General features: G+C 39.2%; 1 protein-coding gene across 1 annotated transcript; it reads left to right on the forward strand.

Moving 5' to 3' along the window:
* Positions 1 to 14471: 14471 nt before the first annotated feature.
* On the forward strand, positions 14472 to 68561 carry LOC129717817 (tyrosine-protein phosphatase non-receptor type 23). Its single transcript, XM_055668001.1, has 5 exons — positions 14472 to 14852; positions 51918 to 52069; positions 67238 to 67511; positions 67567 to 67962; positions 68101 to 68561. The coding sequence occupies exons 1-5, from the start codon at positions 14835 to 14837 to the stop codon at positions 68287 to 68289; spliced, it is 1029 nt and encodes a 342-aa protein (XP_055523976.1). The 5' UTR covers positions 14472 to 14834; the 3' UTR covers positions 68290 to 68561.
* The last annotated feature ends 75618 nt before the right edge of the window (positions 68562 to 144179 follow it).

Below are 144179 nucleotides of genomic sequence, written 5' to 3' on the forward strand. Positions count from 1 at the left end.
CGGGGACGGGAACATTTTCTTCAACGAAGCTGCGCAACACGACACAAAACATGTTATTTTGTTGCTTCAATGAGAGTGCTATCGGTCCGGCTCGACAGAATGTTCACAAGAAATCATTTTTGTGCATCCGTGCTACGAAACTAAGGAAAAACTTTAGAAACTGAAAAAAGAGGTGGAGCTTATCAAATGATCGCTCTGAGCCGGAATGAAGTCACACATATTTTTCAAGTTATGTCATTCCACCACCTACGAAAAATAATTCATTCCTATTTTCATCCCTATATAAGAGCCTGTTTCAGCCGGAGCCGCTCATAATAGTTCTAGACAGCGACAACAGCAGTCGTCCTTCCTTAGCAGCAGCTCTAGCCCTGTGGTTGGTCACCACGTCTCAGGAGCAGCGCGGTTTTTCTCAGCGTGTGTCGCCAGACAGCCATTATTCCCCCCGTGTTGGGGCAGCATGAAGATTGCCATCAGGAAATCCAATTTTGGAAATCAAAATGCCTTTTTGAAGGCAAATAAACAAGTCATTGAAAGTTAATAATTTTTGTCAACGCAAGCAAGTATTCTGTGTTGCATCCTAGCAATTTAAATTTGTCGCACCCGTCCAATTTACTGAATGTGAAATAGCTTTCACAGTGCATGTTGTCCGTGTATCTTAATTCCCCCAATGTTAGGGCAGCTCAAAGGTTGTAATTAGCAACCGATTTTGAACAGGAAAATGCTTTTTTGAAGGCAAATAAAAAAATAATTGAAGGTTAATAATTTTCTGGCATCAACACAAGCAGACATTCTGTGCGGGATGCAATCAAATTCTGTTGTAGTTGTCTAATTTTTACTTTATTCAGTAAACTCCCCACTGTAGGGGCAGCGCAAAGGCTGCGATCAGCATAACCGACATTGAATAATAAACTGCCTTGTTAGAACGCATTCACAAAAGCAGTTAGTTCGACTATGCAGAGCTAATATGAAGACGATTCAATCAATCAGCGTAAACAGAATTTCGTCGTCTCCCAGCTGCCAAGTTGTCACATGATGCAACACGCAACAGCGAGCAAACGAAATCGCTTGATGTTACAAACCGCAATAAGATACGGGTTAAAACCGTTGCGTGTGTGAGAGCACCATCGATGTTTATTCGCTGGATACACTATCTACTGTCTACTGAACGCAATAATCTGCTTACATGCGACACGGGGACGGGAACATTTTCTTCAACGAAGCTGCGCAACACGACACAAAACATGTTATTTTGTTGCTTCAATGAGAGTGCTATCGGTCCGGCTCGACAGAATGTTCACAAGAAAACATTTTTGTGCATCCGTGCTACGAAACTGAGGAAAAACTTTAGAAACTGAAAAAAGAGGTGGAGCTTATCAAATGATCGCTCTGAGCCGGAATGAAGTCACACATATTTTTCAAGTTATGTCATTCCACCACCTACGAAAAATAATTCATTCCTATTTTCATCCCTATATAAGAGCCTGTTTTAGTCGAAGCCGCTCATAGTAGTTCTGAACAGCGACGACAGCAGTCCTCCCTTAGCAGCAGCGGGAGCGAGCAGTGGGTACCATCGATAGCGAATAGCGGCCACAACTGTGGCATGGCTGCGAATAAGCGTAGCAGTTTCAGCGGATCTCACCATCGATAGCAGCAGGGCCAGCAGATGCAGGTACAGCGGATACCAATGGCGGCCACAACTGTGGCATGACTACGGATAGCGTTGCAGTTGCTCAGCAGTTGGGCCAGTGTATAGCGGCCACAACTGTGGCATGGCTATGCATAGCGTAGTTGTTGCAGCGGGTATATCAGCATCGATAGTAGCAGGGTCAGCTGATGCAACGACACTCCCTTCACTAAAATGCTGTTTCAGTGTGGTGGCGGGAAGCATCAGCAGCAGGCTTGCATGAAGTGAATACATCAGCCAGCAACTTTCTCTAAGGCCTCTGCCATAGTAGACGCGAAAAGCGGCGCGAACCGATTCGCTCGGTCGTAGGTTGATGTACAGCTCTACTGATGGCTGTACATTAACCTACAGCTGAGCGAATCGGTTCGCGTCGCTTTTCGCGTCTATTATGGCAGAGGCCTAATGGGAAAGTTGTATCAGTTTGTTCAGAAGAATATTATTGTCGGTAATATTACAGAGATGCGATTGCGTAAATCCGATTTTGAATTGAACAATTGTTCTTTTGAGAACAAATAACACACTTATTTGAAGAGTTAATAGCTTTTTGTACCAATAGCAGTATAGTGACAGCCTCAGCGGTAGATGCAGATGCAGCCGGTACTTCCCTGAGGCCGATGTAAAGGTAAATGGGAGCAGCACGGCGAAACAGTTCGGGTTATGCATAGACGCGCGTCATTTTTCGTTGTTGATATTCCCCACATGAAACGACGCGCTTTCGTATGATAGCGGTGGTATTAGCGGTAGATGCATTTGCCAACACTTACTCCAGTAAAGCCGTGTCTAGTTTTCAATGTGAAAACACCTTTCTCTCTTGTGTTGAGCGTGCGCCTTAGTCCTCACTATCAAGGTAACACAGAGATGTAAGATAAACCCTACATCCTATGATAAATTGAACAATTGTCCTTATAAGGACAACAAATGAATTAATGAAGATTTAATTTTGAATTAGAATACTTCTCTCAGGAAGCTCGGCTACATAGGGATGTAAAATGAAAATCTAAAACTGAAAAAAGTGAGAAAAATTTCAAATGCTAATAAATCGGTTAGTTTTCGATGGATTTCCTTCGTTTTTGCAGCAATCGATTAGAAAATCTTCTAAGATTCCTACCAAATGCATGAAATTGCAATTTTATCATTCGAACTATTGTACTATTGAAAACTCTTAAGCCTTGTCAAAACACAAAATTCGACCTCTGATTGGTCGTTATACCGCGCTTTCCCAAGCACGGTCGGCAGAGTTATGGACCTAGTAAATTGGGAATGCATCATTTGGCCTATATAAGAGCTTCATCAGATAATAAACAAACATTTCATCGGATATTAAATTGAACAACTGAAATTTGAACACAAATGATTATTTGAAGAGTTAATATTTTCTCGTTTTGCGCTATAATCCAAAGTTAATTATCTTCATCTACATGCATACTCTGACTATTATTACGTGTTTGCGTCGCTTAGTGTTTGGCTACGGTCATGCAGAATGCAAATAACGGCGCGATGCGATTCGGCAAGACGAAATCTGTTGAAATGTATAGCTCTACTTCGCCTTAAAAAGAGCTGTACATTTCACCACGGTAAGGCGAATCGCATCGCGCCGGCATTCGCGTTCTGCATAACCGTAGCCTTTGTTCCGTTCCCGTTTAATGATGTCGTATTAAATGTGCATATTACAATTCGGCAGCACTTCAACTTCTCATTTGCACAAAATTTAAAAATATCCAATGAACTTCATTCAAAATATCAGACAAAAAGAAATTACAATACTGCCAATGAACGGTCAACGTTTATTTACTAGAAAAAATGACTGACACGCAAGCAGCCAGGTTATCTTTCTTGTAAAAGTATTCTACTTCAACCTTGCGGTCGTGGCTTTGCATACAACCTTCTTGTGATTTTTTATGAGAAAAGCGATGAATTTCGTCATAAAAAGCCACATGTGCAAGTATTTTGGGGAAATCATAGCGTGGGCCATCTTACCCAACTGGTGCGTCTTGTACGGTTCTCCCCTACCTGTTTCCATAACCTAATAAAAACTGATGTCTTGAAAGAAAACATGCTGGTAAAAGCAACAGTACCAGTGGAGTGAAGAGCCGCAGGTCTCTCGCCGTCTATGATTGCAGCGGTACTCTTCTATTCGTACCAGCGGTACACTTCTATTCGTACTGCAGCGCTATTATTCGTACTGCAGCGGTACTATTCGTATTGCAGTGGTACACTTTTTTTCGTTCATTTCTATTCATGTGCAATCAAGGAATACCTGCAATGCTGCTGTTGTTGGTGATTGAAAGTTTATCTCATAAATATGATTACCATGAATTACTCAACAAGAACTGTAAGATTTTGCAACGGATCTTTATTCAATTTCATCTTCGATATTCATTAAATAATCGTGACCGGATAGTATCGCAAGAGTAAATTCCCAAATATACACATTTATAGAAGAGTAAGGGCCTACGAATGCTGGTGAATTTTTGGATTATTTACTAAGATTCATTCAGAATATCTTTTTACATTTCAAAATTGTTAGATGATATATTCTTATTCTAAGCTTTACCATAATAAACGTATATAAGCTGTCTTCGTAATACAGCGAATGTAGTTGTAGGCAAATGAGAAAAAATGTCAAACAAAAAACAAAAATGGAATTGTTGAATGCTACGATTTTTTGCTGGAACTTGTTAATAATTTTGTTGAACATATCTTCTTAGGGGCTTCCATATTATTTTGAAAGTAAGATCCATATTATAGATTTGATTTAATCAGAGTGAAATAAGACAAAACCATTCATTATTATGACGTAAGTATTATTGGATTTGCTTTTTGAGGATATAAAGTTAATTCTGACTTTGACGCGTAACGAAAAATTCTTGGTGCTTCTTCAGCAAGCACGCTATGCTTGTGTTTTGTCAAATACATGTTGTTTGCACAAAAAAATACTACAGGCATAATATCGCCAAATATAAACGTTATTCTTTCGAGTGTTGTTGAACATATTCCAAAAATTGATTTCCAGGGGAAGCTAAAAATAAAATTACGTACAGTCACTGAGCAAACAGATTGATTCTGTCTGCAGACTCTGTATATTTTGTAACAAAAAATCCTCTAATTACAGTGTTTAGTCGCAAGTCACCATTTCATACAACCCCAACAATTATAGACGCTAATAATACGATAGAATGTCTTGTATCGATATGTTTCTGTCAATATCTTTTATCTAAAACTATTAAAATAACTCTGAATAGATTCAAAATTGCATCTTGGGACCTAACATCATCTGGGTTCTGGAAACACTCGTATTGGCTAGTATTCGATTATTTTCGGCTGATTTCCAGAAACCGGAAGTCGTCATCTTGGATTTTAAAATAACATGTGGAGTCAATTTGTGACTTCTGGGCATTATTCTGGCTCCGATGTAGAGGGCACCGAACCCCCTACCAGGAACTTGTGACATTTGGCGAAACAAAGTTCTTGTACGCACGGTCACTCAACCGTGGGGAATAGCTTCTATTCCTCCTCTAAATCCTTAATCCTTAGTCCTAAGCCATTATATGGTCGTTTCATTCCATATGAGCGAAAGCTCTCCTTAGTTCAATTACTCAAGAGCGGTATTCTCGCGCTCTGCCTCTGAGTGCGCGTACATCACGCCACTCGGTCGATTCTCGTGAGATCCGTACTGTTTCCTCAACTGATTTCTTCCTGTTTATATGAATTGGATGACTGGATTTAAATCGTTTGCATTTTCTTCACCCGATAGAAGACCGGTTCTTTTCCGGGTTCTATCTACACCAAACAAAGTGGAACCCTGTAGGCTAATGTGGTAGTAACGATGGGTGACGTTACATCCACCCCCATTTCAATATGCTGTGAGTCTTCTTGTGGAGAAAGACTTCCATAAGTCCCCTGTAAGCTTGTTATGTTGGCCCTAGGTAGGAATAATATTTGTATAACTTTCTATATAAGTTTTGCAAAATCTAAGTACGTGAGAATCTTGCTACTGGTTGGTCGTCATCCGTCGTAAGTGGACTATGCTAAATATGTTGCGAGGGAAAAGTTGAACGGATGCAGCGTGTTTAGCCGTGGAAGGTTCTTGTCAGCTGATGTTCCTTTTTTTTTTTAAGAGGAGGATTTGTTAGTAGCTTAAGTATTTATGATAAATATTAGTAAATAATGAGTATGTGTGTCCAATCACAAATGGTGACTTCTCCACACTGTTAGAACTTTCTCGTCAGCTAATGTATTTTTGTTTTCTCACATTCACATTATAAACCACTTCGGCAAAAAAGTTACGTGGTTGCCTGTGGTTGGTGTTAGATAGTCGAGTCAGTCAGTGCAGAGTTTCCAAGTTGGTGTCACACACAAATTACGTAACACTAAAAATGAAGATTTCGAACCCCTTCACCCCTTTTGTAACAATAACAAATAACAATTCCTTCAGCGTTCATGCTTCATGTCCGTAAAGGGCCACCGGGAGTATCAGCGTCTCATACAGCGCTTGATTCGCTAGTCGAAATCGCAGCGATTCAGGAAGTTTGAAGCAAACATAATAGATCCGTAACTGTCTCAACTAGCCCCCCTCCCCCTTATGTAACAATAGTGACGCAGACTCAACCCCCCTCCCCCTCTTCATGCGTTACGTAATTAGCTTACGCCTTAGCCGCGATTTTATTCGGGTGCATTTTATTTCTTCCGCGCGTCAGGTATCGTCTTCAAGGTTTTACGTAACTTTTTCCCTCTTTTTAGATGTTGGAAATAGTATCTCGTCTGCCACATGATTTGTATTATATGTTGTTTCGCGGTATTCACCCTCGTGTTAAAGTTGTGGCGCAATCGCCTTTGCCTTTGCCTCTTTTGACCGTCGACACCCGATAGTCTAATTTTCCCGCAATTCGCTTCTTTCTTCTGATCCACCGCATATTAAATGCTTGGGCTTTGCACAACAAATGAGTCAACCGGATAACGCAAAAGTTGCGCAATGAATACATTGACAGAGATTAACAACAGAATATGTATAATACACACAAAATCGTGATGTTTCAATAGACTTCGGTTCAGTGGGGCGCCTAAAAAAACGCTGATTATTTTTGCGAGTCGGTGCGTATCAAAGGCTCGTGCATCCCTAATCACCGTCAGCAACCGAAACTGCCAATAGCGAGCCTTGTTGCAACAGCATTTATTGACGCTGGTGCCAGTAACGTGGAACCGAATGCACATGAATAAAACCAAAGTCTTCGTTAAATGCAAAATGTTTTGAACATTCCCAATGTCTTTTTAATTTTTTTTTCTTCACATTTAATTGTTGTTGATTAGATGAAGTTGTTGATGTCATGAGTGAATCGATGAATGTGTTGATGTCATGAGTGAATCGATCAGTTCATATTTGCATTAACCTTGTCAGTATCTACCATAATCATCACTATTGATTACTGGTTGCACTGCTTTAACGATATCAGCATTTTGAAAAGTATAACCAATACCAGTACAAATCATAATGGCAATACTAGCGGCACCGGTGTAATGCTTTTGAGTCACCCAACACATTTAACATTCGCTATAGAGCACCGAAAGCGTTATGCACGACACACAGCCATTGCACGTTAGCTTGCTGTTTAATGCACTCGGGAACGAGCTCTTACATTACTTACATTTTTTTGAAATATTTTTCGCTACTGCAGTAAACAAAAAGGATTTTTTTTTCAATTACAAAATTATCTACAAAGTATATCAATATTAAACTTGCCTACTGTATCGCGGCAATACAATCGTAATAACTTAGATTCTAAAGTTATAAAGTTGTTTTTCATCAGAAATACAACCGCATTTCGAAAACAAGCTCGTTTGCTTCTGGTTTTGGAGATGTTTTTAATAACATGAGTTCAACAATAACAATATTCTCACTATGTCTTTTCGTAAATCATTAAACCATTTAATAACAACACTACGTACCTGTAAAGTGGTTTTCCTTCAAACAAATGTCGTAGCATTCAACAGCCAACGTAAAGTTACTTGAATAAGTTAATATTTTATTTAATTGAACGACTTATATACTTATTCGAAGCGGGTCAAGATGCGCCATCAGAAGATGAACAAAACGCTTGCAGTGTAACCAATATCACTCCAATTTTTGTTATCGTATATCTAACAACGTTTTTTAGTTTTGTTAGATTTTATATCCAGATAACGTTGAACTATGCGAAAACAATTTCAATATTCAAGCGGAAGAAACAACTCAGTTTGAAAGGTTGAATATTATTTTTCATCATCAATTTATAATCAATTAAAACTGCCACTGATAAAAACGATTGTGGATCTAGTTGCGCATAACAACACTTTAACGCATGCGCTGGTTGACAGTTGTCATAGCATTGCCGTATTAGTACTCGAGATGTATTTTGCCCCTTCATTCTATCAAGTTGGCTTGATTTCATGCAATTATGTAATACTTAATATAGTATTGGTACTTGTTCTAGCAGACTTCAAATTTCGCGCTTTTCTGGTGATAGAGATGTCATGGAATAGGCAACGTTAACTATGCTAAACCAAACTTGTGTTACTTGTGAGTGATGGACGATGAGGCCCATTTCATGTTGGATAGAAACGACTGGCAGGGTACTTCGTATTTTACTTCTCCCTGGAAGAAAGTTAGTTCCGACGTGAAGTCAATCTTACACACCAGGTTCTCCAAAAAGGTGCTGCTAGAGAGGATGTCAAAGCCGCTCTTCTTCCGGTCCGGACTGGTTGTAAACAGTGAAATTTATAGTATGAAGTGCCTACGGAAGTTGCGTCGTTCATCAATAAAGACCATAAGGGCGAAGACGCGGACTACTCGAAGCGATCGATGTGGTACCCAAGTCGTTTATTAGCTTTATTTCGAATCATTTTTAATTTTGGAGCTGGCTCAGCTAACGGTCAGTTCTTGTAACCGTGGTTTTCATATTTCCTGCGGAGGTTTTCGCTAGTCAGAGTATTTATTTTTCTCCATGTTGTAAAGTCAAAATGATTTCATTAAACAAAGAAACAAAGCTTTTTGTTCTAAAAACGCGGCCATGCTTTAGTTAGCGCACGCTAACTTATCGATTCTTGAAACCCCCCAGAAGTTTACGGCGCGAAAGATCATCGCCCATAGTTTGACAGTTCGGCAGTGTTGCTAGCGGAATGGGAGAAACGGAAGAAACCGAATTTCACACACTGAAGGAAATATACAGTGCTTTTTCAATTTTATCAACAGGCGTTTTTATCGCTGTTCGCCAAATTCACACTCGATTTGCTCACTATTTTTTCGTTTTTATCACGCTTTTCAAAAAAAAAAAAAAAAAAAAATATGAATCAACAAAAATGGGCTGTACTATTAAAAATATAATTTTCGCTTGTGCCTTGTTTTTTTAGTGGATGTGAATTGTTTTATGAACTCAATTTAATTGCTCATTTCCCTGGATAAGACAAAAATTGTCAAATATAATTGAACATCGTTAATATTAATTTAAACATTCCATTTTTGTTACTTCATCACATTTGAGTATTCTTCGCATCGTTCCTATGTGGTTTTGCTATTGCCCAGCCTAAGGATCAAGGCGTCATACTGAACATCAAATAATTAAACAGAGGATAATTAGAACTAAACACCTTGACCCAAGGTTAATTGATCGCGAACTGTTTTTTCATTACTTCACGAAATTTCTTTTGATATTTATAGGTTCAGATGTTGCGTAGTTATGAACAAAGTAAACACAAAAGATGTTATATTTCGGCTATACGAATCTTGGGAAGCTGTAGGTGATAAATTTATCAGAAGATCTTGGGAGAAACTTAGGGTCATTGAAGGCGACCGATTCATTGACAAAGATGACCTTCCTTTGATTAAATGACTTGGAATATCAGATTGTGACACAGAAGATATTCCTGTAGAATACGAAATATTTTTGCAATAGGAGATTGACGGATCGCGAAATCATGAGAACTGTTTCAGGTTGATATTGACGATGTTACTGTCAGTGAGTCACCGATTGATATCAGTGATGTTGATTATGCTTATGAAACTTGCGGTTCCATATTTTCACATAAACACGCATTATTTTAACTTAACTATGCTGTAGAATGGGCTGAACAGAATCAAATTGACATTGAATATATAATTGCATTTCGGAAAGTTCGTGAAAATGCAATGGAGAAAAATATTATGAAATAATTTTTTAAGGTATCCTAAACTCATAATACAAACTATTGAACTACTAAATTGCGTTAATCTACGCAAAATATGATGAATTTCAGTGGCATTAAAAATATTTTCATTATTCCGCCTAATTCACAGTAATATTTTTTTGATCATGATAACATTGAAAAAGCACTGTCGTCAGAATGGCTGAATCGTATACACTCTGCTAATTAGTAACCAAAAGAAAGGAAAATAACACTAAAATTTCTTGTCTTGCCCTCTCAGGCTAATGGATCTAATGGCTTTCCATTTTACTCCTTTCTAATATGACTGACGTTACGCTTTGATGACAACCCATTTTGAAACGTTTTTCCCAATTCTTGCTCATAGTATTTTTAACATCGAGAATCCTATACAAGGATATAATTATTAGGGTGGGAAATCGTTAAATGGAAAAAACGAAACTTGATAGCAGAAAGCCAGAACCAAGTTTTTTTTTGTTTTATTTGGGGCCCCAAACAATCCTAAATTTATCGGAAGTCGATTGATTTTGTCTCCGCTTGGCGCATTGCATTTCAAGTTTATATGGAGATTTGTATGGAAAAACCAACTTTTATGCATTTTCTATTCTAAAGAGCTCAAAATGGCTCGAACCATAGGTTTCATAACTTCAAATGGTAGGTTTTTTGGTGCTTAACAACTTGGCCGAAGACACTAAAGAGCTAGGGTGTCCCAAAAAAATAGTAGAGCTGTTCGAAGTTGAGTATGTCAAGATTTATGTTGCAAATCATTTTTTCTGCCAACACTGCCAGTGTACCGGCGTCGGTCAGATTTCCATCAGAAGTAACCTTTGAAACACGTTGTAGATTTTTCTACGCCTAGAATATTGACCTAAATTTGTTTGCTCGATCCAGTTGAGTGTATAAACTCGTTACGACAGGCTACTTTTGGTGGGAATCCTACTGACACCGGTGCATTAGTAATGTTGGAAGAAAACAAGATTTTCTGTATTTAAATCGACATACTCAGCTTTGAACAGCTATAGCTCTTCCTAGAGACATTCTAGCTCTTCAGTGTCTTTTGCAAAGTTGTTAGGCATCTAAAATACTATACTTTAACATAATGTAGTGCATTATTTGAGCATTATTGAGCTTTCTAGAAAGGTAAATGCAAAAAAGTGGGTTTTCCCGTATAAATTGTCATACAAATTTTAAATGCAATGCGCCAAGCGGAGACAAAACCAATCGACTCCCGGTAAGTTTAGGGTTGTGTGGGGCCCCAAAAGGAACCAAAAAAACTTGGTTCTGGACAATCGATCATTTTTCCCCACCCCAATAATTATGTCTATAATTTATTAAATTCTGCTCGAGCGTCTTGATAGAATACTTACACTACACATTGCACTTTTTATCCACTTTCACTATTTAATTCTATCACTTGCACTTGCACATGAAAGTGATAAGTGAAAAGTGATAGAATTAAATAGTGATAGTGGATAAAAAGTGTAATGTGTAGTATAATTATGTCGTTTAATGTAATTATCATTAAATATTATAAAATACTGAAATTCTTAATATTTATTATAAAAACGCAGTGGTTCTCAACCTGGGATACTCAACCTGGGGTACGCGAAAGAAAAATCAGTAATGGCGGACAATGCATTTTTTTTTATAATACTTCACTGGTTGTTTAAACTTGCTCTTAAAACATGACTATAGCAATCAAACAAACCATAGTTAAATTCGCAACCTGAATTAGACTATTACAATATGATCTACCACTACTCTCTCCTACGCCGCGAGAACATTCCAAGACAAGTGGTACAATTGATTTGGAAAATATCGCCAAGGGGTACGCGGACAATAAAAGGTTGAGAACCGCTGTAATATCGTTTGACCCAGTTTTTATTAACCTTTGAAAATTCCCATTTTCGATTATAGTGAGCATTTCACTGGCCACCACTTCCACCACATGTTCTGGAGCTCTGGAGACCAGATCACCCCTCATGTGTTGCCAGTCATGTGCTTTTTTATTACTCCTCAAGGTTGGCCGTCGCTTTGGCATGGAGTTCGTAAAATATTTTTTTCATTGCTTGCGCGTATGTCTCATACGTCATTCTGCTAATAAATAAAAAAAATAGGGATGCGTACCGTACGCCCGTACAATAGTTCGAAACGGATGTACCCTGTGGAAGAGTTTACTGAAGTATTATACTTACTTAGAACAATTTACTGGCGGTCTTCCACTGTTTCACTTGTTATCAGGTCATTTGATAATGCCTGTGAAAAATCATCGTCAACAGAGACGTTACTGATCCTCGTCCTCTGTGATGTATGGAATGCCCATGGCGCTCAAATTTTGTAATAACGTTATTTGATGGTATTCGGTCACTTTAAGATCTAGTGTCTGAAGTCGATTTTTGACCTCTCTATTCATTTTAAGTTGTAAGTGGCGCCTGGAGTCAATTTCCGACCTCTTGACTTCGTTTTAAATTATGATTTTAAATATGATTTTGGGTGAACAATATTTCAAATATCTATCAATTTATCACTGCTGCATCCGAGTTAAGTTATATTGGTTCTATTGATAATCTCAATTATTTGTTGGGTTCGTAGTTTCTACATGGGTTCCATTTATATTCCCAAAAATATACGATGTACTGCAGACATAAGTTAAGTACCCAATAAATAACCCTTTCAATGTTTCTGTGGGCACAATCGCCCGATTGTTACAAAGACACGTATGCGAATTTACCAATTCGTCAATCAGTCAGCCCAAACCATTCAAATCGGTCGTTTGTTTGTGTGATTTCGTAGATCCTGTATTTTTTATACCGGACTTAATAGGCAGATTGTTCTGAGGATAAAATTGGTTGAACGATACGAAGTAGGTAGAGATATTGATCAATCCAATTTAGCATCCAATGAAACACAGGATAGTGGTTGCAGATTAATAGAAGGTGAAATTGTTTAAAGCATACTAAATTGGCTGATTACCTATTCATAGAATTCAACCCGCTATCGTGATCGGATCAAGTAGGCAGATAAAATGGAGGATAAAGTTTAATTACTCTTTTTATTAGATTTTTATTGAAACCAAATTGTAACTTGGCAGGCCTTTGAAAGCCAGTCTTTTCATCAGTTTCACTGTGTCTGACTTTCTACTTCCGTTGTATGTACCTATACTGTGGCAGGCGTGAAGAGCTGCCGGTTCCTTTTCGAAGCATTTGGTAATATAATTTATCCGATTAGGACAAAAGTTGAAATAGAAAGAATAATGTACAGTGAGGCTCACCATGGCTTGTTCGAAACACTTTGAAGTTTTCTGCTTCCAATTAGCAAACGGCAGACTACTTTATGGAAGATTTTCAAGTGTTTCGTTATTTAGAAGTTACATTAATTTTTCATGTAACTACGAAAATAGATATACCTGTAACACGTATGATTTTAAGACACAAACTTTTTACTTGACTGTTGCTAAAGAGGTCGTTTTGAATTGCACTAGGATTACCACCAAAAAAACATCACAGATTATTGTATTAAAATATTCGCTTAAACAGACTCGCTAGGGTAATGACAACCTTAGAATGAAACAGAAAAACGAGAGATGAAAAAACGAATTATGACATAAAGCATAACGTGAAATTGAATTGTCCTCACCTCGAATGACAACGTTACATCCTGCAGAGTTTGACCGTTCGTTAGTGGCCAGGATAACATCAATCTTCTAATTCATTTAAGATTTATGCTGTGAGCATGCCAAACCTGTGAGAGCTCTGCTTGTTGCTAGACGGCATGATTTACGAGCTAAGGAAAAAGTGGAACGCTTTTGTGCTATCTTGATTCTGGTGTTGAGACATCTTTTTTGAGGAATAATGACACATCGGTGGGTTGCCGAGAAAAGCTTTCAATATCAATTGTGAATCTCAGTGGTATTGGAACAAATTTGTTGCAATTTGTACTCGTTCATCATCTCTGTCAATAGAAATTTGATGGAATTTGTTCTGTCGCTGAATGTTTAGATATGATTGCAAGAGGTAAGATATTCCGTATTTCGAGGAATAACAGTTCACAATAGACACTATTTCAATCAATGGCACAATTTGATCCTCCAAGTAGCGTGCAATGGCTCATGTTTAACCTAGCACCTCGACTTATTATATTATTGATTTTGGGTGCGTCCAATTCACTCAATCCTATAGCCTGGTCACCCTACAATGTGAATGATCACATTTCACACCATCTAAGCAAGAAGCAGCAAATGTTCCGTCATACCCGGCCGGTTGAACTGAAGCCATCGTCGCTGCAAATGGTATGCAACAACAACCAACCAACGGCCGGCGAAGGTGAAGGAAAGGCTTAGGCCACTCGGGTGCGAGTGCGAATGGGTGGGTAGGCACTAAGGCACAGCAACAATGAATGGTTCCTGCGATGCTTGACGGCACTTGCGATCACGAACTTTCAAAGCGTTGCTCTTCTAGGTTGCGAAGGGTTGCTCGTGTCACTGTGCTGAGCCAGGGGAGCGAAAAAAAAAACACTTGGCGACAGCGGCGGGGTATAGAACATCAGTTGGACTCCTTTTGGCTATCTGGGGGGTTTGAGGAGGCATCGAGTAGCAAGCGGTCGCCGTATAAAAGCTTTTGAGCGGGGTACAGCCGTGCTCAGTTACGTGTATCTCCGAGATAGTCGTGTGTGTTCACCGTCGCCGCGGCCGTTTGTTGTTCTCCGTAGACGGGAATCGAGATTTGAACGGTTTGGTCTAATTTTATCTCGCTACGGGCGCGGGGGAATCGGCGCGAAGGTGTGTGTATATGTGCAAAAATTGACGAAGAGAGAGAGGATAACGCCTTTGGTGGTACGTTTTGAAAGCGATTGTGCCCCAGAACTTCCACAATTGGGTGTGTCGAAAGCATATGCTGACCTAGTGCATAACCGATCGAACCGTGGCGACAGTTGTTTGGTGGCAGCTACAGGCGAAGGAAGCAAGTGGTGTGAATCGATCATGATTGGAATAAAATTGGTATGTGAGAAAAATCATCATCTTCATCGTAATAACCATCAACTCTCATATTGGTGCGCGAAAACGGATTATCGTGAATTGGAAAATGTGCACGGGGAAAAGCTGTTACTCTTGGAAAAAAAAGATTCCAAGGATGGGAAAGCTATTCCATCCGATCTCTTTCCGTGGGTGTGCGGTGATTATGATAATGGTGCAGTATATATCAAGGTTTGGTCGACCGTAGTAGAATGGTGTGTGACGATAATTACTTTATGTATGGCCTGAGAGCAGCCTAATAATGCCTCACCCTGGCGGCTAGTGTGTGTTGATTCATGTGGTCAAATGAGAATCAGCGGCGATAAATGAACTGAATTCGGAGTTGTTGAGTTGAACGGGAGCAGTTTTACAACTTTTACTTTTTAGAACGGTGTGCTCTACCTGAAACAGTACTTGAAAGGAATAGAAAAAAACGGATGACTTATTAAGCGTTTTAACAAAGTTGTCCAGCTACAAAACCCACAAACTAGGGCAGAGATATTTCAAATATCTTAGTGTTTCACTTATGGTTGTTGGGCAATACGATGCGATTGAAATTGAGTTATAAACATCATAAACCCCATTTAGCGTCAAATATGTTTATTGTGATATTGATACGCTCGATAGAATTGGTGGAACAAGCAGATCCCCCCCCCCCCCCCGAAACTAGCATTCAAAAGTAATAAATGTATTTTCAGGCGGAATAGTATGCCACTCTCAAAGCAACCTCTTTTATTGCTGTAATATTATTCGATAGCCATTCCAATCATACCGAATAAACCAATTCTAATCGTAAAAAAATAATAACAGTAGAAAATATTCTACGAAGTGAAAATGAGTGGACCGGAATGTGTGATGTTTGTATGAATTGCATGTGCTCGTGCATAGGTTGCAGAAAATGTACAGATGATGGTGTTATTGGTTGTTTAATTCGTTCGTTTTTGACCTGACGACAGGGTTGTATCCAAACCTTTTTCATACCCTATACCCATAATTCGGGTCCCCGTCTAACTGAGGAAATTCGAAGTCAGAGTCTACTCGCTTTACAAAATTAATTGTTTTATTTTTGTTGTTCTAAGGATTTCGCTGTTGGATTTTCAAACTCAAACATCAATTCATAGATCTCGATCAATTGCTCGATCAATTGCTCAATTGCTCGATAGCTCGAATGTTGTGTCTCTACTCAACAATTCTCGACCTTTCAATTTTCAAACTAGCGTTTATTTATTTATGATTAACTCTTTATCCCTTACTATCTTTCTCATTCGCACGTACTCTTTATCAAATATCTTAAAATAACAATATAGTTCACTCTCTAATTTCCCATATATTTCCGTAAGGACAGACAGGGAACACCCCCTCTTGTGGTGAAAAAGGTAACTTAACTCATTGCACAGTGGTACAGTAAGGCAATTTATGCGGACATAAGCTTTTCGTTGCGATTTTGGTTTGCGATTTAAAGCCATAGTTTTTGTAAAAAGTTGTTTCTTATACATAGTCCTCTATTTATGTGCGAATGAAAATTAGGGTGGTCCTTAAATCAACGAAATAAAAACAAACTAACTTGGTTTTATTTGCATAAATAATTGTAAACCAACTAAGTCTAAGCCTTTTCGCTCTATTTTTCAATTCAAATTTAAAAACAAAGTTTTCTTCGGTAACTTTAATCAAAAATACGCCAATTTTGACGAAAAAACATTGTCGATATATTGTACAGATGGACTCTTCACTATTTCGTTTTTAAAAATAGGCCCTTTTGATATATTGATGTTTCCGTTTAGGGCAAATATAAATAATTTTTTTTTGTATCATATGAAAGAACAAATATTGTATAAATATTGTGAAGAAATACCGAAATTTGCTTAAAATTAGTTGATCTACAACTGTGCCGATGAATGTATACATTTATATCTGCAAATAAAAAAGTTAGTATTTTTATTTAGTCGATTTCAGGACCACTCTAATTTTCATTTGCACATAAGAAATAGACTAAATATAAGAGACAAGTTCTTAGAAAAAATTTTACTCTAAAACCACAAAATCGCATCGAAAAACTCATGTCCGCCTACATTGCCTTACTGTACCACTGTGCATTGTTGTTGAATTTCTGTGAGCGTGTGACCGACATATTCACACACGAAACTGAATTTACTCAATTTTAGATTTAGTTGACTCAATTTCATACTTTCACAGAAAAAAAATATGTTGCAGATTTCATGCGTATATTGTTGGTATGTAAAACTAACGCCATTCCGGGAGTTAAATATTGATAATATAATGTGATGTAGCTTATCGAGGCACTAAGAAGAAATATTCAAATAATCAGGCCATGACGTGTAAATGGTAAACTAATCCCAAGTTGCTATATACGTGGTTCCCTGTGTAACTTCACTAGCTCAGATCCATCACGGAAAGCAACTACGAAATGTGCGGCCGTCAAGCTCAAGCTCAATGATCAGCCCACGAAGTGTACAATTAAATGAAGGTTTCAATTACTCGTGGAGAAGATAAAAGGAGAAACCGCACAATGGTTGTCAATAGTCGTATATGGTTGTTGTGCAACTTTTAGCTTAGATAACACTTGAATGTTCTATCAATTTAACAATTTAAGCATGGATACATATAATGTTGTAATTGGTTTAAAAGCTTTATTATATTATATATAAAAGATGTTCAACAAAACAAACATAATTAGTGATAACATCTGTTATGCAAAAACTATTATTTAATGTTTAGTTTTCTTCGCTTTGAAATTTTTTTTTTGTTTTTTTTATCCATCCAAATTTTTTGCTTTCGAGTTCTAATCTTCGTATTAATCACTTGCAGCTTTGCTTTAACCAGCATATTTATGTATTTACTAGCTGACCCGGCAAACTTCGTCCCGCCTATTTTTGTGTTTAATTTAATAATTTTCAACATTCCAAATTCATTGATTTCTTGCGATTTGTTTATATCGTTTGAAATTATTGGTCGTAGTATTCGACTGTTTTCCAGAAGTTGCCATCTTACAATTCAAAATGGTGTCTGAGGTCAATTTTTAGCTCCATGCATCCTTCTGGTTAAAGAAACACTCATATTGGGTGGTATTTGGTCACTTTAGGCTATTTTCCAGAAACCGGAAGTCACCACCCTGGATTTTAAAATGGCATTTGGAGACAATTTCTGGCCCCTGAGCGTCATTCTGGTTTAAGAAACACCAATAATAGGTGTTATTTAGTCATTTTCGGCTGTTTTCCAGAAACCGGGAGTCACCATCTTAGAATTCAAAATGGTGTCTGTGGTCGATTCTAGCTCCTGCGTATCATTCTGGTATCGAAGCATCTCACATTGGATGGAAATCGGCCGGTTGAAGAAATACCCATATTGGGTGGTATTTGGTCATTTACGGCAGTTTCCCATTCACCGGAGGTCGTCATCTTACAATTCATAATGTTGTCTGAGGTCGATTTGTAGCTTCAGTGCATCATAACAATCCCGGAAATACCCATAATGAGTGTTATTTGGTCTTCTGCCACTGTTGTTTAGGAACCGGAAGTCGCCATATTGGATTTCAAAATGGCATTTGGAGACAATTTCTGGCCTCTGAGCATCATTCTGGTCGAAGAAACACCCATATTTGATTGTTTTTGGGTCATTTTCGGCAGTTTTCCAGTCACCAAAAGTCGCCATTTTACAATTCAAAATGTTGTCTGAGGTCGATTTGTGGTTTCAGTGCATCATCACGATTTCAGAAATACCCATATTGGGTGATATTTGGTCATATCTCACTGTTTCTTAGAAACCGGAAGTCGCCATCTTGGATTTCAAAATGGTATTCAGAGACAATTTCTGGCCTCTGAGCGTCATTCTGGTTGAAGAAACATCCATATTAGGTGGTATTTGGTCATTTTCGTCTCTTTTCCAGTCACTGGAAGTCGCCATCTCACAATTCAAAATGTTGTCTGAGGTCGATTTGTGGCTTCAGTGCATCATAACAATCACGGAAATACCCATATTTGGTCATTTGCTGCTGTTTTTCAGAAACCGGAAGTCGCCATCTTGGATTTCCAACTGGCATTTGGAGACAATTTCTGGTCTCTGAGCGTCATTCTAGTTAAAAAACACTCATATTAGGTGGTATTTGGTCATTTTCGGCAGTTTTCCAGACACCGGAAGTCGCCATTTTACAACTCAAAATATTGTCGGAGGTCGACAAACGTACAAACCGTGGAACACCACCCATGGATTGCCTCATACATAGGCGAACTTTATTATTATAAAATATTCGGCCGAGTCCACTTCAGAATAAAATGTGCATTTTTTTCAGTGTACCCATTAGGGTAATATTATTGTTAAAAGTTACTCTTTTTCGCATGTCGTGTAGAACAAAATCAGAAATGGCGCACCTAGCGGTCGAAAAGGTGACTAACGCTTCTGTCATTTTCAATTTGTCTTCATAATTTCACGTAAGTGAACTATATTGGTATTTAAGATATTTGTCTTTATTCTCTCTCTGTCTTTGTGCGATCTATATTTTCCATGTTCTGCAAATCTGTTTTTCTGTCAATCGCTCTTTGGTCTCTTTTCTAACTCCGTCACCGTTCCATTCTTTCTCTTGTTACATTGTTATTTACTTTGCGAAGAAAACTTTCTGTGTTGAGTAAAACGCGTGTTAAGTTTTTAATCGGTTAGTTTCGGCACTGTCGAGAATTTCTATCAATTTCTGGTACAAATCAATATAAAATATATAAACATATGCTATTTCACTCATTCTCTGTCTGCTTCTTACGCCGTCCGTTTTAATCTTATTCTATTTTTCTTTCTTATTTTTCCAATTGCTCTTTTTCGCACGTCCTTGTTCTTTTTTTCATACTATATTTATTTTTCTTACTCTCTCTTTTCCACATTTTCCCTTCAGTTTTCTCTCATTCATTTGTTGTTTTTTTCATCTCACAACCTCTTTCTTTCTCATACTCTCTATTTTATTTACATATTCTATTTATTTTTCACAGTTTTGTTATTTTTTAAATTCTTTCACACGCAGTTAGGATTTTGTTCTTCCTGTATTAACTGAGTTCCTTTCATTAGCATAATCGAATTCTTCTTTAAGCATAAAATTTTCGTGAATGGAAATTATCTATCTTTCGATCACTTTTGAATGTTCAAGCCAAAATCATCGATATTTTCCGGCTGTTATTTATATTTTACGCCTCACGGCAATATTCTGAAGTACCGAAAACATTGCGAGTGTCACGAAAATTGTCCAATTTCAAATACTAAAAACTGAGTCAGTTTTCCACGGATAATTGGCTAATTTCTCACCAAATTGCGGAAAATTGTAATTTAATGGTACTTACCATTGAACTATTAAAAAATGAAGAGGCTTGTTTTGAAAGCAGATTTCGACCAATCGGAGTTGTTAGAAAACCTAAATATAATCCAATATGGGTGTATTCAAAACCAGGATGGTACTAAAGTCATCGACCTCAGACACCATTTTGAAGTTCAAGATGGTGACTTCCGGTTTATGTGCAGTCAAAAATGACCACATACCGCCTAGTATGCAAAGCAAAGCAAAGCCTTGGTGCTACATTCCAATTCGGAACTTGACCTTCTGTTAACTATACACAGACTTGGCAGCCAACCGTTAAGTGTACAGGACAATTGCGGGGCTAGCGCTACGATTCTACTGACACTAACAGTCTCTCCCGAGACAAGACTCGAACCTACGACGACTGGCTTGTTAGGTCAGCATCGTACCTCGAGACCAGCTGGGGATGAAGTATATAGTATGAAAACAGCCTAAATCGGACCCAGGACGCTATTTAGAAGTTGTAAATCGACCCCAGTTGCCATTTAGAATATCCTAAGGGATGCTACATTATTTTTAGAAAGTTGTTTTATTAGTTTTATGAAAGTGACGAACATAAACATATTGATCGGAGACGAAGACTGGAATCGAGTAATCTTCTGATTCTTAACATATTTACATGGATTCTTTATCATCTTTTAAATTCATTCTCAAGTTGCGGATTACCTGTTAATCCGGTTTCCTTTTTATCGATTTTTCATGGTGGGATTTGGAGATGTTTAGACTAATACCATAAAAAATCACTTATTTATCTTGAAACAATTTCCGATCGTTTCATTCAAAGTTTAGTAAGTTATTGTTTACTGACTAGGTCCATCTTATGTTAGTTTCTTGTTATTTCTCTTCCTGTTCTCAATTTTTTTTTCTTATACTTTCTCTTTCATTACAATTGCAAACTCTCATATTCACCTTTTTCTTTACAAACACAAACTTCATATCTGTCGATCATTTCTATTTATTTCTATCTCTATCTCTATCTCTATCTCTATCTCTATCTCTATCTCTATCTCTATCTCTATCTCTATCTCTATCTCTATCTCTATCTCTATCTCTATCTCTATCTCTATCTCTATCTCTATCTCTATCTCTATCTCTATCTCTATCTCTATCTCTATTTCTGTCTCTATCTCTATCTCTATCTCTATTTCTATCTCTATCTCTATCTCTATCTCTATCTCTATCTCTATCTCTATCTCTATCTCTATCTCTATCTCTATCTCTATCTCTATCTCTATCTCTATCTCTATCTCCATCTCCATCTCCATCTCTATCTCTATCTCTATCTCTATCTCTATCTCTATCTCTATCTCTATCTCTATCTCTATCTCTATCTCTATCTCTCTCTCTATCTCTATCTTTATCTCTATCTCTATCTCTATCTCTATCTCTATCTCTATCTCTATCTCTATCTCTATCTCTATCTCTATCTCTATCTCTATCTCTATCTCTATCTCTATCTCTATCTCTATCTCTATCTCTATCTCTATCTCTATCTCTATCTCTATCTCTATCTCTATCTCTATCTCTATCTCTATCTCTATCTCTATCTCTATCTCTATCTCTATCTCTATCTCTATCTCTATCTCTATCTCTATCTCTATCTCTATCTCTCTTTTAACAATTTTCCCTCTCTCATTCTCCCTCTCTCTCTCTTCATCTTTTTTTTTCTCTCCTTCCTTGTCTTTTTAATATTTTTGTTTCTTTTGACAATTTTTTTATTGTTTAGGCAACAGTGTGCAGTTTCAGTAGAATGAAAAAGATTGCTTAAAAGTGAGTTTTTCTGAAAATTTCAATTTAAAATTATATTTTGATGTTGTTTTTTTGTTTCGAAAGTGCATTTTTTTCTAGAAGTACAAAATAATTTTGCCAAAGTAATTTTATCAATAAAATACACCGTCCTTGAAAGTTATAACCTGTATGTTGTTAATTTTTTATTATTAGGCAACTATAAAGTTTTTGGAATAAATAATTTTAGTTGTCTTGTGTTTTGTTTTACTTGAAAAAGTTTTTTTTCGTGATGCATATTTTTTTCAAAAAGATAAAATTATCATTTGTAGCGTTGCCGAAGACGTCACTCCAATCAAACAAACCGTTCTAGCTTTAAAAGTATTTTTTCTTTTAGAATTGGTCGTGATTAAAAATGAAATATCAATTGTTTCATCTAGATCATAATTGACAATTTAAAAAGCATAATAAAATTGGAAGAATTTGCTATGGAATTGCTCCCTTGTTCTCCATTCTCTCTCATCTTACTACCTTTTTTCGCTCTAACACTCTTTCCCTCTACCAGTTGCATTCTTGCTTTTCATTCCTACCCATCACGCTGCAGCTACGTTCTTTCTTACACTATATCTTTTGACGTAGAACTACGTTTTTCTTTAGCCTACCGCATAGGGATGTAAATAGGAAAACTATTAACGAAAAGGGGACGAAATATGTCCCTTTTTAAATACTTATAAATCGGTTTGTTTTCAACCGATTTCCTTCATTTTTGCAGCAATTGTTTGGAAAATTATACACGCATCCACCCAAATGTAGAAAATTGTTGATTGATTATGCAAACTATTGTACTATTGATAATTGTCAAGCCTTGTTTAAACGAAAATTACGTGCTCTGATTGGTCGTTATATGATTGCTTCCCAATCACGGTCGACAGAATCATATACCTTGCAATTGAAAACATGCTATTTGGCCTATATAGGAACCTGTTTCAGCCGAAGCCGCTCATAATAGTTCTGGACAGCGACAACAGCAGTCGTCCTTCCTTAGCAGCAGCACTAGCCCTGTGGTTGGTCACCACGTCTCAGGAGCAGCGCGGTTCTTCTCAGCGTGCCTCGCCAGACTGCCATTATTCCCCCGTGTTAGGGCAGCATGAAAATCGTCATCACCAAATCCAATTTTGAACAGCAAAATGCCTTTTTTCAAGGCAATTAACTAAGTCATAGAAAGTTAATAATTTTTGACAACGTAAGCAAGCATTCTGTGCGGATTCTAGCAGTTAGAGCTGTCGCGGCCGTCTAATTTACAGAAGGTGAAATAGCTTCCACAGTGCATGTTGTCCGTGTATCTTAGCTCCCCCACTGTTGGGGCAGCACAAAGATTACGATCAGCAACCGATTTTGAACAGCAAAATGCCTTTTTTCAAGGCAAATAAACAAGTAATTGAAGGGTGAAAATTTCCTAGCATCAACACAAGCAAACATTCTTCGCGGGATCCTAGCAATCAAATTCTGTTGTAGTTTATTTAGTTAATACCCCCACTGTTGGGACAGCACAAAGGCTGCAATCAACATAACCGATTTTGAATAACAAACTGTCCTGTTAGAACGCATTCACAAAGGCAGTTAATTCGAATATGCAGAGCTAATATGAAGTCGATTCAATCAATCAGCATTAACAAAATTTCGTCGTTTCCCAGCTGCCAAGTTGCAACATGATGCAACACGCAACAACGAGCAAACGAAATCGCTTGATGTTACAAACCGCAATAAAATACGGGTTAAAACCGTTGCGTGTGTGAGAGCACCATCGGTGTTTATTCGCTGGAAACAAATATCGAATGCGAATTGTGGAATAATTCGTCTAAAGAATATTAGAGAATTAGACAACTGAACTGAAAGGCGTGGCCCATTACGTAGCACCCTTCGGCTGTAAAAGAGTGTTTCTGGGAAAACTAGCTACATTCATTAGTCGGAAGGTGAGCTGGATGGACCGTCCACAACGTTGACAGCAGTAGAAGCAGATACTGCACTCAGAAGTAACAGCGGGTTGCGCCTGTGGCTGCCTTCAAATAAATAAATCACTTGCGCTGTGGTTGGTCACCATGTCTCAGTAGCAGCGCGGTTCTTCTCAGCATGCCTCGCCAGACTGCCATTATTCCCCCACTGTTGGGGCAGCATAAAGATCGTCATCACCAAATCCAATTTTGAACAGCAAAATGCCTTTTTTCAATTTTTGACAACGTAAGCAAGCATTCTGTGCGGATTCTAGCAGTTACATCTGTCGCGGCCGTCTAATTTACAGAAGGTGAAATAGCTTCCACAGTGCATGTTGTCCGTGCATCTTAACTCCCCCACTGTTGGGGCAGCACAAAGGTTGCGATCAGCAACCGATTTTGAACAATAAAATGCCTTTTTCAAGGCAAAAAAAAAAAACAAAAAATATTGTGAATACTATAAGGATTGATGCCGTGGTGACGATTTGGGATATTGCTTAGTTGAAATGATGGGATAATAGATGAATGGGTTGATGGATATGGGATTTCCCATAACCACGTGAAGGTTCCCGACCACAGACATAAATTTCGTACTCAGCACGGCACAAAATGTGAAAATGGTCTTTTACTCCAAGTAGTGCAGTATTACTTTGTAGTGTTGTGTTATTCTCGTACGATAGACTCCCAGCCTTTATTGAGAAATCAATCAAAAGTTTAGTAGTGAAGTAAGATGTCAAAGTATATGAACACCAAAAACAAGCGTGATGCTCGAAAACGCGCGAAGAACCTGCAAGAAGGAAGTGCGTCGAAGAAACCAAGAACCAGTACTGAGCGTTTTCGGTCCCTGCGAGCCAGAGTGGCAGCAGACGGCGGTGAAGCGAGTTCAACCATTGGTTGGGACGCCGGTGAAGGGCCTTCTACTCGAGATAGGAGGAATTTAACAATTTTTACAAAGCATCAACTTTTATCGAATACTTTTATCGAATCTGGAAAATCACTTCATTTTCGCATCTTTGTTAAAGTAAAAAATGGTGACGTTTAATATCAGTGGGAGAGAGTAGTGTTAGCTTTTGACGTAGAACTACGATTTACTTTAGCATACCACACAGGGATGCAAACTGAAAAACTGGGACGAAATTTGTCCCTTTTCAAATGCTTATAGGTCGGTGGTTTTCAACCGATTTTCTTCATTCTTGCAGCAATCGATTGGAAAATTATACACGCATCTGCCCAAATGTTGAAAAATGTTGTTTGAATCTACGAACTATTGCACTATTGAAAATTGTCAAGCCTTGTTGAAATAGAAGTAACGTCCTCTGATTGGTCGCTTGCTTGCTGTGTGTATGATATGGTATGATGTGTGTGTGTATGATATGATATGATGTGTGTGTGTCTGTATCATATGGTATGATTTGTGTGTGTGCTGTGTATGGTTTTTAACTCGGCACGTTCTGCTAACTGCTGAATCCGGTTCACGAAATTCACAACCCTTCATTAGTAGACATTATAACTCATTACCCCAGTAAAAATATTGGGTTTATCAAAGTTTTATAGCGCTCAATACAGCCAAAAAAGCGCTATGAAACTTTGATAAAACCAGTTGTGTTACTAGGGTAATGAAACACTCAATGCATTTGTTAATAGTGTACGTAGTTCTACGTCATTTATGCGGTCGTGTCTTGGATACAACCTCCTACTTTTTTCCAGATATTTTCGTTTTGTATCTCACACTCGTTTTGTTTTCTCATTTGCATTTTTACTTCCAATAACTTTCTTTAAAATTCTCTCATTCTCTTTTAATTTTGTTACTTTCACTCAATCGTCATTTTCTCTTTTCTTAGTTCTTTCCCTTTTTCTCGTTCTCTCTTGCAGTCTTTCTCACTCTCGTACCCTCTATCTCTATCGCACAAATTCTTCCGTACTCCTTTCTCCCACCTATTAACACTCTCACTACTTCTTATTCACTCTTTCTCTTTCTATTTCGCACTCCCCTCGCACAGGTCTGGTAGCAGGTTTTTGTTTTAGAGACTTGGTCCCTATTTCAAAGCTAGCCTCTAAAAAGTCTCTGTTTCCAACGAAAAGTCTCTGTTTTCAACGAAAAGTCTCTAAAGTCTCTTTTTTCACCTAAAATGGTCTCTTTATCACTGTTTCACGTCACTCAGTCGCTACCAACTTTGCTCACACACACTATTTTTACCCTCTCACACTTTTTTTGACCTTTTCACACTCTTTCTTATTGTCTAGGGGAGCTTATATTTTGATGGATGCTTAGAGTAAAGTAAAGTACTCGGGTATTGCGATTATCAGAGCCTGACAAAGTCATCTTCAATTGACAATTATCAGGTTATAGTGACGCTTTGACCTGTCGCTTTCAATTGAAAAGCTTTTGTATCATTCTCAAGCTCTTCGTGAGTCACATGAAAACTACTCGGAAGCTCTTGCTTTAATTTTGATTTTGCTAGAAACTGATACAAATGCGTTTGAAATGAAAGATAAGATTATCACCATTATTCTCGCATGACGGTTCTCAATCGAAAATGACAATGAGCGCTAACGGAGACAGGGGGCTTTCATACAGTACTTCGCGCAAATATTTGGACGAGGGAGAAAAGAAAACCGTGACGATGTGAACCGGAGAACACCAAAACCAGTTTCACAATCCGAAGTGGTTACGCAGTGCCAGTGATCAACAGCGAAAAAAATTCCGAAATATTGATCGGAATTTGCGTGACGTATTTATTGGATGCCATTGCCGTTTTAACTGCGGATTGCGGTATTAGAAAACTATCATCAAACGACGCGATGCGGTGCTAGTTTCAATTGAGACGCTTAAGGAAATGGAAGAGTCTCTCTCTCCGTCACTCTCTCCGCCAATTGAAATAGTCATCAGTTTCATTTGAAACGATACGATGAACAACAGACGGAAAAGAGAGAAAGAAGTGATTGGATGACAGTAGCCGGAAGGAATCAAGTGAAAATGAAACTGTTCGAATCGGAATGACAGCGCGGAATAATCAGTTTCATTGTTTTGTTTCGAAAATGTTGAGATTAGGGTATATTTGAAGATGTATATTGCATTTCGTGGATGCAAATATAATAAGTATTACGCTGAGAACGTGGATGCTCTCTCTAAATCAGTACCTAACTGGTGGAACTTTTTTCTCAGCTTCTAGTGGACCGATCTGGTCTTTTTAGTACATATATAGAAATATTTTTCTAAGTTATTACATAGCCGTTTTTGAAAATTACAAAAATTGGCAAAATAGCGGCCATGTTGGTAAAAAATTAGTTGTCTTTTCATGAGAAATCACTATTTAAAAAGATATCTGAATTATTCAATGTTTCATACATTGAATAATTCAGATATCTTGCAACCGCTATGTACCAAGTTAGATAATCCATTTTTACATGCCAGAAAAATTTCACTTTAATCGGTTCAGTAGATAAGTAGAAAAATGTACCCCAAAATACTTCTTCAAATATACATTAATCAATAGCAAAAATACCTTAACACTTCATTTCACTCTAAACATAAAAAAAAATCGCGAAAATTCATTTTTTGTTTTCAATTTTCCAAAGTAGGGTCCCTTAAGGGTACAGAGTTCGCTTTGACAAGCGAATGGTCATGAGCTCGAATCTAGGTAGAATCAGATCTTGGTGTCAGAGGGACTTTTACGCATGGGTTCATTCTTAGCCTCCCTCCCCTCTTCCCACAAATAAGACTGTTGAGTAATGCTCACACCTCTTCGGGCAACTATAATTGCCGATACTTGGCAGGGGTACCCAAACGAAGAAGAGCGGTAGAGTATAAGCGTAGAGGGAGGGGTAAAATTATAAAAAACCGCAAGGAACCGTGGCAATAGCACCCTCCCTTTCCGTAGCAGTCATTAGAGATGCAGAAGTAAACTTGGTCACTGGTAACAACGATTGCAGCACTTCCTGCCTCCCTTCCCTAGCCGACCGTAAGAACGTAGCCGGCGTCGTTATCGACCTATACAAAGCAGAAGCAGCAGTTTGCTACAATGTATCCTCAAAATTTTTGTTCATGCATATTTGACTTTTCATGTCTTTCAAAAAATTATTGAATGAAAAAAATAGTCGTAAATCGGTCATCTTGGGCTCGTAAGGCTCGTAATCTTAATCCAAAAAATCAAAAATTGAATTAGGAATCGATGTGTTATTAGAATTCGAGTACTAACCGGCTACAAAATCTGTGTTGAACTGTGTAATACCTGGGTTTTACCTTTTTTGACGTAGAGTTACGTTTTTGGGAGGCTTCATTGGTTTCTCGCTCCTCTATTTTTTGCCTAGAATAATTTACCTATCTCACACTAAAAGAATCTGCTGTAAGATTTACTCTTTGCTATATATCTTAGGTTATCCGAAATCTGCGATTGTAATAAAAATTCCCTGATAATTCTAGGCTGTCACTAGCTCTCTCGATGTTTGTAGCTCTTTTTCAGTGTTCCTGTCTTTAATATTTTTAGATTGCTCACTTCAACCTCTCTCTTTCCAATCTCTAACATCATTACTCTTTTCACCCTGTCTCTCTACTTCTTGCACTCTTTTTTATTCTCTATTTTATTCTCCATCTTTTTCTCATTATGTCTTTCTCTCAGTTTTTCACGCACTATTTCTAATTTTTTTCCACATTCTCAACTTGGTTTGCTCCTTTTCTTTTTCAATTTCTTTTTCGAAGTTCCGAAAAAAAAATATATTTCATTGAGTTTCATATTTGAGCTCTAGAGCAAACCTGTGTTGTTGTAAAAATTAAAACAAATTGTTCCAGAGCTCAAACTAGTGAGAAAATGGAAGATTGTGGTTCTGAAATAAAATTGATTCAGAGATTGAATAAACTTTTCTTCCAAAACCATCGACGAACCCGGCTAGCAATAATGCTTCGGCTTTTTGGCGCACTTCTATCTCTGCTAGGAGCACTAAAATACACAGGAACGGTTACAACGCTGTGAAATTCAATTTTTTCTGCAATTGAGCTTTAAGGAATTTTTTGTTTTGTTTTGTTTTGTCCACCAGTGTAGTTAAGGTAAAAAAAAAAGCTAGGCCATATGAATAAAAGAAGTTACTCTGCTTCTTCCGTAAGATTTGCACGGAATGAGTAAAGCAAACGCTTTTATTCATATGGCTTGCTGCCAACAATAATAAGAAAACGAGAATCATCCCGCATCGTATGCAAATGGTAATCCACAATTACCAGAAAATCAACAGACTTGCCACGTGCCACTCTCGTGACAATGAGAATGTCAATTCTTGGAACCTCAAAATCATTTATAGGATATTGTAAAACCGAAGATGAATTTGAAGTTGGGTGGAACTGGATTCTGCTTTGGAAAAGAAAATTGTTTCAAAAATGACTTTTTATCACTATTTGCAACGGCGAGTGGCAACAAATTAATAACTACTTCAATTTAATAATTTTAAGGTGCTGAAAAGTGCCACACTATGTAATAGCGACAGAAGCAAGTTTGTTGAATTATCGTCATTGCGGACTGCCAATTGCCGATGACGCAGGATGATTCTGAATAGCAAGCAAACAACACAAATTACAAACGAACATATCGTCGGTTTCGCGCAACACTGGCACAACTCAAAAATCATAGTTTCGAGAAATACGCGTTTGAAAATTTGCGTTGAAAATCTATTTTTCGATTTTCAAGAAAACTTCGAAGTTTAAGATTACCAATCCTCATTTAACACTTTGAAGTCTATAATGCACATATCATGAGCATGTTGTCCAAGTTAAAACCTTATTTTTACTAACTTTATGGAGAAATTTCGATTTTTGCAGCAAAAGCACTTCTACTCATAACTCTGAATTTGGGAATTTTGAAACGGGGTTTCGTGGGATGAAACTTAACTATATTTAGCATCGTTTGCCATCAGAAACTCAAAAATGCAAAATTTTGAGTTGTGCCAGTGTTGCACGAAGCCGACGATATGCTACCAGCACATGCACAACTAATTTTCAGCAGTGCCCAAATGACGAATGACGATGCTTCTTTCACAAACAGGAGATCCAAAATCCAGAGCTCTGGAAGGAGAGCTGCTGATCCATCCGCTATGGAAAACTGCAATCGAAGGAACGTGTGTTTTTGTACACCTTAAATTTTTAGTGTTTTAGTTACCATATCTCAAGTTTGGTGAACGCATAACTTATTTTTTAGTTATCTGATGTAAGAATGAAGGAAATCCGTTGGGAACTGACTGAGTTTTATTAGTTTGAAAGTTGACAATTTTCGTGACGCTCTTGATGTTTTCGGTTTTTTAACATGCACCCCTATGTTGCCGTAAGACGTAATTCTACGTCAAAAATCAATAGGTTATGGATTAAATTGCATTTTTTCACCATGTGCAAAAATGTATTTAAACAGAAACCTGGACAAGGAATTTGGACTTAAACATACACTAACATCCATATGATATTTAACATCGAACAATTGAAACCATCTTCTTTCTATATTTTGTTTTATCCGAGTGAACAGCAAAATGGTTGGAATAATCGATTGTTCCGTTATTTATGCAGTGCATCGCTCAAGCAGCCGTGCCGAAATATGTTTCCAGAAAGCACGGCATCTTTTGTCCGTTCAGATCCGTCTGCTGTGGTGCCACTTTTTTCATTTCCCCAGCGTAAGAATGGCCAGAGGAATCGTGGAAGAATAGATAAAGGAACTTGAATTGCGCACAAAGAACCACGTTCGGTACACAATGAGAACTTTTAACTTTGTACCACTATACTACAGTCGCTACATTTTTCATATGTGCTACGTGCACTGGGTTGTTTCAAAACCATCACGGGAAAAACAATTTCTTCTGCCTTCGAGGCTTGCCTCAAAAATGAAACAACGATGCTTACCTACAAATGAAGCGGAAATATTGATACAATGTCTGGTGAATGTTTCTGTTGTTTCATATACTATTCATATGCAAGTTCTTGATAATCAAAACTGTATCAGTAGTAAGTACAAGCTGATATTAGTTTTGTAATAATAGTTGAACTTAATAATGTTGACGTCCAACAAAAACAATTATTCATAGACACACTCATCATCCAGGTAAATAATTTATTATTTGGAGAAAAACCCAAAACCGATTTAACCGACTCTGTTTCGTTTTTCTCTTGAATTGTGCCCCTATAGAAGCGGTGTTCCATTCCGTTTATTCAAATCACAGCGAAAACTTTGCTCCGTCCCGCAATCAAGCCTTTCGAAAACTCCGAACAGCGCTCTTCGTTAAGTTCAGACAACTGTAAAGATTCGCACGCTTTCAATTTAACGATTCCTTTCATCAGTCAGAATCACATCAATCCTTAGTATACGAACCATAATGGTTGGTGCTTCAACTTTGCATACATATGTTTAAACACACAGCTAGCAAATCAGAAGTCAAATTTGGCACGGGAAGCACCAGTGGAGTCCGCACTTTGTACCGCAAGCAACCCCTTCCACCAGAAATTTCATTAAATTCAAAAGTGCTAAGGGTAAAAGCTCGTTCTCGGAATGCCTGCTCCGCTTCGATTGAGACATCCAACCCGACAGACCGCCCGACTGGAAACTCTTCCCGCTGTGGTTATGCGCGGAGAGCACACTAACAATTGTTAAGTTTTTTGATTTGCAGTAACCTAAACGTTGCAAGATTTTCTAAGTGTTTTTTCACTGTGCTAACCATGATCCGTGGCGGGATAACCCACCATGATGTTGCATTAGTTTTTTTTTTCATTTTGTGCCTTAGCACTAAACCTTACAGACTTCTGCCTTCATTCGTGGGAACTGATTCAGAAGGAGATGAATGGAATCTACGACGCGTTACTGGGCGCCTCACATCGTGCTTCTGCGCTGTCCACTGTCTGTCATGGTAGATGATGTCGGTACGCTGCAATAATAGCATTGAGTCCGCAGATAGAATGCATTCGATGTAGAGCTCTGTTCAATAATCGCGATTAAAGTCTTGTGCAGTTTACGATTCAACGAAGGTTTCTCAGGTATTGGTTAGTTGAAGCTGTAATAAAACTCAAACTGAAATTGAAACTGAAACTTAGATTGAAGGTAAAACGCGTACTAAAATCGCAACTAGAGGAAGTTTAATTTAGAGCTTCGAACTAAAATTAGGGACAGACACAATCTCGATTCAACTGCCCATCAAGGAATAAAGTTTAAAATTGAATCCACCAAGTCCACGTCAGCACTGATGAAGGCTTCCGGTAAAAGACTAATGTGATGGAATTGATTGAATAAAAGTTAAGAAAGAATTTAAGATGGAGTATATTTTTGAATTGTCTGCCTTGTTGCCGTTCTCTCATGCAAAAATCTTTGTATTCCGAGAGATTGACTATTGGTTTCTGTGTCTACATCCCATTGTTCTCCGACCATCATTGCTATGCAAATCACGAGCGCACAGATGAGATTCGTTTTTTATTTCATGGCGACAAAAAATTGATCAACACGCAGTGAAGAATGTGTCACGTTCTTGCGGGTCTATTTTAATATAGCATTATTGCTTCCGTCGCGTTTCGACTGACTGGAGATGCTGGCTCTCATCTCCCCCCTCACATTTGCTTACGCTAGCAACCGTTGTTCCCAAGTGGAATGATGTCTGGACCAGTATTTGGGTGTTAATTTTTGTACCGGGGTCAATTTCAACTAATTTTTTATTATTACAATCAATAATTGCTAGCACCGCCGGTGTCTGATTCTAGGTATTTTGTGTAGCACCCACTACATTCATGGCCGTTCGAGCGGCTACTGTTATACATAAATAAAACTGCGAAATAGTCAAACAAACGCCCAGAGCGCAAATCTGCAGAAGAAACCTCTCCAAACGAAACCAATGCCATCCCGTGCAACCCGTTATACGTGGGTAGGCAGAACAAACACTCGTCACGTTTTCCATCGATATTTTCCTAGCCGTTTGTCTGTTCACTTTAGTTTCGGGGGAATGAAAAAAAAAATATATATATGCATCAATAACATACAAAAAACGAATGAAGAATCCACCTAGTTGTGCTTGTGTGCTCGCTTCATAAAACCCAATCTGTTTTCATTTTTGAGTCAATGTATGATAATTGCTTAAATTATTAGTGGGACAGTTAAAATGATCCTCAAATTTCCATGACAAAAACTGAGTTGCAGATCAGCATGTTGAGAGGAATTCAACTAATCATTACGTACAACGAAGTAGAATGATTGGCAAAAAATAAATCAAGACAAACAAATGGCTGGATCTGATGTATTAGATAGCTAATCATACTGGGCACAATCACAATAGCGCGTCATACCGTTGATAAACTGGCTTCTCTTTGGTTAATTTGTTGTTTTCGAATTAATATTGATCGTTTTTGAACGCGGTTTCTGCCGCATCGAACCTCATGAAGTGTTAACTTATTTGATTCTATTACCATATTTGATGTCAGTTTAATTTCTATCTACCTATTGATTATAAACATTTTCAAGGACCATGTACCTAAAACCTTAAGAATAAGAAAAACTCCCATAAAATTTGATCATAATCAACAACAATGTCGTTGCTCAAAGCTACAAAAACAGAAAAATAAAAGCACAAAAGATATAAAGAGTGTGATTCATGAAAATTCTGGTGAAAAATACAGAAAACTAGCGTAATTTAAAATTCTCTAGAATTTCATTTTGAAAATGTTTCTATCAACCCATTAATTTATTATAACTTTCTACACGTGAATTTTTTTCGGATCGCTTCATCAACTTACCAGCAGTTCCACAAGGTAGCAATTAGGGGCGCGCTACTTTTCTTTAATAACTGTAAAGTTATTTATTGGCAACACCGATTTCCCCAGTATGGTTACACCATTCCTCAAACAGGGGAAAGATGTAGTATCAAAGATGTGCCCATTCGTATAACCCGAATACGATGCCGTCGTTAGAATATTCATGCTTGCAATGCAAAGTCTACGTTTACGCGAGCTGGCATAGCGTGACGTTACATCAGGAGGCTTGGTAAAATTAGGTGTTTCATGAATGTATAAATCCAAATTAATCCAATAAATAAGTTATCAGCTATGGTTCAACAACTCCTTTCGATTGACTGAATATCACTGTGATACTGTAATTATTAAAAAGAAATATCTTAACAGCATGAATACTAATAGACCATTTTTAAATAAAATAGAATAACTTATGATTTCTCAACTAAATTTTCTGCTGTTATAAACGTCAATTTAGGTCCGGAATTTCTGCAAAGTTTCAGACCTTATGAAATTTAAAAAAATCTAGAGTTTACTATTTTTCCCTAATTTCCAAAGTTTTCTTCAACATTTTCACTTGAGTAAACTCTAAAAAGGGGAACTGCTCCATTATTCATCTCATTAAGTCGATATTGACGAAGAATGCACGGATTAAACAACAAACTTTCATGGAATCATTGAACAAATAAACAAAATACGCTTACGTGCTCTTATAGAACCGTTTAGTATTGTATATTTAATAAACATAGCTAGATTTATCCTGAATTTTATGAAACAAACCATTTTGCACAACGCTTCCATATCCATCTCAAAACTTAAATCACTGCTCAATTTTTCATCTCATGACGCCCCCATATTCATTACACTGCAGTGCACTGTTAATCATGAATGAATCACATTATCATGAATGAACGTAGCCGCAGCCCGTCGTAGTAGGTTACCTAGATATCCGCTGTAGTTGTTTACTTGCAAATATGGTAACCTACGTAACCACAGCAGTGCTGTCCATTTATGTCAATTATGTCGGAATAATTCAACATTATCAGTGTGATTTGTTCCTATTAACAGAAACCGATTTGGAAACTTTTGATTTTCTTCAAGGCAGTGAAAACAGATGAAAATACCTACAGTTGAAATTTGGGAATTGTAGAAATTCTTCTCATATATTTCTGCTAATTCAAGCTGTTTTTCGGAAATTTGAGGTGAACATTTCAAAGATTGAAGTATTCTTAGTGTAGTGAGTGATTTTGTTGAGTGATCAAAATAAAAAATGATCCGCTAGTGATGAGAAAAACTTTGGTTGGCTGCTGAACGAGTCCCGTTGTAGCCGTACAGAACAATAAGCGGATTTTGTTTTCTGTGGAAGGTCATTGAAATAAATGAGTTTTCGAGTGCAGATGCCTGACTATTATATCAAATTTAGTGCTTTTAAGTGAGTTTTTGAGGATTCTACTTTATGAGAAATCTAAAGTGAACTAAGAAGAATCCATTCCATGGATTAGCAGATCGATTTAGTTAGAAAATATGCATTTTTTTCTGTTTTCAATTGTGTTTTCATGTTGTATGAGATGAATATATGGGCTGTGATGAATAATGGAGCAGTTCCCCTATCTGTAAACCTTTTGAAATCTGAATTTACGAAAAAAAAAGTCTAAAATTAAGATACTTTAGCTTTTATGAAGAATTCGAGAAAACTTTCGTTCAGTATCTGAAACCTCGAAATTTCGCACAGCCTTACCGGGGTGCATGAATAAAAGAAATCCGTTGAAGCTCGATTTCTAGATTTTCATTTTACACCCCTGTAGTGAAACCTATTCGAAACGTAGCTCTACGTCGAAAACGAATCTTGTGAAAAATTCTACCAAACGGAAGTTCTTTGCACGGTTATCCAAAAACGACAATAAAAAGGTTTGAATACTTCTACCAATTTTAATACAAATGCTCAACATGATACACGTTCAAAATTGACTGCCGAACTTCGGTAATTTATTGCCGAAAACGGTACCGCTGAGTGCTTGGTTTGAAACACACTTAATATAAAAAATAATAATTTACCTAGACTAGGCAGTAAATTTTGATACATGCACATACATAACCAATTCAAAACTTAAACTTAAAGCTTAAACACATTCGTTATGCAGATTTTCAACTTTATGAAAAATTGCAACAATTTCGTCCTAAATTAACGTGAAACTGGACGTTGACTTTTTAGCATACAATTTTGTGATTAGGTTTCTTTTTCCTTGATGATTTTGAGGGTAAAAATTTCAGCTTCCAGCTGATAAATAGCGCTCGAATTGCTACTTTATGCAAGTGGCAGAGGAGCAAACAATTGATATTCGAGAAAATTATCTTGCAAAATTAAGGCAAAATTTGAGCACGGAATTTCACTCTATTGTGATCACAAAAAATCGCTTGATGTCTTCTTCTTTCGTGTAAATGTTTGTCTAGTGTTTACCTCCTAGAGGTCGTTTCTAAACCTTGTGCTTATTAACTATTGAGTTTTCGTTCGATGTTTTTGACGGTTTTTTTTTCGTTTCGCAGCAAGCGATTGGAAAATTAGGTTCGTGTCCACCAAAAATGCGGGAAGTTGGAATTTTATGATGCTAACTATTGTACTATTGAAAGCTGATATCAGAGCAAAAAAAAAAACAAAACAAGGTAAAACAAATAATACCACCTAGAGTATTTGTACTTCCGGAATCGACATGATCCCCTAAGACCGAAAATCGACTCCCCACTCTGTCTCGTGTTTGAAACCTTGTTCTAACAGCATAAATTCCCGAAAATCTGCAAACAATCATTTCTGGCTCCAGTGTTTAGAAGTGTTGATAGAAATAACAGTCGGGACATATCGTGGAATCACATATCTCTCTCCTGCGTCGAAATCGTTCGACATTATTTTTAGTCGAAGCCTTCTCGCTGTAGTTATATATTTCTGGAGACCAGCATAATTTTAAGATTGGCCGCTTGGTTGTTTGGCTTAGTACATACCTGTGTGACCGATCGTTTCGTGTGAAACTAGGAGCTCGTATCTTAACTCTGTTCGTTAATTTGAAACACTTCTTGGAAGTGTTTAACTTGGGGCCGTTGCTTTTACAATATTTTTAAATGATATCAGTATTTTGTTTGATGATACATGTAAACTTATATACTTGGATGAACTTAATTTCGCCGTGAAGTTCATACAAATTGTCGTTTACAGCAGTTGCTGGATATGCTTCTACTTCATATTTCCAAATGCTCTGTAATGACTACATCAGAATCACGTAGGGTAACCGCTCCTATATTCATCTCAGTACCTATATTCATCTCATCACGCCTTTTTGATCAATTTATCGTCAAATTTTACCATATTTTCAACGTAAAACTTTCAGCCACTTGAGAAAATTGAGAAGCAAATAGATTTACGTTAAAACATTTGTAGAAATTTGACGGTAAATTGGACAAATGAGAGAAACAAGATGAATATAGGTGCACCAAGCTGTTGAGATGAATAATGGAGCGATTACCCTACAACATTTGAAAATTTTAATTTAAACCAAGAGAACAGTTTTTTGTCAGGGTGGTCCACTGAAGAAAGGCCGTCTGCATTAGAAAAATTGCCTTTTTTCGGATGATGATAAATAAAACTAAGACAGATAACTGAGTTTTATCAATTTCCCATGTAAGGTAATTATATACTCTTGCGAGCGGCCCTCCGGTAGTTACCCGTAGCATTCGTCATTGCGGACGAAAACATGCGTGTAGGCATGTTTTTGAGTTTTTCCTTCGTTTTATTTATAAATTCCTCCTCAGTTTCGCCAACTTCCTTCGTTCGTGGCGGAAGTTAAAATACGAAGTGCTCTGCCAGTCATTACCAGTCAGGCTGAGATCTCGCATAGCGATTCGCCGGTAAAATCGACTTGACCATCTTATTCAGCCTCTGCCGCTGCGTCTTGGTGTGCAGCTCCGAGATCAGTAGACGTGATTGCCACTTTGTGACATGCCAAGCGCGCGCAACGATGCAGCCACAGACTTTGGAGCTTCTTGCCGTTCAGGTTCGTCAGCCGACCGGGCTTTCTTTCGATGCTCTGATTGTTGGCCAATTGTGCCAAGATGTTGTATATGCTGGAACGGCGTATCCGGCGTCCACAAAGTGCCGCATGATGCCCGTTTTCGAGGCGGCGGGTACCGTTCTTTGAATGCGCACATTTTTTAATGAAATAGCTTCACTGTTTTCGCTATCTCGGTTGGGTGCTGTGACGATGTTCCCTAGCCATAGCCTCCCGGTTTCGGGTAGCCTACCATGCGATCATAATGGCGACTACTCCGAATGAACAAGAATAACAGATGGGAAGGGAACCCATTCAACAAAAACATGGATACATGTAATATAAAAACTAAGTGTTTGGTGCGGAAGGACTACTAAATCGGTCTTCGCCGAGACGGATGCGGCTAACGGTGTCAAAAAGGAAAATATGCCTACAACCACGGGTGGCATCGAACAGTCTCCACCAAACTTGACGGATACGTTCATGGGCGATAGCAAGGCAGGTACGCCCAAAGCTAAACCTGACAAGGAAAAGTTTTCTGGCGACCTGCTGTTCGTGGCAGTCTAATCGCATACTGAAAAGTACAGCTGCGTGGCGGCGCAACTCGATGCTAAAATCGGATTGCAGATGACAGTAACAATATCTCGAAGCACTTGGTACAAAGTCTTCTATTTCTACATATTTGCGTGAACAGTGCGAGGACAGAGTATGCCACGCTCATGGAGCGAGCAGAAAAGGCAAAAGGTGCACTGAGAGAAAGCCAACAAGCTCTGAATCTAAGAAATAAGACCTTGTCTTAATACACACAAACGGCAGCATCATCGTTCGCCGAGGAATGTTTCACGGAAACATCCGGGAGAGCAGCTCCCTGCTCAACAAGTATTAGGTAAGAACGTGCAAGTTCGGGCCCTCAGCCTGAAAACCTGGATGAGTTCACCGGAGTGTGCGACATTGCACAAGCCTCCGAATAAGTGTGTAGAGTTGTAGAGTGATGGTGGCCGCACAGGCAATGCGCCTCCGCAAGGCCCAGCTAGAACTCAGATAGCTACCATCAAGCTGCCAACGGTCGAGAGAAGTAAATCCCTGAAGAAACCTACCCGGGCGAACACATACGATTCGCATGGATTCTCTAGGATTCCTCACATTGGATTCGTGAGCGTCCTTGAAAAGGATTCCTGAAAAAAAAAAAATCCTCAGGAATGCCCTGTATATGGCTCTAGGATTATTGAATAAGAATCCTGAGTGGGAATCCTCGGGATCGTGTTTGCGCTTCCTTTCACGATTCCGTCACCGAGTTCAAGGTATCCTGGGGATTCTTACTCAGAATTCTCTGCGTGTTAGTAAGGGTAAGCTGAAGGTTGGTTGGTCGTTATGTCCCCTTGGTATTCTCTAACAGCCTGATCTTTGCTTCAGGGCCATTCAGAGAGGACTTAGCCCTGTCCGAGTAAAGGGTCCGACAGGTCTAACTTTTGTCAACGTTGCGGTAGTGCACAACGGGCCACTAAACGCACCGTGCGAGGTCTCAAGTACTCGGCTAGCAAGTCGGCTGAAGTATTCTACTGTAGTTGTCGAGTGGAAAAGTCGTCGCATGAAGCAGAGGGGCCAGATTTTGTGGAAGCCATGGCAAAGCTTTACTTAGACCTGGCCAACGTTGGTGTCAAAAGCATCTACAGCAGAAAACGGTGCCTCGGCAGATCAGTGATGTTGGAGCGGATCATTGAGGGACTCTTTCCACGCCACGAGCCAAACCCCTGGCCTCCGGTTGTTGAGCCACCACAAACTGTGAGCGAAGGCAGCCGTGTAGAGGTAGGGGACGCGGTAACTCCTTGAAGGTGAGTGCCGGGACAGTACGGAAATCCGAACCTGGCCATTGAGACGGCCATAAGAGTAGCCCCGGGTTGTTCAGGGTGGTCATGCAGAAATGTTTAGACGACTGCCTCACCCCGGACAAGTAGAAGACTGGTATTAAGGCCAAAGGCCGGAAGATCACCAAGTGGCACATAGACCAATCTGTCTGCTAGACACAGCGGGCAAGGGGCTTGAGAGGGTAATCATCAACAGACTTGTGAGTTTCATTTGGAGTACAACCAGTTTGTCAAGCGGTGGATACGTAAGACCAGACGGTCATCTTCGATGGCCAAGTGGCAGTGCGAATTGTACAATGCTACCAAGGTAGATGGAAACATCGACTTACCCCAGCGATATTTGTGACGCGTTGGCTTCTATCTGACACAGGACCTGTTAGGCCATGGCTTCTTCAGGTAGTAGTTTCACAAGTTTAGGCACGCGGAGTCACCCATGTGTCTACAATGTGCAGGTGCCCTCGTTTCGTACAGGCGAGACGCGAGAAACGAAATGGTGACTGTGAGCGGGCCGTATACCATATCGGATGTATTAAGCACAATCGCCCCTTTCTGATGCAATCTCTCACGGTAGTCCCAGGGAGAAATAGGGCTGGAGGTTGGTAAAAAAGATAGAGATGTCAGTGAAGAATTCACCGTCGATTATAACGTGGTCGGGTGATCTTCATGTGGTTTCCTGGATATCTTTGCGGGTGAAGAAGGTACTTCGAACCCATCACGCGTTGACGCATCTTGTCAAGTACAACCGGTTCCGTGCTCGTTGGTGGTGCTACAACTCTGGTAGAAAGAAGCCGCCCGGTGACCGCTTTTTAATACCATTTGTCCTGTTTATGCTGTGCTACGATTTCTAAGTTACGTAGATATTACTCGTCATGAATCATCCTGTTGCATTCCATTTCCGAGCTGCTGGGTTCCCCTTAAATCAGCCGCTTCTCACATGGAAAACAGACAATAATTTAAGTTGGAGCTTCTTGGTGTACAGACGCTCAGGGTTGTGAAAGTTGGTGTCAGTGATTACGTCGATCCTCCTCATGTTGTTAATGCCGGATTTTACAACATTTTTCAGGTTACATTACGAGGAGGCCTGCAATAGAAAGACTGAAGCCATATTAGTCGCTCCTTTCACGTTATACACTACAGACTTTTTGTGTCATTGATTTAGCCTTGTTGCCAGTTCTCTTTCTGTTCAACAAACACTTTCACAATAAAACATATTAACAGGGGGAATCTATCTGTCAAATATCGTGTAACCAACATATTTGGTAACAAGGCGTCCGATTGTTTTGGTTTTTGTCGTTTTGATCGAAGTTGAATTCAGTAGAATTAGAACGTTCTTTTTTAACAAAACTCGAGAAATCGCGGAAAACTTGTGTTTGGCTAAAAGTGATTAAGTTTCATCGCCATCAAACGTCATGGACCAAAAAACTTCATGGGCCAGAGTTGATCTGCACACATATATGAATTTTGACAGCAGTAAATCCTCCCTGCATATTAATGAATTGAAACAAGGTTGTTTATTACGACTTTGTTCACTGGCTGATCATTGAAAATGTACATTGAGGAAAAACTTTGTGTTAGGAACTTGACGTGCCTAAGTAGCACTTAAACTTAATCGAAAAGAACGTTATCCAGAGAAAACAACAGAAGTGTGGGATCACTTCCAGAAATCAATTACATTTTCAAAATATGATTATTCTAGAGAAAGTACAATTCTTTTTCTCTCAAATTCATGGAAACCATTATATCTATATAAAAAAATATAAAAGTTTCGCAAAAAAAAATAATGTAGCAGCATTAATCTTTGGGAGACCATAAATTGAAATACGTTTGAAAACACGACTTCGGAATCATAAGACCTTCTTCACAAATCTTATCGGACAGCTATGCATTAAGTAAGAGATATCGTGAAGAAAATTGTATCAATTGAACACAAGCAAAACGAACGTATTACCTTTCTTCGCTGTGGAAAGCTATATGTCGTGCACAGCAGCAGTTCGCCACAGGCCAGCTGTCAACGGGATCTGGACAGCAGGGCTTCCGTTTATAGGTGGGTGGAATAAATATCTCCCAGAACAGTTCGCAGCTGTAATCTCTAAAGCCACAGCAATCGAGCGTGGAAAGAGACACACCGGAGAAGGACAATCAAAGTCGCTTTTACACTTTGGTTGCATGCATGGATGATGGCGGACCGTTTCCACGTGTGCCTGCCAGGTGGGTTCACTGTTAACTGTAGCCACTTTGGGGGTCTTCTCCCTTCCAGCTCCATTCGGTAATCTTGTGAGAGCGAAAATTTCGATAAGTCGATAAATGATAATCTTTCACCGCATGGTTACCTAAGGCCTAAGGCAAGGTGGCCGCTGAAGTAGGAATTTGTGTCGTGTATTCGATAAAGAATGAAATATTGCTTGCCCATTTTGGATGGAGCAAAATCGCACTTAAACAACCTGGAAGAATGAAGGATTGGTTATACTGCATGTGATTTCTCAAGACAAAATTTTTATTTCAAAATAAAAGTTTCATTCTAGTTGAGGGTAGAAAAAAAATTAAAATAGTTTCAATGTTGCTCTTCTTTTTGTTGATCTAGACATTATCTCGCAAACTGTTTCAACGACCAGCAAACGGATCTCACACCATTAGAATTCAACTCGTTCTCGTAGAGTTTCCACAATAAATTGACTTTCCCGCTGGTAGGAGATTTCCACCAAGCAGGGCAAACGCTTCAAGAATTTCCCGAATAAATTTTTCGTTTCGACGCTTCAATGATGACGGTTACAATCTGGAACCTGCGCTTATTAACCTTGCCCAGCGTATTGCCGCTGGTTCATTATTATTAGCACTGGAGCGAGATTCAAGCGCACTTGCTGCAGAAAAACTTTTTCGCAAGCAGCGATAAATTAACGGGGTGAAGCACAGTACAGGATGCCTGAACAGAAAAGTTTTATCTCTAGTACTGTTTCACCGCGGTGCTGTCAGGATTAATCCTGCCCGTCAGGTCGGGCTAACCGGCGATTATTTATTTATTCATTTTTCAACCAGCTACTTGCGAGTTCGGTTACATACCGTGCTTCCGCACTTGTAAGACTAATGAGTAAAATTTAATTCCTCGTAGCTTTTAAGCGACTTAACTTCTGTTAACAATTTATCCTTTTGAAATGGGAAGAATGAAATTTTCAATTGCAACTTTCAACGCTCTAGTGCATTTATGGAGTAAGTATATACCATACCCTACATGTTGTCGAATTTTTTAACCAAAAACATCTATCCAACAATTATGTTTTTTTCGGATTCTTTTGAATCTTGCAATAAATTCAAGTCAGCGTGCAAAATCTGTATGTGATCTATATAATAATATTGAAACGTAGGGTAACGAATTGTTTGCTTTCGCTTTTATTACCATATTTTTGTTCGGATGCATACATGAATTACACCTGAACAGTCTCAAGTTTTCCAACAAAGTCAACAGAACTTACCGTATGTGTTCACTGCAGCCATTGTTATCAGCGTGATTTTCCTCTGTCCGCGAATGAATTAGCATTTAAAACGCTTCATGTTTCAGGCGCTTCTCATTACTCGCGTTATGAATAAAATATAAGTGTGCGAGCACCAGCGAAAGCTGGAGCGTAAATGACGGGAGCGGTTGTATGGAATAATACCATGCATTATCCAGCCACAATTAAATCGGCAAATTTTCCCTTCGAAGCCGAAGGTGGATGCGTTCGCCTGGTTTGCCGTTGCGAGAAGAGTTGAAATTGATGTATAAACGGTATGTACATTATAAATAAGTCTCTGCCAGTCCCGGAGGCCAGTTTTCCTGGCAGTTAGTCTCGCTACATTTTATTTCAGTTGATCGAAAAAAAATCGTGAAAATTAAAAATGTCAACGAAAAAGTGTAGCAAAGTCAATTATTTTCAAACATGAAGAGCGATCAGCGCCAATAACAAATCAACCGCCATGAAGCTATTTTTCCATTATTTACGATGCCACTTTTTGCATAATTTACGACCAACGGTTTGAAAGGATGCTTGCATCCGGTTCAAGCTAATGTTCATATATCCTTTTTTTGCAGCTAAAAGTTAAGGATACACATTCACTCTTGTTAGTGCTACCACTAGCAACGATCTCCAGACCCCATCATCAGCATCATAACCATCGTTCTCATTGCTGGGTACATTGGTGGAGCAAATGATGGCAATATAAAATAATTTTATACTAAATTCCTCATCATGGTAGCAGAAGTCAGGCAGAAAGTAGAAAGCTCAATTCTGTGGAACAAAACAGAGCCGGTCGGTCGTGTGTTTTATGCTACTAAGGACACTAGCATAAATAAAGCTTCGACGTGTACAAAAAATTCATGACTCTGTCTGTTTGTTTAAACACTTGTACGGTACGAACATGCACTAAGCTTTCACTAGGAATAATGAGGTCACTCCAGAAGTCTCTGTTTACAAAGTAGCATTGTCCACTGCATGCCCTGCTGAACCTAGCTGCAACAACGTTTCGTTCAATTTACTTAATCTTTTAAAAGTACAATACGACCGGTCCCCGGTACCGAGAGAAAAATTGTCACGAAGCGCTGTTTTTGTTTATCTACTGCGTTACAATCTTACATCTGGAACAGTATTAACAAACCAACAGGATTAGTATAGGATTATGAAAATTATTCGCTGTCGTGTCGTTGTCTTTAGCTGGAGCAGGATTTAAGGGTGAATCCAAGCTCGGTTGACGTCTTGGAAAGGTAGGGTTTTCGACAAAGAACGTTTTATGTTTCATGCAATATGTATGATCTAACACAAGTCACAAGCTTATTCTCAGAGTTCTTGAACCTTAGGATAATCATTTGTTCTGGTTTACACAATTAGAAGATACTTGATTATGATTTTCTAATACTGCTGAAATGAAGGCTTCACTATAAGATCAAATTTTCGCTCTAAAAATTGTGTGTTGGTGAAAATTGAATTTAAAATTTGCAAAATAAAAAAAAATTTGATTTAAACCACCGAATTCAAAGTAGCACTTTTCGGCCATTCTGAGCTCAATATGGGATCATTTTCTTGGCTTTTTCTGGCCTTTAAAGCTCCTTTCGGCGATTCTCAGCTCAATTTGGGATCGTTTTCCTTTACGGACTTTAGAAGCACATTTCAGCAATTCTGAGCTCAATTTGGGATCATTTTCTATTTTAGCCTTTTTTGGCCTTTAAAAGCACTTTTCGGCAATTCTGGCCCAATCTGGGATCATTTTATATATTGGCCTTTTCAGGGCTTTAAAAGCCCTTTTCGGCGATTCTGAGCTCAATTTAGGATCATTTTCTATTTTGGCCTTTTCTGGCCTTTAAAAATCTTTTCGGCGATTCTGAGCTCAATCTGGGATCACTTTCTATTTTGGCCTTTTCTTGCCTTTAGAAACTTTTTTCGGCAATTCTGAGCTCAATTAGAAATCATTTTCTATTTTGACCTTTTCTGGCCTTAAGAAGCACGTTTCGGAAATTCTGAGCTCAATTTGGGATCATTTTATATTTTGGACTTTAAAGCATTCTGAGCTCAATTAGGGAGCATTTTCTATTTTGGCCTTTTCTGGCCTTAAGAAGCACTTTGCGGTAATTCTGAGCTCAATTTGGGATCATTTTCTATTTTGGACTTTAAAAGCATTCTGAGCTCAATTTGTAATCATTTTCTATTTTGGACTTTAAAAGCATTCTGAGCTCAATTTGGGATCATTTTCTATTTTAGCCTATTCTGGCCTTCAGAAGCACTTTTCAGCTATTCTGAGCTCAAATTGGGATCGTTTTCTTTTTTGGCCTTTTCTGGCCTTCAGATGCACTTTTTAGCGATTCTGAGCTCAATTTGGGATCATTTTCGTTTTTGGCCTTTTCTGGTCTTTGGAAACACTTTTTGGCGATTCTGAGTTAAATTTGGGATCATTTTCTTTTTGGATTTTAGAAGCACTATTCAGAAATTCTGAGCTCAATTTAGAATCACTTCCTTTTTTGGCCTTTTCGGGCCTTTAGAAGCACTTTTCGGCGATTCTGAGCTAAACTTTGAATCACTTTCTTTTTGGAATTCAGAAGCTGTTTTCGGCAATTCTGAGCTCAATTTGGGATCATTTTTTATTTTGGCCTTTGAAAGCACTTTTCGGCGATTCTGAGCTTAATTTAGGATCATTTTGGGATCGATTCAGCATCAATTTGGGATTATTCTCTATTTTGTTTTTTTTTTCTGGCCTTTAGATGCACTTTTCGGCGATTTTGAGCTCAATTTGGGATCATTTTCTATTTTGGCCTTTCCTGGCCTTTAGAAGCACTCTTCGGCGATTCTAAGCTCAATTTGGGATCATTTTCTATTTTGGCCTTTTCTGGCCTTTGGAAGCACATTTCGGCGATTCTGAGCTCAATTTGGGATCATTTTCTATTTTGGCTTTTTCTGGCCTTTAGAAGCACGTTTCGGCGATTCTGAGCTCAATTTGGGATCATTTTCTATTTTGGCTTTTTCTGGCCCTTAGAAGCACTTTTCGGCGATTCTGAGCTCAATTTGGGATCATTTTCTATTTTGGCCTTTTCTGGCCTTTGGAAGCACATTTCAGCGATTCTGAGCTCAATTTGGGATCATTTTCGTTTTTGGCCTTTTCTGGCCTTTAGAAGCACTTTCCGGCGATTCTGAGCTCAATTTGGGATCAATTTTTATTTTGGCCTTTTCTGGCCTTTAGAAGCACTTTTCGGCAATTCTGAGCTAAATTTTGGATCGTTTTCTATTTTGGCCTTTTCTGGCCTTTTGAAGCACTTTTCGACGATTCTGAGCTCAATTTGGGATCATTTTCTGTTTTGGCCTTTGGAAGCACATTTCGGCGATTCTTAGCTTGATTTGGGATCATTTTCTATTTTCGCTTTTCTGGAAGCACTTTTCTGCAATTCTGAGCTCAATTTAAGATCATTTTCTATGTTGGCCTTTTCTGGCCTTTAGAAGCTTTTGTCGGCAATTCTGAGCTCAATTTGGGATCATTTTCTATTTTGGCCTTTTCTGGCCTTCAGAAGCCTTTTTCGGCAATTCTGAGCTCAATTTGGGACCATTTTCTGTTTTGACTTTTTCTGGCCTTTAGAAGCTCTTTCCGGCGATTCTGAGCTCAATTTGGGATCAATTTTTATTTTGGCCTTTTCTGGCCTTCAGAAGCCTTTTTCGGCAATTCTGAGCTCAATTCGGGATCATTTTATTTCTTTGCTTTTTCTGGCCTTTTATAGCTCTTTTCCGCGATGCTGAGCTTAATTTGGGATCATTATCTATTTTGGCCTTTTCGGTGATTCTGAGCTTAATTTGGGATTACTTGCTATTTAGGTCTTTTCAGGCCTTTAGAAGCACTTTTCGACAATTCTGAGCTCAATTCGGAATCACTTTTTATTTTGGCCTTTTCTGGGCTTTAAAAGCACTTTTCGACAATTCTGAGCTTAATTTGGGATCATTTCCTATTTTGGCCTATTCTGGCCTTTAGAAGCTTTTTTCGGCAATTCTAAGCTCAATTTGGGATAATTTTTTATTTTGGCCTTTTCTGGCCTTCGGAAGCACTTTTCGGCGATTCTGAGCTCAATTTGGGATCATTTTCTATATTGGCTTTTTCTGGCCTGTAGAAGCACTTTTCGGCGATTCTGAGCTCAATTTGGTATCATTTTCTATTTTGGCCTTTTCTGGCCTTTGGAAGCACATTTCGGCGATTCTGAGCTCAATTTGGGATCATTTTCTATTTTGGCTTTTTCTGGCCTTTAGAAGCACTTTTCGGCGATTCTGAGCTCAATTTGGGATCATTTTCTATTTTGGCTTTTTCTGGCCCTTGGAAGCACTTTTCGGCGATTCTGAGCTCAATTTGGGATCATTTTCTATTTTGGCCTTTTCTGGCCTTTAGAAGCACTTTCCGGCGATTCTGAGCTCAATTTGGGATCATTTTTTTTTGGCCTTTTCTGGCCTTTAGAAGCACTTTTCGGCAATTCTGAGCTAAATTTTGGATCATCTTCTATTTTGGCCTTTTCTGGCCTTTAGAAGCACTTTTCGACGATTCTGAGCTCAATTTGGGATCATTTTCTGTTTTGGCCTTTGGAAGCACATTTCGGCGATTCTGAGCTCAATTTGGGATCATTTTCTATTTTGGCCTTTTCTGGCCTTAAGAAGCTTTTTTTTGGCAATTCCGAGCTCAATTTGAGATCATCTTTTATTGTGGCCTTTTCTGGCCTTTAGAAGCACTATTCGGCGATTCTTAGCTTAATTTGGGATCATTTTCTATTTTCGCTTTTCTGGAAGCACTTTTCTGCAATTCTGAGCTCAATTTAAGATCATTTTCTATGTTGGCCTTTTCTGGCCTTTAGAAGCTTTTGTCGGCAATTCTGAGCTCAATTTGGGATCATTTTCTATTTTGGCCTTTTCTGGCCTTCAGAAGCCTTTTTCGGCAATTCTGAGCTCAATTCGGGATCATTTTATTTCTTTGCTTTTTCTGGCCTTTTATAGCTCTTTTCCGCGATGCTGAGCTTAATTTGGGATCATTATCTATTTTGGCCTTTTCGGTGATTCTGAGCTTAATTTGGGATTACTTTCTATTTAGGTCTTTTCAGGCCTTTAGAAGCACTTTTCGACAATTCTGAGCTCAATTCGGAATCACTTTTTATTTTGGCCTTTTCTGGGCTTTAAAAGCACTTTTCGACAATTCTGAGCTTAATTTGGGATCATTTCCTATTTTGGCCTATTCTGGCCTTTAGAAGCTTTTTTCGGCAATTCTAAGCTCAATTTGGGATAATTTTTTATTTTGGCCTTTTCTGGCCTTCGGAAGCACTTTTCGGCGATTCTGAGCTCAATTTGGGTTCATCTTCTATATTGGCTTTTTCTGGCCTTTAAAAGCTCTTTTCGGCAATTCTGAGCTCAATTTGGGATCATTTTATATTTTGGCCTTTTCTGGCAATTTAAAGCTCTTTTCGGCGATTCTGAGCTCAATCTGGGATCACATTTTATGTTGGCCTTTTCTGGGCTTTAGAAGCACTTTTCGGCAATTCTGAACTCAATTTGGGATCATTTTCTATTTTGGCCTTTTCTGGCCTTTAGAAGCACTTTTCGGCGATTCTGAGCTCAATTTAGGATCGTTTTATATTTTCGCTTTTCTGGCCTTTAGAAGCACTTTTCTGGGGATTTGGGATCATTTTCTATTTTGGCCTTTTCTGGCCTTTAGAAGCTTTTTTTTCGGCAATTCTGAGCTCAATTCGGGATCATTTTTTTTAATGTCCTTTTCTGGGCTTTGGAAGTACTTTTCGGCGATTCTGAGCTTAATTTGGGATCATTTTTTTTTCGGTCTTTAGAAACACTTTTCGGCATTTTTGAGCTCAAGTTGGGATCATTTTCTTTTTCGGCTTTTAGAAGCACTTTTCGGGTGTTCTGAGCTCAATTTGGCTTATTATTATTTTTTTGGTCTTTAGAGGAACTTTCCGGCTATTCAGTGCTCGATTTGGAATCATTTTCTTTTTTGGCCCTTAGAAGCTTTAGATATGACATTCGTGACCATCGTAAGGAATATTATTAGGTTCAATGAATTTCTTCACCAACATGGCAAGCATTCTCTCCGGCTGGACTGACTTATTTATCGGTTCTCGTTTTTCCTCTGTGTGGACTCATCACTGCGGGGTTTTCTTTACTCCATTCTGTATTCTCAGGGTGTACATCATGAGTTCATCATAGGGTTCTCTATGCAATATTATAAATTTTCGAAAAAGTTTCTCTACGCTTTGAATCCGATGCATTCCTTTTGAAGCTCTTCGTTTATATTCAAGAATTTGGAATAATACCAGTAAACACTACTCCGAGTACAGGTTTTCTCGAATCGATGGGACCTCAGTCAAGGGGCCAAACCTTGCCAAGATGGTAAACATGGTGAAGCAAAACAACAGGCCAATGCTTAGAACTGCAGAGAACGACAGAGAGGTGAGAATCCCCAGCATTGATGCCGCATGCTGCTAATAAACATCCATTTTACGTTCAAAATCGGTTTGCGAGATAAGGAAATTTCAAGGGTCAAGATTCGGGTGTTATTTGGACGTCCAAAGGGGAACACAAGTCTAATATTTTTGCTAACACAGCTAACTCATCAGATCGAATTGTTTCCGGGTGCTGCGAAGCTCCATCAAATGAAACTTCTGACTGCGGAAACAACCTCGAATAAATTTTATGTGGGCTTCAGGAGCTACCTTCAGATTATTGGGCTGTAAGCGCAACACCCAGATCTGAGCACGAGAGCATGCACGTTGTTCTTCCGGATATTTTCCTCCAAATATATTTCTCAACTACCCAAACCACAGATAAAGCCTCACGTTGGGTTTGCGGGTACACTTTCTCCGTCTTTGTAAGGTCTTTTGATGGGAAGCGGAGGATGCTTGGGTTGTTCATACTGTTTCTTTGGAATAAACCGCTCCAAGGCTCATCGCCGATTCGTCCATGTAAAGCTCGGCCTGGTTCTTTTGGTCAAACAATTCTAAGCGGTGAACGGTTGTTCGTTGCCAAATAACTCTACTTCTCCTCTAATGAATCTTCGGAGGGCTTTCGTCCTCGGTTGCAGATGTGGTATAAATTGTCCAACGAAACTCGGTTCTGGCATGCTGAAGTTTCGGATGGCTGAACCTTTATCATCGGAGGGGCTGATTTCATCGACGCTGATCTTGAATCCTAGTATATCAAGCTCTTTTACTCCAAACAAACACTTCTCTGTATTCAGCAACACGTGACTCTCTCCAAAAATTTCCATAACCATTTGTAGCCGCTCATCATGCAGTTGATTCCGATCTGGAATAACTGTTGAGCTCATTCAGTGATAGTATCGTAAAGGTGTATTCCATTTTTTTCATACATTTTTTTCTCATACTGCTTTTTGGCGCTAAGACTTCATTTGCTGTGCCATCTATTTCACACTTGCCCACGATCTATTTGTAAATGGTGAAGCAATCGTATCGTTGAATGGTACGTATAGGGCCCAGTTAACCCAATTTCGAAAGAATGAAATTATCGACAATTGCTACATTTTTCAATTTGTTTCGTTTCGTTTTGGATCCCTCCGGTCTAAGGTTGGGATAGCTAAAACTAGCAGTGAATAGTCGAAAAACCAAAGTCTACAAACCGCCCTTCGGCTATGGTTGGACAACAAACAAGCAACACCAAATTGAAACGGAAATTGGCTTCGAAGAAGCTGAAGGTTTTATTTTCTGTCGAAGGGACCCGCTTGGTAAAGCAAACACTTTCACGAATAAAGCGGTTTACTTGGGTTACATTCCAGTAAACTCAATTAACTCTTTGCCTAGCAGGCCCGGGATATACTTTGGTTGATTAAGTTGATGATTTAGGTATGATATTTTTAATTCCTGAAACTTCACCAAACGTCCTAATTCTATCCACTTAAGCAAATTTGTGCGCGAATATTTAATTACAATAAATTATTTCGTTAGCGTCTTGACGAATGGTTTGACAGCATTTATCAATCCCGTAAGTTTAACCGGAAAGTTGTCCTCTTCACGTCTACACATTTTCGCCCGGTGTAATATACTCCTTGAGATTAAATACGTTGAACCTCACCCAGATGCATTTCCTTCTAGGCTGTGTTCACTGTTTCCTGAAAGCCAACCTAATACTGCTAATTCCTATTTAGTGCAGCGGCGGGCGTTCAATTTATGCAAACGTTGTTCCATGAATAATACATGGTTTACCACTACTTGCCGTATGGTACCATCGCCGGGAATAATTAATTCAAATCAGATCGATATATCACTACTGGCTGCCAACATGCATCCTTATCTAGCGTCAGCCAGACGAACCAGCTGGTCGACAAGGATGCTACTAGAGAGGGTCATCCATTAAAGAAGTTACAACACTTTGTTGTTTTTTTCTGTCTTTAATAAAAATTTGCAAAAAAAAATTTTAACGATTTTGGCTTTAATGAAATTGATTTAAAGTCATAATTAATGGATTACCATCGTATAATGAAGGATTAATTCAGGACTCGGAATCGGCAAATACTGTGCTCGAGCTACTTGTGTGTTTGTGCAAACTATCATCACTAACATTCTAGTAATGATACGCGCACAGGCTGTATGCATCATTCAATCAAAGAAACATCCTGTAATCGTTAGCTCAGACTAATATCGCTTTACACATCCCGGCGATTGATATCAATATAAAAATTTTCTGTACTGATTGCATTAGAAGGTCTACCGCAGAATCCTCAACGGAAATCGGGGATGCTCTTTTTTCGTGTCTTGTTTGTCGACTTGCTAATACTTTCTCCTGGCGCCCTCAGTTTCTTTTTCCCCGTTTCTTTTTAATTTAATTTTTTCTGCATCTTTTTCCGTCTTCCACAGCTAACGGTGGCGTGTCTGCTTGGTGTTGCAGCGGCCCAGCAGGACTACCAGCAGGACTATCAGCAGGAGTATCGGCCTGCACCGCAGCGGATCGGGACCCATGCCGCTGAACCGAAGCCAACACCAATTCCGATTCTCAAGCAAATCAACAGGTAAGAAGAGAGTTCGGTTTAGGGTGACTTGTTTTTATTAAGAGTGTACCTCCCTATAGTTGTAAATATGTAAATGTGCGGTGTTAAAAATCCAATCCGATACCACTAATCAACCGCTAAACATAACTAACTAGCTTAGGTACGCGATTGTATCGTCCAATCCGAAGCAATTCGAAGAATCCTACTAATGAATCACTGGCATGCTCAGGTGGTTAATTACGTGCAAAAATTGCTGAGCTGTTTGCTATGTCGATAAATAACAGTCTAGGGTGAGAAAATAACCTATACTTTCGGCAGCGCAAATGGCTAGTACTGCTAGCGGAGCCAAAGTGTGTTGGCTAATTGATCGGAAGGTCCTCATAAATTTCTATTATTTTATTTCTAATGGGGTACTAAGTACCTGAAGGGGTGCTACTTTTAGTCATCGTGAATTATTACGAAATTACCTAGCACGACAGGGCTGGTTAACAAAAGAATTTATTTAGAGATTGAAACATTCACCTGAAAATATTACAGCATTAGCAATAACGCGATGGAGGATGACCTTCGCGTTAACAGTGCTGCTATCTAGAACTTTCTGACAGCTCAGTCACGTACACTATCTTCTATCTTCTCGGCCCTATATTCAAATGTGTTGGCAAACATACCAATGTATCGAACTATTTGTGTTGCCGTTGCTGTGGAATTATTTCGCAAACGTTGCAAAAAGTTTAACAGTATTTAAATTGAAAACAGATGGAATTGCAAATAACTGAAACTCGTATGGCAAATAAATGAACCATTGAAGCTATATTTTTTGTAACTTAAATCAGAATCGTCTATTAGTCTGTACTCTGTAGTTCATCTATTACTCGATGCAAACAAGATTGTGAATAACTCAAAAAATCTATACCGATCAGATCACTTAAGCTATTCGAAAAGTAAACACGCGTAAGCTCGTTTATTTTATTCGTTTGGCATTTTGGTTTTCCTATTAATGTCGTCTGTAGTATTGAGCTACAAGTACTGCTTAGGAATAATAGCGCTTTAGCAATAAATCAATGAATAACGTGACTGGGCCGAAAACGCCCGGCTTGAGCCAGGCTGTCTGGAAATAAAAATACATTCATTCGAGCATATCAAAATTCCGTTGGATTTAATCTTCCTTTGTTTATTCATGACGTGATTCTACTTCGAGCAGCTGTGGTCAAGTGAAAAGCATTTAACCTAATTTTTTTCAATCTAAATCATTGTAACCGTCTATGGATTGTGATAAGATCAAGTCGATATTTTTCACTTCATAAGAACACTTTTATCATGTGAAATATGTTTTTAGCACACGTACGCTGCTGTGACACTATTCATTTTTCTTAAAGAGACATTTTCTCTATGGAATTTGATAAAACTGTGCCTGTTAAGATGGTATTCACAAATTCAGTTACAGTACACTAATGTCACTTTTTACGCGGGGGATACCTGCCGCGTAAAAAAACCGCGTAAATTCCGGAATCCGCGTAACGAAACCACGTAAATTCCGGTATCCGCGTAAAAACCGCGTAAAAAGCGACCTTAGTGTATTTAAAAGATGTTATCTACTTCTAGTCGCTTTGCACATTTCCTTCAAATAACTTATAAAAACATAAGCATAGATTTACGATAGTTTAATATGAAATTAATGCTTTACAACGTCTCGGATGAAAAGGAAGACATCTATTTCTGTCTTTAGCGTTTGAAATGAAAATTTATTTGATAATCTTCCCGAGCAAGAGGTCGGCGAAATTGAAATTACTGATAGTAAGACTATCCAAATTTAAATTATTGTAAAAAGGAGAAAGTTCCACCTATAGTGATAACTCAAGCAGAGCAAAGCAAAGCGTTGATGTTACATTCCGGTTTGGAATTCGACTTTCTCGACTTTTTACAGACTTCGCAGAGACTGTTCTAGAGTATTGAATAATTGTGGGGCTTGCGCTACGATCCTACTGACACTGACACACGCTGTCATTTTTTTCCGTGTTGGGTACTGCGACTAATTTTTTGATATTTTGTGACATATTCCCCCAAGAATAAAGCTACGTCAGGATTACGTATCACTATTGGAAGTGATCGTCATAATCTGATCAATAGCATTAGTTCAGACCGGTATTACACTTCGTATGGAGCGCACAACCGTATTGCATTTGTTCTACAGATTTCAAAACGGGTTCTAGTAGCACTCTATCGAAGAACTTAGATCTTTTGATGAAAACTGGCGGACATCGGCATAACAGATGTTCCGAGTCTTCATTTTCCATGCAACGTACACGATATGCATCATCTTGAATTTATTTTTCATAATCTTGACACGATAACGGCTTGGACAATACCCTATTAAAAAACCAGTATATGAGGTTTGAAAGTTCCAGGATTCATCGGGTCTTTCGTTTTCATCTTTTCTACAGTGACCAGGAACCCAATATAAATCTGCTTGGTTATTATAACCCAGTGTTTAATGTGATTGTACACACACTACTAAACAAGTTTTGATGCGCATGCCGCAGACTTTAAAGCTGCTTGACTGTCGGAAATGAAGCAAAGGTTTGCGTGCCCGTATTTCCTGCATAGGCAACTAACAGAACATTCTAGTGTTACTTGGACTTCAGCTTGGAAGACAGTTGACCATTGGCCCATTGGAGTTGATAGGTCCATTCCTGGGCCAGTTAACCCTGCTCCCATTCGATGGTTCGTTTTTAACCATCTGTGTTGAAAATGTTTGATCCTGAACGGAGATCAGGATCACCGCGTTCCAGAGCATCACGCTCAGGTTCAAACATTCAGAATCGTCTTTCAAATTTTTATCTTTTCTCCAGCCAGTCTTCATTATGTATTACTAGGGGATTGATACGATTAGTTTTCGGAATATTTAGATGACCCGCTAGGTCACTCTCGAAGAATTTTACTGATCTTTTGATTCGTAAAGCACTCTTTTCGGCTTTTACTTTTATGAATTGATGCATTAGAAGCATAAAGAGTAGAGCTTCCAATTCCTTGGTAAGTGTGCTTCCCATTGCACCCGTGGAGTTTTTCAAACTTATCTTGAGCACCTTTCTTCTTTGTTTTCGGCCAGCAGATCATTGAAGCATAGGTAATTCTGGGTCCCACAAGAGCCGAAAAAATCCAATGGCGCATTCTCGGTTTGAGTCCCCACTATTTATCAAGAGTGTTATTACAGACACATAGAATATTGGTGGCTTTACTTATTGCCTGAAGTATATTTCAGTTAGGTTTTTGTCAAGAAATAACTATTCCGAGGTATTTGACGTTGTCCAGGGTTCCAGGAACTCACCTGTTAGTCTAATATATCTCTTCTTCGTGTAAATGGAACGATATTAGTTTTTGAAGGATTTACATACAAGCCCTCCCTATCGCACCACGAGGAAACAATGTTTAAGGCAGTTTGCATTTGTTTTGCGATGATGGCATCATAGTTGCCAAAAATAATTATGACTGTATCAACAGCTAATCCGACTATTTCAAAGCTTTTTTTTATTAATTTTGTGAGAAGATCATCAACCACAGTGAAGGGGATATCACCCCTCCTTGCAGGATCCCTTTTATTGCTTTAACGCTTATATAACAGCTTCCAAGGTTTGTTGATATTTCCCTTTTTGATAACATCTCATTGGTTCAAGAAATTGTCGAAGCCAGGTTTCTTCATTGCAGCAATTATTGCGTCATGAGGTGAATTGCCAAATGCTCCTTATATATTAAGGAACGCTGCAAGTGAAATTTCTTTTGATGCCAAAGGTTTCTCTTATTTTGTAACTATAGTATGAAGTGCTTTTACAAAAGATTGACCCTCCCGGTATGCGAATAGATATTAGCTAAGAGGAGTTTCAGAAAATTATGATGACTTTCTGTGTTCACCGCTTATTTTCTCCATTGTTTTTTTAGAAGAACTAACGACAAGCTGATTGACCTAAAGCATTTTGGTAATGTTCTGCTCCTTTAGTTGGTCTATGGGAAGAAAGATAACCCGTACTCGTTGCCACGCTCCCGAAATATAACCTAAAGTTAAACTTGATTGAAGGAGTTGTGTTAGAATTGGTATTAGATCAGTTCTCTAAACTGCTTCGTGTTTTTCTGTCCTAACCTTACCTTACCAAACTATCCAAGCCGTGGTGTGGCCTTTGCTGTACGTAAAAGTCGTCTTCATTCCACTCGGTCGTTGGCTGCAGATCGACAGCTTTACAGTCTGTGCAGAGTCAGTAGGTAGCCTTTCACCTGATCGTTCCACCTTGCCCGCTGTGCACCTCTTCGTCTCGTCCCTGACGGATTGGTTTCAAGGACCACCTTTACCGGGCTGTCGCCCGACATCCTTATGACATGCCTATAGGATATAGGCTATAGCCCACCGCAACCTTCCAATATTAGCGCGTAGATGGCTCCACATCCACAAGCAACTCCTGCAGTTCGTAGTTTATTCGCCTGTTCCACGCTTCGTTCTCTATCCACATTCCACCGAAGAAACTGAGGGCAACACTTTTCGCTCGATGACCGCAAGGGGCTTCGGATCTCCACAAGTATAGTCCATCTCCATGTCTCATGGCTACTTTGGGTTGTAATATTATGTTGTACAGATGGATTTTGTTAAGCAAATATTCCGATATTTTATGATGATTCAATACCTTAGGCGACTGTAAAATATCTGAACTGGGTCAACGGATAATGCGGTTGTAACGATTGCGATAAAAAATGAACATTTTTGCGGATGGTTTTGTAAAAAAATTCTACGCCCTTGCGAGTGGCCTTCTAGTAGTTAACCGAAACATTCGCTATGGCGGACAAAAACATGCGTGTAGACAAGTTTTCGAGTTCTTTCTTCGTTTTATTTATCAATTCCTCCTCAGTCTTAGCGACAAAACTGTTAGAGTAGATCTTTCCATTCAGGTATCAGATGGGACGCAACATGGGTACTACATCGATATCTAGCAGCTCCATTTTCTCCAACGATCGCTTCAAGTAGTGGGCCAAAACACCGTGTTTTCGGCCTTATGGTATTTCTTGATTAATGACGCAACATCCGTCAAGCATTTCCGGAGCGACAGAAGAGCGGCTTTGACATCCCGTTGATTGTAAGCCACGGCAGCACTTGGTGTGTAAAATGAACTACACCTCGGTGTTCACTTCCTTCGTGGGGGAAGTAAAATACGAAGTGCCCTGCCAGTCGTTGCCATCCAAAGTGAGACAGGTCGCAACGTCCACCACCACCACCACGTCGTGATATGCCAGGAAAATCGACTAGACCATCTAATCAAGGCTCTGCCGCTCCATCATTGCCTTGTCGCTCAGGGTCGTCGGCTGTCTGGAACCAAAATTTCCTACACCTGTGAAAAATACTCAGTTTACTGAGCCACCACATAGATCAAATAGCGGTCGCAGTGGTTCAGACTTCTACAAGGAAAAAAGCCAAATACGTGTGCAAAGTTCCATTTAAATATAAAATGGTCGATTTTTTTTTCGTACATCCTGATAATTTAACCGCAACGCAAACTCAAACGTCCTCCCTCCCTCATGCGTGTCTTCTTCTTTTTTAACCAAGTCCAGATTATTTTTGGGTTGGGTTGGATCAATGTTGTTGGAAATTAGTTTTTTTCTTTTCAAATTATTCATATTCTTCTAAAGGGTTACTATATCTGTATTAATAATCAGTCCTGACTCTATATAATAATCCTACTATATCTTACTTAAATAAATCGACCAGCTCCAACCGATGTAGGGGCATGAAGTTGTACCATCAACCATGGTTTCAAATATTGAGCATTTTTTAACTCAGTACGTTGATGGAAAATGAGATTAAAAAAACTTACTCATGAAATACCGTCTTCTCTTCTCTTTCACATATATTCAAACGTTGTATCATCTGTAAATCACGTTAAATAAATAAAAATAATCTATTCTCTGTCTTTCCATGTCTTTCTTTCACACATCAATTTTTACCTTGAAAATATTAATAATAAAAGTGATGAGCATAGTGAACGTTTTTATTCATGAATGCCGATTTAATGATGATATCAAAGCTTTTGAAATAAGTCAATCGAAACAATGCTTCAGTGATTGAGCTGTTCTAAAGTTGTTTAATTCGAATTAAACTGGTTAAGAACATGAGAAAGTATCAATTTTCATTGAACCAGAGAAAGAAGTTTTGCTGTTCAGTAAATCAGCTTATTTAACAGCGCAAAATCTAGTATAGAAAACTAAAAGTTATATAATAGAGATTTTCCGTTGACAAACACAATAATAACATGCTTACAGCCTTGTCACTCTGCTCTTCAAAAACAAAATATATATGAGGATCGAATTTAGAAAATTAAGACACCGTACGGGTAGGTAACATTTTTACGAAAAACAACCTCTATATTGAATGATGTATGCTCGTATTCGTATCATTCGGAAGGTTCATTTCGATACCAACGCTTTGAAAACATTCGCCAGCGAAGGCTGAACTCTGGCGTAATGATGTAAATATCTGCATGTTTTGGCTGCTTGCTAATATTCCAAATAAACCTTCACCTCCCACTGTCGTTGCACTAGCGAATTAGACTTTTTCTGTAAAATGTACATATTTCAGTAGAACTGCATGCTAGTTCCGAACGACTAATCGATCGTACCGGTGGACGATTTCCGATCCACTTATCGATTTTTGTTTGTTTTGTTTCTTTATTTCTTTTCGATTTGTTGTGCTTCGAATGTGTCTACAGCGACCGGAAACGATGCTTCATCGCCTTTCGGAACAACTGTAAGCTACGTTCGGCCGAACGGATTCGTTCGAAGTACAATCCGAAATCGCTCGACTTCAACGGGTCCGCGGCCAACAAAGTGAATGGATCACCACTGCAGAAGAGCCAGCAGCAGCAGGAACGGCCAGCAGCCAGCACAAGTGGATTTTTGAAAGGGAAAAATTTGCTGAAGAAAATTAATAGCTAGGGGTAGAAAATGTCATAGATATCTTATAGTATGCACCTTGTTATAATACACATATTTTCATGTTCAGTTACCATATTTAATAAATTATATTCGACGGATTTTTTCCTATGGGTACTAAGAAAAAAATTAACTACATATATCATTAGGTTTAGTTCTACATATAGAAACAGTTCCTCGTTGATAGCAGTAGAAAAACTTAAAAACTTGTTTGTTATTAGGTGACAGATTTGCCTTTTCTCCATTATGTGGGACGAGGTGGCATCAAAGTTTTATGCGATAAGCTCACCATAACAAAAAACCACCATCACATACTATACATTACCGAAGAAGTCAAACACATCGGAAACGTTCGAGCAGTATTGAAACTGCTGAAATGGCCAGAAAATTTGTCCTCGAGCATTGTCAATAAATGGTGTTCACAGCGATTTGGTCTATCAGAGTGACAAAACGTGATTGGCATCCGATTGGGAAGTTCGAAATCGTACCTTCAGCTTTCGAATTGCTGCGGTGGAGATTTTGGTATGATGTGAAAACCTTTTCACTAGAGAGTTCAATTCAAACATATAGGGGAGAATCTTTATTGATTAAAGTGTAAAAATACGTTCATTCTCGAGCACAATTAACTGTCCAGTACTTTCATATGTGGTTTTGAAATTTCACAAAGTTTTCAAAGTATTATGTCTTCAGTTTATCTTTTGTGTTTGCTGAAGGTGGTCTCGGTGTACGAGTGTGTCCGTTTTTAATGATGAACGTAATAATTGTGAGATTTTTCGACAACCGCTAGGTTAAAGTAGAATTAGAACAGCCGATGTCGATGTGTTTCTTGCAATACGTTTAAGAATGTGTGAAGCAGTATATTTTAACTATAATCCTCTTTCAACTCTCTTTTTTTGTTGAATAATTAGTAATGTTGAAGAGAAGCCTTGTTCAAATGACTTGCGGTCATGCCAAAACAATGTTGAAGGTTGCTGGAACACAGTTGTAGGTAGAGTACCACGTCACCGTAGAACAAAACAGCTTGAGTGGAATTGAATCCTGCTCGATGAAAATGTTATGTCAAATTCAAAATTTTATCCAGAGTTAAAAACTTATTTTTAATGATTCGATACGTAATCGTCCCTAAAAGGACGGTTGGTTTTAGTTTTTACAAAGCTAGGAATTGATCGAATTATGCCTTTTTTCCCGTTTTCTTCGGGAGCAGAACAGCTTGGATGTTCAGCAAAACACCTCCCTGGGCAGTAGTGACACCGGATAAAAGCTTGTTCAATTCCTCGTCATTGCGGATTGCCCACTGCAGATGTTGCGGGATGGTTTTGTGATTATCTTTCGCAATTTTTACCGCCAATTCCAACACTTCTATAGCAAGATACTTCATTAGATCGACCAGATTGACAGGTACTCTAGTATCAACGCGCACAATTTCCATTACACAGTAGACGATGAATACGACTTATAGTAAAATATAACCCAGCACGTGCTGAACGGAACATTGTCTTTTCCATGACTATTTCTCCTTTGTCACGACCAAACAATGTAACCCTCGCAGCGTAGGCGATAGAATGAGGGAGTTTGTAAAAGAGTACGAACTGCGCTGCACACTGTTTACAGGAATATCGACGAACGATGTGCGCGAGCTACATTAGTTTTTCGTCAACTGCATAACCATCACCAAGCATAACAAGTGGCAAAGCGGCCTAGACTTCCGTACATTTGCTATTGTCAAGAGAGCCAGCCAAGCAATGCATCGTGAAAACACCAATGGCACTTCTTAGTGCTCCAATATAGTTTACCCATCAACTTGAAGTTGTAAAATAGCGTGGGTAGAACTGAACTGAATTTTGCTTTACAAATAGAAATTGTTTTAAAAATCTTTAGCAACGTTTTGGCGAGTGGCAGAAAAAGAATAACTACTTCGATTAAATAATTTTGAGACGCTAAAAAGTGCCATTGATGGTTCACAATAGTGACACAGACAGGATTGTATAATTTATTGTTGTTGTGGATTGCCATTTGCTGATGAAACGGGATGACTCTTGTTTTTATTTTTGGAAAACCCATATTAAGTGGTATTCGGTCATTCCAAGTTGTTTTCCAGAAACCGAAAGTCGTCATCTCTAAATTCAAAATGGTGTCTGAAGTCGATTTTTGGCTTTTGTGCGCCATAACGTTTACGGAAATTTCCCTTATTGGGTGGTAATAGGTCACTTTAGGCTGTTTTTCAGAAACCAGAAGTCGCCATATTGGATTTCAAAAGCAATAAGATATCTGGAATCAAGTTTAGAACTCTGTGTCATCCCGCTGATTAGACTGTTTTCAGAAAAAAATGGTTGCGTTTCTTACCTCAGAAAACCTCCACATACCAAATTTGATTCGATTTGTTTTCGAGTTATGCAAAAATTTAAGTTTGATTTGTATAAGGGCCCTCCTTTCTAGAAGAGGGAGGGGTGCCGAACCACCATGAAAATATTTCTTTCTCTCACCACCACACGCCAAATTTAGTTCCATTTAGGTACTTGATTGATTCTTGATTTGCGAAGAAATTTGTGTTTTATTTATATGGGAGCCTTTTTTCCAGAAGAGGGAGGAATGCCGCAGCGCCATGAAAATTATTTTCGCCCCCAAAACACTTAACATGACAATTTCGGTTAAATTTGCTTGATTAATTTTCGAGCTGCGCAAAAATTTGTTTTGACGTGGGACTACGTCTTTGTTTTCTATACTGATATAATTCTGTGAAATTGGAAATAAAACTGGCAAATGTTGTGTCAGATTTCAAACGATAATAACAGCATAGACCCATGATGGATAACACAAACTAATATGTTTTTGGATAGATAAAATGCTAAACAAATTTGTAATACGCTAGTTATCATTATTTTTTCATTGCAGAGCGGTAAAAACCGATGAAAAGTGTCAAGGATAAATTTACGCGAACAATGAACCAATCACATGCGAGCATTCCTAGCACAGACGACTTGAATAGACACGAACCATTCCCTGATATCCTCTGTATCAATATCCAAAAAAAAAAAAATTGACAGAGTCTCCCCGTTCCTATAGGTCAATTTATTTTTGCTTCCATAAACCTAGACTAATTTGATGTCTCGAAGGTAAAGGGTTTTCGAAAAGTTTGAAACAACCCCTTTCCTTGAACAATTTCTAAACTTATTTATAGAATAGTAAGAGCCGGTGAGTGCTTGTGAATTTTTTGTCCATTTACTAGGATCTATACATTTCAACATTGTTAGATAAATTTTTTAGTTTTTAAATTTACAAATGAAATAAAATACTTGTATTAGCTGTCTTCGTAGTACAGTGAATGTCAAATGAAACGGGGTATTTTCTTTGCCATCAGAAACCTTCACATGGCAAATTCGGTTCCATTTGCTTGATTAGTTCCCGAGATGTGCAGAAATTTGTGTTTCATTTGTATAGGACCCCCAACGTACGGAAATGGGAGGGGCGTTGAACCTCCATGGGCTTATTTGTTACTCCCAAAAACATCCTCATACTAAATTTGGTTCTATTTGCTTGATTGGTTTCCGAGTTTTGCTGAAATTTGTGTTTCATTTGTGTGGAACTCTTCCATTTTAGAAGAGAGAGGGGTGTAGGATTGCTATAAAAATATGTTTCGCCTTCAAAAACCTTCACTTGCCAAACTCGGTTCCATTTGCTTGATTAGTTCCCGAGTAGTGCAGGAATTTGTGTTTCATTTGTATAGGACCCCTCTCTTACAGGAATGGGAAGGCTGATTAACCACCATGGTCATACTTTTTACCCCTAAGAACATCCTCATGTCAAATTTAGTTCTATTTGCTTGATTGGTTCTCGAGTTGTGCTGAAATTTAAGTTTCATTTGTATGGGACCCGAACGTTCTTAGTCACCTTTTTCGGCCCCTAGAACGTTTATGGACAGCATTTTACGTCAATCGGCTCAGTAGTGTTGCCTAAACGAATCAGACAGACGGACAGACAGACAGAGCTGCATTTTTATATGTTTGGTTCCCACACTGAAAGCAAGAAAACAAGACATACGAACTAACTTTTATCAGTATCCAAATGACTGCAAACAAAATCATTAACATGTTCGGACAAGTTTAGTAGTGCTGCAGACATGCCTATATGACGGTGCTTCCCACACAGACGGGAGATCCAATATCTAGCGCTGTGGAAGGTGATCTTCAAACAACATTGTGGTCTGCCAGTTTCCTTCGTTGATCCGTCCGGACGGCTGCAAACAAATTAGCGGATGTTGCTGGTTAACCCTATAGTGCCCAATGCCACCTTTAGCGGGTTTCAGCCAAGCCTCTAAACAGCTTCAATAAATACTTCGAAAATGTTGATAAAGATTCATAGTGATTATACCGAAGTCCTAAAAACTAAACTTGGGCACTAGAGGGTTAACCCTCTAACGCTCACAATGTTTATCATAACGAGAAAATTCAAGCTGAACACTTTGTAGACTAACTAAAATTACTGTCAACTGTAGTATATTGAAGAAAATGCCCAGTGATGCTCTGAGGCAGCATATAAAAGTTTATGGAACAATCGTATGCACAACAAACTAATTTATGTCAAGATATGATGGTTATAAGTCTTGGTGCTTTAGAGTCACCATGAGCGGGAAAGGGTTAAACTATACAAACATATTACACTAAGATCTTTCATTACGCGGGGGTTGCTTTGTAACGAAGAAGATCGTCCTAAATCCTGGTTTGAATATGATAGCGGTCAATTTAGAGACCAAAACCAAAAAAAAAAAAAAACAAGATTTACACCAAAAATTGTGTTTTTTTTTTAAGACGGGAATATGATTACTGTTGCTTTAAAACAAAAAAACGTGATTGAATTGAGGTCGATATCTTGTACCATTTTTGAGTAATGGAGGAAGGCAACCCGCATAATAAGACCTCACTGTATAGACCATCTCACCGAATCTCTTTAACCTCACTTTTCTGACAGTTAGTGGTAACTTTGTTTACATTTTAGACTTTCTGCTTTTTTTTGGAGGAGCAATCGTGAAAATGCTGCTCAATTTACAATTGTTATTAATGTACTGGCACCTGACGCACAATATTTAACCCTCTAGTGCCCAATGCGTCGAACCTCTAAAAAGCTTCAATAAATACTTAAAAAGTGTTTATAATGATTCATGGTGATTTTACCGAAGCCCGTCTTGAAATTAACTTGGGCACTAGAGGGTTAAAGGGCATTTTTGTAACAATTGAAATGATCTGCTATAATTGAGAGCAAAACTGCATCGCCCTAAGTTAAACAAAGTTACCAGTAGCTGTCAAATTCAGATGCGTGACGTCACCGTGTGATGGTCTATTTGAAATCGCCGTCTGCTGCGCTGCGACTATCCGCGGCTCTGCATGCTCCTTATCGTCTAATTTTCCAGTGAATCAGCAACTGATTTTATAGACAATGAAGACTAAACTCGTGTATGTGTAAGTTGCCAGTAGTCCCAATCGTGAGCGTTGCTGAGACTCCCAGCTTTAGGGTCAGCACGCTTATCCTGGGTTTTTCGTGGGTTATTCTAGAAATACTAGAATTGCCGACGGAAAAACGGTATTTAGCTAATTACAAATTTTAATCTCACCAACTCTTTTATTTTGTGGACTCTTACTTAACTTCTCTTTTCGGGGCCCCTTTTCTTCTGCTGCTACCACCACTTTTCAATCTGCTATCGGTAGCACTCGAAGTTAACTACCTTTGCCGCCAACAACCGCAACAATTCCGCGACCTTTATCGCCTTTGCTAATGAAACATAAGCGTCTGAAACTTGCAGTGTGGCGTAGGGCAGCTTGGCATTACCTGTTGTCCACAGTTCAAACTATTGTTCACAGTTATGTTCGCTCTTCACTCTTTCAACTCGCTACTTGGTATCTAACATTTATCTGGTTTACTATCTGCTCCGATCTATGAACTTTTGAAGAGTGATCTAAAACTTGATTCTTGATCAGATCAACAGGTTACTGCCCTACGCCATCGGTCACTGCCCTCACCAAGTAAATAAGCCTCTCTCTATCCCGCTAGATCCTATTTAGTCATCGGTCCGTCACGGATTCATTTCGCCTGTCTCCTGATGGCAAAATACACTAACATGATGAGGGACAACACCAAACATAAACAAAAACTTCCCATCTATTAAATAAAGACAAATAAAACTCAAAATGAACTAATCTTACAAACCTTCTGAGCGGATGCTACCAACGTTTACACATGCAAGCTTTAATACGTGACTACTGAGAGTTATGCTTCCGGTAGGCGTGTCGTTTTCGGTTTTTCAATTTGCACCCCTTTGTTGACGTAAGACGTCATTCTACGTCAAATAATTCGAAGTCAATTTGTAACATAATGTACCAGGGTGCCACTCTGTACACACTTAAAATTGGCCGGCAAACCCGTTACAGGGCGGCGAAGTATCTCTAACGGATTTTCGGATCTTTACTAAATAAAATAACAAAAAAAAAAAACTTATTGGTTCATTCCGTCCTTTCTCTAGCTTTCGTTGGTGGTGATAAGTTCCGGATGGAGACGTCCGGTGCTTTTTCCAAGCTACTCCTGCAACTAGCGGTAACCACCAGCAGCTGCAACGATTGTTTTCGGCGTGATGCTGTCTTCTCTACTACTTAGCACTTACAGGAGGGAAACCAATCGCTTTGCTCGCCCTATTCGGTGAACAAGCACCAAAACTTAAAGAATTTAACGTGGAACAGCGGCACAACCTTTGCTGGACACACAACTAAACATGATACAAATGAGCTCGAGGTAGAAAACTCGCAATAGCTGCCCCCGCTGTCGACCAAAACAAATCCGAGACATCGTAGTCAGTACTCAGCACACTTGTTTTTCACAGCTAATCAATTCACAAACAAGACAAAAAAAATATCAAACCTAACTAACGCGGCAATATTGTTCACAAATGAAAAAACAAACGAATTTTACCCAATTTACATAAACGATATTCAGCGCAAGTGGTGAGCAGATGTCATGTTGGGTACACGTTCTCAAGGAAGTACCTATCTGAATGAGGGCAATTTTCACTTGTACGCTCTTGCGGTACCTAAAATTAGAAATATTTTTCACTCGATTGGAACAACCGACTACATGTTTGAACCTTTCAATGCGTTTATCTCATTTTACTATTTTGTAACATGTGATGCAGAAAAAGGGAAGGTAGTTTTCGTTCGCCGTATTTTTCCTTAAGCCTCAAGATACCCCTAAGAAACGTTAAAGCCTAAAACCATCCTTTTGAAAAGGATTGAATATTTATCCTTATCCACTGGAGGACAGCATATTTCCACAGTATCCCAATCAATAACATCTCCACCCACGTAAATTATCTCCTGTATTTCAACGCAATCGAACAATGCAATCGCACATACATACCCACCCGTACACAAACATCTGACCTCGTTAACGTTTAGCAGCCACAAGGCCAACAGTATTATTATTATTATTTCACCATCCTCGTTAGTTTGCTGCGAAATGTAAAGAGGACTCTGCCTCTGAGAGGCTTCCGATTGGGTTGTCCGCTAAGCGCTATCCGGGCAAAGGAAGTGGAAGTAAAAATAGACACGCTCGGTTGCCTGTGGGGTTGTGATCCATTCTCATTACTTATAAAAATAAGCATCGAGCAATCAATGAACTGTTTGCCATTCCGTTGGATGGTTTTCCAGCCTCGGCAGTAGAGTGTGACGTAAAAGTGTGCCTTTATTTTCTCCGAGCGGATGACAGTAGTCTAGGCATGTGACGTGCGGAATGGCCAACATTCAACAATAGGATTGCAATCGTTTCTCTTTTTCAGAATAACTTTTCCCTGTTTGCCTGGCAGTGGATTGGCAGACTTAATGCTTTTGTGCTGGTGGTGGGATGATTTCTATTGAGCCTGATCGATACCATTGTTATCCTGCTCGAGCTAAAGCAATGTTCAAAATGAAAAGGTGGATAATGAGGCTCTCAGCAGCATTTTAGTACTCTGCAGCTCGCTGCCGAGGGACATGCCGTCAATTCGTCGTGAAAAGTAATTTGTTAGTGATTAATTTGCTGATAACGAACGTTTTGCCCACTGGGATACTGAAAACATTGCGAATGAATTTGGCGTATAATTATTTCATTCGTTTATCAGATTGTATGACACGATTAGGGATTGTTTTTATGATCGAACATGAACAAGCACAACTTTCGTTACTTATTAAATTTTTTCCATATTTTCAGACACAACGAAGATGGCTCTTATACCTACGGCTACGAAGGAGCGGACGGATCATTTAAAATTGAAACTAAACTCGCGACCGGTGAAGTCAAGGGAAAATATGGATACGTTGATGAGAGCGGGAAGGTGAAGGTGGTAGAGTATGGCGCTAACAAGTACGGCTTTCAGCCATCAGGCGAAGGCATCACGGTTCCACCGCCAACTCTAGTCGATGAAACAACCGGGAAGGATGCGCTGGTTGATTACGAAGAAAATATTCCTGCTCCTCGACCTCAGGTAATTTTGCTGGTTAAATATTGAAACACGTTCTTAAGCTTCATCTACGATTCAGAAACCTCGGCCATCGAAACCGAGATACCAAGAAGAAATTCAGCAGCCGCGTCCGCAGCCGCAGTACTATGACTACGAAGAGGAGCAGCAGCAACCTCAGCAACGTCAACACCAACCTCAACCACAGCCGCAATATCAGCAAGCTCAGTACGTTCAGACCTCGCATTTCGGTCCATCTGCTGGACCTGCTCCTGCACCCCAGAGAGCCCACATCCCAAATGCAGTCCCCATCGATGTGGTTTATTCGCCAAAGCAGAGGCCTGCTCGCCCTGAACCAGACTACGATACTCGCCCGCAAACTTTCCCCAATGCAGCAGGTCCCGCGCCGAAACCGAAGATCCGTTTTTCCGCACCGGCTTTCGCTGCCGCTAGTCCTGCACCGCTTCCAAAGTCGAACGTAATTATTAGTGCTTTCAAGTTCAATACACAGTAGACGCTTTTACCAAAAACACAGACACACATACAACACATTCCATATCCGCACAAAACGCTCCCAATTTCATATGCTTATGAATCGTCCATGTCGCCATTTCAGTTCGCTCCACAGACCTCCTTTGCACCCCAACCTGCTTTCGCACCTCAGCCGCGGCCGTCTCCAGCCGTCTATCAGCCAAGACCCGCGCAAGGTCGCAGCACCAGCGTACTGGATCAACTAGCTAAGGACTACGCTCTGCCGCAGGGAGGAGCGGCGCCGTTGCATGATATCTCCTTCGGATACTACTGAGCGCGCAAACCAAGAAGTGGAGGTTTGGGATGGCGTTCAAAGAACTAACTGTTGCTCATTTCAATCCTGGTTTAGTCCTAGCGATGCTAGGACCAATACTGCCATTGTAAGCCACTACAAGTGATCCGTGTTATAGTATCCTTCTTTAGACTCTAGACAGCTCGGGGAGAAAGTTGGGTGTACACTCAGTGAATGGAATGAATAACATGCTTTTAAGTGATGATGAAGAACTGATTATATATTAATAAAAACTGAGGAATGATGGATCATGATTTTGTTTTTTTCTTTTGCTGTGAAGGTCTGTTTGCACTTTTTCTCTTAGGTTATTTATTTCGTTCAAATAAACAATAACGTCCACATTTTCGAGCTTAGTATTCTTTATTAGGACCTTTTAAACAGTTAGAACAAATTAGAAACAATTAGTCAGATAATGACCCTCCAGATTCCTGTGATACTGGATTTGGGTTGTTGAGCTGTGTTGGCGTCCAAACTATTTGTGTACACCATCGTTGTCGGCAGTTACCAGTGACTCTAGGCATACAGACTCATCGACCTTCTTGATTTCATGACCACCAACTTGTACTTGGAGTAGGAGGTTAGCACTGTCTTTTCGTGAACCCCTTCCTTTCATATACTTGGTCTCCAATGCACGTCTAGGGTACGTTTTAGGGATTTTCTTCCTTCAGTATTTTCTTACCTATTGTCTATCTTTATTCGGCACTGGAATTAGTTGCATCTGATTTCTTGAGTACTACGTTTTGGACGTTCGCCTGTAACACTTCACGCCCTCCGCCTTCAGGATTCGGAACACAGTGCTCAGCGACGTGTCGCAGGTTTTGCCAGCTGTCTGGTGCTAACGCCAATAATGTTCTTAATCGCAGCTTCCGATTGCTGCCTTTTGGTGGCGCCAATTCCGCTCTGTCGGTACGGTTTTTTGTTGTTGGCCATTGGCCTTCCATGGTAGAAGCGAGCGATCATGTTCTAAATGGTGGGTTTCTTGTAGCTCTCCATCAAAAAGTGCCTCGCTATTTCCTATGTCGGATGCTGTCCAAGGTGCCAACCCTTATCGTGGATAAACCCGGGACGAGACATGAGGCATATGAACGCTAGGCATACAGATGCGAGGTATAATGGATGTGAGCCATAATGGATACGAAGCATACTGCCATAAGGCATAACGGACGCGAGGCCGAATGGACGTGAGGCCGAATGGACGCCAGACCGAGGGGACGCAAGGCCGAATGGACGCAAGGCCGAATGGACGCAAGGCCGAATACGATATTGTTGATCGCATGAGATCCAATTATCGTGACTATGTGTTCCGGATTTGCAACATCCATTCCGCAGCAGAATCTATTGAAAAATATGTTGCACCCTTGCTGCCCATAAAAGCATAAAAGTCCCATATGGAAATGTTCACAGTTGAGAAAATTGGAAATTAAGTTGTAATCCTGAATTTATAGCAAATAACTATGATGGGACTCGTTTGTCTTTAATTTTTCTCTATATACAAATAATGAAAGCATATCTGTTGCCACGCATTCTGAGACGACCAAGGCATTTATAATTTTTCCTTGTTGTGTCTGTCATGTGAACAGTTTACTTTACTTTAAGTTTACTTTAATCCAACATAGAATTGCAATATAGCTATTTGGTTTTAACGAATTGTAGCATGAACCGGTGCATGTTATTTACCAAAGAGCAACTACAGCTGATAGACGAAAACTCGTTCGACATAGAATCTACAAAGAAATTCCTTAAGAGCCCACAAGAAATTGATGCAGACCGTAAGGCCACACTCCTGAACTTTTTTTTTTTCTACCGATCCCAGATGCTAAGAAGAATTTTCGGAAACAGTTCCCAGAAAAAACTTCACTTTAATTTTTTATTTTCTTCGGAAATACTTATAAGTTTTATTTAGTTTTAATGTCTCTAGCTTATTTTTAGTCGAACCTTGCGAACAATAGCTGTGTTTTAATTTATTTTGGTCAATGATGTTTGTATGTGAATACTTCTATTTTACCTGATAACAAATGTGAACTGTTGTTTTTAAAAGATAATTTAGTACACTAAGGTCGCTTTTTACGCGGTTTTTTACGCGGATTCTGGAATTTACGCGGTTTTTTACGCGGATTCCGGAATTTACGCGGTTTTTTTACGCGGCACGTATCCCCCGCGTAAAAAGCGACTTTAGTGTATATACTTAGAATGGGACTCGTATGCCTTTACTTTCAATATGGGACAGGCAAGGTTTGGTATTTTTCCAGTATTTTTCAGAACAAACTTTTAAATGTCATCAACAAGGCATACGAAAATACAGTGCTTTTTCGCTTTCATCAACAGTCGTTTTTATCACTACTCGCCAAATTCACGCTCGATTTTCTCACGGTTTTTTTTCGTTTTTATCAGGTTTTTTTTAAAAAAACTTAAAATCAAGAATAATGTACTTCCAGTTGTAGAAAATGCATTCGAAACTGCACTTCACTTGAGCCTTGTGTCCTTGCATGTGAATAGTTTTATGAACTCAATTTATTTGATCAATTTTCTGAGGCAACCAAGTGTCATATCTGTTATAAACAATTTGTGTCATAATTTTGAGAAAAATGAACCGTGAAATACGTATTTCATTAACTTTGAAGCGAAAATTACGTATTATTATAGCGGTTGAGAAACGAGCTGTTAACAACTCAAATAGCCCTACAGTTTGGTCCTCATAGAGCGTGGATTTAAAAATTATAAAATCTAGCGGTTCCACAATTTCACGTAAACAAGCATTAGAATCTATGCTAAAGAATGAGCAGTACAAATCATATTGATATTGCATGTATAATAGCCGGGAGAAAGTCCGCGAAAATGCAATGGAGAAAAACATCATAAACTAACCTTTTCTTGTTTAATTTTTCTATCTTGAACTTATATCCCCTACAACCATGAAAGTGCATAATGTTACTTAAAATATCATAAATTTCAATTCAATCCAACACAAAAATTTTAATTTATATCATTTCACTAAATTCAATTTTTTTGATCGTGATAAAATCGAAAAAGCACTGTATGAACAAAATTGAATACATTGACAGCATAAACTCAAATTTGCCAAAATGTCATATGGGACTCTTATGCTTTTATGGGCAGCTTGATGATTGACAAAAAGCGTATTTCAATGAATTATATATTCAACTCAGATATTTTTTATTCTACGTATGTAGGTCTAATGTAAATATATTCCTAAAGAGTTTAGGTTGGGCATAATATTTTTTTAAATCATGCGGCGCATGCGCATAATCGAGGGCAAGGAAACGAGGCGGCACTAAGCCGCCGTGGTTTCCACAGTCCGAGCCGGCCGTTGACTCGCCGTCGGAAGCGGCGGCCTCGTGCACACAAACTACTGGTCTACTGGTTTACTTGGTCTACTCAAACAGAGTTTCTTTCCCTTAGTTAATTCCGAACGAGCGGTAGCGAGTAAGGATAGTATTCGCTTGAACAGCGAGTCGGCCAAAGGCCGCGAGTGTATTGCTTTCCAAATGACATCCTGAAGCGAAATACATGTTATTAAAAGAGGGCTGTGATGATGATGACGGTAATACCGTATTCCGCCTCACTTCCCTTCGTCCTTGCGTCCATCCGGCCTTGCGTCCATTCGGCCTTGCGTCCATTCGGCATTGCGCCCATTCGGCCTTGCGTCCATTCGGCCTCGCGTCTTTTCGGCCCCGCGTCCATATGCCTCGTGTCCGTATGCCTGCCATCCATTATGCCTAGCGTACTATGCTTTGCGTCCGCATGCCTCGCGTCTGTATGCTTAACGGGGTGTCATCTGAATAAACATTAGAGTGGCCATATTTTATATGGTCGTTTTTGAAACTATCGATCTTAATGAGCGCCGGGCTGAAAAAGTTTCCTTTTGACCTCTACAATAAGCCACGAAAATTTGAAATTGATCTGAGTTTATTTAATGGACCCACAAAGCGCTTATATTTAAGAAATTGATTTACATGAAAATTGTACGGAGTTTTTTCTTTTTTTAATATACATCTCTCGATAAACGTATTCAAATAAACTTGTATTAAAATTAAACCGTTATATTATTATCCCAATTTAAGTTTGAAATAATCTAAAATTTTTGGTATTTGTTAAAAAGTTCGAATTTTGTATGAGTAGGGTATTTTTACGGTATGAATCAACAACATGCAATATAAACTGAAGTTCGTCTTCATTATGTGTTGGAACACGGTTAGAATTTTTCATGAATTAAACACCATGTTCTGTGGCGTCGTTAATAACGAATAATTTTTGAAAAAAGTTTGCTTTTCCTCATTATTTTCTATTCGGCTGGGTCACGGTCGAAAAAATCAATATTAAGTTCAAAACTCGAAAAGAAAGCACTGGTTTTATACAAAACGAGATGGGATAAATTATAAACTGGTAACTGTTCAGGATTTTATTGCTTGCGACATTCGACATCAGCTATTTAAGGCCAAACGGTATTGAAACCAAAAATGGCCGACTTCGAGCCACCACTTTGAATTTTCAAAGGCACAAGACTCGGTAACACGTAATGCGTCATCTGTGAGAACGCTGTTTTATGTTTGCTGCGGTGAAGCAAACATAAAATAGCGTTTTTACAGGGAATGCATTATCTATTTCCGAGTCTTGTGGTTCTCAAAAATTCGAAGGGGTGGCTCAAAACTGCCTGTTTGTGGCTTCAATACCGTTTCACCTTAAGGACCATCCGCTTTTAATCCTGATCCTGAGCCTGATCAATTTTCGTTTAATTTAAAGCGGGATATCAAGCCAATCCAACCTATTCTGCGCTTAAATACCACAAGCGATTCTTCATCTTTTCAGTTACAGCCTCTGAAACGACTATCGATTTCGATATATGCGAAAAAATCATGTAGAAAATTCATAACTTGAATCATACATTGGATAGCATTCGTACACCCGAAAAACACTTGAATGTAGAGTTTGACTATAAAAAGGGACATGTCTCGAATGCAATTTATCAATGATCAGAGCAAATATTTTCGCAGGTAATGAATGTTTTTTTCTTACCATAAATCTTGCGTGTGATAAGTGAAAAAGGGTCACTTTACAACCAAGAAAAGTGAATGCTAACTCCAAGAGCACTTCATAGTAGCCACGAGCTTGATTGCATAAAATTGCTTGATTTGATTGCAATCTTCATCGAACAATTTCGAGCGAACTTTTGGATCATTGAAGCTGTGAATGATTTCGTTTGATGCTCTTACAAATGGTTGAAGAAAGGTGTTTAAGGTCCGATGCTTTTGCCATGCAATATATTTTGCATAAAAGTTCGAAGATATGAAGAGTACAAGTAATATTGATTAGTTTTCGAAATTTTTCCGAAATATTCCTATCCACTAGCGTATTATGAACTTCTTAGGTGATATTTTTGGCCGGAGCTTAAATCAATTTTAAGCGCGCCTAAGAACTTTGCTGTTCCATCGTAACTCATAAGAATTGCAATTCGATCAACATGAGATCTACCGACTATATTTGAAAACAATCACTGTCCTAGTGAATTCAGATAACTAGAGCTGAACTTTTTCATAGAAAAAAATTATAATAATACTAAAACTAACAATAAATCCATACAAAAAGCTCTTGATAACGTCAATAATTTTGCTTCACCAATCCGATTGTGACGGTTCACTAGGGATATAATCACTGAATGGCAGCTTCAAATCCTCTAACGAATACAGGAGGTCATTCATTTATTACGTAACGTACTCAGAAGAAGGGGATATTCAATAAAGAGTTCCGTTGTGCGAGGCCCCCATGCAAAATTGTGTTATTCAGGGTTGAAAGGTATTCAAAATTGCTAAAATTTAGCGTTTCGTAACATGTGAATATCCCTAATGATATGATTTTATGATTAAAGAGTATTTCGACGCAAAATATACAACTATTTTAGGAAACTAAGGCAAAAAACTTCATAAAGAGATAAAAAACAGCAATTCTTATGAGAATCTATTTTTTTTTAATATAAGCGTTTTGTGGGTTCATTAAATGAACTCGGACCAACTTCAAATTTTCATGGCTTATTTTTGGAGTAAAAAGGAAACTTCTCCCTTCCCCCCGACTGTTTCTCTGTGCCGGTTGCACCGACCACCGGCCAAGCGCACGCAGCGATATAGCCTTTTTTCCCTCGATTTTCCTCTTAGCACCCTTTGGAGTTTCTTGTCGCTCAGGGTCTTCCTCCGTTCGGAACCGAGCTTTCTTACAATGCTCTAATTGTTGTCCAATAGTGCCAAGATGTTGTAGATGCCGAAACGGGGGTATCGGGTGTCCACGACGCGGTGGGGCACCGTTATTTAAACGCGCACACATCTGAACGGTGTAGCTACACCCCATCACGGTTAGAGTTCGACTGATAGAGATATCAATTTTTTTCTGCTGATTTATGGGTTAATATGATTGATGCTGCAGTCAGTGCGTGTATAGGTAAACCCATGAAAAATCAATCAACAATTTTTGTCCATTGTTTTAGCGCAAACGTTATCAGGACCTCTCAGATTTTCCCAGAAAACCTCCTGATGATAATTCACTACTGTATTCCATATCCTAATAATTTGGTTTCCTTTCGATCGATTATTTAAACAAAACAGTCACGCAAATTCTTGCACGCTCACGCCCATCTTAACATCTGTCTCATTAAATATTCGCCGTTTGTATTTTCACACTTTAACTGTCGACGATGACGACAGTGTGCTTCTTTCTCTTTTCATCATGATGGTGGCTACTGTGGAAAATTTCAAATATTCATCCCAACAGCCGTTTATTGAACTCATGAGCGAACTCCATTCGAATGACTGATCATTTATTTTTGCAAAGAAAGGAAAAAGTCCCACATAATTGGATTCTGCAGACGGGCGCAACTCTCAGCGGATCGTTCACGGGGGTGTACTTTGGAAAAGAAAACGACCTGTAGTAAATATTTATTGGTCAACTTGATACCATTTGATACGTTGTGACTCACAAAGGAACTTCCTGTGTTACCGAGCGCCAATTACCCAGGATGCAATTGTCTACCATTTTTGTGCCATTTTATTCCGAGCAATAATTCGGCAATTCGGCTATTGAATAGATAATATGATATAAAATTTCTTTGATTATAGCTGTCATTATGTTAAGTCCTGTGAGCGTTTCAGTGCTTTCGAAACGGCGGCACCACTGAAACTTGTCACATAGTTTAGATAGCATCTCTCCTAATGCGGCTCCCCAATGGTCAATTGGAAGCGCCTTGCAGAACGAGCACTAAACTTTTTTGCTTCCCTGGTTTGTGCACACCCAAATGCTCCGGTCCCGAAGATCTGGCGTAAGAGCGAATTGTAATCCTGATTATCACGCTTGGCAATTCGTCAGCCAAGAGTTTATCTTCTCGGGTGAGTGGAATTGTTCTGAAGTTTGCGCTTCCTGTTTTCTCATCGGGTAGAAATCGGATACGGAGAGGTTACGGTCCCTGCTTCCCCTAAAAACAAAATTCTAGGCAGATTAAATGACGAAAGAAATTCTAGGAAAGTAATCGATCAAACTGAGGCTAGGTTTATTTTGACTTTACTTGCTTACTGCCTATGTTGGTGGCTCTTTGTTTGAACCTTTCCTTCAAGTACAAACAAAATAAAACGAGGCAGGGTGGAAATTCAACGATGATCGTTGGTATTTGATTAACTTTGAAACTGATAAATGTCACTGTGGTCTATTTGCCCGCGGTGCGGTTTTTTGCTCTGCTTTGTCTACTCTATATTAATGTAATAATTTACTCGTTATCAACCGTATCGTTTGGTTAAAAGTACCCAACAGAAAAAAACGACACAAATTGATTTATACCCCATCGCGAAGAAAATACGCTAAGCTCGACCTTCATTGCATTGTGAGTTCGTCATGTTGGTATCGCAGTTTTTTTCCTTCTTCTGTTGCCATCCGGAAGTCGGTAGAGATTCTTTCGTCATCTCTGATGCCTGCCGTGTCTGGTCGGTTAACGTTGGATGAATAGCAGAGCAGATTGGCAGGAATCTCCCGTTCCGGTATGGATGATGATGTTCCACGACCACTATGCCCTGATGGGATATTTTTTTTCTGTTTGGCTTCTTATTTCCTCCTGCTTCTCGGACCGAACTCGTTCGGTCACTGCGAGAAGCACAGAACATAGAAATAAACGATTACTTGTCCGGAGAATCTTTGCCAGTTTATGAGCTCATCACTCAATAGTTCGATCACTAAATCTTATAAATCTAGTTTGCCAGACTGAGGTTGATATTGATTTGTTGCTCCAAATATACGCAATTAATTGGATGTTGTTAAATTGGGGTAGTGTTGATTGATTGAAATAATCAAGAAACGATTTGAGGAGGGTACGAATCAGCCATTCGTGAATCGATGAATATAATCATTTTCGGTTTCGCAACCTTCTATTATGTATTTATTTCCTGAGGGTTCAGGGTGTGGAAACCAGAGAAAAAATTGCTTTAAAACTGAATTAATATGACAACAGATATTGAAAATAATAGAACTTCAAAACACTAACAGTCAATAATTATTAAAATATACATGGGAGTATTTAAGAACTAAAAAATTATAAATGTCTGAACCTATCTTATTAAGTTGTAAAGTAGGCAATATATGTGATTTTTTCGAGGTTGCGAATAAATGAACACGGGCTGAGGGAGTGATCTAGGCTCAAAAAAAAAAAAAAAAAAAAAAAAAAAATATATATATATATATATATATATATATATATATATATATATATATATATATATATATATATATATATATCCATCGTCTAGACTAAGTCTAAATCACCCCTTAGCCCGTGTTCATTTTTCGCATCCTCGAAAAAATCACATCATTGCCTACTTGACAACTTAAAATGTAAGTCCTAGAACATAAAATGGAATTAGTTTCATGAATTATGAATTGATGATGAAAGAAAAAAGTTAGAAGTTAAGACCAATAGACTCGTAATAAGTTGACCACGACCCTGAGGAAAAAAGCGTTACAAGAAGGACAAAGATCGTTTAGAACTAGACCAACTATTTGGCGCTGATGACATTCGCAAATTTTACGAAAAATTTAAGCAATCCCGGCAGCTCATCGAATCCAGATATGTTTAGAGACATTGAGGGAAACCTGATCACAAGCGATGGTGACATGCTCGACATCAATGAGCACCTGAGCATGCGGGGCCGTTGTAGGAAGCCTTTGTTAGTGCATACCAGTGCGGGTTCTGTTGTTAACCTCGAGACAGATTCTCGATAAGGTTCGATTACAGAACTTGTAGACACACCATCTGTTATAAAACTTCAAGGCAGCGTACGATTCCGTGAAACGCAATGAGTTATGGCAAATTATACTTGAATATGTTGTCCGAACAAAACTGATTAGGTTGATACGTGCGACTGATGACGGTTTTACATAAAGCGTCGGGTCAGGGTGAAATTTCGGACGTATTTGTGACGTTGGATGGTGGTAAGCTAAGAGACAGGGTTTCGAACTTATTGTTCAATATAACCTTGGAAGGTGCCATACGAAGGACAGGGCATCATCATCACGAAGTCTCATATGCATCTAGGCTTCGCGACATCTATATCATAAATGTGAATCGTTGAGCAGTTTACAGACCTGCAGGAAGTTCGAATCGAGGACGTGGAAGGAGACTGATTGGCAAGCGCTTAGGGCCTTCGAGCGTAAAATCCTGTGATCAATACTCGGTGAAAAGCTAGCTATACAAAGAATACAAACACTTTGGTATTGTCAAGCTGATGAAATACAGCAGGTTACAGTGGCCTGGCCACAGGTATGGCGAATGAGCAACCGGCAAAGATAAAATTGAGTAGAGACACGGATAAAAACCGATGACTTCGGGGCACGCGTTTGATGTGTACTGTCGAAGAGGACTGAGCCCAAGTAACAATTTAAGTCGTATTGCATTCTTTTAGCGGTTTTCATGACCAATTTCGCAAAATTGCTGTTAAAACTAAAAATACTATCAGAACCTCCTGATAACCGCTATAAATTTGCTTTACAGCCAGGTGGCCCACCCTTGCCAAGCTTACCGTTACCGTACCGAGAGTACCGCATACTATAAGCAACTGGCATTACCTCTTTAAGAGCGCAACAAGTTTGGTTGCATTATTGCGCTCTGCTACTTGCCACAATAAGTCCAAATCAACTTTTCATTGCTTGACAGCAACCGTAATAAGTTGATTTGTTGTGCCGTTCCTGCACACACACATCACGCCACTTTTTTTAATAAGGAAATCTCTCGTCGCGGGAGAAATGTTTCACCTGTGTTGGTTATCATCGTGCAATCAATTTTATTTGATGGTGATATTGTAGAAAGATAAGGAATAAGAAGGGGTTTTTGGTAGGTTTTGTAGCTCTCAAGCATATGCGCATGAAATTAAAATTTATGCGCCATCAAAATAGTACGGGCTTACAAAAATGATCTCATTGTTAGCAAACATGAATTGGATTGTTTCAGCTCAGTTTTTCAGAAAAAAAATCTAGCCGTGTTCTTCAATACAGAGATAGATCAAAATCAACTTTGGATATTCAATTTATTTGTTAGTTAGACGACGATTCGATTTTCGTTTCAAGATTATAAAAAGTTTCAAAAATATCAATATGGCGCGGTTGGTAATTAGTTGGCATTAATCGTAGCCGCAATAAGCCTAGTTCAATGAAATATATGTTGTAAGGTGCGGCAAAGGTTGGATGCCTGCATTATTAGAGAAAAATATGGTAAATCCCTGAGGCCTAGACAACTTTATTTTTATGAAAAATCTGACATCACACCGACGATAATGAGGAATCAACAAATTTTGATATAAATAGAGAGGTGTACGAAAAATGCAACGATACATACTTAGTTTAATTGAATATTGAATATATTTCGAAATATATCAATAGTGTCTTGCCCCTACCTTACTTTTAAGGACGCATAATTTAACGACATAGGAAATTATTTTCAACCAAAACAAGACAAACTGGCGATAAAATTAAAAAAAAAAACTACCGAAAAGTACTAAGTTTGCTGTATTACTTTATTAGATTTTTGGAGTTCTACGTCATCAATGTTCACAAATGCGCTGCAAGATGCTCTAAAGCATTTTATACACATCTTACGGAGACTGCGCGGAATTCTGCATCACACTAAACCAACTCAGCCGCTTTTGTCTCACCTGTATGTATATCATTGCCTGCATATATTTGTTTACAAGTTTGACAGGTTAAAACTGGGCATTTGAATGACCGCAATAAAACTGGTTTCTATGTTATATGACAGCAAGGTGGAGTGGTTTTAAGGGGCAATAGATAGTAATAATAAAACCAATAATAAAGCAAAATCGCATTGACTCTTGCCGGTTTTATTGAAAGTTTTATTAGAGTTTTATTGACAGCTATCAGTGTTCATTACGACTTGCTATTTTTGGCAACGGGTTTAACCGCCATTAAACCGTTGGTAATATTCATTGCTGTGATAAAACCGTTAGAAAACCAAGTAGCTATAGAATTATTACTTGGGAGTGGCGGGTGTAAGGGGCTACTGGAAAGGAGCAGCCCAAGCCCAAGTTTTATGGAGCTGTATTCTAGATTCGGCATAGGATCTCTATGATCTGTAGCCATAAAAATACAGTAAGCTGACCGATAGGTGGTCACTATGGTTGTAGACGTCGTCTGCCCTCCTGTTCATGACCAGTCCTGAGCTGCAGAAGGTTACGTTGATGATCGGTTCCGCACTATTCCGCACTATTCCCACTATTATTTATTTATTCATTTACTTGGCATTCCGTCATAATGGCATGGCCTGATTTACAAAGTTTCTCCAATTCACTCGGTTATTAGCTGCCGCTCTCCAATCTCTGGGACATCGTGTACTCTCTGCCAGATCTAGCTCCACCTGGTCTAACCATCTTGCCCGCTGCGCCACTGGTCGTCTTCTTCCTACCGGATTCGAGGCAAACACCATCTTCGCAGGGTAGTTGTCCGGCAATCTTGCAACATGCCCTGCCCAGCATATCCGTCCAGCTTTAGCCACCTTCTGAAAACTGGGTTCACCGTAGAGTTGCGCGAGCTAATGGCTTATTCTTCGCCTCCATATTCTGTTCTCCTACACGCCGCCAAAGATCGTCCTTAGTACTCGTCGTTCGAAAACTCCGAGCACTCACAGGTCCTCCTCGAGCATTGTCCACGTTTCATGCCTGTAGAGAACAACCGGTCTTATGAGCGTTTTGTACAGGTTACACTTCGTACGGGGGCTCAGACTGTTCGACCGCAATTGTTTGTGGAGCCCACAGTAGGCACAACTTCCGCTGATAATACGCTTCCGGATCTATCGGCTGGTATCATTGTCCTCAGTAACCAGTGAGCCAAGATGGACAAACTCATCGGCTACCTCGAACTCATCATCGTCGATCGTAATGCTACTGCCTAAGCGTTGTCGGTCAGCTTCGGTTCCGCCGGCTAGCATATACTTCGTTTTACACGAATTTATCTGCAACCCAATCCTCACTGCTTCCCGTTTCAGTCTGTTGTACTATTCTGCCACCTCCGTAGTTGTTCTCCCGACAATGTCCATATTATCAGCAAAGCAAACGAGTTGACTGGATTTGTTGAAAATCGTGCCCCGCGTGTTGATGTTCGCTCGATTTATTACACCCTGTAGCGCAATGTTGAATAACAGGCAGGAGAGACCATCACCCCGTCGAAACCCCCTGCGGGATTCAAACGGACCCGACAATCCACCCGAAATCCGCACACAGCACTGCGTCCCATCCACCGTAGCCTTTATCAGTCTAATAAGCTTCCCCGGAAAGCCGTTTTCGTCCATGACCTTCCATAGCTCTTTTCGGTTGATAGTGTCATACGCGGCTTTAAAGTCGATGAATAGGTGGTGCCTGGGGGTTCTGTATTCACGGCGTTTCTGGAGAATCTGCCGTGTGGTAAAGATTTGGTCCGTCGTGGACCGTCCTTCCACGAAGCCGCCCTGATAACTTCCCACAAATCTGTTGGCTAGGGGGGAAAGGCGGCGGAAAATGATTTGGGAAAGCACTTTGTAGGCGGCATTCAGGACGGCGATCGCACGAGAGTTCGCCTTTTTTATTGATAGAGCAGATAACCCCATCCTTCCACTTCTCCGGTAGCTGTTCTGTATCCCGAATTCTTGCAACCAGCTGGTGCAAACAGGTGGCCAGCTTTCCGGGCCCATCTTAATAAGCTCCGCTCCGAGGCCATCCTTTCTAGCCGATTTATTGTTTTTCAGCTGTTTGATGGCATCCTTAACTTCGCCTATCGTTGGGAAGTCATGCGTGGGCGCCATTCAGGTGTTCGTCGAAGTGCTGCTTCCTCCTTGCCTTTCGTTCACCTCACGATCGTCCGTCTGAACACAACCACCTTTCACAACACAGCACATTTCGGCTCGCAGCATAAATCCCCTGCGGGATGCGTGGAGTTTCCGGTAGAACTTTCGCGTTTCCTGAGAGTGATGCAGCTGTTGCAGCTCTGCAAACTCCTCCTCCTCCAGGCGGCGCTTCTTCTCCCGGAAAATTTGGGTTCGCTGCATCATCTTCTGTCGGTGTCTTTCCACATTCTGACAAGTGGCACTGCGCATCTTAGCCGCCCGTGCAGTATTCTCATAATCCATCACCCTCCTACATTCGTTGTCGATCCAATCCTTCCGTTGGGTTCCTCCCACATGCCCGATGACGTTCTCCGCTACGCTGTTGATGGCTGTTTAAAATGTGTTCCGACAGTCCTCGAGAGGACCTTCCTTCAGCTGGTCCTCTTCCGGCAGCGCAGCTTCGAGTGAATGCGCGTAGTTTTCGGCGACGTTAGGTTGCTTCAGTAGTGCGAGATCTAACCGGAGTGGGCGTCGGTATTGAATGTTGTTAACAACGGAGAGTTTTGGGCGCATCTTAACCATCACCAGGTAGTGGTCCGAGTCGACGTTAGCGCTCCTATAGGATCTGACGTCGATGATGTCTGAGAAATGCCGGCAATCAATCAGAAAGTGGTCGATTTGTGTTTCCGTCTGATTTAGTGACCTCCAGGTGTACTTGTGTAGGAGGTTGTGCTGGAGACAGGTACTACGCACGGCCATGTTCTTGGAGGCGGCAAAGTCGATTAGACTTAGGCCCATCTCGTTGGTCCGCTGGTGCGCGCTGAACCCTCCAGTCACCGGTTTGTATTCCTCCTCCTGGCCGACCTGAACGTTGAAATCCCCGATGACGATCTTGATATCATGTTTTGGGTAGTGGTCGTACTCACGCTCCAATCATCCTTGTCGTATTCGGTACTTCCAAGATGAGGGCTGTGCACGTTTATGATGCTGATGTTTTAGAACTGGCCCTTGATTCTCAACCTACAAATTCGAGGGCTGATTGGCCACCACCCAATCACCCGTTTCCGCATCTCGCCCATCACTATAAGAGCTGTCCCCAGCTCATGTGTGTTGCCGCAGCTCTGGTAGATGGCATGATCATCCCGGAACGTACATGCCATTGAGTCCTTCCAGCACACCTCCTGCAGCGCTACGACGCCGAACCTACTGGATTTCAATACTTCGGAGAGCACTCGAGTGCTTCCTTGGAAATTGAGAGATCGGCAGTTCCACGTCCCGAGTTTCCAATCGTTAGTCCGTTTTCGTCGCATGGGTCTGTGCCGATTGTTGCAGTCCGAATTTCTATGTTCCTCGTTCATTATTTGTGACTCTTGTGAGTGTTTTACGGTGGCGGCTTGTAAGGCCTGCGCACCAACCCCCTGTCTCGCCGTAGGACCATCGTGCACAACACTGTTTAGAGTCCCACGTTGGCGCGAGGACGGTAATCGGCCGCCCCTAACCTGGAGTACAGACGCCGTTTTGAGCCGCTCCTAACATGGAGGACAGACCCTGTCAGCATACGACCAAGTTCCCACCGGAATTGGTTACCCGATCTTCCCTTGGTTGCTCGTATCCCAGCTGGCACCGCGTGGAGGTTGGGATATGAGTTGAGGATATGAGGATATGAGGATATGAGATAAGAGGCTAAGGACCACGTGTAGGGTCTATTTCATTCCTGTAGGTGCACTTGGCGCCGATGGTACGCATTATCCAGCCGTTTACCAGCCCGTTGAAAGTACTATTTGTGTCAATGTCGGCCGGGTTTGTGTTAGGCTTTGCCAAAGCCTTTAACAGGATCCGGCGCTGATGTTTTGTTCGGTGACTACCTAACTCACCTGAGTGTTTTCATATGAAAATCGTCAGGCGATAGTGACGCTGTTAATTTTCACTTTCTATTGGGTTGTTTAGCTACCAAATGAAAGAGTGCAATTTTTTGAGCAAAATTTTATTTTTATAATATTAGGGTAACCGCTCCCATATTCATCTCAGTACCTATATTCATCTCATCACACCTTTTTGATCAATTTATCGTCAAATGTTACCATATTTTCAATGTAAACCTTGAAGCCACTTGAGAAAATCGAGAAGCAAATAGATTTACTTTCAAAAATTTGTAGAAATTTGACGGTAAAATGGACAAATGAGAGAAATAAGATGATTATAGGTGCAACAAGCTGTTGAGATGAATAATGGAGCGATTATCCTATATTATTGTTCTTCGATTTTTAAATCTTAACATATAAAGTTGTAGCTCTTTCTGTCTGTCTGTCTGATCCATGTAGACTTGGAAACTACTGAACCGATCGGCGTGAAATTTTGTATAAAGGGGTTTCAAGGGCCGGGAAAGGTGACTAAGATAGTTCGAGACTCCGCCCTATACTGAAGCGTAGGGGTCCCATACAAATGAAACACAAATTTCTGCACAACTCGAAAACTAACCAAGTAAATGGAGCCAAGTTTGACATGTTGATGTTTTCAAAGGTAACAATTACGTCCATAATGGTTCGACACTCCGCCCACTTTTTGAAGAGAGAAGTTCCATACAAATGAAACACAAATTTCTGCACAACTCGAAAACCAACCAAGTAAATGGAACCAAATTAGGCATTTGAATGATTCTAGGGGTAACAAATATGTCCAAAATGGTTAAAACCCCTCCTTCTTCTGAAAGGGAGGGGTCCCATACAAATGAAACACGAATTCCGCACAAGTAGAGAACCAATCAAGCAAATACAACTGAGTTTGGCATTTGAATGTTTTTAGGGGTAGAAAATATGCCCATAATGGTTCGACACCCCTTTCTTTTCTGGAAGGGAAAAGTTTCTCAAAATGAGAAACCATTTTCTGCACATCTCGAGAAATAACCAAGTAAATGGAACTAAACGTGATATGTTGAGGTTTTCTAAGGCCAAAAAAAATTTCAAGGTGGTTTGACAGCCCTCCCTCTTCTGGAAGAGGGGGCTCTCATACAAATGAAACTCAAATTTCTTCACAGCTTAAGTAAAGGAGTAAATGGAACCAAATTTGGCAGTGGAGGTTTTTAGGAGCACAAAATATATTTTCATAGTGGTTCGCCACCCCTTTCACTACTGGATGGAGAACTTATATACAAATCAAACACAAATTTCTATGATGGTTTGGCACTACTCCCATACAAATTCAACAGGCATTTCAACCAGTTTTCCCGGAAAATAGCCTAAAATGATCGGGTCTATGCACATGAGCCTTAACTCGATTCCAGACGCCAGGTTTAAATTCAAGATGGCGCCTTCCGGTTTCTGAAAAACAGCGCACAGTGGTCCAATAAGGCAAAAATGGTACTTAATTCTATAGCGCCTTTCACCTTCAGCTTAAAAGTGTCTTCGGAACAATTGTTTGCATGAATGATCCGCATAATTGAAAATTGTCAAAAATTATGAAAAACTTACTTTACCAAGAAGAAATAACTTTTTTGTGTTAAGAGACAGATGAATAGTTTATTCAGCAAAGTTCTAGAAATTTCAAAAAATATGAAACTTTGTTGAACAAATGAAAATCATATCTTTTTTCAATACAAAGTTATGAGGTATATTACATGAAACTTATTTAAAAGTTAGTTTTTTGTACTTAACTTTTGTTAGTGGCATTTTACACGAAAGTATTGCTCAAAGGAATTGTTGGGGCACACAAAACACACATTCTTGCCAAAGACCATATATCACCAGGACTTTTCCTTACAAAGTTATAACATATTTTAGCTTATTTTTTCGATAATTTCAAGAACGTATAGATTAAAAAGGGGTAAGTGGAATCATGATGTCAATACTTTTTCTTGAAGTTAAGCTGAAGTACTATAAACTCCTTTAGGTTCAATTTGTCTCAATTCACCCATATTAGGGTACGGCGAGCATATGTTACAGTAGGTTTTCATATATTAAAAATACTAACTTTTTTGTGCTAAGAGATAGAGGAATGGTTTATTCGGTAAAGTTTTAGAACGAGCAAAAATATGAAACTTTGCTGAACAAATGAAAATCCTATCTTTTTTCCCTACAGAGTTACAAAGTATTTTCTGTAAAAGTTACTTAAACGTTATTTTCTTGCACTTAACTTTTGTTAGTTACATTTCACAAGAAAATGTTATTCTAGAGAAGCATTTGGACTTACAAAACACACGTTTTTGTTAAGGGCCACACATCTCCAGGGCTTTTCGATACAAAGTTATAGCATGTTTTAGCAAAAAATCCATTAAAGACACAATTTTGAATTTTAAAGATACTTATTTATTGCAATAAAAATTGCTTACCGTTAATGGATTTTTAGTAGAGTGACGTCAGACCATGCTCAATTTAAAAGACTCCGCAATAAAGTAACCGAGTATAGATTCTGTGAGTTCAACTAAAGAGCTATGGACAAAACTTAAACAGCTCAATGTTATTGACAGAGCCGTAGCTACTCCGTTTCGCGTGGGGGGGGGGGCAGAGAATTTTTATTCAATAAAACGTTATTTTTTGTGGAGTAAGCAGTTTAAAACCGTTATGTGCTCGACAGAAGAAAGGATCTTTACGCGTCTAACGGAGTTCTCGGGTACTCACAAATTAAAATTCTTATACCGTTTGCAGTTTTCGTCCCATGTCGATTGTTTTAGCACCTAAAGATTCAGAAGCTCATTTATTTTCAAAAAAGCGTTAGAGGTGTCCCTTAAGAATTTTTTTATTCCCGAAAATCCGGTTTTCCGGGTTTATATTCCCGGAATTTCCCGGAAATAAAGCAGGGATATAAACTTTATCATTTCTGTCTTTAAGTGGCGAGCCAGCTTGTGGTTAAAAACCTTCTTATTAAAGAAAAAAAAATCTACAAATTGCTAACTTAAATGAGCAGATTTACATTGTGTAATTGAGTTTCAGGGGAACAATTTTTTACGCAGGTTCAGCTAGTTTTACTCTAACTGAGTAAGAGCTTCGTACATTTACTTTATATTCTTATCGAGCTTGTATTCAAATACCCAGCCGTAAAAGTACTTACCTCAATTGACGAGTAATGGAAGATATACAGTAAGGCGCCAGTGGGATGTATGAAAAAAGGTCATTGAAATATCGTTTAGCGGTAGGGTTCAAAAGTCCCCATGCAAAATTTCAGCTAAATCGGCCTTTGGGAACACCTCCCTCAAAGCGATCAATGTTTCAACTTTCTGACTGATGAAATGCGCAGGTAAAAGTTCATGATATCGTCGATATCGAAATTTTTTATGCCAAATGTCTAAAAGATGCATGAAACGTCGAGATCTGGTGTACCTTATCGGAAAAAAAAATTTTTGGATGATTTTTTTCGAGAAGACGAAACTTTTGAGCCCTATCGTTAAACGAAATTCAAATAAATCCAGCTTCGAGAGTCGCCGACCGATGTCAACCAACGATACTGAGAGAATCTATTCGCGAAGAAATACTGAGAGAATGAAGCGATTCAACCGTCAGCCCAAATTCTAAATATTACGATAGGCTTTGTTTGATCAGTGTTTACCATCAGACGAGGTAGAGTGTCAATTTTCATAGTCTGATTTTATTTCGGACCGACCCGGAACAGAGTTGAGTTGGGCCAGGTAACGGTCTGGGTTATACTTCCGAGATGTGGAAAAGTCTGTCCAAAATATATTGAACTAAACATGAACATGAATCACAAGATCATATTGCAGGAAGTTAGGATACTGGCTCACCAAAAGATTGACGAACTAATCCTTTTTGGCATATTTGCTCGACCAAAAAATTGACTGATACCGTTTACATTAAAAAAACTGGTGACTATTCAATAATGCTTATTGCTAATATTTCAGATTTTTCGTTTTGGATCTTTTCACCTAGAATAAATCACATACGGGCCTGGATATTGATGGTGCCTCGGACAGTATTAAGTATAACAATACTGGTGACGATATAAATACCTTTTTTGGCGAACACTTCACACAAGACCCTACACCCCCATCAATACCACCTGAAAATATTCATGATTTTTCGTTCACCCATTGTAGCAAACTGGATGTCTCGAATACTATTTTTCGATATCTTCGAATACAATCGGTTTGGATGGCATTCCATTAAGGTTTATTAGAGTCATCCTACCATCTGTAATTACACCATTAACGTACCTTTTCAACTTATTCATCACAAGTGCAAAATTTGTTCAATGTGTTCACTGTCCAAAGCTTTCGAGAAAATCTTGAAAAATCAAATTCAGGTGCACATTCAACGGTTTAATCTTCTTAGTCCTTATCAGTCTGGTTTTAGATCTGAGCACAGTACTACCACAGCACTCCTCAAGGTCCACGATGATTTGCATAGATTTATTGACAAAAAAGGTTTAGGTTTCTTGCTTTTGATAGATTTCTCTAAAGCATTCGATAGAGTTTCTCACGTTAAATTATTGCATAAACTTTCGCATGAGTTCAATTTTAGCCGAGAACTCAAGTCGTTGAAATTAATGGCCACCTATCTAGTCTACTCTATATTCTTCCTGGCGTACCCCAAGGGTCCGTTTTAGGACCACTCCTCTTTTCATTGTTCATAAATGATCTACCATCTGTTTTAAAAGTTTGCTGCATCCATATGTTTGCTGATGATGTACAATTATATCTTCGTACGACTGGTACAAATTTAATTAACGTAGCACAACTTCCCAATTCTGATCTTGATAAAGTTTCACAATGGTCTTTGAGTAACTTGTTCCCCATAAATCCATCGAAAACCAAAGCGTTATTCATTTCTCGACGACAAACTCATACAATCTTACCTGATCTGTTTATAAACAATGAGAGGATAAACTATGTTGAAAAAGCACCGAATCTTGGAGTGATCTTTAGTCTAACCTCGAATGGAACTCTCAAATGAATGCACAATGCGGAAAAGTTTATGCAGTCTTAAAACATCTGAGACTCACAGCAAGCATGCTGCCTGTTTCGACAAAGCTTAAACTGTTTAAGTCTCTTGTGCTGCCCCATTTTTCTTATGGTTCGGAACTAATTTTAAATGCTACAGCTGTTGCATTTGATCGTCTGAGAGTCGCTTTGAACCACTGTGTTCGATGGGTTTTTAATTTGTCAAGGTTGCACGAAGTCATTGTTCTGCGATGACACAAGCATTTCCGCAAAAGAAAAAAGTCTTCGTGTCATATGCAGTCGATTGCAGAAAAGTTTAGATATTTTTTCTTCCACATGAACCTAGGGCTTCTTTCCTCAAGCCAAACAATTATCACGTTGTCAAGATGAATGGGGTTATTTTAAGTTGGTCTGACAAGGTTAAGTACTTGGGACTAATTTACGATAAAAAACTTATTTTCAAAGAGCACATTGAGAGTATACAAGCCAAGTGCATCAAATATACGAGATGTGTATATCCTCTCATTAACAGGAATTCTAAACTTTGTTTAAAGAACAAACTTTTGATTTACAAACAAATTTTTAGACCAGCTATGCTTTATGCTGTACCGATCTGGTCAAGTTGCTGTTCAACAAGGAAGAAAACGTTCCAAAGGATTCGGAATAAAATTCTGAAAATGATTTCGAAGCGTCCTCCTTGGTTTGGTACACTCGAATTACATAGACTTACTGGTGTTGAACCATTAGAAGCTATGTCAAATAAAATTATTTACAATTTTCGACAAAAATCGTTGCAATCCTCAATTGCTACAATAAGCTCTATTTATAGCCAATTAGTTAGCATTTAAGTTAGTTGTAAGTTAACTTTCCTTTCTTGACAAGTAGGTTTAAATCCCTACGAATGATAAGTCCTAATTGCGAAAGCAAACAAATCCTAACAATTGAAATTACAAATTACTTACAGTGTTGAGAAGTCACCAGTTGTGATTGGACACACATACTCATTATTTACTAATATTTATCATAAATACTTAAGCTACCAACAAATCCTAAAAAAAAAAAAATCTGTCAAGATACTCGAGCGTGACCCACCTTCAACAGCAACTGTTGGGTTGTTCTTTTTACAATTTCTTCAAATTTCGATGCTATGTTTCTCTATTTAAAATTATTCACCGCGGACCTCACTACCTGTTTGAAAAGTTGGTACCATTTAGAAGTACTAGAGTTCGTAACTTTGTAGTTGCGCATCATGAAACTGCATTTTACAGCAGTACTTTCTTCGTACGGGCAATTAGCCTTTGGAATCTACTTCCGAATGAAATCAAAACAATTGAAACAACGAAAAGATTCCGTTTCGTATGTGAAAGCTGGCTGAATGAAAGGTATTAGCATGAGTTGTTGGATTGTTGAGTGATGATCAGGGTAACATGTATAGTAAGTTTTTTTTTGTTCAAGTAACAAAGTTTAATTAAAAGTATATTGAGTAGAATGTGGTGTGAACAGCAAAATTGCGATTGTAGAAATTGAGAAGGATTAACCCTTACTCTACATGTATAAATTGAAGAATAAACAAGAATAATAGTACAGGTCGGACTCGATTATCCGGAGACTTGATTATCCGGGGGCTCGATTAACCGGGGCTCGATTAACCGGGGCTCGATTATCCGGATAAAATGGTTCGATTACCCGGAGTATTTTTTTATTGTATTTCTATAACGTACTTCTGTCTTTCCGGGTCATTGGGAGATTCGGGGTTATACATAATTGTAGCGGTACAAGCCCCGTTTCGCTTGGGCAGTTCGTTTTTGGCAGCTTTCTTGTCATTCCTTCAACCGATTCTTACTCAATAACTTTTAAAAGAAAGGTATTATGATTTTTTTTTGCCAATGAGGACAACCGCTATTGGTAAACCGATTTCGTATTCATAGCAGGAACATATTCCTGTAATATAATGGCCATGATCATTGCAGTACTTAGAAACACAAGCAGGCCTGTACCGGTTCTGTTCCGGATACTCTCGGTTTATTGAACCAAAACTCATCAAGCGAACTTAATAACAACTAGAATTCCGCAAAGTAGTCCAGCTCGAGCGTCTCGGTCGTTATAGGTCACTCAATAAATAGAAAAAATACATGAGTGTTGTTTTATTTCGTTTTTCCATCTTCGAGATAATCATTATAACAAAAGTTATTATCACGTATATATGTATAACAAACTCCGACAAACAGTTTAAAGACAGTTTTTAATTTTTTTCGTCGGCACATGAAATGTTTTTCAAAACTCCGGATAATCGAGTCCGACCTGTACTATATTTCAGTCGAACAAATGTGGCAATCTAAAGTAGTTCTCTTTAGTTCTCTTTGTTTGATTATATATAGGTCAATTTACATTTATATTTCTATAACTAGAGTTGCTTCAACCTTTTGGTATATTATACTTAAGATGCTCTTCACGGGCATTCATGGAGAACTTTGTTATGTTAGGACCAAAGCGTAGTCTATAAATATAAATGAACCGCAACCGAAAATGATTTTGCATCTCCAGCATGACCCAAGGACGGCATTTTGTGTCTATCTTTTATTTCCCTTCGGTTTCACAAGCTGCCGACTGTAGACAGACGAAAATGGTCAACTTCAACGATACGTGTCCCCTTCAAAAATAGATTGAAATATTCTATTAGAACTGCTTAACACTGCGCTGCTCCTTTCGACCCCAAAATGTGTGAACCGTATCCGGACGTTAAAGTGGTACTTTATCAAAACTCGTGCTCGCAATGCGTGACCATGATTTCCGCCGTGAACCGCCGGAAGCGGCAACTAACCGCGGAATGTGGAAACATGAATTGCTATTCCGCAAACTTTCCGGCGAACAGCATTTTCACCACGCGTTGGCTGCGGAAATCCCAAGATGTAAACCCAATGATATGGATTCCGAAGGCATCGTCAGTTCACTCGGGGAGATAATAATGCTCGTAGAACGTGGCCCGAATTTCAAATGGGTAAATATTAGTTTCTAGGACATGAGAATTCTTTTGTTCACGTGTTTTTGATGGGAATGAAAACTGCGTCATTTTTTCCTCATTCAAAGTGCCATTAATCATAAGACAGCTAGTTAAAATATACAAATTTTATCCTAATTAGTCCTCTCTCAAAGAAAGGTTCGTCTCGTTTAGCAGGAATTCCCCAACCTGACATGATTCTGTTCTCTCAGAATAATGTTTACCCTTGAGGTGGTGATACTGGATTTGCACAAACACAAATATTATTACTCGTCGATAGGATAACCGCATAGCACAATATCTGGTGCTGACGTATGTTATCTTTGCCTTAAAGGATTAGTTTTGCTTGGCGAGATGGGGAGCTCAGAGATGTGGGCGTTTGCTTGAGGAAACATTAATTAACATGTTCGGATACGTCCATGTTACGGAAGTAAATATTTACGATAACAGTTTTTGTGTGATCCTTTAAGGGCTACTGTGTTGCTTTTTTATTATTACCGTTCTGTGATGGGGCAGGCTGGAAAGCACTAAAAGCGCCTGTCAAATATTTGTCCAGAGGAATATTATGTCTTTAATTAAAAACAAATATACTAATTACAGCGGCATCGTAATTTCTTTCTTGGGAACATTTCTACTAACGCACATTACATTTTTTTTCGACATGAAAATGTTGAGTTGTGTGGGGCAAAAGTTGGCTTGTCGCAAAAAATTGACTCATTTTATAATTGGCATATTTGCCCCGCATTACTCTATATTGAGAACATCTTCTTTTCCCACCGTACTAACTGTACCCCTTGTTCCTTGCCAAATCGAAGCCTCACTGAACTAAGCATCCAGAACGTGAAAAAAATGTATTCGCCCTCAAACTCCGAGCGCTCGCAGCTATCGAACGACAAATTTTTCGGTACATGCAAACGGAAATTGGACACATTTATTGTTGCTTCACCATAAACTCGCAGGGTCGTAAATCAACTTCCCAAAGCGGTGCTGTATGGCACTCGCAGCCGTCTCGCGTTGGGCTGTGAACCAGCGAAAAACATCACCCCCCTAATTCGGGGAGTTGGGATGAGGCTGATGGATCACAATATCGGAACAGCCAAGTCACCGAGTTTAAATGCAACCTTGGTGAACGTGGCGACATTTTTGAGCGTTTCCCTGATTGATGGATTCTTAGTCGGAAGGAAATCAACGCGATACTATAAAATGTTATGAACCTGAATTAACGCTGCTGGCCAAAACATACGGAATTTATATGGAACACGGCATGATTTCAGATACTCTTCATTTTTTTTTGCCAATTGAAATGACTATCACTGAGCATGACATGTTAAAACCCAATTAAAGTATCTATTCTAATTTGCGCTACTCAAACATATTTCAACCGTTTCGCCTCCTCTGAAATCCTCGGTTGCGTGTGTAAAAATGATATTGATGAAGATTCATGTAAACGTCGTTCAGCCCGTTTTCATTCCCGCCGAGGGATGAGTATGAAGTAGGATGCGAGGGATCGAAAAGGTAAATTTATTCTATCGGCGTTATTGAATATGACGTGCCACGTTGAAAGGAGAGTTAATATGTTTACGAGACCTATTGACTTTCAAATTTGTCGCTACACTAAATACGTTTCGATCTGAGGTAGAAAAGATTTCGTTTGGGCGGGACATTATTTTTGGAGCATTATTAAATAATGTTCCAATGATATGTATCAAATTACTTGAAATAATAATTACGACATCCAGCAGTTCTTTCCGAATTATTTTTTTTTCGATTTTAGGAAAATATAAGAAAACAATACAGAACAAAGACCTCGTTCAAGCACCATATCTAACATTGTTGTGGTGAAAAGGCTGAGGCAAACGTTGGCTTTATATACGCACCAATGAACCACAAACCACAATGCGTGGTGAAGGAAGCGTTTTATGAATACCGAAAACACGACGTCAAAATCATCAGCGAGAACATGAATGCACAGGTCGGAAGATTTTTGACGTAAAATTACGTGTTACGGCAACATAGGGGTGCAGCTTGAAAAACCGAAAACCGAAATTAGCTATGCGTCTCTCTAAACGCCGAAAATTGTGATTATGTTTGGCTGACTATTGTGTTATTGAATAATGTAGAGTCTCCATAAAACGCATGAATTGACTGATCAAAGTTGAAAACAAGGCCAAGCATCCGGCGAAACTTTCAATATTAGTCTAAATCAAACTGAATAACCAATTGTTTTCTTCCACCAGCAGCACCGTCGACATTAAGGTGTATAAACGATTTGACTTTGTAATCGATTTGTTGTTGTTTTACTCGCTCGAACGATCCAGCCATCAGAAGGACAACTGTTAGCACTCACGTATAAAATTAAGCAGGCGACGATTGCAAAAATATCGCAGCCTTTCTCAGCAGATGGATAAACAGAAGAAATTGGTGGACCGCACTGCACAGCAGTCCGGACAAGTTGGGCCCATAACGTAGTAAGCAAGAATAACGTCGCGAAGCGATTGATTTATCATGTTAGTAATTTTGCTCGGATCTTTAGGTACTGCATGATCATAGCATGAAGCGGCCTAATCCTACTTTTTGACGTAGAACTACGGTTTTCTTTAGCTTATCACATATGGGCGTGAATCGAAGAACTATTAACGGAAACGGGATGAATTTTTTTCCTTTTTTAAGTGCTTATAAGTACGTTTGTTTTCAACCGATTTTCTTCATTCTTGCAGCCATCGATTGGAAAATTATGTACGCATCCGCCCAAATGCAGGAAAATGTTGTTTGATTATGCGAGCTATTGTACTATTGATGATTGTCAAGCCTTGGCAGAGCTGCATGCCACAACGGGTCGACGTGTGGCGATCGTCGAGGGCGCACAATATAGGTGTGCCCACTGACAGTACCGAACAGTCCCGGACCAGCAGCGGGAGGTCGCCTAGGGGTGGTGGACATCGGACCAGGGACAGTCGACTCCTCGCAAAAGCCACAAGCACCCGGAAGCACCTCTGACGGAGCGAATATAGCCACTCCCATCACCATAAAGCACTAACCCGCCCATCGGGACTGATGTCAGTAAAGTTCCGATTATGGCAACTGGTAGCGTAGTGAACGGATATGAGCTGGATTTCGTAATGGTACCGCGTCCTCGGGCTGGCACCTGCATCGAGCTCCCTTAGTAAAGTCGTGTGACAACGGCTTGAAATGGTGAGGTGGTACCCGGTGCAGGGGTCTCCGTCCCATGAAACCTGGCAGGCCTTCCAGTACGTTCCGAGTCTATTGCCTGGTGAGAATCAGGCAGAAGTAGGATCAGATGGTTGTTCCTGACTTGCGCCGGTCGGTGGATTCATAGTTGCCCATAAGGCGCTATGACTGCTTACCCTAGCCATGACCTCACTGCTTCGGCATAGACCACCATTGGACCACATAGGCGACTACTCCACCATGGACAAGGATAGCGGCTGGAAGGGGGACCCAATTAACTAAAATGAACCCTTCAAAAACGAATGAGACGGGTGCGGAGGGGTTACCAAATCCCTTCGCACGACGTAGCATCCAGCGGTCTCCGCAGAAGAAGGCGGAGACGGATGCGGCGAAGTCTGGAGGTGGAAAAACGGCGAATCCGTCGGTGTCCACACCAGACATTTCGATAGACGGTCCCTTGCTAGTCAAGGCCGTAGAAAGGTCTATGGACACACGGCCAAGAGTGGCGGCGCTGTCTGAACAACTCGATGCCATAATCGAGTTCGCGGCGAACAGGCGAAACATCGCTGGCGACCTGAAGCAGAGCCTCCTCCTGCTTCGGAGCACCATTGATGAAGCCAGAAGAACGAAGGACTCGTAGCTCGGGTGAAGGCAGCCGAGAAAGCGGCCATGACCGGGAGGGCGACACCATCTAAAGAGGTGCAGACAGACGCCCCCTCGTTCGCGTCGGTCTGCTCCACGGGGTAGGTCGCTAAGCGAACGAGGCAGTCCCCGGGGGAAACGGCCTCCGGGAACACCAAGAAACGATTGGTCGTGCTACTCTCACGGGAGAACACGGGTTGTTCAAGGTCCACCACGGAAAAGGCACAGGTGGAGGCTACGGGTAACCCTTGGACTACCGTAGAGGGTAGGAAGCGTCGGGAAGGTGCGACGCGCCAAGATGGCGGAGCGGCCAGAGGACCAAAAAAGGTCAAGAAGGCGCGGAGTAGGGGTGATGCCCTCATACTCAAGACGGATGGGTCGAAGTACTCAGAAGTCTTGAAGAAGATGAGGGAGGAAACCCAGCTCGAGGATCTGGGGGCGGATGTGCGGAGTATGCGGGGCGGATGTGCGAGATGAAACTTGAGCTCCGGAAGTACGCCAAGAACAAGGGGGCTACCTACAAAACGGTAGTGGAAAAGGTCCTAGAGACGGAGGTGCAAGTGCGGGCACTCACCTCAGAAGTGACTCTTTAGCTTAAAAACCTGGACGAAATCACTGAGGGGTGCGACATTGCACAAGTCCTCAAAGCGAAGTGCGGGGTGGAGGTGGCCAAGGAGTCAATCCGCCTCCGCAAAGGTCCGGCGGGGACCCAGGTAGCTACCTTCCGACTACCGTCGGCGGACGCTAACCTGGCCCTGAAAGAGGGCAAGTTGAAGGTCGGGAGATCTGTATGTCCTCTGGGCATACTACAGCAACCAGACATTTGCTTCCGGTGCTTCGAGGGCGGATATAAGTCCTGGACCTGCAAGGGGCCCGATAGGAGCCAGCTGTGCAGGCGATGTGGAGGTGCGGGCCATAAAGCAAAGGACTGTGGGGAGTCTCCCAAGTGCATGGTATGTTCCGGGAAACGAGACACCAAACACGTTATGGGAGGCCCAAGGTGCTCAGCCGGTAAGCCGGCTGCGAAACCACGGGCGTAATGGTGACGCAACTAAACCTGAACCATTGTTTCACGGCTCAGCAGCTGCTACACCAAGCAGCCACTGAGTCGTTGTCGGACATCGCCATCATATCGGACCCCTATCGCATCCCTCCCGGAAACGGTAACTGGGTTGCGGATAAGTCCAGTATGGCGGCCATATGTACGACGAGCAAGTTCCCGGTTCAGGTGGTTGTCTCAACCTCAGAAGAAGGGTACGTAGTTGCTAAGGTGAACGGAGTGTTCTACTGCAGTTGCTATGCTCCGCCTCGTTGGTCTACCGAAAGGTTCACCCAGATGGTCGACCTCCTATCCATGGCGCTAACGGGCCTAATGCCGTTGGTGGTGGCGGGCGACTTCAACGCTTGGGAACAAAAGTACATTTAGCAGAAATGGCGCGGAGTCGATCATCGACGTGACGTTCTCCAGCCCAGGACTGATCAAGAACTGGAGGGTAGACGATGGCTACACTAATAGCGACCACCAGTCGGTCTGTTGTAGTGTAGACAACAACAAGAGGCGGCAAGCGTCGGGTAGAGTCAACACTCCGACCGTTCGCGGGTGGAAGACATCGTACTTTGATGCCGTGGTATTCGAGAGGCAATGAGAAGGGAGCGTGAGGGGGGCAGTTGTATCGCGGGCGTGCGACGCCACCATGCCTAGGACTCGCCAACCTAGGAATGGGGAGCCACCGGTTTACTGGTAGACGGACGCGATAGCCGACCTTCGCAGTGTGTGCCTTCGTGCAAGACGGAGGATGCAGCGTGCGCGAAACGAAGAAGAGAGGACAGAGCGCCGCACAGCATTCTGTTCGGCAAGATCGACGCTAAAGAGTGCGATAAAGGCCAGCAAGAGGGCCTGCTTCGATAGGCTATGTGCGAGTGCCAATACAAATCCGTGGGGTGACGCCTACAGGATCGTAATGGCCAAGACTAAAGGCGCGCTGGCGCCTGCAGAGCGATCACCAGCGATGCTGGAGCGTATCATCGATGGACTTTTTCCGCGCCACGAGCCAAGTCCTTGGCCTCCGGCGGTCGAGTCTCACGTCCGACGTTCCAGTATCTCAGATGCCGAGAATCCAATCCGTGAGCGACGACAGCCGTGTCGAGGCAGGGGAGGAGGCAAGGGTTACGCATGAGGAGCTCATCGTGATCGCCAAATCCCTAAAGATGAGCAAGGCACCGGGACCGGATGGTATCCCTGACCTGGCGACCAGGCTGGCGATAAAAACTGCCCCCGGGCTGTTCAGGGCAGTCATGCAGAGGTGCCTGGATGACTGTCTCTTTCCGGACTGGTGGAAGCGGCAGAGACTGGTCTTATTGCCAAAGGCTGGGAAACCGCCAGGGGACCCATCGGCATATAGGCCTATCTGCCTGCTGGACTACGCGGGCAAGGTGCTTGAGAGGATCATCCTCAACAGACTGGTGAGGTACACGGAGGGTGTACACGGTCTGGCAAGTAACCAGTTCGGCTTCCGGAAGGGCAGGTCCACGCTGGATGCAATCTTTTCCGTCATCAAGATGGCGGAGGTAGGAATCCAGCGCAAGAGAATACGCTATTGCGCAATCGTCACGCTCGACGTGAATAATGCGTTCAATAGCGCCAGTTGGGACTCCATAGCGCTCGCGCTCAGGAGCATCTATGTACCGGTGTCGCTGTACAAGATTCTGGAAAATTATTTCCATAATCGAGTACTTGTTTACGACACGGAGGACTTCTGCGGCCCAATTACCGCAGGAGATTCGCAAGGTTCTATCCTGGGTCCGGTGTTGTGGAATGTCATGTATGACGGAGTGTTGAAACTCAAGTTCCCTGTAGGGGTTGTGATCGTCGGCTTTGCAGACGACATAACGCTGGAGATTTACGCCGAGTCTATCGAGGAGGTCGAGTTGACGGCCGCACACTGTATACGCAAGGTCGAGGACTGGATGCGCTCCAGTAAACTGGAGCTCGCGCATCATAAGACGGAGGTCGACGGTTGTGAGCAACCGTAATTCGGAGCAACAGGCGGTAGTCAGAGTCGGAGATTGCACCATCACCTCGAAGCGATCCCTGAAGCTCTTGGGGGTTATGGTGGACGACAAGCTCACGTTCGGGAGTCACGTCAACTATGCCTGTAAGAGGGGCTCATCGGTTATTGCAGCAGTATCTCGTATGATGTCCAATAGCTCAGCGGTTTATGGCAGCAAGCGAAGACTTCTTGCCAGCGTGGTTTCGTCCATACTTAGGTATGGTGGGCCAGTGTGGTCCAGAGCGCTAGGTACTAACAGTTACCATGGTAAACTGGAAAGTACCTACAGGCTCATGTGCCTGAGAGTTGCGAGTGCGTATCGTACGGTGGCATACGATGCAATCTGTGTCTTGTCCGGCATAATGCCTATCAGCATAGCCATCAAGGTGGACAGAGAGTGTTTCGACCAACGTGACAAAAGGGGCATACGAGTTACCAGAAGGTCATTCTCGATGCTCCGCTGGCAGCGGGAATGATCCATTTCCAAAAAGGGCAGATGGACGCACCGACTCATACCGGAGATATCCGGCTGGGTCGGGAGACGACATGATGAAGTGAACTTCATCCTGACACAAGTCCTGTCAGGCAATGGTTGTTTCACGCAATATTTGCACAGGTTCGGACACGCGGGGTCCCCCATGTGTCCCGAGTGCGTGGAGGATGAGGAGACTGCTGAGCATGTCTTCTTCGTATGCCCCCGTTTCGTAAGAGCTAGGAGCGACATGATGGCTGTGAGTGGGCCTGGCACTACTCCGGACAATCTAGTCCGGAGGATGTGCGACGACCCGGACATCTGGAACGCGGTCTGTGCGACCGTCTGTTGATTTCTCCCCGCCACCTTTTTTTTAAAAAAAGCCTTGTTGAAACAAAAATTACGTGCTCTGATTGGTCGCTTGCTGACTTTTCTTAGAAAGGTCGACAGACTTGGGCTATACAAGCTTGCTTCTGATCAATCTAATTATATTATTTTGGTTGATGGTGGGAGGGAAAAAGGGTCCTATATTAGCAATAGTGTAGCTTTGTCTTATTTTTGGCAACAACACAAGCAAGCAGGCCCGGATTTAAGGGGGGGCCAAGGAGGCAAATGCCCCGGGCTCACTATTCCCGGATGGGAAGACAGAGTGACGACCTTTTTTTTTGCTCGTCACCTTCCAGTGAAGCGAAAATTTTTTACCTCGTTTTGTTTCGAGAAAAGAGGACCCCACGAAAATTTCTGCCTCGGGCCCCCACCACCTAAATCCGTCCCTGCAAGCGAGTTGAAAAACAGCAATCAAAATCTGCCGCGGCCCTTCAATCTACACAGTGTGTTGTTACAGTATTTCATTCCCCCACTGTTGGGGCAGCACATCCAATATAGAACAGAGAACTGCTCTCTACAAGACAACTACACAAATTATTGAAGATTTTTAATTTTTTCGAAAGGTCTCAAGGGCTACACTTTGGAAGTACATGCTTTCTATTTCTGTTCACTCAGTGATACCGTATTTTTATGTGCGAATCAAAAGCCAATAGTACTCCAAGAGCTCGTTAACACAAAAAATTGAGAATATTATACTTCATTGAAAATGTAAGGACGCCTTAACAGAGGCGGTTAATGCGAATTTACAGCAACAATTTGAACTCGATTCAACAATCAGCATGAACAGAATTCTGTAGTCAACCAGCCACATAATTGCAATATGATGCAACACGCAACAGCGAGCACAAGAAGCCGCTTGACTTTCCAAGACGCAACACAGTACGGATTATGTTGTTAAGTGTGTGAGAATGTGTTTATTCGGTGCTTACGAAAATCAAATGCGATTTATTGAATCTTTCGTCTAGTGAAGAAGAGAGAATGTGACAAAAAGGCGAAGTCTATTCTAAAGCACCCTTCGACTATGAAAGAGTGCTTCTGGCCAAACTTAAAACATTCTTTTTATAGTTGGTGGGACGGACGGACGGTCCTATATTAGCAGTAGCGTAGCGTACCGGTTTGTTGTAGTAGCTACAGCGGATAGTTGCTGTATCAGCTGGCTTTCCGAATTTGCTTTCGGCTTAAACAAATCAGTTGCCGCTTGGTCACATCTTTTAGCAGTAGCGCGGTATTTTTTAGTGTGTGTTGTCAGGATGCCTTATTCCGGAGTAGCACAAAGGTTGTGGTTAGCATCATATCCATTTTTAAACAGAAAACTGTCCTTCTTAGGGTAACTTAACAAGTAATTAAAGAGAACCCATTTTTTTAAGGTTAAAGCTAAATTGAACAAAATTTTGAGTTGTGCTTGTGTTTTACGAAGCCGGTGATATTATCAAATGGCCCAATCACAGATTTCTAGTTTACATAACTTAAAATAGATAAAATAGATTGAAATATGATGGCATTTAGGGTGAAGCATTTTAGCGCTGTTACTTTTTGAACAGCTTAGAAAAAATATAGAACTGCGGTATCACATTTCATAATTTACAAGATAAGAAAATTCATCATTGCTTCAAGAACGTGTTTGTGGCCATGAGTAGGACTGGAATTCACCTCAGTACAGACAAAGACACACAAATTTGTACACAACACATTTACCATCAAACCGAGTGTGCCACTCCCGATATTTCTTTCGGGTTCTTTTCTACACGTTCGCTCTTTTGCATTTCTTTCGCACTGAAAAAATACGACTGAGTACACTTTGTGCATTTGCCAAAACGTGCAACACCACACATTGTGCTTTTCTTTTTGTGTTGCTTGGAGCACAGGATTGACAAACGCGTGCAATAAACTAGGACAGTTATATGTATGCTAATGTTGGTTAAAGTTGTTGTTTTTTTGTAATTCATTCACGCGGTTCTTTTTAATGCGGTGTAATTGTACCATTTTCTACGCGGTATGTTGAATTTGGTATAACGATTATTTTATTAAATTTATTTTTGAAATTGGCAGTTCATTTGACTCCTACTGAAATAATTTTGTAACTAATTTTTAGTGCCACTCAGTGAGTTTTGTTTGAAAAATAAAAATGGTTTCTTCTCGGAGATAGCTGCAATATGTCTCGTACATGAACTATAGGGTGGCAACAGAAATCGACTATTTGAATTTCGTTTAGAAGTAGGGCTCGAAACTGAGCGAACTTCTGAATGCGACGAAGGACAAAATTCTTCATACAAGTCAATACCACCCCAATCAACAGTATCAGTAGTAAATGCACGTAGCGCTTGTATATGAATACCGGGACAGAAATATGTCTGGACGAGCGTAATATATCCTAAGAAACACGTCCACGCCATTGAGCATCGTGTTTAAATGAATTCTCAAAAATGTATATGACACTTGTACATTAGTCCACTCCCCTCTTCTTCTCTACTTCTACTACTTTCAGGAATCCATTTGTTTCGGCTTCCGACAATCAATTTTTTGGTTCCTTTTTTCTGCTATTTTTTCTAGCACAGCCACACAATGTGTCACAAAAAGCAGTACAAAGTGTTGTTTATGTTCTCCTTCTCTTAAGATATTTCTCACTTGGTGATATCTTTCATAGTCATTTCGTTTTTGCTCTTTCTCTATGTGCATGTTCGTTGTCAAAATGTGTAGATACCGTTCTCGTTGTGCTTTGACGTAAAATTTATACACTGAGTGCAATGAGTGTGTGAATTACAGCCCTGGCCCTGAGAAAGGCCGATTGTGATTAGTACTTGGCAGGAGAAATGAACATATTTACTTCGAGCTAGTGTATATCGTAACAGCTTCAGTTTAGGTTCAGCTTATCTTCCGTTCCCTCCCAACGGTATGACTGTTGACGGTTATACAGTTGATAGGAAGCTAATGTACATTGCACACAGCGTTTGTATACATCGCACACAACAAACAGTGTGCAATGCAGTTCGCCCCTTGTTCGAATTCTTCTATTCTACCACCTACGCCGTTCCGTAGGTTCTCTTCGTAGGAATTTAAGACAATTGCACGGTTTTTCATCACACCATCATTTCGTTTGCTCATCGGCACATCGCTATTCCGTTCAATCGAACTTTCAAGTTACAATGTCTGGTCGTGGCAAACCTAACACACAAACAAACCTTCGTGAGAACCCTGGATACCTATAACTCGGTGACGGAATCGTGAAAGGAATCGTTTCTGGGACACGGATAGAGTCTGCTCGAATCGCGTATAGAAAACTTTCTCATTGATTCCTCAAGAATCCAAATGTACAGGTATCTTTGGGTTTTATTTTGGAAAATCTTTGTACTGGCAATAGAATACATGTTTCATGAAAAATATTAACTATTGTGGTTTAACACGTTGTCATTTTAAAATTTTAAATTTTAAAATTTTTAAATTTTTTTTTTAAATTTTTTTTTTTTTAAATTTTAATTAAAAAATCCGCGTAAAAAAACCACGTTAATTTAACCCTTTCCCGCTCATGGTGACTCTAGAGCACCAAGAATTGTAATGACCATACCTCGACAAAAAAAGAATTATTTCGAATTCTTTTTTTCTACAAAATCTTGCATTTCTAATGTACTTTTAACTTGGCATATCAAATGTCAGATTGATTCAATGTTTGAACTGTTATCAAGAGAACTACAGAAGAAAGTCCGAATTTTACGATAAAAAAATAATGTGTGTTTTTAGCAACTGTTTTTCTATAACATTCATTATTCGTTTTTAAAATAAAAATAACTTTTACGTAGATCTATTGTTCATTGAGTGTAACGGTCCATAAAATTAACAATTTTTGTTCTTGTTCACTTGTTCCATAAGTTTTTAAATGGTGCCTTAGAGCACCAGTGGGCATACAGGAGACAAAAAAAACGGTGGCCTTGAATAAACTGTATATCTGATTTCATATTTTTGCTGGCCGTTCTTCTCACTACGTGGTGATTGTAGAAGGGGATGAATCAGAAGCTGATGAGATGGGAAGCGACATTGAAGATGAAGTCGCTATGTTTGCGATAGATCCATTACCAGATGAAGTTCATAAGTATTTTTCCGACACAAACGAGACTGAAGTAGAGACACCAGCAAAAACGGGCCAAGCAAGAAATGAAAGTGGGTTTAAAGGCATTGAAAGCGGACCAAAAACGAAAACTTACCATTTCTGGGAAAAGCTGCAAGCCAAAATCTAGGTACATGACAACTCAGAGATGAAGAAAATAGGAGAACTGGGATATGACAAGCTCTTCAAAATTCGTCCTTTCATCGATGCAGTCATTAAATAGTCAGTCAGTCAAGTTTTTTTCGAAAACTACGTTGTTTTCATTATTTCCTATAGTATTTGAATAAATACTTCAAAAAATACCAGAAATTTTTTTTTTCGTGTTTTTAAAAAAATCCCTGCTGTGCTCATAGGTGCTCTGGAGCACCATTTCAAAATTCGCTTTTTTCTTCAAAATACAATATTTTACAGTGATTTCAACTACCCTGCAAAGTATTTTGCCTAAATTGACCCGGAAAGTATTCTTAAATCATGAAAAACCTCGTGAGTGGGAGAGGGTTAAAAATCCGCGTAAAGTAGTTCAGCAAGAAGGGCTTTAAAAAAACCCGAGACTCTCTAGAACCAGTATTTAAAATTGTCCTCTTTGACGGTCATCCGGATCTTTCGGAGGGTATTTTTTGGACTAAATCTTTTACTAGATAAACACTTAAACGTTTCTGGTTACAAACCCACGTTAATTCGGAAATTCACGAATTTTTTTTTGAATTAGCGCGGAATCGCGTAATAAAACCGCGTTAATTCAAAAATCCGCGTAAAAAACTGCGTTAATTAAAAAATTCGCGTTTTTTTTCGCGTTAATTCAAAAATCCGCGTCAAAAAACCTCGTAAAAAAATTCGCGTATAAAAAACCGCGTAAAAAAACTAACTGTATGAGATTCAATACGAGTCTGACAGAGTGTAGGTAATCTTACCCTCTACGAGTGATAGTGACCACAATTGCTTGCAGTCTAGTATTTTTACCTCAGGTAGGCTGCTGTTCTTGAAACAGCCAACAGAATCCTTCAAGACAGACTCGGATCGGTCACAACACCGATTGATTAAGCTAGTTAAATTCCGTCTGGGTAGAGCTTGGGGGAAATGAGCGAGAGAGGAGAAGAGTGGAGAGCAGAGCTGAATTTAAGGGGAAGGGGGCAATGGGGGCAAATGCCCCGGGACTCGCTTAGTGGTAGGCTTGAGATGCGCAACCACCATTCAAAAGTTCAATGATCAGAATAACTTAAACAAAGAGACAAAACTGGACGTGACGAAGTCTGCCAAGCCAGCTAGTTTTAAATAATAAGTAATTTTTGAGTCATTTATCCGATTTTGAATTTTGGTATTAAAATAAAAATGATCAAGGGGTCTCTACAGCACTAACAATAACCGTGCGAAAATCATGATTGAAATCGTTTTTTGATGTTTTGGAGGTTTTGAGACCCAAAACCTTATTGTAATTTCAAATCATCAGGGAGTATATGAGCAAGATCGCGCCAAATCACCGATGGTCGAATATCGACCATTTTTGATTTGAATGTAACTTTGCACACGTATTTGGCTTAGCAAACTGAGCATTTTCCACAGATGGAGCGATTTTTCACACCCATGAGTTACATTCTAAAAGGGCGTATGCCTTTTGGCATAGGTTTTATTCGAAGCATTGTAGCTCAGAAACCGTTGGTTGTATAGAAAAACTGTCTGAGAATGAGTTGTAGGGAATTAAAAATGCACCATAAAAAAAATATACACTGTACAAAAAGAAATTTTTTTGACCAAAAAGAAATTAAAAATAATCATTAAATTTCAATTTAAAAAAAAAAGTTGATTTTTTCTTTATTTTTTTTAAAGAAACTTGACGTTAATCCGCAACTTTTAAAAAAAAGTTCAGGATGGAGAAATGAAAAATAATTTATTTATGGTAGATTAATTTTTTTTATAAAAATTCTAATTTAAACATTTTTCAAAATATTTGTATTCTGATGATCTTAAAAGATGCAGAGAGTCATTTTAAATCAAAAAGCTGGTGGTAGTAAACATTCTAAAGGCATTGGTTTTCGAGTAATTTCTAATTTAAACTCGAAAAATCATAATTATTTAGGAAAATACACGTTTCTCTTAATTTGTCCATGGTTCTCCAGCAAAAACCATACGTTCATTGGAATGCTTCATCAAAAATATACAATTCATTCTTTGAAAACAAAACGATTGGGCGAACGGTTCTCAAGAAAAGAGTTTAATGTTCTAAGTGATATAAATATATATAAGAATCAAATATTTGTTTTCGAGTTTTATTATCTTAGGAATATAATTTTTTATGACATAGATACTTTACATAACTCTCACCTTATATTTTATATACATCATAAGTTTGCTCGAATGTTTTATAAAAATGTTTTATAAAATAACTAGTTGAACGTTCCCGGCGATGCTCGGGATCGAAAGTTTCAAATTTAGAATTCATTTTTTTTAATTCATTGCATTATTAGCACAACTCACTTCAAAAATATTTTACATCTTATACGTCCAACATCACTTTAAGTACTTTAACATTCTGAGAACAGAACGTAAATACCCATATTGGATTGCATTTTGTGATTATGGGATGTTTTACAGAAACTGGAAGTCGCATTTCGGATTTCAAAATGACGTATGGAGTTCGAAAGTTTCGGAAGTATTGAAATGGTTGGTCAAATACCACTGTAGATTATTTTCCTGAAACCAGAAGTCGTTATGTTGGAAAATGTTATGTGAGGTCATCCCAGTTCCGAATATATCACACTCGGGTGATAACCGGATATTCGGCAATCGAATCGAGAAAGAAATCAAAGTAAGAAGAATTTAGCGTGACCATTCATGCTTAGTTCTCCTCTATAATCATATCTAAAGAGATAACATGTGAATTTTTATAACGAAAATGTTTGTTGGTGTCCAAGGAACACGTCTGAGAAGAAGTTAGAAGAAGTTTTGATCCACATAACTACGTAGAAATTAAAAAAAAAAGATTAAACCAATGAAATGCGGCCTTTCCTCCAGCCAAATGTCCCAAGATCTAGTTTTGGTAAAAGTAAAAGAGTACACTAAAGTCGCTTCTTACGCGGGGGATACGTGCCGCGTAAATTCCGGAATCCGCGTAAAAAAAGCCGCGTAAAAAAAAGCCGCGTAGAAAACGCGTAAAAAGCGACCTTAGTGTATTTCGAATACCCTAATGTGTTACTATTCACAAAACTACGAAAACATCAGAAATGTAATTTTTTTCTGCTCGACTCGCACCGAATTAAAACATAAATTCTTCTGCAGGAAAATATTTGCAGATGTTGAAGGCACAACGAACATTTGATTGAAAAAAAAAAAATTACAGGCGAATTGAGCTCATGCTCAAAAAGTCATGTATTATATGTATAATATATATAAATTTTAAAAAGAGTATTTTAATGTGTTTTTCTGTATGCTGAAAATCATCTACAAACATACGTAGTTTTTAAAGTAATATCTCAACTTTTAGCAATAAAATACCTATTATTATTCCTCAAATGTCTTTCCCGAACATTAACAAACATTTCAAATAAGAACAATTACATATCATAGCTTTGAATTTCGATTCAGAGGAAAATTGAGTTCAAATATTAATGATTTTGCTTGTTTAACGTGGTGTTGTGAATAATATCTCAATTTTCAGTACTCAAAAATCTGTTATTTTTCCTCAAAAGTCTTTCCTGAACATAAACAAACATTTTAATGGAAAAAATCATATATCATAGCTTTGAATTAAGATTTAGAGACAAATTGAGCCAAAATATTCATGATATTGCATGTTTTACTTAGTTTTGTGAATAATATCTCTTTTTTCAGTTATCAGATAACTATTTTTTATCTCGAATGTCATTCCTGAATATCAACGAACATTTTATTGAAAAAAATCACGTGTCATCGCTTTTAATTCTGATTTAGAGACAAATTGAACCTAAAAAAATATGGTTTTGCATTTTTCATGTGGTTTTGTGGAAAACATTTAAATTTTAAATAATCAGATAGGGTATCGGACGTCTTCGTCAGTGGTTTTCTTCGGCCCCCTTTTGCATAAGATTGCTGCAGAAAAACTGCCGAAGAAAAACACTGACGAAGACGTTCGATACCCTATCTTTCCTAAACACAACGAACATTTTATTATAGTAAAAATCACAGATCACTGCTTCGAGTTTTGGTTTAGAGGCAAATTCAGCATAAAAGTCATGATTTTGCATGTTTCACGTAGTTTTGTGAATGATATCTCGAGTTTTAGTAATCAGATACCTGTTATTTTTTCTCAAATGTCGTTCTTAAACATCAACGAACATTTTAATGAAAAACAGAATCACATGTCATCGCTTTGAATTTTGATTTGGAGACGAATTAAGTATAAAAAGTCATAATTTTGCATGTTTTACTTAGTTTTGTGAATAATATCTCCAGTTTTAGTGATCAGATACTAATTATTTTTCCTCAAATGTCTTTACTGAACATTAACAAACATTTTAGTGGAAAAAGAACCATATGTCATCGCTTTGAATTTTGATTTAGAGGCAAATTTAGCACAGAAAGTCATAGTTTTGCATGTTTTACGTAGTTTTGTGAATAATATCTCAAGTTTTAGTAAATAGATACCTATTATTTTTTCTCAAATGTCTTTCCTGAACATCAGCGAACATTTCCATGTTAAAAAACCTACATGTCACCGCTTATTATTTTTATATTAGAACGATTCAAAATGATGATGATTACTGTACACCTCAGAGACTGAGGGAATAATATCAATAAGATCAAGCGTTACGGAATTCCATTTTTATATAGTAGATATGTTTGTCGTGCAACACTACCTACTTGTTTACTAATAATAACTGTTTGTAAAGTACGCAACCAATAACTACTGGGTCACCTATAATATCTGTTTTCGTATATAAATACGATTGCACTACTCCAGATGTGTTAGTAACAGTTTGCATTTTGTGAAGATGAATAAAGTGAAAATGGAATACACCAAGCCCAAATGCTGTAAACCCTTTCCTGATCATCGGTGCTCATCAAGCTCATGTAAATTAAACGAAAACGTTATTGCAAAATTAAAAATATTGAACGGTCAAGCTCATTTTAATACGTCTTTATCAATTTGTGATTCGTGTAGTTATTGGAATGATAGTCAAGCCACCATTCATCCCTTCGTTGTTTACTATTCAGAATCTGGAACACCTAAGAATATCTGCTTCATCATAATATCGGAAGTACTCCATCATGATACTGTTGCGGTTCAGGTGTTCATTGCCAAATTAATGAGTTTTTTGAAAACAACAATAGAGTTGAAAAAAGCGATATTAATGTCTGATGGAGCTGCCTCACAATATAAAAAATGGAAAAAACTTTGCAACAAAATATAACGTCGATGCAGAGTGGCATTTTTTGCGACTTCTGATGGTAAAGGTCCATGCGATGCAATTGGTGGCATATTAAAACGAATGGCAGGAAATGCAAGTTTGGCAAAAGAACATGAAAATCCCATTACAAGCGCAAAAGAATTGTATGATTGTAAAAAAAATTCATCAAAAATGTCATTTAGTTGGGTATCATATGAAGAATATGAACAAGGAGTAACAGAATGGAGCAATATTTTCAAAAAATCAATAATGATAGCTGCCACACAAAAGTATTACTCTTTTGTTCCGACTTCAGAAAATAAGATACAAACGAAGCTGTTTTCAAAAGATGCTGAATCATTTACTTATGATGTATATAAAATATAAGGTTAAACTGGTTCTGTAATGTTGTGTGTAGGTTATAACCTACCAGGGAATTCTTCCAATAAATATCCCTGTACGCACCTTTGGCGCGGAATTAATACACAAGATAACGGTGGACTAACTGATTTTATTTTTCGCACATCACTACTTAAATATACCCTACCGGTAACTCAGAGAGAGAGACTTTCTCCACTCTCTGTTTACCTTACTAATCTCTTAACCTATAATCTAGTACCGCATGTACGATAGTACGCATGCGAGAGCATCAACACCGTTGAACCGGCGACTTCTGTTTTGTTTATAACACAAAACTTGTTTATTTTGTTCGAGTTTGTTTGCCTGTAGCACAGCAGAAGGCTGCGCGAAGTTCTTTGCCACCTGTGGCATAATCTGTTGATACATAGAGTGTTGACAGAGACGTTCGCGGTCCTCTGTCAAGGGAACCAAATGTTTCGCCTGACTAAAGCATAGCAGAAGGCAATGCCCTCCTAGGAACAAAATTAAACTTTAATTATAAGGCTCGTGACGGAGCATTGGGTTCTTCGCAGGATGTGACGTCACATCTGCCACCCCGCCTAGTTGGCCATTATCTAGAAGAGATGATGGTCACATGGTCCGTTCTGACGGCCGATAGGTGTGTTTTTCATAACAAATATTTTTCGCGCACGTAAAAATCAATTAATTACAATAGTGATACATATCATTTCTACATAAATTAACGTTTTCAGACATGGATTTTCTTCATAACAAATTGACAAATGTTCGCTCGCCTGGTGCGCTGCGCCTTGTAGATATCCGCTGCTTGGCTGTCGGATTCAAGCGACGGGTTACAGGGGGTTTGAAACGGGAAGGTGCGTCTGGCAGTAGAGGTTCTCATCGGTTGTTTGTGATGTCATCCTCGCGAACTCATCTTTAAGGCTTCATCGGGTTATTTGCAATAGTTCAATGGTTATCTTTGCACTTTAATTTAAGGCTGCAGTTCAGCTGGTTGTTTTACGATTGTTCAGAGTGTGTTGTTAAACTTTAATGTTGGGTTAGCCGTGTCCCTTTGACATAGATCGGCTGTATTTTTGTTTGGCTGATAGTATTGTTACGCGCCGTGTGGCGAAAAGATTTGCGATTGCCACTGGCTCTGTTGCATAATGCAGTCACTTGGTTTATCATCTTTAACTGTCTGCGAGGGGTGTCCAATTACCCGCTAGCATGTGTGCACATTTTCAAAGCGTAGTGCGTAAAGACCATAGTTGATTAAACACGAGCAAAATTTTATAGCGTCATTTTGCTTGTTTGGCTTTGACCTCGAATCCTTATTTGTAGAAGTCAATAACTCTCAATGAGTAATATATATTTGGAACAAATTATTACGCCCTTTGCTGTGTAGTTTGCTGTATTCTTTTTCGCGCTGAAGTCTCGATTCTGGCTCGACCATGAGCCGCATTGAATGAATTCTGTTGCACATCTGGCCTCTTCAAAAAACTGGATACTGCTCGTCTCCTCTTGGTAATATCGTTTGGCTTTACCTCCATCTCGACCATAGACACCCGCCGTTCAACTCCCCTCAAAACCGTCTGCTTCCCTTTTCGCGTCCTACTGGGCATTATGGTATGTCCCCATCTCAGCATCCGTTGTAATCACCTCGGTCGTCTTCGAGGATCAGGAACTCGTCTCGTTGTCAATTCTTAGATGCTAGTTGCCCTACTTAGCAAGTGGTGCATTATTTTTTTGCCATTATTTTATCAATTCTTTTTTGGTTTCGTTACTTTTTCCACTTGCTGTTTAAAACTACTGTTCACTCGCGTACGGGCTTCTTACATTCTATTTTCTACCCTACGCTTCTGCTTACAATCTAGGCCCGTATTATTCTTCTTTTCGGATGACATAATCTGGTTTCTCTTCCCCTACTAAGTTGTTCATCTCTATTAGTATTCAATTTTACAAACATAACAAAATGTGCATTGTTTACCTTTTTTTTTTTATCATACATTCTCTAACTTTGGTATTCGATGTTTTTTTTTTTTTTTTTTTGTTTGACATTACAAATCATTGCGTCACGTATCAATTCCATTTATCTGTATTAGGCTTTCTTACTCTTTATTCCGCGTTAAAATATCAGTTTAACTTGTCTTGTGGCTCATTATTAGTTTTTTTTTTCTCATCAAATGTGCTTATGTTCTTCAAATAACTTTCTTCAATTTTATCAAGTAGCTTTGCTTTGGTTACATATTTTCTTCATTTTGCGTTCTTTCCAAATATTTTCCTCCTTCTTCTAATAACAGTTTTCAATAAAATAAATCTGTTTCCGCACAATGTATTATTTTTTTATCTCTCTGTTTTTGTTTCATCATGTTTTCATCGAACAAACCGCATTGGTTCAATCTTTTCTTGTCCTTTGTCAAGTATTTCCTGTCTGATTCATAAATAAATCTTTTCATTGTACAAACCGCGTTGATTAAATATTTATCGTTTTCTTCTGTCTTGATTTACAATGTTCGTCTAATAACTGGCGTGTTCTTAACACCTCATATCATCTTCTATGTGCACTTAAAATGTCCCGTCACTTTCTCATCTGCTTTATTCTTTAATCTTTTGCATCTCTTTTTGAATCTGTTATTATTTAAATTTCGATTTGTCTCTTGCTACTGTCATACTGTCATACTTACACTACTTACACTTCACCTTAGTATGCAGTTGCCTGCATAATACCTCTCCCCCTTCCGTCCGAAGGTGCGACCGTCCGCTTTAGAGATTCCTGAAAGATAAGAAGGTTAGGAAATAAACGAAAACTCGCACACTCAATCATCCTGGGCCGGTTATTCCCTTGTTTTTCTTTCACCCAATTTGCACTCCCGCCAATCATTCTGGGTAACCACCCCGTTGTCTACATTCGCTCGTCCTTAACTAAAATTAGAATAGTCTGAATCTCCTAAAGTCAGCAGTCTCCTTGTTCGGTAGGTTTTGCCTTCTTGTCCAAAGTCTCTCTTAGTTCTATTGTTTTCCGTCATTTAAGTTATCTCCATCACACAAAATTTCCCAATACATCATCAATCGATTTTCTTCTTCTATTTCTTATTGGGCCATTAGCTATTTTAAATTAATCAAACCTCGTTTTCATGAGGTCTTTGTTCACTATATAATTTTCCCATGTTTACATTTGCATTTTACAAAAAACAAACAAATGCTGTTTCAATTTCTATTAACTCTTTAATTTTCCATCACCACATTCCAGGTCATTCTGGTCATTCAAATTCCCCAAGTTTTCTATTTATTTAACTGTTATCGGCTGGGTTACTCGTCCCTCACGCCTCCATTCGTATTTGAATTTTTTTTAACTGTGTCATGCCGTGCCACTAATATCATCAAAGGCTGTATATCTTTTTCGGCGACTTATTCCATTTCTTCACGCCTTTACTTTAGTATGCTTTCTTCCGTTTGGTTCTGCCTATTAATTCCCGTCAATGAAATCATTCATCTTTTTCGGCGACTTTTCGTATTTCTTCACGCCTTTACTTCAGTATACTTTTTCCCGTTTGGTTCTGTTTATGGACTCCCGTCAATAAAATCATTCATATTTTTCGGCGACTTTTTCGTATTTCTTCACGCCTATATTTTACTTTTACCTTACTTTTTCATACAGTTTTAGGTGCTTGCTATTATAACTCATGCCATCCAATATCGTATTTCATTAAATATATTCTGTCCGTTAACCTTGAAAGCATAGTTTAAGTTCATATATTCAGTCATAATAACGCTTAAGCCGGTTATTATGAACTTTTTCTAAACGATTTCCGTTTCTAATTACTGTGGTCATTTCGCTTGGAATGTCCACTACTTCATAAGGTCCTCTCCACATATTCTGGAGCTTTTGACCTGATCCTGTCGGGACTGATTTCACTAAAACTAAATCGCCATACATGGGCTGCCATTCATTTGCCTTTCTGTCATAAACTTGCTTGTGCTTTTCTTTTGAATCCTTTAGGTTGGCCTTCGCGTTCGCATGGAGGTCAAAAAATATTTTTTTCATCTCTTGTGTATATGTTTCATATGTCAAATTGTCCACTCCATTCCGCTTGTAAATGGAGGTGGGAATGCGTGCTGTACGTCCATATAACAATTCGAAAGGGGTGTACCCCGTTGATGAGTTTACTGAAGTATTATACTGAAACGTAAAAAATGGGAGTAAGTTATCCCACGTGTGCGGTTTTCCGCCAATAAATTGCCTTAGGTAAGTTTTTAACTCCCGATTAGATCTTTCCACCAAATTTGCTTGTGGGTGGTACGGACTCGTCGTTATTTTCTTAATTTTCAAAATTTTGCACACATCTTTCATGAGTGTGCTTACAAAATTCGCACCGTTATCTGTAACTAACTCCAACGGTACGCCAAATTTGCAAATATAATTCTCTACAAAAGTCCTCGCTACCGTCTGGCTTTCTTGGTTTTCCATAGGTGCGACAGTTAAATATCTAGTTAGGTCGTCTTGCATGACCAGACCATAACGATTTCCTAAGTCGGACTCGGGTAATACTACTATATCCATGTATAATTTTTCAAATGGCTCCGATGCGGTTGTGGTGATCTGCATCGGTATCTTGTTTGATCTTCCAATTTTGTTCTTTTGGCAGGAATCACACTGCCGAACGTAGTTCTCGATATCCCGTTTCATCGTAGCCCACGTAAAAAGTGTGCCAATTCTTTGGCGCATTCGTCGCGCTCCTACGTGCCCTCCTAAGGGTGCATCGTGAAATTCCTTTAAAATTGTTTCCACTTGATCTGGCGCAATTACTGTACGCTCGCTATTAGCATTATATAATACTATTTGTTTTTCTAGCTTACCCGCTAGGAACTGAATCATTTGCAGAACTTCCTGTTGCTTGATTTTTCTGAATGATATTAGGTGAATGACCCCGGCTCCCTTTACTGCCGTGGGGCTCTTATTGAAGCTATCTAAAAATTGTGAAAAAAATTTCCGGCAATCGATTAACGAATTTTCGCTGCCGTCTACTATGAAACCGCCTACTTTCTTGTCTTTAAATTTGAGTACCCCATCCTCTACGTAGTCTTTCAGTCCTTGTGACAGCTGATACAGTGTCTGAAGTTCTCTGTACGCCGTCCGACTGTTCAAAATGACAAGACGAGCTTCGATATTCCTCTCGTCCAATATTCTCTTCGAGACTTCCACCGTCTCACTTGGTATCAGGTCATTTGATAATGCCTGTGAAAAGTCATCATATGAAATGTTGACGAGTTGTTGCTCATCCTCGTCCTCAGCGATGTCCGCAATGTCTATGGCACTCAAATCTTGTATTGTGCCGTTCAAATCATCCGAAGCGTTCTTCTGCTGCTCTAGCAGGCGTTTCTGCTGGCGCGTAATCATGGCTATCTGCCTGTGGGGTGAACTTTCCTGCCCCTGACACGTCCCATCCGATAAACGTGACAAAAAATCGGCGACTATATTTTCGCTACCCTGTTTATACCTGATGCTGCATTCCAAACCCTGCAACTTTAGTCTCAATCTTGTCAGCGTTGGAGATGTCTCTTTGAGCCTCCAAATCGCTATAAGTGGTCTGTGGTCTGTGTAAACGATAAACCTTTGACCAAAAATGTAATGTTTGAAGTATTCTATGGCCCATACAATAGCCAATAGTTCCTTTTCTATGATATGATATCTGGTCTCTGCACCTACAAGTGCACGACTCGCGAACGCGATCGGCCGGTGCATGGATTTTTCATTCGACAGGACGGCTCCAATAGCATAATTGCTAGCGTCTGTCGTAATAACGAAAGTGTCTTGATAATCTGGCCGGACTAAAACTGGCTCTGTAATCAGCGCGTTTCTAAGGAATTCGAACGCTTCCTGACATTCTTTTCCCCACACAAATTTAGCGTCTTTCTTCAACAAATCATTCAGCGGCTTGCGCTTCTCCGCGATGTTGGGGATAAACTTCCCGTAAAAATTTACTGTTCCCAGAAATGACCTTATACCTTTTACGTTTGTGGGTGGCTTAAGGCTTTGAATGGCCTTAATATTTGCATTGGTGGGTTTTATGCCTTCTTCATTAACGACATGACCCAAATACTCCAGTTCCTTTTTCAAAAACTGACACTTAGATGGTTCTATTTTTAAGTTATGTTTGCGCAAAGCTTGTAATACTTTTCGCAAATTATCATTATGGTCGGTGATAGTGTCACCGAAAACTATAATATCATCGAGGTAGACAAAAGCTTTCACGTCCCCTATCTCAAAGAGAACAGTATTCATAAGTTTCTGGAATGTTGAGGGGCTGTTCTTTAACCCCATCGGCATCCGTGTAAATTCGAAGTGGCCTTTGGGAGTGGAAAACGCCGTCTTAGCCGCATCTCGGCGGTCTATCGGGACTTGATAGAACCCCGATTTTAAATCAATTGAGGAGAAAAATTTTGCTCCTCCAACATTATCCAATATCTCATTTATAAGAGGTATTGGGTATACAAATGGCTTGGTAACTTCGTTCAATGATCTAAAGTCTACCACAATTCTGTATCTTTTATTTCCGTCAGCATCCGGTTTCTTTGGTACACATAACACCGGTGCATTCCAGGGACTAGTGCTGGGTCTAATAATACCCTGCGCCCTCATTTCATCGATTTCCTTATTAATGTGCCGTTTCGTGGCCTCCGGAAATCTATATTGCCGCTTATTGATAGGCACCTCCGATGAAGTTTCTATCGTGTGTACGGCGGCGTCAGTAGTAGTTAACTTGTCGCCCTCGAAAAAGAAAATATCTGCATAGCTTTCAACTATATTCTTCACTGTCCTGAATTCTCTATCAGGCAAGTGCGCCAAATTCAGCACTTGCCGTAGTTTTTCAATTCTTGCATTTCCTTCTGACTCTGGTGTTAGTTTATGTTCTAATAGGTCATAATCTAGCCTAGAGTTAAGATCTAACTCGGTCATTATCGTATTTTCCCTGTCACGAGGTGTGTCCTTCGGCCCCTCATACGCATGGGGTATTTCTCCGCCTATGTTGGGACCTTCTCTAGGTTCCACGCAGGCTGTGGCATTCTCATTAGCGATGTTGTTTCTCAGTTGGCTTTGCACCATGACTCTATTTCTTGCTGCTAAAAACACATGCCGACTAAGGGCTTCGTCTTTGGGCATACTCCACGGACTCAAGTCGTCCGGACTTCTGTTTCCGTGTTTCTTGAACACTATGTAATCAAAATTATTTCCTATTTGAAGCGTATGCTTCTTTAAGAATTCTGCGCCGATTAATCCGTCGCTTGGCAAATTTTCTAATATATGAAATTGCGCCGGGATCAAAAAGTCTCCGACTATTAAATCCAACATAATTGTACCTGAGGTACGCACAATGTCCTGGCCGATACCTCCAAAAGTGGTTACGTCCTGTGTATTTACCGGTACATTCAAAAGATTCACAATGCGTGCATTAATTATATTCGCACATGCACCTGTATCTAAGATCAGGTTCAACGTAAATTTGACATTCTGCTTAGCCAGTAGGGTTAACATTAAGTGCCCTCTGACATCGTAATATACTCGCTTAGCCACACAAGCACTGTTGTCTCTTATGTGATTGCATGCGGTCCTCCAATCGGCTATTTCTATATTGCTGGGCTCATCGGTACATCTCCGCCAGTCAACATCTTCGCAAATTTCTGCTAAATCCTCGTTAAAATATTCCTGTGCAACAGGATCCAAAATACCTTCTTTTTGCGAATTACTACTTCTTCCATTAATGTTGGCTACCATAAGCATTTTCTGAGGCATCCGGGTATACGAATTCCTGTACCTCCTATCAGTTGGTCCATTTTGACCGTAATAATTATATTTCCAACCATGGGCGTAGTCCCCTTGGCTTCGCCGGTAGGAACGCGCTGTGCGATAAATGTATTTGGATCGATTACCGTCGCTAGATCCACATATATTGTTATAATTGTTTTGCTTGTAAATTATTCTATCTCTATTTTTGTAATTATAATCTTCATTTCTTCCAAGACGGCTGTTGCTATAATCAGCGTCTTTGTGATTAATTGTAAAAATATTTCTGCTACTATTAAATTGTCTAAGCGCATCGCGCTGTCTTTCGACCAATTCTAGGCCCTGTATTCTATGTTCTATTTCCAGAATGTGATTACGCTCATGGTAGTAATCCTCTAAGTCGTCTAGCAGCCCTTCTAACTTCAATGCTCGTTTACCTTGAGCAGCTTCTTTCAATGCGGTGTCACACAAACCCGCCATAAAATGTAATCGAAGACTAACTATCATGCATGACTTCGTACAATTAGTTTCGTAGGAGTCGATTTGCTCCTTAATTTTCAATAGCCTTTTTTTTATAATCAGGAAAGGTCTCATTCGCTTCCTGTTTCAATGTTTCTACTTGATTTATAACTGCCTCGATGCGTATAATATCCCCAAATTCGTTTAATAAATTCTGCTTAACCTGTGGCCAAGCATTTGCGTTAATTCTATGTATTGCGGCAGCAGCTCTGCCTTTTAGTTTTAATAGAATGATATAAACCAGTGGAGCGTGTGATACTCCTTCTGGTATCTCCCGAGCAGAATGCTCGACATGATAAACGAACGCTTCTAGTCCGTCTAGTGATCCATCAAATTCTGGGATGCACTGCATGGCATCTGCTTTTGGGAACGTGTACTCCATTATAAATATAAAATTTTATATATATTTCATAAAAACAATAAAAGGTACTGCGGACTAAATACTATAAGACTATATAAGGCTTATGTAGCCTTCTTCTTTTTTTTCTAGGTATCACTAACGATTCTGTCGACCAGATGTGATAACGTAGCGTGACCGACTCTAATTTCTTCGTCGCGCCATCAAAAAATATGAACACCAAGTTTCGAACCATTTAGTGTCAACGGTTCAACGTTTATCTTCATTAATTAAATAAATAACTTTAGGTTTTCATAGTAATTAAATGATTATTTAAAAAAAAAATCATTTCTATTTAGTGTAATTAAATTAATCAAAGATTGTTAATGGTTACATTAGATGGCGTAAGGTGCCATTCCTTATTCATGAAATAATATTTTAACGTAAACTTCCAACATTATATATCTCTGCCGTCAGTTACTATTTACTCTTCCGGTGGATATGTCACCATCGCTGCGCGCGTTGCGCTTATAGATGTATCCATTTTTTTTACCCTCTTAGCAATTCACCGCTACTGGTAAGCCATGTATGGTAGCAAAAACGTTCTTACCATTGGCCATTAAAATTGATGCTTACAAAATACGACCTTGGCCGTGGCTGGCACAGCTGATCGCAATAACACTGCAAAATTCATAAACAGAGACAGCGTACCCGACAATTAGTACAACTGACTAACTTTTGTATGCAACGTGTGAGCGCGCAATTCGTAGTTACCGCTCTCATGCTCTTTATTGGACATTAATGAAATGCTACTTTACCCCTTTATATTTGCTAACGATAGCGTAGCCACCCGTGTGCTAAAATTCTCTCTTAGAATAATTAAGGTGAGACCCATGTGCGAAACTCTGCGAGTATCTGTTTGCGTTCTTAAATTCGATTTGCTAGCGGTGTTACCGCCCGTTTGCTTCCCGCTCTGCCAGTTTAATTATTTTGTTGGGCAAATGAACGAAAATCGCTTGCGTGCACTTGTCGTGCCGAGAGTTTTATTGCTTGCCGTTTGAGAAATAAAATCAACCGCGCAGCAGCGGCGCGAATTGATTGTTTATACAAATTGGCCTCTCGACCCAATGTGATGTGATGTGATGTGATAACCTGTAAATCGTTATTATTACGAACCACTGAAGATTTGTTACGATTGTAGTTCGCCTAATGTAGTCTCCAAGGTCATTTATGTCTCCTAATGTGTATCTCTCCGTCGTTCTCTCCTATCGTCAATAGCTCCTAAATGGTTTTATATTTGGTAATTTTTTGTTTTATCAGTTTAAAAAAAAAAGATTCAATAGATGTTAATTCACTGTGTGCTTCTCACCCCTTGATTCCTGAGTTTCTACAAGGGTCGATGAAAGCGGGGGATCTTCAAAAATCACCGATCGCTCTAAGTTCGCCAACTGATCTTCTGCAAGATCTGATGTCTCAAACTCAAGACAATTTTCTGATAATCTTCTATTTCTGTTTGGCTCAGGAACAATCGCCGAGTTATTTAAGATTTTCAATGCCAGACACACTTTCGATTGAACGAGTGTGTACTGATCTGTTAATCTATTCCAATGTTCTGGCGTTAAATTCGAATTTTCATACTCTTTTAAAATTTCCGAAAAGTCGTTTAAGGCGTCGCTTAATAATTTTCTTCTATTAGCGACTGCCGCCCGCGTTCTCGGCCTGTTTATGTTATTGCTCAGATTATGGTACTCCTGGTAGACATAATCCTTAAGCTCTTTTAATCTTGACATTTATGGTCATAACCGTCTAACACCTATTCTGCTTTTGCAATATGCCGCATAATAAAAAAGGAAACGACTCACTCACCCGAGTATCCTTGACACAGGGCCGGTCATCGTTGTTGACTTCAATTTCCACTACGTAACTTCGGCACCTTCTTAATACGACAATTCACTATATCGAATATCTGCCAACGTCGAAACTGACACTTACATGAAAAAAACGATCGCACTTTACAAGTCGTCTTCAGCAGCAAAACACAGCACCTTTTCCCCGCATACGAATGTCACTCGCTTGGGTTTGCCACCAACTCAGTTCACTTCCATGCAAAAAGCGAGAAAAAGGAACACTTTTTGTCAACGTCTTTTCTCGATTTTCGTTTCTCTTTTCTTTTTTCTCTTTCACTAGCAGCACTACTTTCCAAGCTGCTGACCTCGATAAATCGTTAAGTACTTTTTCTTCAGTTCTCTTTTTTTTTTTTCCTTTTTTTTTTCTTTAAATAACACACTCTTTTTCTTCCGCGAGCACTACTTGGATTAAAACTCCGAAAAACTATTTCAATTTTCACTGAACCACAGATATTTAAACCACTACTTTTTCTTTTTGCTCCCTTAGCGTGATTACTACGACCGAGTTTACGACCGCGTCTGACTTCCGAGATACGTCCGATTAAGACCACGCGCTGTCACCAGATGTGTGTAGGTTATAACCTACCAGGGAATTCTTCCAATAAATATCCCTGTACGCACCTTTGGCGCGGAATTAATACACAAGATAACGGTGGACTAACTGATTTTATTTTTCGCACATCACTACTTAAATATACCCTACCGGTAACTCAGAGAGAGAGACTTTCTCCACTCTCTGTTTACCTTACTAATCTCTTAACCTATAATCTAGTACCGCATGTACGATAGTACGCATGCGAGAGCATCAACACCGTTGAACCGGCGACTTCTGTTTTGTTTATAACACAAAACTTGTTTATTTTGTTCGAGTTTGTTTGCCTGTAGCACAGCAGAAGGCTGCGCGAAGTTCTTTGCCACCTGTGGCATAATCTGTTGATACATAGAGTGTTGACAGAGACGTTCGCGGTCCTCTGTCAAGGGAACCAAATGTTTCGCCTGACTAAAGCATAGCAGAAGGCAATGCCCTCCTAGGAACAAAATTAAACTTTAATTATAAGGCTCGTGACGGAGCATTGGGTTCTTCGCAGGATGTGACGTCACAATGTATCTATGTCATAAAAAAATATTTTCCCAAGATAATAAAACTCGAAAACAAATATTTGATTCTTATATATATTTATATCACTTAGAATATTTAACTCTTTTCTTGAGAACCGTTCGCCCAATCGTTTTGTTGTCAAAGAATGAATTGTATATTTTTGATGAAGCATTCCAATGAACGTATGGTTTTTGCTGGAGAACCATGGACAAATTAAGAGAAACGTGTATTTTCCTAAATAATTATGATTTTTCGAGTTTAAATTAGAAATAACTCGAAAACCAATGCCTTTAGAATGTTTACTACCAAAAGCTTTTTGATTCAAAATGACTTTCTGCATCTTTTAAGATCATCAGAATACAAATATTTTGAAAAATGTTTAAATTAGAATTTTTATAAAAAAAATAATCTACCATAAATAAATTATTTTTCATTTCTCCATCCTGAACTTTTTTTTAAAAGTTGCGTATTAACGTCAAGTTTCTTTAAAAAGAATAAAAAAAAAAATTCAAAAATAAAAAAAAAATCATTTTTAAATTGAAATTTAATGTTTATTTTTAATTTTTTTTGGTAAAAAAAATTTTTTTTTGTACAGTGTATATTTTTTTATGGTGCATTTTTGATTCCCTACAACTCATTCTCAGACAGTTTTTCTATACAACCAACGGTTTCTGGGCTACAATGCTTGGAATAAAACCTATGCCAAAAGGCATACGCCCTTTTAGAATGTAACTCATGGGGGTAAAAAATCTCTCCCCCTGTGAAAAATGCTCAGTTTGCTTAGCCAAACACGTGTGCAAAGTTTCATTCAAATCAAAAATGGTCGATTAAATTTTCGCGTATTTCCAGGCGATTTGAAATGATTTTGCTCATATATATATATTGTTTTATTCATTCATGCCCGCCATAACCACTATGCGTCACCATTGGAAAATCTCCCGAATAAAACAGATACCTCAGAGAAAATTTGATATTTCATTTAAAATTATCTGAAGAAAAATCCTCAGAAACGATAAACAACGGTTCGTATCATGATGGTATGGTTATTGATATTTAAAATGCAGACTAATATGTTATTCTTGAAAGGTCCATTAATACATTCAATTCGATGTCAAACGATTCAAAATCAGTTGAGCATCTCAAAAGTTACAAAAAAATAATTCTGTTGAACAAAGTCTGTTTATCTGGTAGCTAAATGACAGAAAGTGTTATCCCAAGAGCCAAACAAAAAATGCAAGTTTAAAGATTTCCGATGAGTAACAAGTCTAGCAATTTTGAGTATGAGCGGAGCAAAAAAAATCGGATAGTTTTTTTTGCCTATAATTGCTGTACAATAATACTGGTCACAATCATAAAAGGGCACGCATGATCTCTGGTAAACTGGTCACTTTAAGAATGAACTTGAACGTATCTGAACAAATCCACTGACGAGTTGATGTAGGATTAAGTTTTACTATTTTTTTTAGTTATAATAGTGATAATCTGCTAAGCAAATTTATTGCTTCCGATGGAAACGTAAATAATTGTTAAGTGTTATTTGATAGACACTTTGAATTATTCGGCACATATGGATTAACAAGATGAGTTTGTGTCAATACTTTACATAAAAGAAGATGTTTTGATAATTTAACTCTGGCCGACAAAAGCGAAAAAATATGTCCTAAAGCTGCAGCTTGAGGAAATAAAAAAAATTAAATCATTCCTGTGAGATTTAGTGCCCGGGTGCTTCAAAAGACTGCAGAATAATTGCTCGCCGGGTTCGTCGCTTCAACGTTTGCTTACGGGAAAACTTATTTTAGTCTCTGAAAAAGTTATCTTTGCCAAGGCCACCAAAGTTCACAGGAATGATTAAAAAGCTATAATCTTTCCAGCTTGAGCTCTACGAAATACTAGTGTTTACCAATGTAATGCTTATATTGGCAATCATTTCCCCCCACAACGATGATATGTAGAGGTACAGTGCTCTACGTACAGTGCATTTAGGTTTGATAAACTGGAAAATTTTATTGGAAAGTGATTCAAGATTAGAATCTTCCATTTCCATTAGAAAAGTGGTTTGGGCGAGCTGTGGTTAACGAAAATAGGAGTTTGCGTGTATTTTTCAAGACAAAGTTTGATTGCTCTCCGCGGGGAATTCTTTGAGAAGCATCTTTTTTTCCGCTATTCTTATATTACCAAAGTATGTCCATAGGCAAATAAAAGTAAGTTTTGCAGACTCCCACACCATTTCTCTTGAAAATGCAACTTTGTTTCTGCTTTCGACTAGAGGATACATGACTACTGATATTTGAATCATTTGACTCAAGTGGGTAAAATCTGAGATCGTTACTAAAATGTTGTTTGTGGACAAGTTGTGAAAAACTGAATAAATCTGGAAAATGAGGGTTTTTAATGAACTTTTTTAAGACAAAGTTGAATTGGTGATAAATTCATCCATACGCACCTGCCGGTTTGGGTACCCTCATATATGGTAAACATCGCTTTTGGGTTAAATCATACTAATCCTGCGATTTGTATAATTACTTGTTTGTTGTCGGTAATTTGCCTTTTATAAAACAGTACCCAGAGAGCAGTCATTATTCTTCTTTATTGTTATTATTTCTTTTCTCATTGCATGCAACGAAAAAAATTCAAATGACGGGAGTAAACTTCTCTTGAAAATTTATAGCCATGCAGGGTTTATGGTATGCGTCACTTCCAGCTTCATGTGGAAAGGCCTTGGTAATAAGATTTATATAATTTTATATCCACGCTAAGGTACATGATAATGAATGTGAACATCAAATTGCATGGTAACGAGTAGAAATTACACTTGATTTTCATAATTCCATCTTCAAAAAACATGCTACCGTAACATAGGTATACTTTCGTGAAGGTCCACCAGCCGCAACTGGGCGTCAGCGGAAATAAAAAACGACGATTTCCCGGCTCGAGCTGTCAGGCGGAAGCCGACACTACGGGAGCCTATTCGTATATATATTACCGACGGCTGGTGTGTCTGAGAGGAAATAAACAACGCTATTAATCATGTTTCTCACTCTCGGGACAGTCCGGAGATTTTTCTGCAAAATTTTCCTGAAACGCACGTATTCTCCGGAGCTCCTTCAGATGGTGTCTACGGTGCTTGTAATGGCTTTTTTGTGTCTGCTAAACTGCACTTTGGGACTGGTTGGCACATAACTACATTTTGCGAATAAAAAAAAACATCATTTGCCATATGCCAGTTGCTGTTTTTCTGTTTCCCAGGAAGGACTGGTACATGCACAAATTTCGTTTTCTAGCAAAATTGACTCGAGGTTTATGGTGCGAAGTGGGAATTAGTTTTGGCTCTGCACAAGAAAACATGCCACGAGGGAAATATCAGGAAGCTGATGTTCTGTGAGATTAGGGATAATTGGGATACTACATGAAAAATAGCGGTGCTCATCCGGTATGATTTTAGTTGCTATTATTGTTGACTTTGCGAACATAAATTATGTGGGATGCAGAATTCAACAGACAGTCAATTCATTTGAATCTTGTCTTTTTGAGGTATGGTACTCAAAGAATATTCGATGCGAAAAGTAGTGGGAAGAAGTTTGATTTTAAATTTACATTGTACCTCAAAAACTTACCACGAATTCTAACATTATCCTCTATTGATTTTTCCGAGTATCACAGCGTAGGGTTATCCTATGGGGAAAAGTTAAAAAAGCTTCTATTTAAAGATCACTACTAAGGAATCAGAAAACCAAACAAAAAATCAATCAAATGAAACCTTTATTGTGGGGTTTTCTGTTTCTGGTCCCTGGGAGAACCAGCTTTGCGAAAGATAGCAGTGAAGGAAAGTTGTTTTTCTGTTGCTTGCGCTCCGGTTTATGCCCCAATCCTTTGCGAGCGAAAACTTATACGAGCTTTGATGGCACCGGATGACAATCAGAAGCCCCGCGTGCCGTAGAAGGTGCACGGACGATGAAAACTCATAAGTCAGAGTGCCAAGATGCGATTCTAGTGAATTTATTCGTTTCTTTTGATATATGCCCCAGTATACGTAATCTGTTCACGTTAGGAACATATCGAATAAGTTGCTCCCTACAGTGCGCAGTTTGCATGAGAGAGAAAAAAGTTTTCAAAGGTTATGATTCATGAAGCATAACGTTGTTTGAAAGAACCTGCTCGCTTTGATAGGATGGGACATTGAGGGGAATAAGTCATCAAGCGGTGCTCTTTTTTTGCGTGTTGTGGTTGAAAGTTACTTTCAATTACGTGAGAAAGTTTTTCGATTTTTTTATTTAGTGTCTTATAAGATGACAGCTTCCAGGTTACGCAGATGCTAAATCCAAGTATGGAGCTTAGGAAGAACGGACTGTTGATTTGAATGAATGTGAATGAGAAATTTAGTGATTTTCATGTACAGAAGAATATCGTACAGTTGCGACAAGTTTATTTTTGATGTTGCATCACGTTTACAACATACATGGGTACAATTTTGTAGGAGTTCTGTCTGATGATTATTATCAACCAGCCTTTAAACATTCTATTGCAATTTTTAGTATACTTTCTACTTTATGTGTTCCCCTTTTTTTTATTTCATAGTCAAACGAAAATTGAATCCAACACAGATTGAGCAAAATATGTGAGTCATCAAATGCAATGTCACCCAAGGCCAATGAAACTTGGAGTTTTATAGCTCAATCAAACAGTTTTCCGCAATCAGCTCCAGCAGCGCGCGTGAACGACGATGGACGGTACATAAATTGGCCTGCGCTTGAGAGAACATCTTGCACCACGAAAATATCCTGAACGAGAGACGCACCCAGTGTGATAATGAACGATAAAGGGTGGACGGCTTGTCACCTCCTGCCCTGACAGCGACGACGACGACAACAACAACAACGACGGGATGGTCCAAAGAATGATAATAATGTTTATGCTTCCTAATTTCAAGCTACATAGCGACAGCAGATGTCGTCCTCGGCTTGCCGCCTTTCAATCAAGCGAGTGTGAATTATGATTATAATGAAGGCACTAAGAGAAGCGTTGCCAGGAAACAGTTACTTCATTATTTACCTACTTGGTCCCGTTAACATCAAGTGAAAAATTCGGATTGGGCAAACTTTCGGTTACTCGAATAATCTCGGCAGCCTCATTTATGAACAGTTATAAAGAGGTGCACAGATAATCGCGCAGCTCTGCTGCTCATGTCGGCGCAAATATGTCACCACACAAATACGAGAATAATTTATCATCTCTGAGTAACGATATAAAATTACAACATTTATTGCCAAAAGTTCCCTACCAGTTTTATTCGAGTAACCGGAAGGCACAACAAAAGGCAAAGGCGAATTAGGGCGAAAATTGTCGAATCCAGTTGGTGGAAGGTTTTACTCATAAAGTAAACAATATTTTGAACTCAGTAGCTTCTGATTGTTTTTAAAGAAATAAAGCGAGTTCGCCTCTGCGAAAAATAGCAAAGCCTACTTTTGGATTACGAAGCTTGATTTGTTTTTTTTTTCGGCAAAAACTTTGCGGTCAAATGTTAGTTAGTGTACATGTTATAAGTCCCCTTGGCCTCTTCTAGCCAAAATACGAACATAAGATAGCAGGTTCGTTTGTCCGGAGAGTCAATCTCGCTCGAAGTGATTTTTTTAGTTGTGTTTGTTTTTTGTATTACGACAATATACTTTACAATTCAAAAAAAAAAAAAAAGCGTTAACCGCTTTCGATATTTTTCCAATAAAACGTTAGGAAGAAACGTTATCAACTTACGCGACAAAATTGTTGGAGTAGATCTTACGCTTCAGTTTTGCCCAGAAACTCTCGATAGGGCGCAGCCAGGGGACGCTCCATCTCCTCCAATGATTGCTTTGAGTAGTGGGCCGACGGCAGATCCAGCCAGTACACCGCGTTTTACCCCCTAATGGTATTTCTTGATAAACGGCGCAACTTCCGGCAGGTACTTCTTATTGTAAATTTCCGAAAGAAGAGCAGCTTTGACATCCCCTTCTTGCTTCTTGCCACAGTAACACCTTCTCGGAAAACTTGGTGTGTCCAATGAACTTCACCTCGGAGCTCACTTCCTTCGTGAAAGAAGTAAAATACGAAGTGCCCTGCCAGTCGTTGCCATCCATGTTGGTCAGGTAATTTTCACAGTTTGGCCGTTGGCACCAATTTTCCGATCAAGCGCAAGCAGCGATGTAGCCACTTCTCCCTAGGTCTTCCTGTTCAGCATCCTTTGGAGCTTCTCATCGGAACCGGAATCTGTAGCTTTACAAACTCTCGCTAAACGATATCCATTAAAAAGCGGTCGCTCGCACATACAATTTCATGTTTCGAACATAGAACATATTACATTTTTTTAGGTTCTGTCCGATAATTCCGTGTGGGTAAGTACTAACGTTCCGTTAGTGATATGAACCTCACCAAGATTCTTCTGCATATGTTTTTCACGTTAGAACAGTCAAAACACCAAGATTTAACCTTCAACAGTCCCTTGAAAAATGAACTGCAGGCAAACAACCAGTTTGTGCAAAATATATATCAAGTAGGAATCCCGATAGAGACCGTCGAATTCGGGGTGGACCCCGCACTCGTTGGGTGTGTGCTGTCGCCGAGGATGTCCGCGTTATAGGTGTTAGAGGTGACCGGAGGATAGCAGCCCAAAACCGGATGATATGGTGACTATTTTTGGATTCGGCACTGGATCGATAATCGGTTTGTAGCCGCAAAAGTAAATAAGCGATTACCCAATCCGCACGGGAGTCACAAACGAAATGAGGCTTTGGTCTCAATATTGTCCCTCAAACGTTTTAGAAAAAAGTGGGGCGTTAGTTTTTGTAATTGAGTAACTATTACTTTTTTAGAAACACTTATGTGAATTTTCTCATAAAAGTCACTAAAGTTTTCATTAAAAAACAAATTTTACTAATTTTTGTCTCTGTGACAATTGAATTAGAATTTCCAAGTTTCTCTCTTAAGTATCACATACCAAATTGCTTTACTTTGGAAGCAAGGGTATTTTTTTCATTAAGTAGTCACGGTGATAATTTGAAGAACAAAAGACATTTTGTCCAGAGAAATAGTTTTCCCAGTTAGTCACTGTGACTTTCGAGAGGAAATATACAACAACAGTTTTGTTTGAAAGAAGGTGTGACCTTTTAGAAAACTCATAAGTTATTAGCATTGTCACAGTGATCTTGATAATCATCTCTTTTGGTTTGAGCTGATATCAGGAAAAGTAAACATCAAGTTATGACCGATAAATATCACTGTTTGTTCACCGTGACTTTTGTCAGAAAATATATGACAAATGTTGTTTTAGAATATGTGATCCTTTTAAAAAATATATTTTATTAACATTGTCACATGAATTTATGTAATTATCTCTTTTCGATCGAATAACAAAAAAAACATTACCTCAATATAACATATTCCCTCCGTATCAATTGATCGTTAATCAATAATCTCTAATCATTATCGGAAAGAACAAATCTTTTTTTCACAAAGGTCACCAAGAATAATTGGTGACGAATTCCTATAGTTTTTTCGTTCAACAAGATGGAGGTGACAATTACTAAAAGCGGTAAAAATATATGTAATAAAAATATAGCATAATATAATTTATACATTTTCCTCCTAAATTTTATATATTTGTGACAATATTATAACAGAGGTTGCATTAGAACAGACATATGATTAAAAAGAAGAATGCGTGTAATATTTTTGTGTTTTTGAAATATTTGAAATATTACGAATATCATTCAAAACCTAATTTTTCTGACGGCGCATGAAAATTTCAAGAGGTAGGCGATATACTTTCACCATAAAAATGGAATTGTGTTTGAAAAACACTTTTGGCATTTATCGCAATTCCAATTTCTTGTGTGTTATCACTTTATATGTACACATTCAGTCATTTCTAATTTCCATCAGCGAAATAAAAAGAATCTAAAACAAGTTGGTCACAAATGAAATAATTTATTCTAGAGCTTTGTCACGAAAAATATTAATGAATGTATTGATAAAAATATGACTCGCGGTGACAATTTCAAACAAAGGAAACATTTCTGATTTCTTCTATAAACATCACCAAGTTGTTCATACGAAAAAGCAGAACATTCTAACAAACCACTTTGTGACAATTACCAAAAGTTTGAATAAGGGTTTAAGCCCCGCCTTTTCGACGCTTTTTCAGCATTCCTGAACATTTACAGAGAATATTCTTAGTACGAATATGAATTTTCTTTTAATGGTCACCAACATGCTATTTGTGCGAACTGGGTAGAAATACTGAAAGTTTTTCTTTTGCGCAATACGTCCAGTAGGTGTCACACAAGTTAATCGAAACCACATTTTTTTAGAATTTCGTACATCTGTTTGACTGTGTGATACAAAAAAAAGTTAAAATAAATCGCGTCTTGCCAGAATTATCTGCAAATCCGTAGAAATGTGATCTAATACGCTCAATATAAATGCAACTGTGCATACGTATTTAGTTCAACAAAGTAAGTATTTTCTGCGAGTGCAAAAATTTTGTTTTATTCTAAAGTAACTATTTAGAACTATTAAAAACTACATTTTCAAAGTTCTTCAGTAACAATGTTACAATGCCGATATATTATATAAATCTTGCTGATTTCGAACTTTCACATAAAGGTGATATTTATATATATTACTTGTGAGAAAAAAAATCCGCTGTATATATTTTATAAAGCATTAGTAGTTTTTTAGAGTTTTTTTAAAACACATTTTTTGTGAAACCAGAGGTTTTTGAGCCAAAATGCACAAGAAGAATATTGATGTTGAAATGATTGTAGGAGCAGTTTCCCTACGCATTTAATTGATTATTATTATAACACATGGCATAGGACAAACTGAGCTTTATTTGCTTTCGATGCTAATGTCGTTTCTTTCGACATCAATCTCGGTTTCCTTTAGTACGGTGGTATGCTGTGAAAAGTGTTATAAAAATGTTCCCTTCCTAAATGTATATTACATTATTACGTTACTACCCCTTAACGAAATTTAAGCGTCAATGTTCAGATAAAAAGGCGAAAGCTTCCAAAGCGTGTTGTGGCTTGAAGGAAAGACACCTTTTGTCGAATGGAAGCAGATTCCATAAGTACAATTGTTGCGTGATGCATATTGCCGATGTGCGACTGAGCGAAAATGCTGTTCGTGCCGACGTTAACTGGCGGCAGACTTGAGTATGGTAGTAATGGTAGTGCCTGGATATTTAGCTTGAGTTTGGTTTGATATTTGGCCTTGTTTTCGGCTCTGATTGGCCGAAATAAACGTTTAACAAAGTTCTACATTTATCAATACTAAAATAGCTATCGTCACATAATTTGGTGGACGCAGGGCTAATTTTTCAATTGATTGCTGTAAAAACGAAGGGAAGGGTTTTCGATTTGCAACAACCTTCAGAGTTTTTTCATTCCAAGGTCAATGATTGTTTTTTACGTGATTTTATTATACATGATTTTTTTTTACACATGACGGATAATTTTATCAAAACGACGCGATCTTGTTTTTACACGATTTGTTCAAAATCACCCGACTTTTTTGCGCAGACACATCTGAAACGAGTTTGAGAGCGTTTCATGACGAACATCCATCTTAAATAAATAGTAGTAGAAAGTAGGTCGCCTGTGGTCAGGCAACCCACGATACAGTGCTCGAATTAGCATACTAAAAGTATGAGTAGGGAGTTATGGGCGAAACTATTATCGATGAGGTCATATAGGGGGAGTGGGTCAAGAACGAAAATTGATGATAGGAAGATTATTATCAAGAAATCGGAACCTAGAGTTAGAAATTTTAGAACTAAGAATAACAGTAATATAAAAAGGAAGAAAAAGAAGAATTCTAGGCTTGGACGCCTAAGAGGAGAAAGCGTTGTGCTAATGCCGAATCGAAGTTTATTTGTAGCAAACAAACGGGAATTATCAATCGTGATAATTAAAGTTTGTTATCAAGTGAAAATAGTAAATTTATTAAAGCCGTGAGTCGAGTGACAATAGTAAAATTTTAACGACTAGGGTATAGAAAAGGATAGGAAGTGAGTCGTGAAATAAGAACAAAGATATCTGACAAAGCAGGAGCCACGTGGTGGCTTCCCGCTGTTGGGAATCCAGTTCTGGATCGCATCCCATCTAATTGCAGCCGCAGACATCCCGGCATTGAAAATTGGCTCGGTCGCACTACCGCTGGCGAGCTATCGGATCGGTGGACCTGGGGATCCCCTAAGTGTGCCTATCGCCTCCAGGTTGCGTACCTCTATAGGTGCATTTGGAGAGCGTTAGTCATCGTGCAGCATCTCTGCATCGCGAGCACCACTTGCCATTACAGTGGTTGCAACACACCGCGAACGTGTCAATCTGGGGAAAGAATTCCCAACGCCAGTGAAATCCCCCCGACTCACGCTAAACCGAAGCAAGCCTTCCGAAGGTCCCGATCCTCGAACGGACGAATCCGTTTGTCTCCGCCTGTCGTCGGTCCGTCAGCAGGGTCAGCCATCGCCCTCATAGCCGCGTCGCTCGAAGCGGCATCGGTGCCAACGCCGAGCAACTAATCGACAGCCAGCACTGCCAGTTTCTGCCAACCTGGCCGCACCAGCATTACTCGACGGCTGTCGCAAACCACAGCTGGGGTGGTTAGAACACCACTCTGAAGAGAGAACCCGTGAGTACAATACCCCACCCACAAACACACACCGGAGAACCTGTAAAAACGTAGTAGGGAACGAGATTGTCAAGTAGGGGGAAAACCGAGCAGCTAGGAAAAACGACTCACGGCACTAAGAAACAACCAGACCGATCGTTCCTGCTGGCTAGCAAATGCGCTCCGGCAGATCAGCTGATTGTTCCTTAGAGGGACCAGAAAGATAGAAGAAAATGGGGGTTAGGAGAGTAAGAAAAAACAAAATGACATAAATTCCCAAACTTTGGAAAAAGTTACCAAAACATTTTTTGTTGTTTTCAACGTTCGAACTTGGTTGCTACCAGTTAACTTTACGCAATTAAAAGGGAAATAAAAGATAGAATTTGGGAAGGAATTTATTTAGGAGTGTTTATACGCTTAGGAACTTTAAAGAAATCTGGTTTTGGGAAGGACTTGGAAAATTGGAGTTGGAGGAAAACACCTGAGGGTGGATCCTGCGGTAAGACTGGGGAATAAAAGCTAGCCAGGGCAAACCGATCTGAAATTCCTGACAGACTACTTGTCGTCTGGCGCATAAGTCGGGTATTAAGAGGTCTTACCTGGATCCTCCTTACACATCAATCGCGTAGAAAAAATCCAGTGTAAGTTCATCCTTAGGGGAGAGGGGTTGACACCCATGAAAATAATTTTCATGTGTGTCTCTTTCAGAAGTGTTATACCCGTCAGAACAGTTATCCACGATCAGCCGTATGGATTGGCTTCGATGTCAATTAAAAACGCACATATTAATTCTGTTGATTTTGATACTGTTATTAGACGATTTTCTGCTGCGAGATGAAAACGTTCTACAATCTGCGGGAGCTTCGTAGCCGCAAGGTTACAGAGCCCGCTTTTAAAAGCGAGTGGTCGTGGGTTCGAATCTTAGTAGAATAAGGTCATGAGGTTGTCAAAGGACTTTAACATGGGTTTATTCTCAGGCTCAGGCTACATACCCATTTCTTTCCAGCTGAATTCTATCGTACTCCTGCTGACTTTCATCCTAGAAAAAAAGTCCCTCTTATAATAAGAGTGGTCTGAGTAACGCATAATAGTTCTCTTCAGGGAATTGTCGTTATGGCGCGATCTTGGCTGGAGGAACGAGGTTTCGACTCTTCCCCGTGACAAAACAAGTCCTTCTTATATCTTAGGAATATATATCCTCTACAGGAAATTGTAATTGGCGATATTGGTAGGATAGAAAGAGACTCGGTACAGTAGAGCTGTAAGCTTGAAACGAAAGGGTTGACTCTCACAAGCAAGCAGGGATATGAATGAAAAAGCGTATCATTTACTTCACTAGTAATACTGCCTCATGTTATTGGCAGTGCGGAGTACAGAACACACCTGAGCAATATCACAATAGATCAAATGTTTCTGGTAGCATTGATAAGTCCACACAGAGGAAAAAAAACAATCTGCTAAATCCATCTATGCTGTTGTTTTGATTGTATACAGCCTAGGTATATTTTTTTATTTAAAAATATAATAATAAATCACAATTGTTGGTCACATGATTATTGAAATGATAAGTGGTTGTCAAACCAGTAATCAAAAGTTGTCAAATTAGTTTCTGTTAATACGAAAAAATCATACTGAAAATGTTAAATTATTCCGACCCAATTGACATAAATCGACAGCACTTCAGTGTTACCAAGGTTACCAATTTTGCGTGTAAACAACTACAGCAGATACCTAGGTTACCTACTACGACAGTCTGCGGCTACGTTCATCCATGATAATGTGATTAATTCATGATTAACAGTGTGATGAATATGGCGGCGTCGTGAGATGAACGATTGGGTTGTTTAGCTATATTAGTTTTTTATATCATCTGAAAGATCTGCATTTTCTGGGTGAAACGTGATTTAAAAAAAAATTCTATCGTTATCCTTCGCTTTTTAAATCAAGATTTAAAACTGCTCGAAATCTGCTCGAAATCGCTACAATGACAGTTCGCCCATATACCAACTGTCATTGTAGCGATTTGGACCGAATTTTAATTCTTCATTTAAAAATCGAAGGATGATGATATAAAGTTTTAAAAAATCACATTTTGCTCAGAAAATTACACTCCTTCAAGTAATACATAAAAATCGGAAATCCGTGAATAGCTAAACAACCCAATTGAGCAGTGCTTTAAGTTTTGCGATGGATATGGAAGCGTTGTGAAAAATGATTTGTTTACAAAATTCAGAATAAATATAGCTAAGTTTACTAAATATACAATGCTGAGCGATTCCATAAAAGCACGTAAGCGTATTTTGTTTTTGTGTTCAATGATTCTGTATAAATTTGGTGTTTAATCCGTGCATTTTTCGTGAATATCGGCTTAATGAGATGAATAATGGAGCAGTTTCCCTACAAACCGTTTAGATGCTGAAAATAAGTTTTGATCATTAATAAACACTCGGTGCAGAAGATACAAGTTTACCTAATACGTCACAAGTTGTACTGGCTCTTAAAATATTCGTAATTTTCGGTACCATATTTACATAGACCGTTTTCAAAAAAAAAAATCGTAATTCAGAAAAAAATCTGCTAATACCGCAAAATGACGCCTTTAGCCCATACGAGTATATGTGCTAAGATTTTTTCTTGAATTGCTCTACTCTAAAAAATAAACAAATAACAATCTCTTGCAAGAACGTTCCAAAAGACTAGCGACATAAAACTAAAATTAGAACACCAACCCATGTTTGGCTGTTGTTCAACCGTTGCTCGTGAGGTTCGCCCCGGAATATCCTGAGAATAACCGCAATCCAGCGTGCGGTTGTCCCGAAGTCACCTGCTAATGGATTAAAGCAATCAGAGCGTAGGTAATACATAAATTATAGAAACGGGTACGGCCGGGACAGATGCAGAAAATCGCTTCGAAAGCAGAATCGGCACCGAGAGCGCTCAGCTTGCCATCGCATCGCGCGTCGGAAGCACCTCGGTGACAATGATGCTCCCGGGCCAACTGCACGGCTTCACAGGAGCTAAGGTTTTCCACGAGTTACAGCACGAGGCTGTCAGGATTGAAATGCTTATTAGTAGTTTTAATTAATTCTAGTCATATTAAATTGCTTTCCGGTGTACGTTGCGGAAGTTGATTAAATGCTAACTAGGTAACTAACGTCACAGCTGAGATCTTTTCAAATGGAGGTGAAATTCTAATTTTATTTATGAAAAATACATGCAATGTTTAAAACTAACTTCGTATAATAATTTATTCACATTCTATTACTTGTACATTACTGGTTCGGTTGTCAGGCTGTTGAATTTTGTAATTGGATAATCCTTTAAAATACCACACCCCGTAATTCTACTAATTTCTTTTTTGACTGATGACTGTTGACCGGCGTTCAACCTTACTAATAAACCCTGTGGCCACTAACCAGCCACCCTTCTCTAATGAGGTAACGAAAAACTGATCCCTGACATTGTTCCAAAGTCAACAGAGCAACAAGTTGACCTTTCTTGCAACATATCGTAGCCGGGTCGTTTATTCCTTTCTGTTCCCAGCCCAGATAGAGCTCTTGGTTCAGCTGCCAGCCACGACATCGGCTGTCGAAACTCGTTTGGTGTATTTTGGGTAATGGGTTCGGTAACGGGTTAATTATGGTTACTGATATTCGAAAGCAAACTGCCTTCACCAGCATGGCACTAATAATTACCGGATACGAGCTGGCTCTATGACACGGGCCAGCAGCTTGGCACACAAGATGTGATCCAATAAACGAAAATGGGAGCGTATTGCTTTGTTTGTCTTTTCTTATGGAGTGGTAAGTAATTATTTTTATGATGTGTCATATGTTTGGGACATTTTTCTAAGGGGAATGAGAGTATAATTAATTAATAGCACATGATTTCTCTCTAACTCCAATGAAAATCATCAAACCATTAAACATGTCTTTGTATAAAAAATTGGCACATATATGACTTTCATCTCAGTTTAAATCAGGCATTCTTATAAACCGACTCTTCAATCTTTCTCCCTTGATGAACAAATATGCTAGAGCGATTAAATTGGCTGATTAAAATATTGCGATCACTCGTTCTGAGGAATTCTGATTCGAGGTTTTTAGCCTCCACAGAAAGTTTTTAGCCTCCCCTAGAATTTTCCAGGGAATGATTGTATTCAATATAAATACATTTCATACTTTTTATCAGAGCATCATATTTCTATTTTCAGGCACTTGCTTCGTTTTGAATTGGGGTCGGCCAACTCTACACCGTCCCGGTCTACACTTTTGAGCTTGATAAAAAAAATCACTTTCAGGGTGGTTTCATTGGTATGCGTAATAATAGGGATAGATGTCAATTTGTTTTGCTTTGTTCATTACTTATTTTCGCCATCGTCTTTTTGTCTCGTTTCCATATCATATTTCCATCTCGCAAATGTGCTGAAAAAAAATTACCTGTCACTTTACCAGGTGGAAATAGTTTTGACACATTTATGTTGGTAACTCCCAAAAGTACATTCTGACAGAAAAAGTGTAGTCCGAAAAGTGAAAAACAAAAAAAAAAAAACAGGGACAGGGTAAAAAGTGCAGACCGAGTGTAGCTACACCGCGAAAATGAATTCGACATAAGTTGTGGTATTCTAGTGTGTATGTTTTGTTTTTAAAAATTAACTTTGGATCCGAATGGTACCAGTGAAAAAGTCACAGTCAAAAGCAAGAATCATAATTGAATACAAATCCAAAATAATCGTGTTTTGTTATTTACCCTGATTTCTCCTCGTTATATAAAAATAACTTCTTTACGAACGAACGGAGGAACGAACAGACTATATTATCAGAGCACGTTTAGATATCTTCTTTTTATATCTTCGTTCCAAAATAGTTTATATTCAGAAATGACATCTGCAGTCAAAGGATAGCACAAAATACTATTTTTAACTAGATAAATTAGTCTTGCATTAGTTGTATGCTACCTGCTGACATTGATGATCATAAGTGATATCAATGGCGGTCTACGAAAGCAGAGACTGCCAAATAACTTCATTTACCCAAGTCAATCACTTTTATACCAGTCACGGCTGTGCCGTAAATTTAGCCCGCTTTACTGCGTGTCCAGGCGAAATGTAATATATTCATGTAGATAAAAGGCCTTGTTAACTCAGGATGCCAGTCGGCGAGAATTGGGGGGTTGAACGACTGTGGAAGCTTTTCAGCACCGTATAATTGAGATTTATTTTCCACCGAGCGGTACCAATCAAAAATTCTGGTTCATTAAAATCACTATTTATGATTTGGCAAACGAAAAACCGTAATTTTTATGAGATGTTGATTATCGCTACCGTTCCACCGTTTTTACCGCTTTAATGAACTTCATTACTCCTGTTTTCGTTGTTTTTCTTTATGAAACGACCCATGAAAAAGCGTTAGAGCGAAGAAAAAAAAACGGTGCACTCAAATATGCATAACCGTAGATTGAAACGCTTCCAGAAAGTTTTTCGTCAAGTTTTGCACGGTACCTAAAAACTTTTTTGTTGGCTATCATCAAATTCAAGTACCCCTGACTGACTCTTAACTGAAACTACCGTTTCACTTCGTTTCATCCTTTCAAGAACACTTGAATGGGACTTTTGATGATGTCAAACTGCTGAAACAGAATATGTAATAGGAGGAAGACTGAGTTGATTTTTAAAATTAATGTCCGCGAAAGGGTTTTTTTCGACCAACTTTCTGAAGCGTTCATGATTTTATCGAATGACAGGATGGATGACCACTAATAGAAAGCCATACCGAGCTTTAATCAATGCAATTTCATCACCATCTATCCCGGAACCGGCTGTTAACAATAACAAAAGACAACATCGTAATACATACGTTCACCCGAGCAGCCCCAATGAGAAACGCAAACACTTGGGCGACCACATCAACACGAGTGAGGGATAACTTTGTTTGCGTATGAATGTATGTCCCCCGAGAAGACCCCATCCACTTCTGTTCAACCGACTAGCGAAAGGACGAAGTTGAAGAGCATTAATAATCGTCCTATCTGCTTTTTCTACACATACGCTCACTGCACTGGTGGTTTCCGTTTAATCAGTGCAGCCATCTGGTAAACAAGGTTGCCATAATGAGACAAACTTGTGGATTTTTTGCTGGCAATGAGCTTCCGTTGGGTTTGGTGAATGTGGTCAACGAAGTGAGTCGAACACTAGTAACCTACTTGCATGGCAACACTGATTCCCGATGGGCAACTAGGCAAGACGATTCGGTACCCAAGTTGCACTATTGGTAAACATGCGATATTTGCACGTCCTGGCGCACAATACGGGAGTTGTTGAACAGAGCCTGGTTGAACGACAGTCTTTTGTGTGTGTGTGTGGATGCAGTACACATCAGTTTCAATGAGGACGTCCTCCGTACAAAGAATCTTCGTGCACCGCCGGCGCTGGGATCAGCTGTGCTGTGAAGAAGCGGTAAATAACATTTTGCGATTATCAGCGAATGAGGCAGCGTAGGATCAAAAGAAAATCTTACGTCTGTGGGTTTAGCGTTTCGTTTATCGCTTACACAGCTACTTTCTGTGTGGTTTATGTTGCTAGAACAGATTAAGCTCTTTTATAAGTAATATTTACAGTTTCTTCCAATTTGTGTAGTGGAATTGTCTAGTAATACGTCCAAGATTTCGCAGGACCTCTATAAGCCTTAATAAACGTAAGAATGCGTTTTGTCAGACACTCTTCCTTGTTCGGGCTCATCATCTTGTACATATCGGGAATCTAGATTTCATTCCGCAATCGCAAATCGCTTGCTCGATTCAGAATTTTCTAGAAAATTTATCAAGGAAATTAAATTAAACTGGCTAGGAACGTCTGCTCAAGCTATAGTTTTGTAGAACTTTAGGCTTGGAAGCTGTCCAAAGTTCATCTTTACGTACATTTCATCGTCCATTAGCAAGTTTCCTTTGTACTTCAAAACTTTACTTTACTCATTCTTCTATTTACAGAAAAAAAAGGTTAGCCTGGTGAAGGGATACCATCCGTCCTGATTTAGCAGGACATGTCCTGATTTTGAGACCCGTTTAGAGCGTCCTGATTTATTTTTCATATTTTAGCATTTGTTCTGATTTTTCTGAATGATGCCAGATATTCAGAAATGGTGAAGATTGTTTAGTACTCATCTTGACCCCGGATTGAAACGGACTCATTTTGAACGAATTTTTTCTTTGGTTGAATCTTGACGGGAAAAATTGTGTAGTCGTTGAACCCGTGAACATCTGACAGTTGTTAAGTATAATTTCAAACAGCTTACGTGTGCTACTTTTTTAGGTATCTACCACATACATAAGTCATACGTAACACTCTGGAAGAAATCTTCCAAAGAGGTTGGCCCAAAATGAACTACTCGAATTGGTACCACCCTCTGAATAAAATCACTGTTTGAGTAGTTTATGAAGGCGGTGTACCTGCGCAGCCCTGCATTTGTCTCGTTCCCATTCGAAAAATGCTGCATTGATTTTGTAAAGAGCTTTTTGACACTTTTTGACAGTTTTTTATGGGATTTTCTTTGGAACTCGATAAAACCGAAAAAAAAAAAGAAAATTCATTTTGTTCATTATTTGTCGAGCAGTTGGATAGGATGAGGTACGGAGTACAATGGGGCAACGTGTACCAGAGAAAACGTCAGTGTTACGTATATCTTATGTATGTGTATCTACTTATGCCTGATGAATCAAAGTTGCAGAAATGAATCGTCCGAGAAATACGTTAAATAAATGAATGAGTGTTTTAGCGTATGTTGCAGTGCAAATCTCAGATTGTGGTTTTATTTATTGATATCTCAAAGAATGAAAATAGCTTAGATCAAATTTGTGCCAGAAAAAAAGGAGTCCTGATTTTTAACTCCGACCAAATGGTAACCCTAGCCTGGTGATGACAATTTTAACCTATCGCTTTAAATTTGATTGGTGCATTGATCAGCTGAGCAGAGAGACGTGTCATCTCATAAATATGTATTGATAAATGCAGAATGAAAAATGCAGAAATTGGAAAGCGAGTGACAATAGCGTAGTGGTTGTATGTAAATTGATTTTTTGTCGTATAACTACACGTATAACATGCGGGTGAAAAAAAGCCAATTTTAAAAGGAACAGGGGAAACATGTGCTCAATTTCGAATGTCCTTCGTTCTTGCAGCAATCGATTGGAAAATCGTCTATGCATCTGCCCAAATGCAAAATTTTCTTTGATTATTCGAAAGTTCTATTGTATTATTAAAAATTATCAAGCTTTGTTAAAACGTAGATTTCGACCTCTGATTGGTCTCCTAAAGCTTGCTTTTCTTAACACAGTTGACACAGTTTATGCTTTATAAGATTTGCTTCTGCTCAAACCAATCATTTTACTAGTGAATGACGAGAAAAACGGTCCTAACACAGTATCAGCTAGTAGGCAGCATCGACTACCAGCAGCGGTAGCAGTAGCAGCAGACTTGTCAGGTCTGCTTTCGGCTCAAACAAATAATTTCACTAGCAGATGGTGGGAAACAGACTTCCTCCGTTGAACCTTTTACAGGCAAACTTCGATATAAGGTACATTTCGGTTTTTAAGTTGTACTTTATATCGAATTGCACCTTATATCGAATCATGAAACATTTTCAACAATAGGGCTTCAAATACTTCGTTTTGTTGTCATGTATCTACGTATAGTTTATTTTGGAAATAGAATCCAACTTTAAGTGTTAATCAACTTGTTTTAAGTACAATTTGAAACACATAGTTTTTTGGCTTTTTAGGAGATCTTTAGCCCCGTGTGATAGTTTATTTCCAAAAAGTATGTCATCTAGAAAAAAAAATCAAGCCGTTACGTTATTATCACTATTTTTTTTCTACATTTATTTACATTCATACAGACTTTTTATTGAAACTGCTTTTTTCTTCTTCTTCTCGTTGTTATTTATTTTTTAGTCCGCTGTATAAGAACCATGAATATCTGCTTACGGGTTGACAACTTTTTCAATAATTTCTTCGTCCTTCGGGATTTCGAAATCTGCATTTTCTTCATTGCATTTAAAATTGACCGTTCGAACTTACTTTTCTGTACACATAAGGGTGGCCTAAAGTTGCACTTTGCACACTGGTTTGAAACGTGAAAAACGTGCTCGTCAACCTTTCGAGTGTGAAAATGCTATTTAAATGCTAAAGTGTATTCGATAAAGTTTTTGTTTATCTTAAGGGGAAACTTTTGATGCAAATATATTTTTGATTAATCTGCCTAAAAGTGCAATGAATTTAATTTTTTTTAATAACTTATCAAGGCAAAGTTAAGTTTTTAGCAAAGTTGTAGGTAATGCAGAATAATTTTGCTGAAGACCATTTGATTCTATCTCTTGAATAATGATCACATACAGATAGTTTTATATACACATTCTTAAAATGTTTGAAAATCAAAAAATACCAATCAAGTTTTTTGGGTGTGATTTCAGAGGCCTACTATATTCTGAACATACCTTAAGCATATTTCCAACTTTTTCATAGGTTTTATGATGTTTTTGATCCGAATCTAATCCAAATTAGCAATCCGAATTCTGATAAAAATTTGTCTTTCAAAATTTCAAACAAATTCTCCAGGGATCAAACTTTAAGTTAATTTTTTTATCAGCTCCTGCGTTCCCATCCATGTTGAAACAACGCTATATCATGTTTTTTCAGCAACATTAAACTTTTCGGACCGGTTTTCAAACTTCCGCTAAGTGTGGAGTATTTTATGGACACTCCCCAAATGATCAAAAATAACCAGAGACGTTGATAAGATAACCAATATATTGTTTATAGAAGTTTCCATACCAATTTCGGAGTTATTTGTAACATAATAAAAATATGTACCTTATATCGAGGTAAAATGTACCTTATATCGAGTGACGCTATATCGAAGGTACTTTATAACGAGGGTACCTTATATCGAAGTTCGCCTGTACTTGTTTTGGCAAAAACACAAGCTTTCTAGATTCTGGCAATCAACATCTGCCAGCCGTCAAATTTTAAGAGTGAAAACCCTGCCTCAACCCTTAGTGTCGGAGTAGTACATAGAATATTTTTTCATTGAAATTTCACGTATACAATTGACGTATACCCCGATTTTGTTTGAATGTGCAATATCATTTAGATTTGCGTGGAATATAATGGAATTTTCTATCATAAGCGATAGAGGCAAGTCTTTAATAGTGATTCGACATAAAGTCTTTTACCAACTTAGCGTGCGAGTAGTTCGGATTTTCGAGCAAAATTTTGATGCGTTGCTTCTCTTGCTTCGACGTAAATTTCACAACTGAAGAGCAAATGTCAAAATCAAACATAAGGTATGATACAATACACACCCATCTTTAACCATTATGAGCTCCACGGGGTACCCTGGTACCCTTTTTCAAAGGACGAAATTCCACATTTCACTGCAATCAAAAGTGATAAGATTCTGTGACATCTTAAAGCACATTTAAAGGCAACTTTTGATGAGTTTTTATATAGTAACAAGGGGGGTCAACAAGGGGGGGGGGTGTTAGTTGAATTTTTCTATCCCCCTTATATGCTTTAATAAACTTAATAAACTTTAATAACTTTATAAACCACCGGCAGAACATTGGGAGGATTCTTTTTTTGGCGGTGACGGAGTTGACGAAAGTCAATCCGTTCGCAATGATAAAACCTCTTTACGTTCAAAGCTATTCCGGTGAGACGAACTGGAGTAGACCAGTCGCTGCGGAATGCTAATTGATTAATCTTTATTAAAAACCATTCGCTCTTATAGGCAAATGCAATTGCCAAAATATTTAATTCTATGTGTGTATTTACATGTGTGGCCAACTTGGGCCCCTACTGGAAAACAGCTGGAGTGACGAGCATTAAAATTGCAACGCTGCATTTTGCGTGCTGTATGAATTAGGCACCAAGCGTTGCGGTACACTCAGCAAGGCATGGTAGCGAGTGTGCTGTAACGCTTAATCATTAAGGCTTTCAGTGAGTAACGGAACTTACTTGCGCGGGTCAGTGGTTTGATTCGAAATTTGCTTGTTTATGGTTTACGGTGCCGTACAAAAGAGTTGGTATACGACAATGCTCGACCCATCAATATGCTATACCCACCAATTGAAATTCTTGTAATTTTGACAATTTTCGTCCGATTTCGATAATTTCATCGTAATACAGATTAACCCTCTAGTGCCGCCTTTTGGCGGGCTTCAATTAAAAAAGCTTTAATAAATACTTAAAACGTGTTTATAATAATTCGCCCGTCTAGAAATAAACTTGGGCACTACAGGGTTAAGTACCTTTCTACTTTGAAACTTGTGTCAGCGGAGCCTCGGGGATATGCTCCGAAACTGAAGAATTTCATGAATATTTGAACAAAATCGTACAACTATTGGTTCAAAGTTCATAAAATACTTCCACAGGCCATTTATTATGGTTTTGGGTGTGGTGGTGATATGCCCTCAATATGGTGCTTTCGGAACAGATTCCATCGGGGTTTTTAGTGGTCATAAAATCAATGATATAATAAATAATGATGTCTAATGATCGGATAACGACTTCTGGCGCCATTTTGGATTCCAAAATGGCGACTTTCGGTATCTGAAAGAGAACCAAAATTGGCCGAATACCATCGAGTATGAGTATTTCCAGAATCGGGATGACGCCCAGAGACCGAAAATCAACTCCAAACGCCTTTTTCACATTCAAATGGCAACTTCCGGTTTCCGGCAAACTACCAACATTAACCAAGTGTCTGCGAATATAAATATTTTCGGAATCGGCTGTCCAGAGACCTCAAAACGACACCAGACGAGCCGGAAATTACCATCTTGGATTTCGAATAACGTGTGCTCTTCCAGAAACCGGAAATCGCCATTTTTCTATTGAAGAGGATTTCTGTGGTCGTTTTTAGTAATCTGAATATCATTCCGATTCCGAAATTTCTCACGTTAGGTGGCATTTAGTGAATTTTGGCTGTTTTCCGGAAACCGGAATCACACTCTTGAGTTTGAAACTGGCATCTGGAGTTGAGTTCCGGTCTCTGGGTGTCATCCCGATTCCTGGAATAGTCATATTCGATGGTATTCGGCAAATTTTGGTTCTAATCCAGAAACCGGATTTAAAAATGGCCTATGTGGTCGTTTTCAGTTCCCTGGACGTCGTTTTGATTTTGAGACTTCTTCTAAGAGTTCAAGCGCTGTTTCATATTGCGTGCTGAGCTGTAGTAGGGGCATATTAACCTACTTTATGCATGCTAGCTTTTATACGTGACTACTGATAGTTATATTTCCGGTGAGCGTGTTGTTGCGCACTCGAGCAAGCAAAACGACAATAACAAGATCAAATCGTTAGGAAAGTTCAATCGTTTGTTACTGTTATAAGGAGTTTTTTGGTCAATTTTAGCTGTTTCTCGGAAACCGGAAGTCATCGTCTTAAATTTCGAAATGGCGTCTGGAGTTGATTTCCGATCTCTGGGTATAATCCCGATTCCGGAAATACCCATTTTCGATGGTATTCGGCCAAGTTTGGTTCTTTTCCAGAAACCGAAAGTCGCCATGTTGATATTCAAAATGGCCACTAAGGTCGTTATCAGGTCTCTGGACATCATCCCGGTTCTAAAAGTACTCATATGAGTTATCAATTGTAATTGTACCAACAATATTGTCAAACTTATTTTAAATGACTATTGCACTGCTCGACAAAATGAAAATAAAAAAATTCATTCCAAAAGCTCAAACCTGCAAGAAATGAAAAATAATAGCTATTCGACCATTCCGATGAATTTTGGTGCCC

This window comes from Wyeomyia smithii, chromosome 1 (assembly GCF_029784165.1).
Source record: "Wyeomyia smithii strain HCP4-BCI-WySm-NY-G18 chromosome 1, ASM2978416v1, whole genome shotgun sequence".
Taxonomy (NCBI): domain Eukaryota; kingdom Metazoa; phylum Arthropoda; class Insecta; order Diptera; family Culicidae; genus Wyeomyia; species Wyeomyia smithii.

What these genes read in the sequence shown, in the direction of transcription:
- LOC129717817 (XM_055668001.1), top strand. An exon ending in TTCCTGCTCCTCGACCTCAG is followed by an intron (nt 67,512 to 67,566) that starts GTAATTTTGCTG and finishes TCTACGATTCAG; the next exon opens with AAACCTCGGCCATCGAAACC. An exon ending in CACCGCTTCCAAAGTCGAAC is followed by an intron (nt 67,963 to 68,100) that starts GTAATTATTAGT and finishes TCGCCATTTCAG; the next exon opens with TTCGCTCCACAGACCTCCTT.